General features: G+C 44.8%; 3 protein-coding genes across 6 annotated transcripts in view; 1 reads left to right on the top strand and 2 right to left on the bottom strand.

Moving 5' to 3' along the window:
- The window catches only part of DTX2 (deltex E3 ubiquitin ligase 2), a 46,943-nt gene extending 2,013 nt beyond the window's left edge, over nt 1-44,930 (bottom strand). Inside the window, exons 1-9 of one of the 4 annotated variants that reach the window (XM_007485983.3) lie at nt 44,722-44,922; nt 33,958-34,297; nt 29,048-29,678; nt 12,391-12,521; nt 7,486-7,626; nt 2,000-2,070; nt 1,436-1,594; nt 1,005-1,166; nt 231-320 (exon numbers count right to left, since the gene is read on the bottom strand). In XM_007485983.3, coding sequence (XP_007486045.1) covers nt 231-320; nt 1,005-1,166; nt 1,436-1,594; nt 2,000-2,070; nt 7,486-7,626; nt 12,391-12,521; nt 29,048-29,678; nt 33,958-34,207 — 1,635 coding nt within the window. In that variant the 5' untranslated portion in view covers nt 34,208-34,297; nt 44,722-44,922. Of the gene's footprint in view, nt 1-230; nt 321-1,004; nt 1,167-1,435; nt 1,595-1,999; nt 2,071-7,485; nt 7,627-12,390; nt 12,525-29,047; nt 29,679-33,957; nt 34,298-44,721 lie in introns of all 4 variants that reach the window. The other 3 variants (XM_007485982.3, XM_007485984.3, XM_056819798.1) reach the window with 3 other exon arrangements.
- A 45,766-nt stretch (nt 44,931-90,696) lies between these two features.
- On the top strand, nt 90,697-142,368 carry SSC4D (scavenger receptor cysteine rich family member with 4 domains). Its single transcript, XM_056819796.1, has 10 exons — nt 90,697-91,195; nt 112,657-112,887; nt 125,102-125,163; nt 125,496-125,579; nt 130,480-130,684; nt 136,254-136,289; nt 136,743-137,048; nt 138,759-138,833; nt 139,804-140,118; nt 142,205-142,368. The coding sequence occupies exons 5-10, from the start codon at nt 130,573-130,575 to the stop codon at nt 142,351-142,353; spliced, it is 993 nt and encodes a 330-aa protein (XP_056675774.1). The 5' UTR covers nt 90,697-91,195; nt 112,657-112,887; nt 125,102-125,163; nt 125,496-125,579; nt 130,480-130,572; the 3' UTR covers nt 142,354-142,368.
- ZP3 (zona pellucida glycoprotein 3) lies at nt 92,884-106,285 on the bottom strand. Its single transcript, XM_007485985.2, has 8 exons — nt 105,874-106,285; nt 98,705-98,823; nt 94,973-95,076; nt 94,585-94,762; nt 94,395-94,512; nt 94,219-94,310; nt 93,540-93,688; nt 92,884-93,117 (listed from the first exon to the last, which is right to left on the bottom strand). The coding sequence occupies exons 1-8, from the start codon at nt 106,159-106,161 to the stop codon at nt 92,918-92,920; spliced, it is 1,248 nt and encodes a 415-aa protein (XP_007486047.2). The 5' UTR covers nt 106,162-106,285; the 3' UTR covers nt 92,884-92,917.
- Nucleotides 142,369-143,221: the final 853 nt, after the last annotated feature.

Raw genomic sequence — 143,221 nt, 5'->3', positions numbered from 1 at the left:
GCTCCCCCGAGCCCGGGGGCCGCCCTCCTGGAGAGCCCAGCATCCTTCCCACTCCAGGAAGAGGATCTCCGCTCCGCCGAGCCACAGTCCAAGCCCTCGGAGGTGTGAGGGCTGGAGGATGAGGCGGGTCGGGGCAGAAGGCAAGCGCCCAGGTCCCGGGGCTGTGCCCGCCGGGCCTGTACCTTCAGGAATCGCACCCCCTCCATCCAGAGCAGAAGGCCTTTCTTTACCTTTCGGCCCTGGGCATTATCAGGGAGATAGCAGTGACGGGGAAATCCTCTGGCTGTGAACGGCTTTCCGGGATTCGGATGCTCTGGACCCTGCAACAGGAAAGCACCGGCTTGAAGGCTGAACCCTCGATCTCAGGGCAAACAAAGCGGGTACAAGGGCGGTTCATCCTCGAATCCAGGGCCTGCCCGGGCTGTGCCCCACGGCAATGCCCCGGAGCTCAGGGTACTGTGGAAATGAATGCTCCAAGGGCCAAGGAAAGGCCACATGCTCCCCAGGCTGGGCCTGCCTGGCCTTTCAGCCGCTAGCACAATACCAAAGAGGCCCCTCCAACCCCCACAACCCCCTTCTCTAAGATACTTCTGTGGTTGCTCAGTACAAATATTAAGCACCAACTGTGTGCCAAGGACAAGCCCCCAAACTCCCCCCGAGGGAGCTGCCCTCTTCCAAGGCCTCCCTCCGAGCTCCTCCCCAGACCCAATTTTGCTTCCCATTGGCCTTCTGGAGGGCTCTCCTCTTGCCTCGTGACTAAGTATTCCCCCAAGGCAAGGGCTCTCCCCAATTTCTGGTTTCTCCTTCGGCACCTTCAGGAAATATTGGCTGGATTCACCCGGAAATCCTGTTGCTGCGGGTCGAGGGCAACCCGCACGCTGAAGTCATGGTGGGCCGCGAGTGGGTGCCCCATCCTGCCCCACTGGGCCGGGGGCTCCCCACCGCCCTGGCTGCCCAGGCCCTCTCGACAGACCACCGGGGAGAGCCCGCGCTGGCCCCGTTACCTGGATTCCTCGAGGGATGTTGTAGATGATCTCTATCGTCCCACAGTCTTCATGCCCAGGAAGGGAGGCCTTGAAGACGGCAAACTCCATCTTTCCTTTGGGCTGAGTGCCAGTTTTCTCCCCGTAGATCGTCTTACAGGAAGGGCACTGGAGGCTTCCGTCCTAGGGCAAATGGGGAACAAGAGGGCTGTGGGTACTCCCGAGTCTCGGGCGTGAAGCCGTGAGGCTGGCCCGCACCAGGACGAAGACTATGGGAGGGGACGGAGCAGGGGCCTTGCTCGTGACCAGCCCCGGCCAAAAGGGTCCGGGTGGGCCTCGGGTCTGCCGGAGCCAGGCGGGCGGCTGCCTGGCTCCCAAACCTGGGTGCTGCCTAGCACCAACGGGAAAGCCTCCAACAGCGCCCCTGGCAGGGCAGGGCCAGCCGCGCCCACCTTGTTGCCCGTCCGGTACATGGCCAGCACGCAGAGCAGGTGGAAGGCGTGGCTGCACTTGACGAGCCTCCCCACGGTGTCGGGCCCGATCTTCTTGCTCTCGATCACGTCGCTGTACCCAGAGGTGGTGGACAGTTTCTCCATGCAGATGATGCAGTCCTGCAGGCAGCGGAGGGGAAGGCCATCAGGACAGAGGGAACACCGGGGAGCGCGGGCTTGTCGGGGAGGGAGGGAGGAGCCAGACAAAGGAAACCCAGGGAGAGCCCGACATCCCCAGGCAGGGGCCCCCCGGCCGGCCCAGCTTCCAGGGCCGAGTAGGACAGGTGCTGCCAAGGGGTGGCGCAGCCCTCGGAGACCCAAGAAACGAAATGGACCGAGAGGCCCTGCGGGGGAGGCGGAGGGGTCTGTCCGGCTGGTGGCTGGTGGCCCGGGTTCGGAGACGCCCGGACACCTGGGTGCTCCCTTGGATTCCCCGTGGCTACGCCGGCAACGGCGAGCGTGCCCCGAGCTCCAGGCGCCTCCCTCGGGCCCCTCCGGAGACGCGCCCGCCGGCCCCGGGCTCACCTCGTCAGGCGGGGTCTTCAGCTCCTCCGAGTAGGTCTGAAGCACGTGCTCAGGCTCCCGGGATTCTGCATCTGGAAGAAAAGGCCCGAGAGAGGAAGAGCTCAGCGTTCCCTAAAGGCCAGGACGGACCGACGGACAGAGGAAAGCGCGGAGGCCAGAGGGAGAAGAGCGAGTGAGAGAGTCCAAGCTGCCAGGGAAAAAATCAGTTAAAAGGGCTTAAACTGAAGAAGGTTAATGGACAACACAGAGGAGCTGCATTCCAAGAGGTCCCAGGCAGGACAGGCCGGAGAGCAGTTGTTCCCATGCACGGTGTCTAACCCTCGGGGGGCAAGAAGAGAAGGCAGCGACAGCTGAGAGCAGCCCAGAGCCCGCGCCCCCCGCTCAGCCCTCCTGGGCACCCTAGAACCGGCCTCTGGCAGGGCCGCGCGGCCAGAGGGAACGGCCAAACCTGCGGAGCTCCATCCGCTGCATCTCCCCCGGCCTCCCACCTGGGGCCCCCCAGACCTTCCTGGCCCAGCCCCGGAGGCCGCCCCAGCACTCGTCTGCCTGTGGCTTTCTGTAGGAGCGTGAAGGCCTGAGTCCAAGCCACGCTTTACTTGGAAGCTGAGTAACTTGTACCGGTTACTCTTCGTCCAGGCCCTGGGGCCAAGCAGAAGCAGCCCTTTCCACGGGCTAAACATCCCTGTGAGTGCAGGCCAAAATGGAGCCTAGAACCAAGAGCAAAGGCCGGAGGGCAAGAAGGCCGAGGAGCGGGCTTGGATCAGAAGCTCCCCAACAGGGTTCTCGCCAGTCCAATCCGTCTGTCTCTCAGAGTTCCCGTGTGGAAGCCCTGAGGAGGCTCTCTAAAGTGAGGGACAGGAGTGCCCCTTCCTGCCGGGAAGTGAGAGCGACAGGAGTGCCCCTTCCTGCCGGGAAGTGAGAGCGCCAGGAGTGCCCCTTCCTGCCGGGAAGTGAGAGCGCCAGGAGTGCCCCTTCCTGCCGGGAAGTGAGAGCGCCAGGAGTGCCCCTTCCTGCCGGGAAGTGAGAGCGACAGGAGTGCCCCTTCCTGCCGGGAAGTGAGAGCGACAGGAGTGCCCCTTCCTGCCGGGAAGTGAGAGCGACAGGAGTGCCCCTTCCTGCCGGGAAGTGAGAGCGCCAGGAGTGCCCCTTCCTGCCGGGAAGTGAGAGCGCCAGGAGTGCCCCTTCCTGCCGGGAAGTGAGAGGGACAGGAGTGCCTTTTCCTGCCGGGAAGCTCCAGAACTCGGATCCGTAAAAGAGGGTGCAGAATAAGAGATCTAGGGGGCAGCTGGGTAGCTCAGTAGGTTGAGAGCCAGGCCTAGAGATGGGGAGGTCCTGGGTTCAAATCTTCCTTCACACACCTCCTAGCTGGGTGACCCTGGGCAAGGCACTTGACCCCTATTGCCTAGCACTGACCACTCTTCTTCCTTGGAGCTAATGCACAGTATTAATTCCAAGATGGAAGGTGAGGGTTTAAAAAAAAAAAGAATAAGAGATCTTCTGGGCATGGCCAAGTAAGGAATCTGTTTCACACAGTAGGCCTATTTCTGACAAGGGTTTTTCTTTTTTTTCCCCATTGGAGGAGTGAGAAAATAAATGCTTATTAACTGAAAAGAGAATGTCCAGAGAATGAGTGAACTGGAAGCAGTCATTGGGCAGAAAGAGTACAGACTGATGTCCCCTCTGTACAGCAGGCCAGCAAAAATCCCAAGGAGCTGAGGTGCAGAGAAAGAGAAGGCCCTGCTGGCATGAAGACAGAGCAAGCCCAGGATGGAGCCCCCTGGAGATCATCGCAGAGCTGGGAATTGGGGCCTAAACCAAAGGAAAACCCTAAGAGGCTTACATGTTAATGAAACGTAATTGTGATGGAATCCAAGAATGGAATGGTGCCCAGATGTTCCCAAGATGGCGGCAAACTATGGTTGGTAAGTGGGAGTGGGAACCAGAACTGTGGATTTAGTTTACTCAATGGAGAAATTGAGGCTCAAGAGGTAAATGGCTCCTCTTGGTCTGAATCCAAGATTTTGACCCCCCATCTAGCCTTCTACGGGGAGGCTCCTCTGCCCCCAACATGGAGCAACCTCTATGGGAAAGGCCCTGGTAGAAGCAGGTGGGAAGAGTCAGGAACATCAGGACTGTGTCTCCCACACAAATAAAAAGCAATCTTCCCAAGATGCACTTTTCTCCTGGGAGACTTCTTGCCCTGGGGAAGCTGTACTGGGAGAAACAGACACCCAGGTTCCTGGGTTTCGAAAGGAATCAGAACAAGCCTTCTGATGTCATTCAGCGGCCTTCCCAGGCTCAGCAATCAAGAGAAAAATGAGACCTTCCTGGAATCCATCACCAGGCATTCCTCTTAGCTCTACTCCACGAACAAGGAGTAGCTTAAAAATTCACCATCACTTCTGTTCCCTATTATTTATACTCCCCATTACAAGATTCTTGTTTTTCATCCTAGGCAAGGGGGACAACAATGCTTCAAGGAGCACCAGTGGAATGTAGCTCTGTGAGGACAGGGTCATTTCATTTTGTGACCACATATCTGGAATGTAACAAACTCTTAATAATTGTTGGGGGGAAAAACTGAATTCTGTGAAATTATGACCATGTTTGACCCCCAAAAGAGCTGAGAAGGACCTACTTCCCTCCTTAACAGAAAGAAATTACGGGTAAGAAACTGCAGCTCTGGGATTCTGTTCATGGGTATACTTTGGCTTCAATTTTTTCTTTGCCCCCTTTATTCTTTGTTGTAAGAGATTATTCTGTGTGCTGGGGACGATATGCTGATGAAGAAAAGATGACGATCTCTAAAGATGTCTGGGAGGCTGCAGGCTTGACAATGGCCTAGATTAACCAAGCACCCCTGGGCCTTTCCCCTATGAGGCTCAGGTAGATGCCGAGGGAGCCGCGACTCTGCTCCCTACTATCGAATCAAGCCGATGATGACTTAATTCCTTGCAGACAGCATAACGGCACTCCGCAGGATCACGGATTTTGCCCAAGCGCCTCACTTTAAAAATGAGGAAACGCAGGCCCGGATGTTGTGTGACTTGCCCACAGACAACTGTAGAGCTCGATGGGAACCCGGGTTCTGACTACCAAGCCGATAGGGCGCCCACTGGCCCCAGTTCTCTACTATCACCCAATCAATTATAAACGAATGCTGCCGATCACTCCAACTAGCCCCAAGGCCAACAACAGCAATTCCAGAAGGCCAAGACAACCAAGGGAGCCAGGAGGAGGCTGGGGAGCCCCGCATGCAGATGTTCGGAATGACGGCTGGGGGCAGCTTGTGCAGGGCCTTCTAGGCTGCCCCTGGTGATCCTTCATTCATGAGGCTCGAGCGGAGGACGTGGCCAACCTCCCCCTCCCACCAGCTGACCAGAGGGGGGGCGAGGGGAGGCCCCCTGGGCTGTGGGTGCCCGAATGAACCTCACGGTGAGATCTGTAGGCCGGTGCTCAGGCGCTGTCTGCGGGGGCAGAACGCTTCGCCCTTGGCCATAAAGCGGACGAGGACGGAGGCCCAGAAAGGCGAGTACTCGCGGACACCCTGTTAGTGGTGACAGTTCACTCTGACCCCAGGATTTAGTGAATGAGGACGGGGCACATGTGTTCAATGATTCTGGAGGTTCCCTGCAATGGACGCTCCGATTCAAATGGCCAGGTGGGCTTCCAGCAAGCATCTTTCCCCATTCACAGTTCCGGGGCACAGAGTTTTCTGGTATGGAAAAGTGGACTAGTTGCATCAATTTCTTCCAAGCTGAGAGCGTTTCATGTTTTCTGTATGTGTTTACGGGCACGTGTGAGTTCTCTTCGGCTTCTGCATTTTCTGGGCTGTAGACTAAAGGCTGTCCTATACCTAGTACGCGTTGCTACCCCTACCTCAATGCTTGTCCAGGAAAGGGCTGGAGGCCCTGTTAGGCCCTTCAGTTTGGGTAACCGAAACCCAAACTACACACGCAATAGATTATTTCCCCTGACTGGCCAGGCAGTAGCAGACATGGACACTCTGGGGCTGTCACCAGCACTGAACCCGAGTTTGTGGGAACCCCGAGCGGGCAGGGTTTAGAGCATCAAAAGCACCTCGTGATTATCAGGCACCGTGCTAAGGTCTGGAGGCCAAGAAAGGCAAATCCCATAGTCTGCCCCCTAGACGCTCACACTCTAACGGGGGAGCCAACAGGCAAAAAAAAGCAACCCAGGCAGCGGCCATGTGAACAGAAGAAGGCCGAGAAAGGCCCAGTTACCGGAAAGCTCCGGGGCTGTGCCAGGGCCCTGGCGGATGTGCCCCGGCCCAGTCCTCGGAATGATGGTGCCCTCAGGCCATCTCAGAACTAGCCCTCCCCGGACAAAGGGCTGACCCGGACAAGAGAATCCAGTTTCCAGAATCACCTTACTGCCTTGGGCTTTCGTCCTGGAAGGAGAGTCCACTGCCTGCCCCGTTCTGTTTGTCACCCAGGGCAAAAGCACGATGGGAACCGCTGGCATGCTGGTCCACAAAGATCCCTATTCACTGCCTTGGGAACGACTATCCAAATGAGTCAGAAGTCACACTTGCAGCTGACTACGTAACAATGTTTTGGTTTTTCCCTACTGAAAAATGGCAGAGCACAAGGCTTGGTGCCACAGTCAGCCTAGTAGACTTGGGGGTCAGAAAAGTCTGGGTTCCAATCCAGCCTCAGACACTATCTGTGTGACCCTGGGCAAGTCACTTCATCTCAAAACTGGGGCTAGTAACATCTACTTCATAGAGTTGTCATGAGGCTCAAATGGGAAAACCTACTTAGAGCACGCTAAAAACTCTGAAGGACCTTAATCCGCATCATCATCAATTTTACCTTCTAAGCTGTTTTCTTAAAACAACACAAGATCTTAGATGAGGGCCTCCCTGTCCAGCCCCTTCATTCTCCCAAGGTGAAAGGAGGAGGCCAGTGAGGAAGGCCCACAGAGGGCTGTGGGGGGCAGACGGGGTCCTCCACAGGCTCCTGACCCGGATTCTTTCTGTTTCACCCCAGGGCTTTTAAGAATGGCGCCCGCACCGAAAGTCCACTGTCTCCAAGGAAGCGGAAGCGTCAGCCACGCAGAACAGGCGTGGTGCCCGGTGCCCCTCTGGGGCAGTACGGACGTTTGGCGTGGGTGTCCTCCTTCGTCTTCCTCACCAGAAAGGCCCACCTTGATCACAGACACATCCCACGGTAAGAGGGGCAGGACCACCAGCTCAGAGCCTCTGCTCCAGGCACTAAAACGGAAAACAGCAAGGCCCCACCATCCGAACTTCCCTACAAAAAGCTCTGAAGCGTGGGCATCCCTGGCACAAGAAGGCAGCTCCACTCGGGGAGCCACCCTGGGCCTCACGTGGCTAGTGCCAGGAGTGGAGAAAGGGAGGGCAAGAGAGGCTGCGTGGAAATTAGAGAAGAGCATAAGCAAAGACAGGAGGACGTGGGAGGAGACGGAGCGGAGACCAGAGAGCGTTTGGGAACAGCAACTACCTTTCATGGACATTTTCCTCAGTCTCTTGACTGAGCTGTGATTTTTAGTGGGCATACAGGAGGCAGGAGGGCTGGCAGGCTGTGGTGCACGAGTAAGACACACAGGGAGTCCAATGGCTGACATCAGAATACTCGTCATGCCTATACGGGGGGGAATCAAACATGCAGATGGGGAGAAAGAATAAAAGGAATCGATTAAGCACGTCAAAAGTAAAACAAGTCCAACAAAAAGAAAAACCCAAATCCTGTCCAGTCAAAGGCAGTGGCGTGTGCGGCCCGAACCCCGAGTCTCCACTCGACTGTTCCGGGGGACAGAGCTGGAGGCTGGCAGGAGCGGACGCGTCTGTGTCCCGGCTTCCAGGGCCCCAGCCCAGCGGAGGCCCCGAGGCCAGAGGAGCGCCGGGCCTGCGCTGAGGGATCACACAGACGCTTCTGCAGTCGAGCTGGGCCAGGCTTCGCTGAGGATGGGACAGTCAGAGACAACAGGAAGGAGACCCGTCAGAAGCGCAGCAGCAGCCCTGGCTGGGACAAGTCCGGACCGTCCCAGCGGGGGCGCTCTGACTCCAATCCCCCCGCACTGCGCTCTTCCACATCCACTCGGACTAGGCAGAGGCGGGAGCTCCGGGAGCCGGACACAACCACGAGACGTGACTGCGCTAGGAAGTCGGTGTGGGGGCAGCGGAGTGACTCAGGGGCCTCCAGGGAGGCCTGGAGACAGGAGGTCCTGGTTCGACGTGGCCTCGCCTATGTCCGAGCTGTGTGATCCTGGGCAAGTCACTTAACCCAACGGCCTAGGAACTGATAACAGTATTGACTCTAAGGGAGGCAAGGGGGGCAGAGGAGCGACTCTCCTCCCCCAAGTACGTCCTCTTCTCCCTCCATTCCCTCAAAGAAACAGACCGAGAGAGGGTGAAGAGACGGAAATCTTCACCAGAAAGGTCTGTGGCCTTCATCCTCCCTTTAACATTACCTCTGGGCCCTCCGGGAGCTGCCGGCTCCAAAACACGCCCTCGTGATTAAGCTCCCAGCGAAGCCCTGAGTCTTCCACGCCCGGCCACCGCCTATCACGGCCACGCGGGCAGAAATGGGAGGTGATCCCGAGTCACCCTCTTCCCCTCTCAAAAGCAAATTGAAGCAGCGCCATGCAGTGTGGCCAGCTCCGGGGACCCGAGGCCAGGGCTCGAGAGGGCTCGGAGTCAGTCAGGGAGGCCTTAGCTTGACTTAATTAGAGCTGATAAGGAAGAAAGCTCTCACAGCACAGGAAAGAAAACTGAGCAGAGTCAAAGGGGCTGGGGGCCAGAAGCTTAAAATTAGGCCACAGGGCAGGGGATACAGGTCAGCAGTAGTAAGTACTCCAAGTCATGGGAGCCGAATGTGGGGACCACTCAAGGGCTGGCTACGGCCCCCTCCACACACGTACTCCCCCCTTCGCGTGAACGAATTCATTCAAGTCTCCCTAATTCCACCATCTTCCCACGCACTCGGGTTCGAAAACAGAAGAAGTCACCCCTGGCTCTTCCCCACAACCTAACTCAGCTCCACCCGCACATCTGGCCCCTGCCCTTCACTCACCTGGACTGCCTAAGGGGGCCCGATCCCGGGCTCTCCCCGTTTCTACAGCAGCCCAAGTCACCTTCCGATGGTCCAAAGCAGGCCGTCGCTGCCTTGCGCCAACAATTCATGTTTGGGACTCTGCTGGGTCTGACGGCGTCCCGGGGCACCTGTCCAGTGGAACCCTCAACCATCCCAACGTGGCAAAAGTGGTCCCCCGAATCTCTCTTTTCTTCAGGCACGAGCGGACCCAGCCCTCTCTGAAGAGAAGGCCAAGGGCGAGGAAAGAGCCCCCACCTAAGCCCGACGAGGCAGGCACCGGGAACCTTAAACAGGCTGGAAAACCAGGGGGCCATGATGATCCTTGAAGGGGCTCCCCTGCCCAGTGACGTCTCCTCCATGCACAGCCCACCAGCACGGCCCGCCTCGGACCACAGTGGCGCTTTCTGTGCCTCTGGCTGGCCCAACCCGAGTCAGGTCCCCCTTGGAAGCACCCCTCTGGGCCGATCCCCAAGGCGCAGGGCCTGTGGGCAGGCCTGGGGTTTTAGACTGATCTGTACCGAGAGCAGGGCCAGGAATGGCACATGGCACACGCTCAGGAAAGGCCTGGAGAAGGAAGGAAACTGCCCTGCGGAGAGTCAGGAGCAAAGGGCCGCCAGGCAACCACGATGTTTAGGCTACGTGAACGATGACGCCCCATGACCTCCCATTCCTGCAGAGGCACCAAAAGATGTTTAGAGGAAGCCACAGGCATCTCCAAGCTTGGGGTGGCTGTGCTGGAATCCCCCGCATCTCTCCGGGACTGCTTGATCCTGAGGACGGGGACCTCAAGGCCCGCAGTCTCGTCTCTACAAAGCTGGGTGGGCATTCTGGAGGAGGAGGCAAAACTGCAAGGGATCTGGCAGAGGGAAAGAGCCTCCACCCTTCGGCTTATAACTTAGTCGCTCAGTCCTAGGAAGATCACCCAACTGGGGAGTGGCAGAAACACGATTTGAATCTGGGTCTCCACTCTATGGGGGGGGGGGGGGGGGGGGCTGGCTATAGTTCAGAATCTCTACCTAAGATTGTGTCTCAATCTTTCCCAGATCACTTGGGCTGGAGGGGGCTTTCAGTGAGCGTCTTTTTAGAGACCTCAGTGACAGCATTCTGAGAGAGGTGACTCTCTGGACCATTGTAGAAAGGCCCTGGAGCTTTATAGAGGGATGGCTGAACATGAGAGCCAGTTAAGGGTAGAGTCACAAGCCAGGAGAGGAGCTTGTTTTGAATTCGGCTCTTAGTGCAATGAATGGCATCCTACCTCTCAATTTCCCCTCTTTACAATGGCATGACTTTCCTTAAAAAGTAACTGGGGGCCAGCAGACAGAGAAGTGGCTCAATGGATAGAAAGCAAGGCCTAGAGATGGGAGGTCCTGGGTTCAAATCTGACCGCAGATAGTTCCTGCTAAGTCACTTAACCCCCATTGACAAGCCCTTACCATTGTTCTGCCTCGGAACCAATACTCAGTATTGATTCTAAGATGGAAGGGAAGGATTTAGAAAAAAACTGGGAGAGCTGGGAGTGAGGGAGGGCAGGGAGATCCTGAGCCCAAGTCAGCCGGGTCCCTGGATTGCTGCTGATTGAACAAATCAGGATTTCGCCCTACCAATCCCCATCCGATACAAAGTGTGGCTGGCTTTCTGCATCCTTTTCTAGGTGCTGACACCCGAGGTTGCACTGCAGCCACGCGCTCCCTGAATGATAGGGTCAAGTATAGTGAGTCAGTGTCCAGTTATGGAGTAGGCGAGCACAGCTCAAGAGACCCAATCTTCATTGCTCCCGTCACTGTTCTTGTCAAAGTCTTCAATGGCCCGACCCATCCTTCCTTTAGTGTCTCTTGGGACTCAGCCCTTCCTTTTTCCTTCCTCTTCCTCCCTCCCTCCTCTGACCTCACCCAGCAGGTGCCTTCTGGCCGGTCCTGCCTAGGGCTTTCAAGCTGGCTACATCCATTTGGCAGCCTTGTTCCCCTGCCCAAGAAGCTCCGGGGGATCTCCTCTATCTTTGGGGTGCCATCAGCTTCGCCAGGCCTCAACTCTGGCCAGACTGGCCTATTTGCCTCATCTTTTCCTGCCTCTGTGTTTTGTTCACATCCTTCTTCTCGAGCACAGAACAGACCCGTCGCCACGTGTGCCTTTTAAAATCCTGCCCCCACCCTTCCATGGCCAGCTCGTGCCCCAGTTCGAGCAGGAAGTCTTATCTCACCATCTGGAATTTCTACAACACCTAAAGCCACTCAGAGGCGATACACTGCAGCTAATTCACCAGCCTGCCAGATGGCAAGCTCCTGGAGGCCAAAGAGTGCGCAAGAGCTCCCCATCGTGTTCACAGAAGGAGCTTGGAAATCTGCGCTGAATAAACAGAGGCCATACAGACAGACTACAAAAACCACTGGAAAACCTCTGAAAAAATGGCCAGAGGGGCTTCCCTGGCCTTGCCATCAACGACGAGAGCTTCCGAAATGGGCCCAGGTTTGGCAATCACAAAACCGCTCCAAGGACAAAGAACACTAGGTTGTGCGTGGCTGAGACCAAAGCCTGCTGGGGCTTAGATGAGATGTCTCCCTCTGCCTCCTCCTGATGGACAGAAGTCCCTGGTTCCATCCCTGGGAACATCAGATGACCAAAAAGTGGACGCCAGGGCCTGGGAAGTTGTCCTGGGCTCGTCTGTAGCCCTGAGTACTCAACAGACAAGCTGGGTCTAGGCATCAAGAGAGAATGCTATCTCCTGATAACAAGGCTCCGTGATGTCTCTTAAAGGCAATGACACAAAAGAAATAATTCATCAGCAAGTCCTTCTGGTGGAAAGAAGGGAACATCTTCATGGAGAAAGTGGTGCCTCCAGACTTGGGCTCTGGATCACATTACAACAATGTTACATTTTCTCACAACTAGTGATTTTTTAAGTTCTAGGGGTTTAATCCACTTTATCCTGCAAGGAGCAGATCAGGGAGCTGGAGAGAAAAGGGATGAGACGCTCAACATGAGGAGTAGAGGCACACGGCACTACCATCTCTTCCCAAACTATAAATCCCTTTGGCTACAGTAAGACCAGTCTAAGGCTCGATGGGAACACTAACCGTTCGGCTTCCCAACTGGAATCTTTTGAGATCTGTATGACCAAACTCTCTTAGGAAGGAAGAAAAAAGCTAAACCTTAATCAGATTATAATGGAAATACATTTAAATGTTCTTAGAAGGTTTTTGGATTTCATGAGAAACTGGAAAAAATATCAAAGGTCAAGGCAAGACCCTCTCAGCTCACCCACCCGCACTTGAAAAGAAGCTCAATCTTCCCCAGACCAGGTACCTTCAAACCTACCTGCTAGAGCCTGCTGGACCTTGCTTGGCTTCGGCATCTGCACAGGCACATTGGGGACGATAGCAGGGGCACTCGAGGAGACGTTGTTGGGGACGCTGGTGGGGACATTCACAGGAAGGCCGGGGAACGAACTACTGGAGAAGGCAGAAAACAAAAAATGACATGTAGTATATCCAAAGGAAGCAATTTAGTCCCTATTAGACATGTCACTGTCTACTGGAAGGTTCAGGGACGTCTGAGTTAGGCATCTCCTGCTCCTTTTGGAGTGTGCTGTGCCCACCGAAGAACTCAGAGAGAATAACTGAAAATACAACGAAATCTGTCCTCAGTTGAGACCTCTGCGATAAAAGCAAAGTGTTGACTTCCTCAAAGGTGATTTTAGCCAAATACAACCACTACTTGCTTATATATTAGAGGCTTACCCAGGAGAAACTTGAATAAGCCAATGCTGGATTGGGAGGAGGAGAATCACATACACTGAGGAGCTCCTCAGGGACTATTTAGATACTCAGAGAGCTGAGAACCAAGTTTATTAAATGTCTGATCATCTAGTATGACCAAGCAGGGCCAAGACAGCACCTCCTACCAACCCAACAGTGGATCACAATTTCAGTTCGAGAGCCTTGACCCACACATTAAGAAATTTAATTAAACTGAATAAATACTAAGCACCTTTGTTTGGCCCTGGGGTAGCGGTGGGGACTAGAAGAGAGGGGCAACAATTTAGAAAAGACAAGGTCCAGGTCCCCATGGTTAAAGTAATAGGGGAAGAACTCAAGGAACTATAATATGAAATAACACCAACATTCATTGGAACAGTAACAGCAATATCTGATGACCAACTATGAATGACTTAACTATTATCCGTGATACAAAGATCCAGGACAACTCCAAGGGGCTCATGAGGAAAGAGGCTATCCACCACCATAGAAGGTAGTGACTATTTCTGAATGCAGACTGAAACAAACCATTCTTCACTTTTATTTCCTCCACTATTTTTTCTAGTGTAAGCAATAGGTCTTCTTTCATAATATGACAAACATGCAAATATGTATTGTATGATAAATACATGTACAACCTATATCACATTACCTGCCATCTTGGGAGAGGAGAGGAAAAGAACGTGGACTGTAAAATGTCAGAAAATGGAAAAACTATTGACAGGTAATCTATGGGAAAATTTTTTTAACAAAAGAAAAGGGGATACCCAAATTCAGCTTTAAAGGATAGGTAATGAATTGGTAAACAAGTTTAAGGGTTCAAAATTAAAGTTGGACTAAATATATGAGAATGAGGTCGCCAAAATTAATATATCTCAAGTCAAATTACTTTTAAGCAATATTTATTTATAAAATAGGAGGAAGAGTGAAAGTAGAGAAATGAGAAGGTATCTATCCTATCACACTAGATAATTACTCTGGCCTGGTTCGAACCAGGCAGGGCTTGTTAACTCTCCACTGGAGGACCATGGGTTGGCCGGTGGTATATAAAGCAAGAGTTTCAGCCACAAGGCCTCCTTCAAGACAGGAGGCCTCCCAAGAAGCTGGTCCCTTCATGAGCCAGGAAAGGAATCGGCCTTTTTCACTCACCCACGTGGTAGTCCAAAGGGAAGCTCCTGCTCCAACTCTGAAAAACTTCTCTCAAAAAACCCCCCCTCATAGGAAGTTGCAACTACTTTTAAAGACCTTTCTTTGCATCACTTCCTGTGCCTTCCTTCCACTTTACATGATTCAATTGTAGTTTATAAATTTTCTTAGGACTGCCCAGGGGACAGTCAGTCGTTTCTGAGCTGTTACCTACTTTAGCACATGGATTGTGGACCTCCCTCCACTTAAGTGTAAAGTTGGGGTATATATGCTTCTGGTGATTAAATCTAAAAGTAGGTAGGGGAGAGTTAATCCTATCTTCACAATTCCCCCTATGATTCTTGGGGAGACTAGTATCCCCAATGGATCATTTGATATAATCATATACCACTAAAAATCTTCTAACTGCAGGTGTATACAATATTGCACCTTCTAAGAGGAAACTACAATAGTTAGAGATAAGAGGGAAATAGGAGAGAGAGAAAGAGAGAGAGAGAGAGAGAGAGAGAGAGAGAGAAAGAAGGGAGAGACAGAGAGAGAGAGAGAGAGAGAGAGAGAGAGAGAGAGAGAGAGAGAGAGAGAAAGAAGGGAGAGACAGAGAGAGAGAGAGCGCAAAACCAATGTTTGCTAGTTGCATTGACAAAAAGCCAATTAGGGGGCAGTCCCCTTTGGCTTAAGAGTTTACATTTCAAAATAACTATAACTAGTCTCCCCAAGGATCACAAGGGGATTGTGAAGATGGAATTAAATCTAAAAGTAGGCAGGGTAGATTTAATCACCAGAAGCATATACACCCCCACTTTACACTTAAGTGGGGGGAGGTCCATAACCCACATGCTAAAGAAGGTAACAACTCAGAAACGATTGCTCTGGGCAGTCCTAAGAAAATTTATAAGCAAACTAACTATTGCTAACAAGTCATCTGACTTGGGATATATTGACTTTGGCAACCACATTCTCATATATTTAGTCCAACCTTAATTTTTAACCCTTACACAGGGAGGTGAGACACTATAGGCCTGGAGGATGGAAAGGAGAGAGAGAGATAGTGTGTGTGAGTACGTGTGATGTGTTGGGGGTGTGGGGGGTTAGTTGAGAGTGATGGGTCCACTGTACTTGGAGACTAGAACACAAGGAGGGAAATCCTAAGACACAGTTGCAGGTTTGTTCCTGATTCTGGATGGCCACTGTTGTGTGAGGGCGACAGGGAACTCCTAAAGGGTTTGAGCAAAACACTGGGATGACCCCATTTTCTGTGTTGATTGAGAGGCAAGAGTAAACAGATAAAAGAACGTTGGTTTTGGAGTCAAGGGTCTGGGTTCAAATGCAGGCTCAATCACTCTGCTAGCTAGGCCTTCATTTTTCCCACAGTAAAATGAGGGGGCTGGCACTGATGACTGGGGTGAGAACTGGGATTCTACAGATTAGGCTCTAAGCGTGGAGAGAGAAGAGGGCAGGAGGAAACACTGCCTAGAAGGTTACCATCCAAGACCAAACAGATCCTGAGGAGATATCTCCTTACTAGGATGGGAGCTGAGGGAAAAGAGGCCAGAAAAATGGCCAAGGCAGAATGACAATAAGTTTAATGGTAACTGCATGGAGGAGAAAGGAGAAAAGAGGCATAAGGGCAAAAATCTCATGCCAAGGCTTTGAACAAGGGAGTCCAGGGAATGACTGAAATGGGATGGCCCCTACCAGGGAAGTTACAGTTTAGCAGATTTACAGCTGGAAAAACTCTTAGAGAACAGAAACCCCAACTGGCTAATGGTCCCTGGTCAGGGAAGGCGCTGAGCCCAGATCTCTGGGTGCCAGTCAGGTTCCACAGCTAATGAGATGGGTCAGTCAGAGCTCAAGGGATCAGATCAAATTTTCTTTAATAAAAATATATCTACTATTTCTGCTTCTCCCTGCCCCAACCAATTCCCTTGGAGGTAAAAAGCAAGTTAACTGTCAAGGAGAACATTAAAAGCAGTCTGCAAACAGCTTCCCTGGGGCCTCAGGAGCTGTCCTCCTGGCCCACAGCTGGATCCCAGATCAGTCCCCTTGGGGGCAAGGTACACACAAATTGCTCTAAGTGTCCTCCATTACTCCTTGCCTCATCAATGGCCCTGGTGGTGGTACGCAAGAAGGGAGGGTAAGTCAAACTTCCCCATTCCACCAATGTCTTGGTGTATCACATTCCCTCCTGGGTACAACAACCTAAGATGATTAGGGTCAGGAAGAGCCACTTCACAGCACAACAGCTTTACCCCCTCTTTTTTTGGGGTGTGGAGGGTGAGGGAGCATCAAAACACCAAAAAAGAGCCAACATGGGCTAACCCCTACTAGGACTCCGCCTGTCCAGCTGCCTGGGATTTGCTGGCTTTCCTACCGCCTGCGGACTAGGTCTTGCCACTTTCTCTCTGCCACTGCCATCAGCCTGCTGCTTGCAGGCTCGGGATCATTACCAAGATCATGGAATCCACCGTTCTCTCATTAACCTGCTACTATCCAGCCTAACCTCACTCACTGCCTTCATCATTGCTTTGGTCACTAATTGAGGGCAAGCTCTCAGAACCCCTCACCCTCTCCAGTTTTTTCAGAGGCCCGAATAGATCCTATCAGATCTCAGGCCTAGTTCAATCCTGGTTCCTTGTCTGGTACCACTTGGAGCCTGGGGGTTCTGATAAATAATTCTCTTAATAAAAACATATCCAACAACCCCTGGGTAAATGCAATCCCCAAGGCAGGAAAAAGCAGTCCTCAAGGATCCCCCCCCCCCCCGGTGGTCCCAGAAAGCCTCCATAAAATCCTAGAGTTTTTATGTCCTTTCTGCCCAAATGGCCCACAGCTGGGTACCAGGTCAGTCCACCTGGGGCAAAGCAAACTGGCACATTAATTCCTGGAGCTGTTCAGTGAGTAGGTCTGTGTAGAAGAAGGAAGTTAGTCCATTCTATGCCCAGACTAAAAATGTGCTCCTCTTCTGTTGACTGCCTATTCTTCTGCCTGGGGGGTGGGGGTGGGGACATTTTTGGCCCGCAGAACTCTGGGTTCTACTTTTCCACAGGGCAGGTGCTTGTTTCAAAACCGTCGTGGGCTTATTTTCCACCGGAGCAGCTCTCTCCAGTTCTTACCAGGAACTTTCAAAGTGGATTATGGCAATAAGATGCGCTTCCAGCCTCATCTACTCGACCTTCGCACTAACTGTAAGAGGCTGGGAAGTGAGAGTTCATTACAGGAATAAGGGGAAGGCGCAGAGCCAGAAGACCAAGTGGCATGGCTTGGCTGCCCACTGGAGAGGAAGGTGTCCCAAGTCTGGAAAGCTGAATGGAAGCCAAGCTGTGAAAGGCTTTAAGAGGGAGTCACTGGGGTTTACAGATTAGAACAATCACATTAGCAGCCACACGGAGGACAGACTGGAGAGAGAAGAAACCGGGAGATCAATGAGGAGTTACTGAAACAGTCCTGCAACAGGTGACGAATGAATTATTAAGTGCTGACCACATGCAAAGCATTGTACTCAGCTCTGGGGGTACAGATAGAATGCTGATGGGGAGATGACCCACAGTAAGGATATTTCAGACATGATTCAGGTGAAAGGTCTCCTGGTCCTCAGAGTGTAGCTGAATGGCAAAGCAGATGCCTCCTCTTGTTTAATGTGAAAAAAATCTTATCAACTCAGGTTTTTACAGTGCCCAGAACTTTCTTCTCTGGATCTTCAGTGGCTGGGGCTGAGCACTACCAGGATGCATCTCCATGGGGCTGTTCCCCAGGATGCTAGGCTGGAAGCACTGTAATTCTCGAGGCTCTTGGTGTCTTGGACTTTCTTCATCAGGATCTGAGGGGGGACAGTGGTGGCCAGATCAAGTGGTCAAGGTGCTGGTGGTTCGACTTGCCTGGCAGAAGTTGCCTCCTGTCTCCCTCTCAGGGTGTCCTTGGGCTATCCCTTAGCCAACTGGCCTGCCCTATGAGTGAGGAGGACCTGAAGAAGATTTGCACCAGAGAGGTGTCTGTGGAGGGAGAAATAATAAGATCTGGCAACTGATTACAGAAAAGGGGACTGAAGGGGAGTAACTGGAAGAGAAAAACTCCAGAGGCAAAGCCAGGGAACTGGGAGGAAGGGAATGCCCTTCTCAGAAAAAGAGGGGCCTGGAGAGGATCTGATAACAGTTTCTTCTGTTTGGGACATGCTGCCTTTCTTGAGAGGCTTCCCAAACATCCAGTATCAAAGGTTCCCAGCCAGGTGGGGGAGGTGTAGGTGGGTGTCTAGAGTCTCCTCTCATCAAGCAATGCCAACCCCACCTCCTTTCATTATATAAAACTGTATATTAACACAGAATGAAAACCCTCCTGCTTGCTGCAAACCCAGGGCCTCATCCTGCTTTGAAGAAGCCTTTGTTTCAGCAGCTGTGACCCCGTATACACAGAGAGGGAGACCCCCCCCCACCTGCTCCATATTACTGCTGTCAGTTACTACTGGATGAGAACAGAAATGTTAGGCATTGTCAGGGGCCTTCCTTTCTCCAAGCACAGAATTATCCACGAGAGACCAAGTAAAACCCCCTTTGTTTTAGTCTCTTCCTTATCACCCCCCCTTCTCCCTTCTGAGAACCGGTTTCTCTTGAAGATACCTAGGGAACGAAGGAGGGAGGAACCTTGCCTGCAAGATGGAATAGATTTTTAAGTTTTTATACTTGTTTTTCCAAAGCAGAACAGACATCAGAGGTTATCCAAATCTCTATTTGGTAGAAAATATGCACAGACACATCTAACAATTGTCTTTAGAAGTTAATGGTGTTTTCCAGACCTACATTATAAAGCAGCAGTCATCAAATCCATTTGGTATCAGTTAGAAATTTAACAAAGAGACCAGTGGAAAGGGCCAAATGATGGAGAAACAAAAAACAATGGAACTAAAAAATCCAGTGTTCGATTAACCAGAAAACTAATTAGCCCCGCCCCCAAAAAAACCCTGCTGAAAAATTGGAAAGTATAGGCTTAGCCTAGATCTTTATACTAGATTCCACAATAAACTCCAACTGGATGTAGGAAATTGAAAAAAAAATAGATCATGGAATTGTCATGGCTTTAGGGCAGGAGATGTCTTTTTTTTTTCTAGCAAAGATGTTTATTTCCATTGAGAGAGTTCAAAAACACGTGTGTGTGTGTTGGGGGGGGGGGGGTGTTGAATAGACTAGGAGATGTGTTTTTAACCAAACAAGGGACAGAGGCATTTACAAAAAAGATCAATAGATTTGATTTCAGGAAATTGAAAAACTTCTGCACAAACAAAAAAACTAAGGTACCTACAATAAGGGCTCAAATGGGAGAAAAAAATCTTTGTATCAAATTTCTCTGATAACAGTTCAGTATCCAAGATATGTAAATAATAAATATTTCTAAGAACAAAAGCCATTCCCCTACAGATAAGTGGTCAAAGGAGATGAAGAGTTCTCCAAAAAAAGAATAACTATTAATAGTCATATGAAAGAATGCTCCAAATCATTAATAATAAGAGAAAGGTGAATCGAAACAACTTTAAAACATCTCACATCTTCAAACTAGCAAATACAACAAAAGATAAAAATAATCACTTTGAAGGAGTTGTGCATTGTTAGTGGAACTGTAAATCGAAATAACCATTTTGGAAAGCAATTCATAACTGTGACCAAAATGTCCATATCCTTTGACCCTGAGATTCCACTATTAGGCATATATCCCAAGAAGGTCAGACAATACATATAGCAGCATTTTTTGCGTTAGCAAAAGGAACTAGAGTAGATATCCATTAATTGCAGAATGCCTAAACAAACTGTGGCACATAAATACAATGGGATATTATTGTAGTATAAGAAATGGCAAATACAAAAATACAGGGAACATGAAAATATCAATACGAACTGATGTCAAGTTACAAAAGCAGAGGCTGGAAAATATGTAATTTCAACAATGTTAATGGGAAGTGTAACCACAAAGCTCATGCTCAGCTTAAATGAAGAGAGAAGATATCCGCATTCCACTCCTTGGCAGAGGTGAGAGGTTCAGAAATGAGATATATTGAGATGTGATGATCAGGTTTGCTGATTTCCCCCCTACTTTTTTGTGTATTTTAAAATACTACTTCCTACATATGGGATGGCTGCCTGGGAAGGCAAGGGGAAGCCTGGAAGGCCAGGATCACACCATCTAGTAAATGCCAGGGGTTGGATTCAAACCCATTTCTCTCATGACTCCAAGTATAAAATAATTTCCACTTCACCACGATGCTTCTCAATAAGTTTGGCAGCTAGGAATATAGTGGATAATATTGGACTAGGAGTCAAAAAGATAAATTGTGCCTCAGATACTTAATGGATATGTGACTCTGGGCAAGTAAGTTAACTTCTGTATGCCTCAGTTTCTTTGTGTAAAAACTAAATTATATCTCTAATAATAAAAATATCATGTTTTATGAGGTTTATTAAGGATCATTAGAAATCAAGGAATAAAGAGGGTACAAAATAAAAACCACGTGCCCATGGATGGTTAGCCATTTTCAAAATTTTCCCACCTTACCACCATCACTGCTACAGCATGCAAGAAGAGAGGCCGCAGGAGGCGTTACTGCCAGTTAAATACCAGTAACGTGATCTCGCCAATGTGGAGACACAAAGAGATTATAGGGAATTCTGGGAAATACCAAGGATTTCTGGGGAATGAAGTCTAGGGGTCAAAATCTCCATTTATACATTGGTTTTGCGCTCTCTCTCTCTCTCTCTCTCTCTCTCTCCTATTTCCCTCTTATCTCTAACTATGATAGTTTCCTCTTAGAAGGTAAAATTTTGTATGCACTTGTGGTTAGATTTTAGAGGTGCAAGATGATTGTTTAGTGATCAGTTGGGGAGAGTAGTCCCCCAATCATTATCAGGGGGGATTGTGAATTTTAGTCTTTAGAATTTTTGCAACTAGGAATGTATACACCCCACTTAAGGATTAAGTGTCGGGGAGGAAGGCCTATGACTGGCATGTGCTACCAAGTGACAAATCAGAAACAACTGACTGACCCCTGGGCTGTCCTAAGCCAAGCTTAAGTCACCATTGGCACATGTGAGACATAGGAAGTGATGTAAAGAACTGCCTTTATAGTTAGCATCACTTCTTGTGGGGAGGGAGCTTTGGCGGAGTTGACCCTGAAACTAGAGCCTAGAAGAGCTCCTCAGACTGCTTCCTTTAGACGGTCACATAGTGAGTAATAAGTCTGATTCCCCTTTTCCTTGGCCAAAGCCTCTGAACTCCTGCATAGCTCAGCCTGGGTTGGAGCAGTTTAAATTCTCTTTTCTCTCTCTCTCATTCTTCATTTCTTCTTTTTATTGTAAATAAGCCACCATAAAATTCCATTCTGATTTGAATGTTTCATTGGAATTTAGAAATTAAATCCCTGGCAACCAACTAAATTTATATTCAGTCTCAACCCTAAATTTACCCTTAACATTTGCATAATGAAAATAATAATAACATATACCTCCAAGAGTTGTTTTGAATAAGATAATATATTTTTAAATGTTCTTAATTTTCTTTAAAACTTTTTAAATTAATTTTTTATTTTAACAACAAATTTGCACATAAGTTTTCCAATGTTATATGACCATACTCTCTTTCCCTTCTTTTTCCCAGGGATGACAAGCAATTCAATCTGGATTATGCATGTATTATCATGCAAAACATATTAATCTTATAAAAACCTGACCCAAAAGCATATACCCCCCCCCCCAAAACAAGGGACAAATCGTATGTTTTATCTGTATTCCTACTCTAACAGTTCTTTCTCTACAGGCAGATAGTGTTCTTTTTTCATAAGTCCCTCAGAACGGTCCTGAATCCTTGTATTACTGTTAGTAAATCTATCACATTTGATCATCCCACAATATTGCAGTTACTGTGTATAAGATTCTCCCAGTCCTGCTTATTTCACTCTTGCATCAGTTCATGGAAGTCAGAAACTACTTTTGTTGGATGACTTCAATAACTGTTTCTGCCAAACAGTCCAATATACCTTTGGATTCCCAAATGCAATTTCTTTCCAAGCTCCACAAGGAGATTTTGAAAGTTGGGGAAAACCACTAAGATTCGGCCCTCTATGCCAGAGATCAGACATTTTCCTACTTGTATGGGGATGCTCAGTAGGCCATTTTGCTGCTGCCATTGTGACAAATCTCCCCAATGACTTGGAAACCCCACAGGCTAGACAAAGGCTTCTCTCCGCTAGGGAGGCTCTGAGAGAACAAACCATCACCTTTACATATGTGGCCTGGTTGTTTGGGACTCCCCAGACCCTTCAATAGAACCGTGTGTGGTCTCTTTCATTTGTCTGGTATGTGTGCTGGTTCTCCAGATGTCCATTTAGAGAGACTTTCACAGGATAGATAAGAAGACTGACACTCAACAGTGACTTGACTAGGGTCATCCAGGTGGTGACAGAGCATGGAAACCAAGCTCCCCCCACTTCAGGCCCAGGCTCTTCCCCATGTGCCCATCTGCTGATAAACCATGGCCAAAACAGCCTTTGCTGCCCTCAAGCTGTCACTCCCCAAATGCCTTCCTAGTTTCTTCTGGGTGCAAGTTAGGCAGGGCCTGAAGAAAGGCTGTTGGCCTGCAATCCCCTTTTCCCTGAGGCCCAAAGACTCATGGAAGCCAAGGCTCACTCTCGGCCCCATTCATGATCTCTCTACACCTGGCTAACAGGTGGAGCTCTGGCGGCCAGGTGAAGGCGCCGAGCACTAGGAGCCCCTTCTACTATTCCTTGTCTTCTACCTTTTCCCAGAACGGAGGCCACCCTCAGGCCAAGGTTACCTGCTGCTGCAAAGACTCTCCTCCTGTTCCCTCCGGCTAGTGGCACAGGTACAAAACAAAGGGACCCTCCCCTCCCACCCCCAGGCTTTGGAGGGAAAGGGATCTGTTGCTTAGAAAAGGAAAAACAACAAACTATTCTAAAGCCAAAGAATGCAGAGAATTCAAGGGGGGAGAGTGGGCAATGGGGCAGTCTTAGAGCAGAGGAGGAGGGATGGGGCCCAAGCAGAAGGGCTGTCCTGGCAAGGTCCCCCCCCCCCACCCCCATCTCCTGCAGGTAGAGCCTAGTTACTGATGGTTCTGATTCCTTCTAGAGAAGGAAGCAGGTGAGCATTTGGGATCACCCTGTGAGGTCTGTGGAATGAAGGAGGGCCTCTGAAGACCTCTGACCCCAGCCCTCCTCACCAGAAGGGGCATGTGCAGCAGCCGGCTCTGCCTAGGACTCTGGTAGCTGCTCAGAGGGATCCAATGTACTTCCTAGAGTACTATTATTTTGAACCTGCCCAAGAAATTAAATTAAGTCAAGCCTAGGCTTTCTCACAGTGGGAGATGAATCATTAACCTAGAAGAATGAGTTTGGGGGGGGGCGAGGTGTAAGCAGAAGCACGATTCCATTCAAAGGTTTACACAGCGATGCAGATTCTCCAGGAAAGAGGAACAGGAAGATGAACCAGGGAACCTTGGGGCAGGAGGGAGGGTAGACAGAAGAGGGAGAGAGGATCAAATCAAGGCCTGGCAGTTACAGAAAGCTGAGAGCCAGGGCTGGGGAGAGGCCTGAATGCTCACCAGGTCACACTTCAGGAGAAGCCTTTGAGGGAACTGAGGGAAAAGGCAGAAACTTTCCAAAGGAAATCCAGGAAATACTCTTGAGCCACGAATCAAGGCTGACTGCCAAAAAACATGAGATTTCTTGCTGGTTTTAATTACAGACACCCTAAAAAATGAAGACTGCAGATTCTCAGATGCACCAGTCTCCATAAAAGGGAAGAAAAGGAAGAAACAGCTGGAGGGGGCTCACTGGGCTCCAGAAACATCAGTCCCGTCTCTGCCCTCCAAGTGGGGAGCACATAGGTACAGGTGCCCCTTCAAACAGCCCGGCCTCCAGGCCCGACTTCCCTTGCATCCTCTTCAGTCACCTGCCAGTGTGAGAATTTATTTTTCATACACTGTATGAATTCTTATGCCAGGGCCCACGTATTAAAGAGAATTCCTGAGTCAAGGTCTCTGACCTCCCACACCTTGTAGTCTATAGATCTTTGCATTTCCTTTGTTCTTAGGAATCCCCAGGTATGACTTCCTTTTAATAGAATTCATAAATGACGGGGACAACGGTTCTTTTACTGGGTACACGTTCCCCAGGATACGAGATGAGGAGGGGTGGATGGTTTGATAGGCCACCTCTTAAGTAGCTCTTATCAGTTAGAGATGTCTTGAGATGGTCAAGAGAGGGGCTGAATAGTGAGCCCCTAAAACTATTTCTTAAGCTGTCCGCCCAAGCTTTGGGGTCTCTGGGTCCAGAGAGGGCCACTGATCCTTATAAGTCACTTTATTGGCCATGATGCTGGCCTATATGAATGGATGTAATCCATAACTGATAGGTTGGTTTTCTCTAACGCCAGGAGTCAGACCTGTGCTCCTGATGGGCCTATGCCTGCTCTGCTCTTCTCTAGGCCCTTTCCCATCTCCTGCTTTTTACTCTCTCCCTAACTTCATCTTTCCAGCCGCCGCCAGCCCCTCATTTGCTAGCTCCGTAGTCATCTGCCCCTTGGCTCCCAGGCCTTCCATGGCCTGCCAGTCACCAACTCTAGGTTACTCGTAGCGCCTCCTACCACAGGGCCAGCTGTAGTTGACCACTAAAGGGATCCCATTCTTCCTGGACTGGGTGCTACAGGATTAGCTCCTCTCCCATGAAGGCCCCTTCCAAAATGTCCCTTCTCAAGTCCTCAATGCCAGCTCCATCCCATCTCGTAGATGCCCTCCAATCTTGCCCTGGTCTGCTATAAGCTGCTCTCCTCTCCCTGCACCCTTGATTTCCTCCTGCCATCATCTCTTCCAGGAGCTCACCCCCAGCTCATTTCTTCACTCATCCTCTCCAGTCTCTCCCTAATCTTTCTCCTCACTGTCTGCAAACATGATCAAGTCTACTTCATCCTTTAAAAAAAAAAAAGTGGGGGTAGCTAGGCAGCTCTGTGGTTTGAGAGCTAGACCTAGAGATGGTAGGTTCTGGGTTCAAATCTGAATTCAGACGCTTCCTAGCTGTGTGACCCTGGGTAAGTCACTTAACCCTCACTGAGCCATAGTTGAGAGGGTTAGGGCTGAGGTTCTCCCTTAGACTCAGTTATTTCTAAGCCCTGTCTGGGTGAGAACCTCTGGCTCTCAGGCACATTTGGGGACCACTGCAACCCACAGGAGGTTCAAAATTCAAAAGTGGTAGAGAGGGTGGATGCAGAGAGGCCTCCCTCCTCAGAAGGGACCCAAGTTCTGGAAAGGCTCTCCTGAATTGGTGCAACCCTGGGCCCCCGAAGCTCTGGGTCCTCCAGGTTTCTCTGTATCCCTCATACAGCATTATAACATTCCACTCCACGGACGTTTAACCACCATCTACCGATGGGACATTAGACTATTTCCAGTGAGAGTAAAAATGCAGGTGTGTAGGACTGTGAGCCTGTGTGTATGTATGTGTCTCTGCTTCTGAATGATGTTAAGAAAACCTTTACAGACAGCTTTTTTGTTTGATGACATTGTCTGGGTATATTCCCCCCAATTAACAGTAACAACAATAACAGTTAGCACTTACATAGAGCACGTTTAAGTTTGCAAAACACTTCACATACGTGAATTCATCATGTCATACTAACAACCTGCAATGGAGGGGCTTTTATTATACTCATTTTACATACAAGGAAACTGAGACACAAAGGTCAGGTGACTTGCCCCGGCAGCCCTTCTGGAAAGGACATCATGATTTCCAGCATTCTCAAAGTTTGCCATTTCACTGGTAAAGGCTAACAGGACCTGTCCCTTCACATTCTACCTGCTCCTGAGTTCCCCCAGGGTTCACGGGACAGAATAAAGATGGTGGCCCCTCTGTGTTTGGCTCCCACTGTCGACCCACAGTGACGCGGGGACTTTTTCACACATTCTTAAATAGCTGAAATGTCCCATTTCTATCTGCCACATCTGCCCTAAATTGTTTTCTAATATATTATTTTTCTTTTACTCTAGCTTTCTGTCGGACAGGAAGGTTTCCTTGTCAGAGGTTCAAAAAAATCTCTAATAATTCTATTAACAAAACATTAATCTCCCTTTATAAATGTGATCCGTTATTATATTTCTCTCATCTTTTTAATAGCTTTTTTAGAAAATACCCTCAGTCTTTCAGCTGAATTTTGTTAAGGTATATGGTGTGAGATGTGAATACAAATCCCCTTTTTACCCTTTTTTGTCACACACAGTGAATAAACCCCAGCTGGTGCAGGTATAAAATTATTTTCATCTAGTTCTCCTCAGTTGTTCTCTTCTTTCTCCCCCTCCCCCATCCCCAAGATGGATCAGGAGGAGATTCTGAGCTAGACGGGCTCTCTGAGATCAGCCAGTCCAAACTCTTCATTCTATAGATGAAAGAAATAAGGTCTGAGAAAAGTGACTGGTGAAAAGCACATAAAATTGAACCTGATCTCTGTCCCTCCCTCTCCCTCTCCCTCCCCCCCCTCCTTCTTTTCCCCCTCATTCTTAATTTCTTCCTTCTATTGTAAATAAACCACCATAAAATTCCATTCTGAATTGAGTGTTTCATTGGAATTTAGAATTTAAAATTTAAATCCCTGGCGACCACTAAAAAACATATTCAGTCTCAACCCTAAAATTCACCCTTAACTGGGGTCTGTGAACTTATTTTTTTAAACCTTTACCTTCTGTCTTAGAATTAAAACCAAGAATTGGTTCCAAGGCAGAAGGGTGAACGATAAGGGCTAGGCAATGGGGGTTAAGTGACTTTCCCAGGGTCATACAGCTGGGATATCTCTGAGGCCAGATTTGAACCTAGAACCTTCCATCTCCAGGGATGACTCTCACATTAAGCCACCTACATGTTTTGTTTTTTTTTAAACCCCTTACCTTCCGTCTTAGAGTCAATACTGTGTATTAGCTCCAAGGCAGAAGAGTGGTAAGGGCTAGGCAATGGGGGTCAAGTGACTTGCCCAGGGTCACACAGCTGGGAAGTGTCTGAGGCCAGATTTGAACCTAGGACCTCCCGTCTCTAGGCCTGGTTCTCAATCCACTGAGCTACCCAGCTGCCCCCATATTTTTTTTTTAAATATATTTTGATCCCTCTATTTCAAGAACTGCTACCTCTAATCTCTGCACTGATGTGATACATTTACAAATATGCCTGAGCAGGGGTCAGTCCGGAGGCTTCAACAGCTTGCTGCCAAAGGGCCTGACCCTAAGAAGGTGAAGAAGCCCTGCTCTAAGTTCCAGTTGCCCTTCCAAGCTCTGCTCCAGTCCCACATCCTGTCCCACACCACCCCCGCCTGAGGGTTCCCTTTTTCCCTCACCCCTAACTGCAGTGAGTCAGTGCCCTGTGGGTTGGCAGGTCATCTTACTCTGAATACAGCTGTATTCCCCACCTCCATCCCCAGTGGCTTACCATAAAAAGAAAATATTCCAGGAATGCCACAGACTCTCATACTGTGAAGACAGAACTCATCTAATTGTGCCCAACAAGTAAATGGAAATGCTCACTACAAATTTCTTGAGAAATAATCACTCAAACTTTACAGGGCCTTTATCTAAAATAAGAAAGAGCCTACTGCCCAGCTCAGGCAACCCATTCCCTTTGCACAGCCATAACTCTGAAATAATGACAAGGAGGAGGATGAACAGCTCCAATTTGCCAGTACTTTATGGTTGTTGAAGAATCTCATTTGATCTTCACAACAACCTAAGAAGTAGGTGCCATTATTATCCCCTTCTTACAGATGAGAAACTGAGGCAGGAAAAGGTTAAGTGACTTGTCCAGGGTCAAAATAGGGTTCAAATGTGAGTAATTCCCAACTCTCGGACCACTGTCTATCCATTCAGCAACACAACCAAAACCTACCTCACAGTACCGTCTACCCACCCCCTGCCTTCTGGACCAGAAACAAGTCACTCCCCTCTTCCAGCTCTTAAATGTCCTCCTAAGTCTTCTCTTGGGGCTACAGAGCTCTGGCTCCTTCACCTGATCCCCACCTAGCAAGGACTGGAGTCCTTCCATCATCCTAGCTGTCCTGCTCTTTCAAGTCCTTCCTCAAACCCAGTGCCCAGAAGTGAACAGAAATACCCTGGAGGAGGTCTGCCCAGGTCCAGTAGCCCCCTTTCTGGGCTCGCCTGGACCCCAGGCTTGTGAAGGTTGCTTAATAAGCTCACAGGCATCTTCCTTGGCTGACATGCCATTAGCACCTGTGGCTGTGGTGGTAAAACTATGGCACGTGTGCCAGAGAGGGAATGCAGAGCTCTCTCTATGGGCATGTGTGTCATTACTAGAAAGGCAAAGGACTAGGGCTGAGTGGCTCCCTTCCCCCTCTCTACACCACCTAAAGTAATTTCTCCCATCACCCACTCCTCTGCCTAGCAGCCCAATAGGAGCACTTCCTCCCCCTCCTGTCCACACAGTCTCTAAAAGGTTCACCATCTCTGTCCTACTGCATTTGCTAACCATCTACACAGAGATTTCAATGGGGAGAGGGGGTGGGGACCCAGAGCCTACCCTTGGGCCAGTAAGGAAACTCATGTCACGTTTTTACGTCTCTCAGTCAGCTGCTTGGAGGGGGCGGCCTTTTGGGAATCTCCCCACCATGCTTCCCCACTTCTGCACCAGGGCTGCTAATCAAGGCAAGGGCCTGGCTTCAGCTCTCTCTCAAAATCCAGCCCAGTAAAGCACTTACCAGGCACCTGCCACACGCACTAAGAGAAGCAAATGCATCCCTGCCCTCGAGCAGCTTCTATCCCCTCCTGACAAGGGGCTGCGCCAGCGGCCTGGGCATCCAGGGCTGGACATCTGACAGGAAGGGAAGCAGAGAAGAGAGGGGCAGGGCCAGTGGCAGCAGAGAACCCTCCTCAAAGTACGGTGCCAGGAGGCGCAGGAATGACCAAGTCCTGCAAGCCAGAGCTCAGAAAGCACCCGTCATCTGAAATGTTCTGGCACGGGGAAGCCTCCCTAGACAAATGGAGGGACACCCAGACCCTGAGAGCAAGGTAGAATAGCGAGCGATAAAATGGAATACCTGATTTTAGCCGCAGTGGGTCCGGGGGGTGGGCGCTGAGGTACGAGATGAGGAAGGCTGGAGGGGTAGACGGGGACCACCCCCATGACGGGGGTCACCATGCTCCAGGGGTTGGCAACATTGAGCCTCGGAGCGGACCTGGCCCCGGACAAGGAAGGCTTGCTGTAGGGCGCGTAGCCTGTGTACGTGCCCATGGGAGCAGTCCGGTGGGCGGGCTGAGGTGGGACGTATGCGGGGAGGTGGGTCATGGAGTGTCTGTAGCGGTTGTTGACAGGGCCAGACCCACTGTTGGCTAGGCACTGGTGGCACGAGCAAGCCATCCCCGCGTGGCCAGGCACGGCGATGACAGCCGTCACGGGGTAGGGGGGCCCCTGGCGGCGCTGCACACGACGGCGGTAACTGGACGTCTTGTTAACCTGAGTATACGTGGCACAGTCCACTTCATAGTTGTAGCCCAGAGGAGACAGATCGACGCGCTGGGTGGCCCGGGAAAACTGCTGCTCCAGGTATTCACAGACGCTCATTTCGTAGGCAGTCCAGGAGCTGTCATCATTCAGCCACTCCCAGACAATCCCCCTACCCGGGGCCGAATGCTGAGGGTAGAGATGGCGCCGCACGGAGCGCATGGTTCCTGTTGCAAAAGAAATTGTACACAGGAGCAATGAGACGCTTTCGGGAATCAGACCTCTCCTAAGGGCAAAGGGCTGGGTGACATGACAGAGCAGTTTTCTTTTTTTAATAAGTTGAACTTAAAGGAACTCCATCATGGGATGTTCTCAGCAACTGAGCAATTCCCAGCTGTGAGTGTCCCTGGTGAGTGCCTGGAGGATGTTCTCAAACCAATTGGAGGGGTAGGGGATGGTGACTAGGCCAGGTACATCCATCCCTTTCCCCAAAGCTAAAGGGATAGGTTTACCCCAGGCATGGCCCTCTGAGAAGACTCAGGGAGGACTGGTTGTGCACACACCTCGGGGGTTATTCTGGGAGTAAAGGGTAGGCTAGATATGGGGAGGGGATGGGAAAATGTTCCCTTTTGGTTTTTGGTTCAAAATATCTACTTTTCTTCTAGGTTTGGTGGCCTTGGATCTTGGTCTCAAACCATGGGAACTCCTTCTCAAAAGCAATTCTTCCATCTCTGGAAGGAGTACTCCAATTCTGAGAGGAGGAGGTCAAATGGGGCCAGGGAAGTGAAGTCACCTCAGTCTTAAGTAGCAGACTCATGTAAAAATTAAAATTAATGTGAAATAATAAAAATATTATATTTTAAGAGCTTTATTTGAAGTAAAGGAATAAGAAGGTAACAAATAAAAAACCACATGCCCATAGCTAATCAGCCTGTTCAAAACCCCTGCTTACCACTGTCCAGACAGGAAGCCCAAAGAGCAGGAACGCCCACTGAATTTATCACCTGTCTACAGGAAGTACATAATGATAGGAAGTCAGTGGGCTCCTGGGAAATGTAGTTTTTAGGGTAACAGATTTCCAATTACACATTCAGGCTTTGGATCCAGTTCCCTGGGATGCCAAAGCTGAGGTTCTGCCTACCAGACCACTCACTGCCTTAAACACTCTTCGTACACCTCCATCCCTTCATTTATGAAACAAGATGGAGAGATGATCTTGAATAGCCTTTTCGTTCTAACATTGAAAACAGGTCTATGATTCGACAAAATCAATGTTCAAGATCTTTAAGGACTTTATAAAACTCCTTCTCTGGGGGCAGCTGGGTAGCTCAGTGGATTGAGAGCCAGGCCTAGAGACGGGAGGTCCTAGGTTCAAATTTGGCCTCAGACACTTCCTAGCTGTGTGACCCTGGGCAAGTCACTTGACCCCCATTGCCTACCCTTGCCACTCTTCTGCCTTGGAGCCAATACACAGTATTGACTCCAAGACGGAAGGTAAGGGTTTAAAAAAAAAAAAAACTCCTTCTCCACCCATCTAAAGGTTATTTAGCAAGGACAGTTCCTATGTTGCCAGGAAAACCTGTCCTCATCCCCTATCCTGCTTATACCACTAACTGAGAAAAGGTGAAGGGAGCCAGATACTCCAGAAACAGGCCTTACTCCCTCCTCCTCACTGGAGCTACCCCAACAAATAGAGCTTCCGCCTTCTTGACAACACTGATTTTCCATTCTAGGCAGTCTGAATGATGCCAAGTCTTCAGAAAATATAGATGTTGGCAGAAGAGAGATGCAACAGTACAAAAATCAACTGGAAAGATTATGTCCAATACTGGTTTCATCATCTATAGGTATAGGGAGGAAGGCCTCAGAATAAAGTGCCTCCCAATCAAAGACAAGCCAAACCCTTAAGCCATTAAATAAGAGAATGAAGGCTGGCATATTTACTGAAATGAACCAAATTAACAGCCCCAAAGGGAAAGAAAAATTATCATCCCTTGAAGTATCCCACAAAAATTTAAAGTAAGAGCTAAAAGAACTACCATAGCCAATCCCTACAGTCTAATTCGTGGGGCTCCTTTCATGTTCAAGGGATTATATAAAGTATTAATTTTATTTTATCTTTAAACTTTTACTTTGAATCTTAGTAAAAACGCTAAGACAGAAGGGCAAGGACTAGGTAATTAGGGTTAAAAGTCACACAATTAGGAAGTGCCTGAGGCTACATTTGAACTTAGGTCCTCCTGATTCCTCCTGCTCTCTACCTACCATGCCACCTAGTTGCATCCCTTGCAATGCCTCTTTTAAGCATTAATTTTCAAAATGTTTTTCATTTCACTTGAATTAATCAGTGAGGGAACATATGACTGTACAGTGCTGCCTCGACTGGTCCCTAGTAAGCCCCTATGAAATCCACAGATAAAGGGGATCTTTGAAGTAGCTCAGACAGGCTCTCCTCTGGGAAGGAAGAAGTTAAAACAATTATTAAGTGGTGTATCAGGCATCAAAGTTCAGCACTTCAAACAAGCCAGAATGGCAAGCCCAAGTTAAGCCCCATACACAGTTGCTAGGGATAAAAAGAGGACTCCAGAATATACTAGAGGTGCTTTCTAGAGTTCCAGGTAGCTGTAGAACATGGAAAGAGGCCCAAGCAAGAGAAGGGAGGAAAGGGAAAAGCTAAGCATTGCGATGCTCACCAGGGTATCAGACACTGGCGCATATGCCATATACTAAAGCTGCAGGGCAAGGTCTACTCTACAGCCAGAGAAGGACATAAATGCCATAGGGATCTGTCTAAAAGAGAAGGCAAGATCACATTCATCAGAGACCTATGAAACTCTGAATGTAGACAAAGATGGGAGCGGCGATAGCAGGAAGCTTCAAGGTTTTCTTCACATCTACCGATGACCAAAAATGGGAGGAATCAGATGAAAAGGAAAGAGCTAGAAGAATGGATTATTTATTAGTCAATGGGTCGAGGAATGGATAAACAAACAGCCCAGGAGAAGAGCTGTCCCTGCCGCCCGGTCGGTCACTGGAGTTAATCTGTCCTGGCCAGAGCCCTCAGAGCTCAAGCTCTGACTGCAGCTGTCACTGATCTGTAGGGATGCTGCTTCTACAACTTAAAACCCTGGTTTCCTGTTATTCACAGTAGTTTCCTTTAGAGAGACCAGAATGGAGTGAGGGCAGAGAAGAAGCTACCCTTTGAAAATAGAGCAAACAGAACGCTGCCTGGGGAGAATTCTCATCCATTCAGATTCCAGCAAGAACAGACTGGAGGTTTGTCAGTAGCCTGCTGTTCAGTAGCAACACATCTGATCCAGTCCCACACAAAGAAATTCCAGTAGGATGGCCAACTACAACAGGCTAAGAAATGTAGCCTGTGCCTCAATTTCCTCACCTGTCAATGAGGATAACGTGCACTGCCGACCTCAAAGAGCTGTGATAAGGAAGTGAAGCAAAGAGAAACTCTAAAGCCAGAACTGGCCAAGTGGAGAAAAGGATAAACAGAGGAAGACCTAGTGTCTGCCAGAAACAGATGTAATTTCCAGGCTCTGCTAGAGTCCACCCTTGGAGGAATGGCTGATTCTTGGCTCCTACATATGGAGTGTGAAAGTGTCTCTAACTCCACTGGACAGCAGAATGAACCAGATGGCCCACTGAGTCCTGGGAACTGATTGAAAATGCTCTCCCAAGTCTTCAGTCTTGAAGCTGAATGCCTACAATTTGGTTCTGAGAATTTTGCCTGCCTAAAAATATCCACAAAAACATCATTTGAAAAACCACTGAAAACTGACCGCCAAGCTAGGGCCCCAGCAAATACAACTATCTTCTGAGATCACCAGAGAGAGAAAAATTCAAGGGCTGGGACTATGGAGGGGGAAAACGTACTTGGTCCAGTGTTTGAGACAGGGGAGCCAGACAGACAAAGCTGGCACCATCCAAAGGAAGTTCATTCTTTTTTTTTAACCCTTACCTTCTGATTAGAATCAATACAATGTATGGGTTCCAAGGCAGAAGAGCTATAAGGGCTAGGCAATGGGGGTCAAGTGACTTGCCCAGGATCACACACGGCTAGAAAGCTCTGAGACCACATCTGGACCCAGGATCTCTCATCTCTAGGCCTCGCCTCAATCCCTAGAGCTACCTAGCTGCCTCCTAGGATGATCATTGCCATCTCCTGTATATGTATCAGTCTGAAGCCTGCTTAAGGGTACAAGTGTTTATCAGGCCCTAGCTGTGTGCCATTCACGTTCTGGATGCCTGATTTCTTAGAGGTGCAGGCTTGGAGCGGGGTCAGTGACAATGGCCCATTCCCGTCAAACTTCTAAATCCTCTGACCGTTGAGACAGACAGAAGTTCTTTTACTACTTTAGCCCCAGTGCAAAACGACTAGACAGCTGCATCTTGGTAGTTCTAAAGCCTTGAAAATGGAACATTTCAGGACAGAGTAATCTCCTTGCTTCCTTCCAACTCCCCACCCCGACAGTCCAAGAGGAAATGTCTCACCTGTGTCCTGGCGAAACTGGGTCCAGCTGGGGAGGTCGATGATGTAAGGGGCCAGCGTGGGGTCGGCTTGGCCCAAGGGAATACTGCTAGACAAACTTCCCAGTCCAAATCGCTGGCCCTTTTGGTTCATAAACTGCTGCTCTATGTAGTTACATACATTGGCACTGTAGGGGTGCCACGTGCCAAGCTCGTCTTGCCATTCCCACACAGCCACCACCATAGGGCTGGGGTACGGTGCAGCCACGGCCATCTTCTAGGGTGCCTGGCTTTGCAGAATTCCTTCAAGCTACACTGGTTGGGGGGCTTCTCTGAAGCTCATCGCTCGTCACTTCCCTCAGACCTGAAAAGTGGAATGACAGAGCAGTTATTGCCAACAAGAATGACCCCATCTTGTGTGAAACCGATGCCTCTCAGAGACAGAGCAGAAGTCATCACAAGGTGGTGGAAGGTGGCAGCAAATCACTCCTGCTACAATCCTGAGATTGTACCTCACAAGGCAAAGGAGCCCCTGGACAACAAGAGCTGCTGGGAAAATCAGGACGAAATTTAAAAGAAAAAGGTTAGACAATCTTGCCCCATTTGCCCCAATGAGCACCAAATGGATAAGCAATCTAAATATAAAAGATCACTGCATAAAAAAGGGAATGGAAAGTGGCACCTTTCACAACTGGGACTGACTGTAAATGCAAAAAAAAAGGGGGGGGGGGATTTTTGATGACAGAAAATTTAAAAAGCTGTTACATAACAGAAAATCAGTACCGAAAGGAGAACAAAGTTCCAAAATCCAAGAGGTAGAGAATCAGTATAAATGTTTAAGAACAAGAGCCAGGCCCACCAGAAACAACCAGAGGTTATGAGCAGCTTTCACAAGGAGACTTACAACTCAACAGCCATACCAAAAAATGCTCCAAATCATTAATTAAGAAAAACGCAAATCAAAAAACTGGCAGTTTCACTTGATAGCCATGATCAGATTGCTAGAGTGAACAAAAGGCAGGAAAAAAGGGTCATGGGGTCTGTGGGAAGCCTGGCAGCCAGCGGCTCTCCATGGATTGTGAAGTGGTCCAGTTCTTCTGGAAACAAATGTAAAACTATTCTCGAAATATCAGAAACCTGTACATACCCTCCCACCGAGAGATACAACTACAGGAGAGCAAAGATAAAAAAACCATACAACTGCCACCAACCAATCCCAACTCAAAACACTGCAGGTAAAGTCTGGCTCTCTCTTCCTGGTGAAGAGGTGGCGTGTTCCACACACACGGTCAGTCCCAGCACTGGCTTGCCTTATTGAGGCCTCTGCGGTGACTCCACCATCCTTAGTCCAGGGCCTTATTGCCTCACTTGGACTATTTGTCACGGCCTCCCAGGCTGCTTGGTCTCCATTCATCCTGCGTGCTGTGGTCAGTGATTTCCCCAAACCCCAGATATGACTGTGGCACTCCCTCTTACCCCCTAGAATCGAATACAAACATCTCTTTGGGGCATTTAAAGCCTTCCTGTAGCTCATGATTTAGCCAAACCTGTCCTCCTGCTGTTCCCCTGTGTGGGGAGGCTACTCCTCTATCTACCATCTCCAAGCCTTTGTACAGGCTGTCCTCTAGGCCTACAAAGTACTCCCTCCTCCTCCTCCTCATCTCTCATCTATTTGAACATTTGTTTCCTTCCAAACTCAGCTTAAGCCCACGTTCTGGTGCCTCTCTCCCTGTCCTCAAATCATCGTGGATTATTTTGCAGAGATTCCAGGAGACCACCTCCCCCAGTAGACCGTAAGCCCCTCTAGGGTAAGGGCTATTCCGTTTTTGTCTTTGTAGCAGTAGCAATTAGTCCACAGTGCCTGGCTTGCAGTAGGCATTTCATAAACGCTTGTGGACTCACCGCTTTGTTATGGGAGTAAGAGTTGGTAGAGTCACCAGGAATAAGGATGGGTAAAGTCACAGCAATGTAAGAAAACAAAAACTTGTTAAACAAAAGAAAAGTTACTTAAAAAAAAAAGGAATGGTAAAAAAAACACCAAAAAAAGAGTAGTGTGCATATTGAGAGAAGTGATGCATAAGGAGAATCGCGGGCTCATAGACTGAGCTCTAAAGGCCCTGGAGATCAACTAAAGCAACTCCTTCATTTTACAGAGGAAACTGCGGTGTCAGGGCAGCTAGGTAGCATGAGAAGAACTGGGTTCGAATCTGACCTCAGATATTTCCTAGGTGTGTGACCCTGGGCAACCCCATTTGCCTTGCCTTCGCTCTTCTGTCTTGAGAGTTGTCACTAGGACAGACTGTTTTAAAAAGCACTTTTGGGGTCTTGGTCAAAGTTCCACAAGTCGTAAAGTGACAAGGCAGACTGTCAGTGATGGCACCCCGACTCCAACGGTGACTAGATGAGGACCTGGGAAGTCATCGGATCTCTCTAAGCTTGGTTTCCCTGTGTGTAAATAGTGCCGACGACCCCCGCAGGAGCTAGCTCAGAGGCAGTGCCAGACTCAGGAATGAGGCCCCCCCACCTGCTGGAAGGGCATTCCTACTGCCGCCATTCTGTGCTTTCCAAGCAAACAGTTTAACAACCTCAGAGGGGGTGAAGGAGGCAGCTTAGAGTTCGCTTCTCAGTGCCCTTAAAACGGGCACTTCACAGGGAACAGGCCCAGCCTACACTGAGCTCAGAGCGGAGTACTGGAAAGGGAAGCAAAGGGGACGCGTGAAGGTGAAGATGGGGGCGTAACATGCCAGGCACATTAGCATTTGGGAGTATGTTGTATGATATTACACCACCAGACCCGCGGTCAGAACTCTAGATGTTAAAGGGACAGTCCTGGCTTCCTGGCGTGGGCGGGGCTGGGAGCAAGGTCACTGACAGAGCTTTTGGATCGGGGTGTTGAGGCTGGGGCTTGGATCAAACTCCACCTCTTGGATGCTGTCATTCAACCAATGCACAAACCCACGGCGTGATTCGCACCAAGGAGCTGACTCCCTCCTTTTCCAGCACCGCAGTCAGACTCTTGTCTATAGGGGTATCGAGGGTTGGTACCCCCCACTTGTCCTCTCATTCCTACCCCCATGTGTTTCTACTTCTGTCTCTGAGCCATTATTATTCTCCCAGTTCCTCAGCCCCCTCTTTCCACCTCAGGTTATTCCCACAGACAGATGTTACAGGACTCCCGTGGGGGGTCGCTGTATCTCCCGTCTGGGTCTCTATAGGGGGCTTCACAGGGTCAACCCACGCGTCAGCGGCTCCCCAGGAGATCCATACTCTAGAGCTCAGAGTGGGTGACTGCATTCAACACCAGCTTGTTAGGTGAGGAAGAGGGCCCTGCTGGCTCCCAATCCAGGACGTAGACAACATTTACACCCCGCCCCCATCAGGCCTGGGGATCGGGCCCTTCTATGCCAGCCCCGAAGGCCGCCCCGAGGGGCCCTTGCTTACGGGTCTGGAATTAGACAGCGCCTTAACTCATCCAAGGATAAAGCCTGGCATCTGGATCAGTTCAGCACCCCGAGGCGAGGCTCAGATCGGCTCCTTGAGGGACAGAATCCCTGCCCATACTGACCAACAGCTAACAGGGCCCCTGGCTGCACTGAATCATCCCGGACTCTGGGAACCTCCCGTTTTCCTGGGGATGATTCAGAATTAGAGACCAGCAAGCACCTGGCAGCTCGGCGATGCTTTCACACATACACGCAATGCTGTGAGAGGTCAGGCATGACGCCCATTTTACAGAGGAGGCCACACGCTGAGGGCTGCCCAAAGGGCACAGGCTAGGCCGGGGCAGGATGGGGTCTTGGGCTTTTCCTATCCACTGCCATGGCAAGCGTTAAGAGGCTGCCTGAAGGGAGGGTGAGTCGAGCCCGAGGTCGGAGATACTGGGCTCCCTCTGGGGGCTCCTGAACATCCCGAGGGCCTACTGACTGCACGCCCTCTCAGGGCGGGAGGGTCATGCCGACGTTCTGGTTGAAACGGGCTCCTTTCTGCGGGATTTACTGAGCTCCTGCTAGGAGCCAGGCTCTGCCCTAGGCAGAGGAGCTGCAAAGACAAAAAACCAAAACGTGCCTGTCCTCGAGAAACTTCCATGCTGCAGGGTCAGCTGCCTATTGACAAGGGATAAAAACAGCCTCGAGTCTATCGATGGTCCAAGGTCACCTGGTGCGTATTCTTCACTTATGGATATGCCAAACCATGTCCAGGAAGAAACTCTCCAAATGAGCAGGTGCTGCCCTTAAAATGGGCCTGGCACTACAGGGCACCATTGACAGAGGACAGGCCCAGCCTAGCCCCTGAAGTCAAGCTGAGAACTTGGAAAGGGAAGGAAAGGAGGCCTGAAACGCAAAGCCTTCATAGTTTCCCAAAACAATTATCAGAAGCAGAGAGAGGCAGGCAGAGATGGAGGGAGAGGATGGGGTGAAAGAGGGAGGTAGAGAGGGAAAGAGACAAGAAGAGAGAGGAAGGGAGGGAGGGAAGGAAGCGCATTAGATCCCCAGATACATGAGAAGCCCCAAGAATGGCTGTGCAGAGACTTCTTAAGTTGTCAGATCAGAAACACCTGCTCATATTCTATTTGAATGAATGAATTACTCTGATTACTGGAATACTACCAACATGAATCATATACTCCCTCTCCCGTTAACTTCAGAGATCATTCAATATCATTTCAAAAGCCCCTGGTCATAGGAATTGTTGTTTTTCAAAGGAGAAAACAATTCTGAGAAAAAGGGAAAATGAGAGCAAGGGCCCAGGACTCCTTGTTTCCACTATTACTGGATTCATTTTCAAAGCTTCTCAGAAACAGGCCTCTGGAGCACACAGATATTGTATAGCTTCCATTCTACCTGAAAGGTACTTTCATTAAAAAATGGACAACTGTAGCAAAGCCTTCACGTTCTCACGTGTCACATAAAAATGAGCAAGGAACCATCACATCAATGGGGGTCGTGTTGGAGAATAAGCATGCCGATACCATGCTGTTCTTCAAAACAATCAGAGAAAGTGAATCTAACAAAAAGCACCGGGGCAATGACAATGACAAAACCATCACCTCTCCCCAACATATGGGAACCCCACTGCAGGGCTCAGAAGCCTGGTGTACTGAGCACTTCAGTCTTCCACTGAGCTTCCATACTCAGTCCATGTTCTATCTTTAAAGGACTTGGAAGAATGGTTGGACACCAACTTCCATCTTGCACAGACCACCTCACCCGATGGAAGCTAGAGCTCTAGTCCTGGCTGTGTAACCTCAGGCTCAATTACCAAATTTCCGTGATCTCAGTTTCCTAATCTGTAAAATGAAGGAGCTGGCCTAGATCCATGATGGTGAAAGCATGGCACATGTGTCCCTGAGGCACAGAGGGGGCTACTCCGTTCCCCCTCTCCACCACACCTAAGGACATTTGTTCCATGCCCTGTCCCTCTGTCTGTCTGACCAATGTGAGCACTTCCTTCTCCTCTCCCTAGGGCAGGGGGGTAGGGGGACATGCCTCTCACAGGTGGCTTGAAGGTGTAGTTTGAACACACACTCTCTAAAAGGTTCGCCAACACTGGCCTACATGGTCTCTAAAGTCCTTCCAGCTTTACTGCTCTAAGATGCTATAAGGTTCTATAAATATTTAAGAACACACCATCTTAAGACTAGAAAGATCTTTGGACTAGAGATCATCTATTTTAAACCATTTTTTTGGATGAACAAATGGAGGTTACTTCTAAAATTCTCCTAAGCGAGTTAGTAATGAACCCAGACTTTGTGCCTCCCAGGCCAAATCTCTTTCCACTGATGAAAACTGATCAACAACCTCATCCCCATGGATGACTATCATGGCTCATCTCTGCCTTGCATAACTCAAGCCCATGCCCTTCCATATATCCTCCATGGCCTAAATCAAGAGGTCTTCCTCTGGGTGCATTCTATGACAGCAATTGGAATATCCATCAGTTACTACTCACTGTTACATCTTACACATCATAGATGATGTCTCTTACATCATTCTTTTTTTTAATTTTATTTTAAACCTTTACCTTCCATCTTGGAACCAATACTCTGTATTGGTTCCAAGGTAGAAGAGCGGTAAGGGCTAGGCAATGGGGGTCAAGTAACTTGCCCAGGGTCACACAGCTGGGAAGTATCTGAGGCCAGATTTGAACCCAGGACCTCCCGTCTCTAGGCCTGGCTTTCAATCCACTGAGCTACCCAACTGGCCCCTCTTTCATCATTCTTGAAGGCACATAGCTGCTAAGAGGCCACAATGTTACCCCGTTTCACATCATTATATTCCCTTTTTTTTTTTACACACAATCATTCTAATTCACTCCCTCTATTTCCTAGACTAGACTCTTTTTAGCCCTTTGAGGTGTCTACATACTTCTTGGAGGATGAAATCTGTAATCTGACACAGCTTGAGCAAGGACCTCCTTGCTGTGGTGTATGAAGAGAGTATGGCCCTTCAAGATATCTTTGAGACAGTGGACATTCAAAGTTATGTTTGTCGAACCTACTGAGTTACACAAGGAAGTAATTTGTAGTGGTAAAACCACATGTTTGAACACTTTGCAGTGTTTCCAGAAGAAAACTCTCTTTAAAAATATGCTAGCAATCACCAGTTAGGATGTATGTTGGCCCAGCAATAATGGCATTGGAAACACTGTCAAAAATTACTCCGAACCTTCTCTCGCATAGGAGCTTCAAAAGGCAAGCCAATGACTTAAATCAGATCGTTCAGCACAGCAGAGATGGGCCAGTTGCCCATGCCATGCATATAATCCTGGGAAATGGGAGGAAAGGGCTTAATCTTGGTGTCAAGGAACAGGCTCTAGAAAAGAATCTAGCTGTTGCCACCCTGGCACTCCTTGGCTTCCTGAAGGAGAGTGAAACTAACAGACTTGTCCATTGTCCACTGCTCCTTCCCCTGAAAGGGGCAGCCCCAGGATGAGACTATCTTCAGGATACTTGGCTGTCAGAATTGTAAGTATTTTGTGATTTGTGCCTGGGATGTCTCCAGACCAAGTCAGTTCTCAGGAGATCGGGCAAAGAAACATTGCAGGAGCTCCAAGAAACTTTAAAAGACAATTGAGTGTAGGAGTTCTTAACCTCTTTTTGTGTCATGGTCCCCTTAGGCAGGCTGCTGAGGTTTGTGGACCAAGAGAATAATGTTTGTAAATGCATAAGATACTGGGATGTTAAAGGAAACCAATTATAGTAAAATAAAAATTTCCTATTCAAGACCACAGATAGCCTGAAATCTATCCAGAGTCCCAAGTGTGAATTTTATACCAGATCGAGTGTAATCACATGGCAAAAGAGGGAAGCCCTTCATTACTAATAGAGCTGAACCAGAATGCCCAGCCCTGTTCTTGACCTAAATGACCTCTCTATTCCACTTTAAGGATTAACAAGCCCACTGGGCATTGGTCTCTAAGACTGCATAGGGCACAAAGCCCCAAATGCCTCACTGCAACTCAGGCGCCGGAGCCCAACTTTCTCCTTGTTCACTATTTCAAGGATATGTGATTTGGGTGGAGGTGCTGGCGCTGGGCCATGACCCCTCTATGAGTTGGCAGATGGCTTCTGAGACTGAGAAACTCATCACCCTGAGGTCAGTCTGGCAGTGTCTCCCAACATAGCAAGGCTGGGCTCTGGACACCAGATATCCAGTGTGGGCAAATTCTCAAAGCTTTTCCAGCTTATCTTCTGTTGGCACAGTCTTTGAGAGCCCAGGGGGGCCCTGGTGACATTAGGAGGAATCAGAAAGGATTTAATGGAGAAGCAAAGAACTTTCTTCCAAATCATGGAAAGCCCAGAATCTTCTGTCTTCTGATTGACAACCTGGTTTCTCAACCCAAGTTTCACCATCAAGACAATCACCAGGCTTCAGCCTTGCCAGTCACATGCTGAGCCACTCAGGAGCCAAGACAGGACCCAGTAAGATTAAAGGCAACTCAACGGGATACAATCCGCCACCAGAATGATTACATAAGGAAATCCAACAGTGTAGCCTCTGGGCCCCACCAGGTGGCTTCAGGAGACTTCTTCTCTACTGCCCAGCATTAAGAGATGCTTTGTTTTAAAGGGTACCAAAGCTACTGAAAGAAAAAGAATACATCCTAGCATTTAAAAACCAAAAGAAAACAAGTTTTCCTTCCAGACTTTCAGGACAAGTGTCTCTCCCTTGAGAGAGCCTGGCTCCATGTAGGATAAGAGTAAAGGTAATCCCATGAAGACTGGTTCGACAACACAAGCAGCTGGCAGAAAGCCACCTTCATTTATATAGGCCCCCTCCTCCTCCCAATCTTCTTTGTCAGAGCCACTTCAGGAAGGTAGGGGGAAAAAATCAAGTGTCCTATCTGTCCTGGCCTTTATTCTCCAGAGAACTGGCACAGGCAACGATGGGGACACTGGAGGAAACTCCTGGTTTGATTTGCATTTTGATATAAAACATGAGCAACAGAAACCAGGCCAATCTCAAAGGCTTGCTGACTCAGCCCCACAAATTCCAAGGCCCATCTGTGTCTGTCTGCCAGCCAATGACAAGGGAGATCAGATTTTAATTTAAAAACAGCAGTGATGGAAAAGGAAAGCCCAGCTGTTGAATGGGCTCCCTGCAGCTGGGGTGCTAGCAGCATGGGCAGATTTGTTTCCAAAGTCCAGTGGATCACATATGAGGTACAGCATCCCTCCAGGCAGCCACAAGGCGAGAACACCACAAGTTCCCCACTTAGGCCTTGGATCTCAGCACCTATATCGAACCTCCTTTCCCCATGTGTCAGATGGGAAAAGACATGATACCTCAGCAAAAGAAAGAAGCTCAGATCCTCACTATTAAGCCATCAGGAATAATACTAGAGTTGGATGGCAAGTAGAGGCATTAGGACAGACTCACCCTGCTGTTTTTTCTTAAAGAAAAGGTCCAGGAAACTTGGATCTTGCCACTACTGCATGAGTTGGTGGATGGTGCAGGTTTGATGGGAAGGACTATTTCTCCCCAAAAAACATTGGTGGGGTGGGGGGCTCCTAGTGAGATATTTGGGAGCTTTATATGTATTTGTTCATGGGCTTTTAAAGTTTTTTTTTTTTAACTTATTTTTCTGCCTTAGTAACAACTCTAAGGTGGAAGGGCAAGGGGTTAGGTGACTTACTCAGGGTCACCCGGTTACAAAGTGTCTGAGGCCAAATTTGAACCCAGGCCCTCCTAATTCTAGGCCTGAGTCTCTATCCACTGTACCACCTAGCTGCCCCTGTAGAAATCCTTTTTGAGTTTATGCATTTTCTGTGTAATTACAGCTGTCCCATACCCAATATACTTTTAGGGCAGGGAAAGGAAAGGAATATGAATTCATTCAGCACCAACTATGTGCCAGGCATTGTGCTAAACCCTTTACAAATTTGATCTCTACAATAATCCTGGAAGGTAGGTGCTATTATTATTATTTAAGCTCTTACCTTCTGTCTTAGAATGGATATTAAGTATCAGTTCCAATTGGGGTTAAGCAACTTGCCCAGGGTCACACACACAGCTAGAAAGGATATGAGGCCTTAATTGAACCCAAGACCTTCAGGCCTGGCTCTCTATCCACTAAGCCACCGAACTGCCCTTAGTTGGGTGCTATTATTATCCCTACTTTATAGTAAAGGAAGGAAGAAGCTAAGTGACCCAGGATTTCTTGGGTCTCCAACTCCAGGCCTAACACACTATCCACAGTACCACCTAGCATGCTGCCTTTAAGACACCGAGTGAAGGAAGGCTAGGTGGCACAATGGTTGGAGAGCCAGGCCTAAAGTCAGGAAGACCTGGGTTCACAACTGGCCTCAGACACTTCCCAGCTGTATGACCCTGGGCAAGTCACCTAACCCCCATTGCCTAGCCCTTACCGCTCTTCTGCCTTGGCACCAATACACAGTATTGACTCCAAGATGGAAGGTGAGGGTTAAAAAAATTCACCCTGCTGAGATCAACTTGGTCTGTGTGAGCCTGGCTAGACCCCAAATGGCTGTCGTTATTCTGTATGTATTTTGCATTGGCTAATATTTACACGTGTTGTTTACCCCATTAAAATGTAAGCTCCTTGAAGGCAAGGGCCCCTTTCATCTTTCCTTTCCTTTGTATTCCCAGCTGGCATCCTCGGCGCTTAGGCGCTTAATAAACATTGTCCGATTGGAAAATGCACAAATCTGTGAGCTGTATACAATCGGTTACACTCGAGCAAGGGAAGTCCGGCCACGCCGACCAAAGAGAGGGTCAAAAAAGGGAAACAACACAAAAGCTGAAGTTCCAGAAGCCTTAGCAGATCCAGGGCTTCTTTGCCCCAGTCCGAATCCCTCCCCGGGGAGGAGAGATCGCGAGATGACTCACAAGGCTCCCCGAGTCCCACAACTGCCCAGCAGTGACCCAGGAACTCTGACCCGGGCCGGCCATCTCCCCCGCGAGTCACTCTTCTCTGGCCTCAGCAGCACCACTTTGGGGACCGGGAGAGGAACCCCCAGTCGTCTGACGAGCCCCAAATCCTGTTCCCTCCCACAGCTCCCCAGCCTCAGGCCCCCTTGGTGCCCCGCCCCCTCCCCCAGCCCTTTCTCCGCCCCCCCTCCCCAGTACCTCTCCCACCCCTCTCCCCCACTGCCCCGCCCCCTCCACAATCCTCTCTTTCTAGGCTCCCCTCCTTGCCTCCCCCCAAGCTGCCTCTCCCCACCTCTCCCCCTCGCTGCCCTCTCCCTCAATACTCACACCCCTTCCCCACCCTGCCCCCGCCCCCGGGACAGGGCCTTTTCCTCCCGCGCCCTGGGAGCTTTCTTACCGGGGCTCGAGGTTGCTCCGGGGCCCCTGGGCTTCAGGCGGCCGAGCCGACAGCAAAGGCCAGGCCGGTCCAGGCTGAGCTCTGCTCCAAGGCCGGACCGAGGGACAGGAACGACAGACAGAGCGAGGGGAGGCAACCACACTGAAACTCCGGCGTCGCCTCTCCGCAAGCTCCTCAACGCGCATGCCCCTGCGCGTGACCTCCTGGGAATTGTAGTTTCGAGGGCGGGGCCAGCGCCGCCTCTCACCTGTTTGGACTCTTCCGGGGCAAGGAGAAGTCCCTATTGCGCGTGCGCGCTCCAGGCTCTCGTTCGAGAAGGTGGAGCTAATTCACGGGTGGTAGGACCTGGGAAGGCGGGGCTGAGAAACAGAAACCGGAAACCAGGCTGGGAATGCACGTGGTGCCTGGAGGCTGGATCTTGGGCTTCGAGTCCCCTCGGTGTACAACTGTCTTTTTGGCTACTTCTCTAAACCCTTTATAACCCAGCTTCTGATTTTGTCATCTCACTGAATCTGTCCTCCAGAGTTACCTGTGGTCTCCCTTTCTATTAAACCCTTACCTTCTGTCTTAGAATCAATACTAAGTATGGGTTCTAATGCAGAAGAGAGGAAAGGGCTAGACCATGGGACTTAAGTGACTTGTCCAGGGTCACACAGCTGGGAAGTGTTTGAGGCCAGATTTGAACCTAGGACCTCCCCTCTCTAGGCCTGACTCCAACCACTGTGCCACCTAGCTGCCACTCCCCTGATCTATTAATGCCCAAAACAGTAACTTTTCTTCTGTCCTCCTTGACCCGTCTGCAACCTTGAGCAGTGACCGTCCATCACTGACTCCTCTTTCTCTCTTCTCTCCAGGTTTTGGGGACACCTTTTCTCCTGGTTCTCTTCCCTTTTCTAGAGCCTTCTCCTGATCATGCTCTCTAATCTTACGTGTCCCTCAGAACTCTGTCCTCCTCCTTCTCTCTCTGTACTACTTTGTTCAGTGATATCATCAGCCCCCATGGATTTAATAACTATGCTGATGATTCTCCAATCTACCATCTCCCCTGCGGTCTCCTTACAGATTCCTATTGGACATCTTCAAACTTAAGGACCCACAAATTTCTTAAACTCAAAACCAAACTTAATGTCTTTCCTCCCAAACCCTTGGGCACACCTCTCTGCCAGACACATCTTTCTCACCCATAAATCTGGTTTTGCCACTCCTCTGATCAGAACTTTCCAGTGCCTCTAGGGTGATTGTATCTGGCATTTGAGATGGTTCCCAGTCTGGCACCATCTTACCTTCTCTGTTCTATCTCCAATCATTCCCCTAAATATACACTCTAAACTCCTGCTGTACTGCTCTATTCTCAATAGCTCAAAACATGTCCTGTTCCCTGTGTCTTTATACATCCTCTTCCCTATGCCTGGAATAGCACCACCACTACCTCCTTCACTCTAACTCTATTCTTGTTTGTTTTTTTATTTAATTTTTGTTTCCCCTCAATTACATATAATTGTACATATACATACATTGATTTTACATGTGCAGTTTTGTAAAACAACTCCAGCCCTATTCTTTGCCCAAAGTGTAAATCTTATCAGCATTCTTTGTTTTTATATCACCTACATTTCCCAGCTTATCCTTCTTTCCTTATCCAAGAGAATAATCTCTTAAAATCATGACTAGAAGAGGAAAAAAATTCTGCAAAACTGACTAAACAATCCAAAAATCTGCCATAGGTTCCACACCTATTGCCCCCACCTCCACAAAGAAGAGGAGGCTGAATTGTTGCCTAGTCCTTACCATTCTTCTGACTTAGAATCAATATATAATTTTGATTCCAAGACAGAAGATAAGAGTTAAAAAAAAAAAGGAGGGAGGCCACCTTCTGTAGCTCTTCTTTGGAACAAGACTTGGTTATTATAATTTCATAACATTCAGTTTTGATTATTTTATTGTAATTATTTTCATTCACATTTTTTTAAATAAAAACCCTAACCTCCCATCTTGGAATCAATACTGTGTGTTGGTTCCAAGGCAGAAGAGTGGTAAGGGCTAGGCAATGGGGGTTAAATGACTTGCTCAGGGTCACACAGCTGGGAAGTGTTTGAGGCCAGATTTGAACCTAGACCTCCAATCTCCAGGCCTGGCTCTCCATCCACTGCGATACCCCGCTGCCTCCCATTCACATTTTTATAATCATTATATATGTTATTTTCCTGATTCTGCTTAAGTCACTCAGCTTACCTTCATAGAAGTCTTCCCAATAGTTTTTCATGACACAATATTTTTCTGTTCCATTCACGTGACCCAACTTATTTGGCCATTTCCAATACAATAGACATCCCACTCCTACCTGCCAACCCCTAGTTTTTTGCTGGCATAAAGGAGAACATGATGAATCTGGAGACTTGGAGAACTTCCCAACTTCCCACTGGCATCCTATTGGCATCTTTGGATCTCCTGATGTAGAGTCAGCATCAGGAACCCAGGACAAGCTAGACACCAATTTAAGGAACTACCAAGGACTCTTCAGAAAAACTACACTACACCTAAGGGGAACACCTTGAGGACTCCACTGAAAAGGCTTCCCAAGATATGTAAGTTACCTCTTTGCTACATGTGTTTTCTAAACTTGAGCCCACTTTCTTTTCTTTCTTTTTTAAAGCTCTCATCTTCTGTCTTAGAACCAATCAGTTCTGGTCAGAGGTAGGGGCTAGGCAATTAGGGTTAAATGACTTGTCTAGGGTCACACAACTAGGTTGAGTCCACTTTCCCTCTTTGTCCTAGTGGCACTGAAAGGTTCTGATCAGAGATTTATGGGTGAGAAAGACATTTCTGATAGAGAGGTGTATAGGATGGGTTTGTGGGGAAAGACATTAAGTTTGGTTTTAGACGCCTTTAGTTTAAGATATTTGTGGGTCATTGGTTCAAAGATGTCCAATGGGCATTTGTGAGTCTAGATGTTAGGAGAGATTAGGGGAGATGATAGTTTGGAGAATCATCAGCGTAGAGATGGTTATTAAATACATGGGGACTGATGACATCACCAAATGAAGTGTTACAGAGGGAGAAGAAGGAGGAGGACAGAGCCCTAAGGGACCCCTAGGATTAAAGGACATGATTTAGAGGAGGATCCGAAAGAGGGAAAAAATGAATTCAAAGAGAGTGTGCTGCAGACATTTGGGGATGAGGATGAGAATGCTTGTATCAACTGTTCTTAAGATATAAGAGAATTGACTTATTGCTAGGCTCTAACCGATGCCATATTTGATCTGCCTATGTTCTGAGAAACTCCTTTGTCCCTAATAGCTGATTTAAGTCAAAGTTTTCAGACTTTTCTACTCTGGAGTAGAGAAATCAGATTAAAATGTAATTGGGAAATGTTTAACAAAATGAATAAAATAAAAATACAGTATAACATAGATGATGTTAATCTGTGGTTTTCTAAATCAAATTGAATTATGAATCTATTTATTCTAATTTATATGAGTTTCATTTAAGCAATGAAGCAAGGCTCTCTTAATCATAATCAGTTTAACAGACTGCATCAAATTCCATTACTCAAAGTTAGAAAAGTTTCTTAATCCCAGTGCTCTTGCGGTTGTCAATAGACACTGTGGTCCTGGCCATCTATGGATTATTGGCCCTAAAATCTCTCCCTCATTTGATCTCTGTGAATCTGCTCTGCAGCTGCAATCAAATATAAGGACAGAGACCCAGAGTTCTGGACTCTAGCCTAGTGCCTAAAGCCCACCATATGCCTGCACCAAGAAGAAAGTCACAAGAAGTGCTTTCCTTTGAGGGTAAAGGGCTGGGGAGCCAGATGCCGCTGGGAATAATAAACTCCATTACTTGTCTTCACTGAGCACTTCTGTTCCTTTTTGGTACCTTATCTAAGATCTCCTCACAGACACCTCCTTGGTAAATACTCCGTTTTGTAGGAATAACTGACTCCTATTGAGGAGCCCATCCAAAGGGAGGTGGAAGAAGGTGTCTGTATTAGGGCCATCTTCTTACTAGACTGTGCTACACTAGAGCAGATTTTGTCTTCACTAAATTTCCCATCTTTCCTAGTGTCTAGCATGTCGCCTTGCATAGGGTAGGATACTCATGAATATTGAATGTATGAATACTCATGAATGAGTATTGAATGAATGCATCCACATAGATCAATTTAGAAAAAAGGACTTTGGGTGGCTTAGTGTTATAGTGTGCCCAAGAAGGGATATTAACGGCACAGGCCCCCTGAAAGTCAGGAAAGCTTTGATCAAGTAGGTGGGAGTTGAGCTTGACTTTGAAGAAATGCACAGAATTTGGAAAGGCCCAGAGGAAGCCAGAGGTCATTCCAGGCTAGATTAAAAATTAATTCATTAATTTAAGATGAAAGAGGGAGGGGATAAAAGAGCAGATTCTCAAATTCCTGAGGGGATAAGTCATTTGCTTTCATAAAGGATGGTTCTCAAGGGGAGTTTTCTCTAAAACTAGCATTATTCTGCACAGCATGGAGCCCATCTATGGATGTATTTAGCCTGAGAACTGTCTAAAGGGAAGTAGAGAGTCTGGGAGACAGCTGGGAGAAACTCCCCCCTCTCCCTGCACTCTTGATACTTTATTTTGCAAACTCTCAGATGTACCACATCGGGGTACAGTGGAGGCTTAGGAGTGGGCAATTGGATTTTCACAGTGAGATGGAGTTTTTCTAGGATATAAGCTAGTCTGAGTATGGCAGTCTAACACTGAGTAGAAGTTGGCTGCTAAGACAAAGTTTTCAAAGGCCAGGGCAGCCTAGGAGAACTGCATCATGATGGAAAGAACACTGGTTGCAGAACCAGAGGGCCAGGAGTCAAGTCTCAGCTCTGAAACTGACTTAGGGCAACTCAGTGAACCTCCTAAGTCGCTGGGCTTTGGTTTCCCCATCTGTAAAATGAGAGGGTTGGACTAACTGGACTCTTCAGACTCTTCAAGCTCTAGACTGATGGTCCTATGATCCTAGGTTATATAACATCTGGGGGGGGGGGGGTGTCTAAATTTCCCCATCTGTAAAATGAGGGAATTGGATTAAATGACCTCTGAGGTACCTTCTAGCTCTAAATCCGAGCCTTCTCCCATTGCTCCCCCAACCAGGCAGTCTCTCAAAAACACCGAGTTCTTGCTATGAAGCATAAAATCTCATTGTTTCTGGGTCTTACAAAAACTGCCATCTTGAACCATTTTGTATTGGGCACTCAGCCATTGTGATTTATGGACAAAGATCAGTACAAGAGAAACCAGGTCTCTAATGAGGGGGATTAGGCTCCCTGTTCTTAGTCATCTGCTTGATAACTCCCCAAACCCTACTTCTCCAGGAAGTATTTCTTATTATTGCAAAGATTATACCTATGAAAATCTAAGTGATTCTCCAAAGGGCCATATCCATTGTAGAATATTAATTGAGTATGGGTCAGGTAGTATACTTCTACCCTGAAAGAAATGCTAAATATAGAATCACAGTGGATGTTACTGAGCTATTTAACCAGGATTTAGTTATTTAATTTATAGCTACTATTTCAGCCTTTAGGGGGCCAGACAGAAGCCTCATCAGGACAAAAATGTTTTGAAAAGCTGCTAAGTTAACCAAACTCAGTTGTCTTTTTTAATTTCATTAAATATTTCCCAATTACATTTCAAAAACTTTTTAACATTAATTTAAAAAAATCTGAGTTCCAAATTCTCTACTCATTCCTACTTCTTAAGAATGAAGTAATATGATATCAGTTTTATATATGAAGTCATATTAAACATATTTATTTCCATATTAGCCATGTTGCAAAAGAAAATACACACACAAACACACAAATAAGGAAAGTTTAAAAAAAGCATGCTTCAGTTTGTGCCCAGAGTTCAACAGTTCTCTCTTGGTAGGTGGATGGATGTCATTTTTCATCATGAGTGCTTCAGAATTGTCTTGGATCAGAGTAGTTAAGCCATTCACATTTGATCATTGTACAATATTGCTGTTTCTGTGTATAATGTTCTCCTGGTTCTGCTTTTTTCACTCTGCATCAGTTCATGGAGGTCTTCCCAGATCTTTCTGAAATCATCCTGTTCATCATTCCTTATGGTACAATAGTATTCCGTCACCATCATTTGCCACAATTTGTTTAGCCATTCTCCAAGTGATGGGTATCCCTCTGATTTCCAATTTATGTTAGTCTCTCTCCAGAAGCATTCTGGTAAGTATTTAACAACTGGTTTTCCAAGAAAAAACAAATAAGCAAAAACTCTGTATATGGGATACTACCCCCCCCCCAAAAAAAAACCCTTACCTTTCATCTTAGCATCAATACTATGTGTTGGTTCTAAGGCAGAAGAGGGTTAAGGAATAAGCAATGGGAGTTAAGTGACTTGCCCAAGGATATATAGCTAGGAAGTATCTGAAGCCAGATTTACAGGATACACTTTTAAATTTATATTGAGATTTTCCCCACCACTTTCCTAAATCTAGGCTATCAACAAAATAACAAATCAAGCCCACATTTCTGAGGTATAAATCCTCATGCTGAAAATTTAACAAAAGGCTCCCAGGGCTCACTCCTACCTCTTTCCAAGGAAGACAATTTTCACTCCTGCTACTTCTGCAACCACCATCACTCTGGCATATGCTGCCACCACCAGTCAATCAACTGGCATTTATTAAGCACAGATTATGTGCCAGGCACTATACGTCCAGATCTTTCAAGCACCCAGTGTCGTTTGTTCAAGGAAATGAGGCACAGAAGACTGCAGGGACTGTCAGTTCATGGTCTTGGGCAAAAGACTCAAAGTACTCAGCACTAGCTGCCGCTGTGGTACTGGGGCTGAGAAAACATCTTAGTACCTGGAGACTCCCAGCGAAGAGCCCACCAGAATTTGTCTCTTCTTTTAACAGATGTTGCCCTTGCCCCCAATGCAGTCAGGGGACTGAGGGATGACTAAGGAATCATTCAGGATCTAACATGACTTATTACAGAAATACCAAGTCCTTTCAATAATGGGTCATTTCATGACTGGAAACATTCCCAGAGTTGCCAATAAGTCAGTTTCCTGGAACTCAACAGGAAATATCTCTCCATGCTGCAGTGAACCTCTATCATGAGCTCTTTTAGCCTTGCTGGACAACAAGGTGTCATGGCAAGCTGCTATACAGGGTGCTAAGCCTTGGAATCAGGGCAATTTTGTTTTCTTGAGTTCAAATCTGGGCTTAGATACTTATTAGCTGTGTGAACTTAGCCAAGTCACCTCACCATTTGCCTCAATTTCCTCATCTGTAAAATAAACTTAAGAGGGAAATGACTAATCCCTCCAATATCTTTGCCAAGTAAATCCCAAACAGGGTCAAAAAGAGTCAGACACAACTGTCAACCTAGAAAAGCAAAGAACTACTGAAGTAGTCAGCAAAACCAAGTCTTTAATCAGGAAAGAGCTAGCTAGTGTTCAATATTTGGCCACCACACAGAGTCAAGCACCTAAAAACCACATAAATCCAAAGGCTTTGGGACTCTGGAAATAGTATCTCTATGAGAATCAATGCACTTGAGTTGATTCTCTGAAGAACAATAAAACATAGGATTTGTAAAAATTAAAATTAATGTCAAATAATAAAAGTTATGTTTTAAGGGATTTGTTAATGATCATTAGAAATCAAGGAATAAAGAAGATACAAAATAAAGACCATGTGTCCATGGCTGATCAACCCATTTAAAATCCCTGTGCTTAGCTTACCACCACCATCAAGCTCAATGACTGCCCACTTGCTAATATCCTCTGTCTACAGGAAGTATGTAATGACAGGAAGTCAGTGGGCTCTTGGGAAATGTAGTTTTTTTTTAGGGTGACAGCTTTTCAATTATAGAGATCTTATATACCCTTTTGGGGAACTCAGTACATCTAACTTACACTGACAGGTTGTAAGTAGGCTTGGGAAAGAGGCTGTAGCCAGAGGCTGGGGGATGAGGGACTGGTCTACTACAAAGGATCCTAAAAGGATGGTTCCAACACAGGTGTGGCTGATCTTGGCATTGAATCTCTGATACAATGGGACAAAAAGGGTATTTAACATTTGACTGTTTCTACTAGTCCCACCTAAACTGGGATCATTAAGTACTTTAAGGTCTATTGTTCAGTCTGAACTAGGGTCAGTCTGGGACTTCCTTCCAGGCCAGTTCTCAGGGGACAGGGGCCAATTTGGGGTCTCCAGATTTCAAGTTAACACAACTTTTAAAAAAATGACTGAATTAGCTTGCTACATGCAAAATATTGTTCTAGACAGAGATAGAGATGAGGCTTGTGGTCCACTACAGAGATAAGGAAGGATTGGAAATAACTTTGTGCCAGCTTTGTTATGAAAATCCCAAGTTTGCCCGGTCCCTTGGGAACTTGCCTTAAGGGAAGTCCCAGACTGACCTAGTCTTGAACTTAACAATAAACCTTAAAGGACCCAAAGGTCTCAGCTTCTATAGTAGATATAATAAAATCTTGAGTATCCTTTTGTCTTAGGAGTTTCTCCCATTGTATCAGAAGTCTCTTCCAGGTAGTCTGACCCTTGGCTGGAATCATTCTTTCATTGTATCCCTAGTAAAGCATCAGCCTCTCTGGATGCAATCAATTGTCCTTTCTGTCCTTTATTCCCCAAAGGTATATATAAACCCCCAAGTTCTTCAGCTCATTGGAAATTCTCCTTTCCAGGTGCTCCCTCCATCCCCAGACATTGTTCCCAAAGTCCCAGAGCTTTGTCTCTATGTGGTATCTAGCAAGCTTGACTCTGTGTAGTAGGTGATCAGAGCATTGTCTTCCTTGTCCTGGTTCAAGACTTGTTCTCCTTTAACTACTTTAGTGGTTCTGTGTTTTTCAGGGTTGACAACTGCTTTGTAACATAAGTGATGGAGAAATCTACTCTGGGAATACAGAGGGAAAGAGAGAGCACCAGTGGGCAATAAGGTGCCATGGAAAGAACACTGAATTTGTTTTAGAAGAACTGAGTTCAAATCCCACTTCTACAGTATTTAAAAATATATAGGATTTTTAATAATACATCAAAAGAGAGGGAAAAGAAAAAATGTTATTTCAGTCAAATGAGCAGAGCAAAGAGAGCCAGAGACTCACACCTGCAGCACTTTACCAAAAGCACAAGCTCCCAAAAAAAAGCCCCAGAGCATGGGTCTCAGCCAGATTTATCTCCAGAGCATCCTTACGTAAAATGAGGATGTAACTTAAAAGGATGCTGGGAATGTAGCTCAGGTGTTGCAGATTTTCCATCTGCACACTGTTTATGGGACCTTAGGTAAATCATTTAAATCTCTGAGCTTTGTTTTTGTCAGCTGTAAAGTGGAGAATAGAACTAAACCAGTAGTTTCTAAAGGAGGAGTCCCAGCCCACTGAGGAGCCATAGCATGACCCAAGAAGGGTGTGAGTAACCAATGAAAGGGTGGAAAGCTGGATTGCACATCATGCTTCATATAACAGCTAATTGTGGGGCTTGTCTCCAACATAACCACACCTACCCTTCACATGTTATCACCCAACCCTACCCTACACTATCCTCTCATATTTCTGTACAAACTCGTAACCTGCCTCCTTCTGGCTTTTCCCCTTAAGGGAGTTATAGCTTAACCTTGATCTTGACATCCACAGTAGCAGCTGGCCAATTGCCATTGGGAAAATCCTCAGCACATCTCCTGCCACCGATCACCTCTAGGTTGGGGGGCACCACTTGGAGAGTGGGTGCTGTGTTCTGGAGCAATGAATGTGTCAGTGAACTACTTGGCCCACCATCCCCACTCCTTTACTCCCTTCATTTTACATGAGAGTTAGTGATTTAGCCAGGAAGAGGGGAGTGGATGGGCTATGATCTGTCTCATTGCAGATCTCATCCTGTTGTCTGAACACAACATCTATTTCTGTGGAGGGTCCTGCCTTCCCCTAATCACTCAGGTTTGCAATCTTGGCATCTTTCTAGATTCCTCATTCTTTGTAACCACACATATCAAGTGAGAAAACATATGTAAAATGCTTTGCAAATCTTAAAACACTATGTAAATGATCGGTACTATTATTATTATTATTATTCCAAGGGCTTTCTAAAGTTTGTCATTTTGACCACAGTCTTTTGCATCTGACTCTTTCTCCTCAGCTTCTCTATTCACATAGCCATCATCTAAGTTAGCCCCCAATGCCTCCTTTTTAAGACCTTATCTTCTAGCCTAGTGAAAATTCTAAGGCAGAAGGTCAAGGACGAAGCAAACAAGGCTAAGTGACTTGTCCAGGGTCACGTAGCTATTGTAAGGTTAAAGAGTTGTTTTGACAAAATATTTATGAGTTAAAAAGAAGATTGTGGTCACCAATGATAAGTCAAAACCACTGTTAGCAGCTTTTATTTACAACAAGGTAGAGATATTAAAGTGGGAAATGTAGGAAGGTGGTAGAGAATTGTCTAGCCTACCATGCTAAGTGCTGCTCTGGTAAAGTCCAGCTCAGCACCTGTCAAGAGTTCCCTCAATCCTGATCGCCACATGGAAATCCCAGTGGCATCTTCAGCCAGAAATCCACCAATGTAAGCTTCTTCCTTCAGCCAGTCACTCACCCAGCAAGTCTCTCTAGCACAGAATGCTCCAGCCTCTAAGAGTCTCCCTCTGCCCGGCTCACCAATGTAGAATGAATGAATGAATGAATGAATCCTTGGGCTGGCCTTTTGAAAGCAGTTGAACAAACTGTGGTATATGACTGTAATGGGATACTATCGTTCCATAAGAAAAAAAGAACAGGACGATATCAGAAAAACCTAGGAAGACTTATATGAAGTGATACAAAGTGAAGTGAGCAGAACCAGGAGAACTTTGTATACTGTAATAGGAATCTTGTACAATGATCAGCTGCAAATGACTGAACTATTATCAGCAATGCAGGGATCCAACACAACTCCAAGGGACTCATGACAAACAAGGCTGTCCACCATCATAGAAGGAACTCCCAGAGTCTGAATGCAGAATGGAAGTAGACTATTGTTCACCTTATTTCTTTCATGAGTTTTTTCTTAAACATGTGATGTGTGTCTTCTTTCACAATATGATGAATATGGAAATATGTATTTCATGATAGTACATGTATAACCTTTATCAGATTGCTTACTGCCTCAGGGAAAGGGGAAGGGAGGGAGGAAAGGAAAGGGAGAATTAGGATGGCAAGATGTCAGAAAAGAAGTATTAAAAATTGTTTTTGTTTGCAAATGGGAAAAATATAATTAAAAAAAGAAAAAAATTAATATCCAAGACATTTTTGATTTACAAAAGACTGTTCAATTTGGCATAGTTCCACCATGTGCTCTGATAACACAACACCAAGACCATTTGAGGTGACATTTATAGGAATCTTGAATTAAAAAATATGTAAAAATATAACTCAACAAAAATTGTCTAGTGTACCATTCCTTCTTGGACCACTTCCCTCAAGGAATGAATTGGAACAAACCAAAGGACCTATTCTTTTGAATCAACATTTTAATTTTTTCTCTGTTCCCTCCCCCCCAGCCCAGGAATAAAGAATAGAAAACCCAAGACACATTTTAAAATTTAATCTGCATTTTTAACATTTTCTCCATTACTTTTTCAAGACTAAATAATCAACAAAACAATAAATCAAGGCTGGATTTGTAGCATTTGCTGATTTCTGCTCTCTAGCACACCCAATATAATTTATAACTCTTAGTTTGTTTCCCAATGAAAAGCTTAGCTTTCGTTATACTCTTTTTCCTAAAGATAAGAGACTTAGGATGGGGAAAAATTATTTCTTCTTCATATTCCTAGAGAAACTAAAAAAGAAGTTTTTCATATACTCCCACATTCTCCTTTGACTCAAGGATCAAATATAAACTGTTCTGTTTGTCATTTAAAGACTGGCCCTGTCAACTTGGAAAAACTCAGAACCACTAAAGTAGTAAGAAAGAAGAAGTCTTTAATCAGGACAAGGAAGACTCTGCTCTAATTGGCCCTACACAGAGTCATGGGCTAGATACCACACAGAGAGGAAGCTCTGGAACTCTGGGAACAATGTCTGGGGTGGGCGGGGAAGCACCTGGAAAGGAGATTTTTCAAGGAGCTGAAGAACTTGGGGTTTCCTATACCTTTCTGGGAATAAAAGGTTCAATTGATTGGCTTTACAATGGACCCTGGGGCAGGAGGATTCTAGCCAAGGACTAAACTATCTGGGAGAGGCCTAGATACAATGGGAGAAACTTCTAAGAGAAAAAGGTACTTAAGATTTGATTATAGAGGGGCCACCCAAGCTTGTATTTGGGGTTCCTTTGTGTTTTGGCTTCACCCAAATTTTATTGAATATTTAGTCACATCTATCTCAATCTGCCTTGTTTAAAGCATTCTGGAATCTGGATGAAAGGGAGCCACATCTCCTTTCCAGTTCATTTTCCTCTACCAAATGATCTATTAAATTTCTTTCTAAAACTAAAAAAAAAAAAGATTTGATTATATATATTAATTCTATCTAAGCTGAGACCAGGGTCAGTCTGGGACTTCCCTAAAGGCAAGTTCCCAAGAGGTTAAGGCAAACTTGGGTGTCCCATAAAACAAAGCTGTCAGCCCCACAGAAGATATAAGTGAAGACAGCTCAATTGGCTCCTTTCCAGAGGTGGGCTTGCAGGTGTGAAGCTTTGCATCTCAGACCTCTATAGCACTGATTTCAAACTCTTATAGGAACAGGGAAGAATCCCTGCAGGCCACATGCCGATTTAGGAAACCACAAATGGACATCATGTATGTTTTATTGTGGGCAGCTAGGCAGCCAGGTGGACAGGGCCTGGAGTCAAGAAGAGCTGAGTTAAAATCCAGCCTCAGACACTTCCTGGCTGTATGACCCTGGGCAAGTCTCAGTTTCCCAGATGAGCTAGAGAAGGAAATGGCGGACCACTCCAGTATCTTTGCCAAGAAAACTCCAAATGAGGTCATGAAGACTTGAGTGAACAACAACAAATGATTTATTGTGATGTTATTTATTTGGGTAATTATTTTCCAATTATATCGTACTCTGGCAGGTTGTGCCTTGCAGTCCACACGTATGTTTAACAACTCTGTTTTAGTGTAGGAACAATCAGATGAAAGTTTATTGACAGCCTAAAAGCTACGTACTTCTTAGCACTTTGTTTCTTTTCTCACTTCACTGCAGACACAGAAGTCACCTCATAGGATTGAGAAGTATTTAAAATTTTTGTTGGGGGCACGTGGATGGCTCAGTAGATTGAAAGCCAGGTCTAGAAATGGGAGGTCCTGGGTTCAAATGTGGCCTCAGACACTTCCTAGCTGTGTGACCCTGGGTGAGTCCCTTGACCCCCATTGCCTAGCCCTTACCGCTCTTCTGCCTTGGAACCAATACAGAGTATTGATTTCAAGATGGAAGGTGAGGGTTTAAAAAAAAAAAAGAAAATGGGTTCTAATAGTGTAACTATCTGGTAGACTATTGCCAGCTGGATGGCAATGACTGAGCCAAGAAAGAATGCTCATAGTATATAGGCTGTTATATAGTTCTGAGGTAACATGGTACAGGAAAATGAAAAGTTTAATCAGCCTTCAAGGTGGCAAAGCTCTGTTACTTTATTTGAAACGTTGAGAAATAGGGTCAGGATGTCAGGTGGTTTGGGGGACAATGTACTAACCTTACTGTGGGAACATTAGTTAGCCTTGGGCTCAGGATTACAAAAGATCGCGCTTGTTACAGTGGGGTTATTTTCTTTTTTACTTTTTTCCAATTATATGTAATAACAATTTTTAACATTCGTTTTCTAAAATTTTGAGTTCCAAATTATCTCCCTTCCCTTCCTTCCTCCTCCCTGAAATCATAATCAATTTGATCTGGGTCGTACATGTTCAGTCACGCAAAACACATTTCCATATTGGTCATGTTGTGGAAGAAGAGTCATATAAAAAAAGCCACAAAGAAAAAAAAGTGAAAAATAACATGCTTAAGAAAAACCCCAACAAACCAGACACGTATTTAATAATGATGATAAAAAACAAAAAAACAGTCCATTATGAAGTTTGGGAAATTCTAACAATTGTGATTGGAATGGAAAGTTAAAGCTTTAGTGGCTTCATCTGTGGCTTGCTCCCTATCACCAGTTCCCTCGCAGGACATGGAGTGGTAATACCTATCATCTGGACAGGGGGTGGATGGTGGTATAACTTGGGTACTTAGAATAGTTCTGTGCTTATACAATAAAGTAATTCGAAAAATGGTCCCAGTGCCTAATAGTGAAACCAGGACAGAACAAGTCTGAGACTTCCCTCCGGGTGAGGGCAGACTTGGGGTCTCCTGATTTCAAGCTGACAGAATTAAAGGGTTAAAAAAAAGGGGGGAAGATTTGATCATTGGATACTTCAGGATTTACTGTTCAGTCTAGGACAAGGTCAATCTGGAACCTCCCTAAGACAAGTTCTAGACAAACTCCAAAGACCCAATCCACAGCATTTAAAGGCCTTTGGGCCTTTGCCAGGAGAAGGATGGGGGGCAGGGGGGGACCAGCTTTCTCCTGGGGTGTTGATCTCGGAGATGTTACAAGCCAAAATGCTACTCTGAGAATCCTGCCTCACACAACTATAAATATCAAACAATAAAGTATATATTAATTTTTTTTCTTTCACTATTTCCATTTTTTAACTTATTCTGTTTGTTAATTTCTGAACTTAACAAACCCCAAGTAAAATGGGCATTTCCACATGACTGGCAGAACATAAACGAGAACAAAAGTCTCTCACGTGATTCCATTCCAGAGGGGACGTCATTCAGCAGCAGAGATGGGCTGTCTGCTCATTTAGGGACAATGCCACTAGGTGCAATAATGTATAGAACACTAGCCCTGGCAACAGGAAGTTTTGTTCCCTGGTGTGGGACTCTTCCAGATCCCATTTGGAGTTTTCTTGGCAAAGATAATGGAGTGGTTTGACATTTATAGCTGAGGAAATGGAGATTAAGTGACTTGTCCAGGGTCACTCAGCTAGTAAATGTCTGAGGCTGGATTTGTACTCAGGCCTGGCACTCTGTTCACTTCACCAACTATTTGAATCTGGAAGATCTGAGTTCAAATTTGGTCCCAGACACTTATTAACTGTATGACCTTGGGTAAGTCACTTAATCTCTATTTGCTTCAGTTTCCTCATCTGTGAAATGTGCATGATAATAGCACCTACTCCTGTGGTTATTGTGAGGATCAAATGAGATGATATAAGTAAAGTCTTTAGGACAGCTAATTATTATTATTCATTCAGTTTAGAGAGTTTGCATTTTGTCCCACAGGCCCTGGGGAGCTTTTGAAGGTTTTTGAAGTTGGGAAGGGCTGAGAAAAGAGTAGTGCATTAGGAAGATGACTTTGCAAAGGATGGGGGAAAGAGAAATTGGAGGCCTAGAGAGACCCCTGGGGAGGATATATAATAGCCCAGGTGAGGAGTCCTCAGGAGGGAAAAGGACCCATGGATGCCAGGTATTGCCAAAGGAGATGAATAAAAAATCCTTGGCTCCCCAGGGGATGGTAGGTGTGGGGTGGAGTACAGACTAGGGATGACTCAAACATTACTCTTCCAGGATCCCAACAACTCTGGTGTGAAAGAGGGATTGGCCACAATCTGCTGGGCCTCAGAGGGCAGAAATAGGAGGAAGGAGCATGAATGGCAGGAAATTAGCACTGATGGCCAGTGTCATGGGCTGCCTCTGGAGGTAGTGAGTTCCCCGTTCCTGGAGGTCCCCAAGCACAATTGTAAGTGGCCCCTCTGTGATCAAGCCCAATGGCTTTTTCCTCGATTTTCCTACAGACTCAGAAAAGATCACTGAATTTGGTCACTAAGGGGTCCCTGGCAGCCTCAGAGTTCTTTCAGGAGATTGCTGCTGGGGTATGGGAAGGAAGTAAACCCAGCTAGTGTAAACTATCTTCCTTTTCCTTTGAAGAGGGGAAGAGAAAGTGAAGGATTAAGAGGTTTTCTGAGGCATGACAATCTTGAGTGCTAAGACAGAGGAAGTAAGAAGGGGCAGAGTGAAGATAAAAAGATGGAAAGTATGGGTGCAAGACACCAGGGAGGGGAGAAAAGAAAGTGACATTTGGAGTGTGCTCTGAGGAGAGTCTGGGTTCAACAAATCTCTTAACTGCTCAACATTGGAGTCTCTTCTTTCAGACAAATGACTGTCCCTTCCTGCTTGAAGAGGACATGCATGGTTCCAAGCCATGTTCTAGGAGTCTGGGGGAGATGAAGAGAAAGAGTGAGGGGACAGAGAAAGCGGGAAGGAGATAAAAGAGGGTGGGGAAGAGAAAGAGAGGGGAAGGGGGAGGGAAGGGAGAGAAAGAGGAAGGGAGGCTGGTGAAAAGGGAGGGAATTCATGAGAAGGAAGGTAGAGATAGAAAAAAAAGAGAGAGGGTGGGGAAGAAACAGAGAGGGAGGAAAGGGAGAAAAAGAAGAAGGGAAGCTGGCGAAAAAAGAGGGAATGAATGAGATGAGGCGAGAGAGAAAAAGAGCGAGGGAAAAGGGATGAGGGAGGGAAGGGAGAGAGAAAGAGGGAATGAATGAGAGGGGAGAGGAGGGAAAGAATGGGTTGAGGGAGGGAGGGTGGAGAAAAGAAAGAGAGGGAATGAATGAGAAGGAAGAAGGGGAGATAGAAAAAAGGAAGGGAGGGTAGAGGAGAGATAGAGAGGGAAGGAAAGAGGAAGGGAGGCTGGAGAAAAGAGTGAGGGAATGAATGAAAGAGGGGAGAGATAGAAAAAGAGAGGGAGGGAAAGAGGAATGAGGGAGAGAGGGAAGGGAGAATCAGAGTAAGAGAGTGGAGAAAAAAATAGGGAGTGACTGGGGGGGGGTGGAGATAGAGGAAGAGAGAGAAGGAAAGAGGGCTAAGGGAGGGAGGTAGGGGATGGAGAGAGATTTTGAGAAATGGCAGAAGGGGAGTGGAGCCAGCATCACATGTCCCCAGCTTCCAGCTGGCCTCCCAAGAGACTTTGGGGAGCTCAGGGACTCTCTCTTTTGGTTGAGCTAGTAGATCTCCCAGTCAGAGAGCTCCTTCATTCTAGGTATCCTCTGGTGTTCTACTCTGAGTAATTTCTCTGATTTGGGTTTGTTATCAATTTAGCTAAATGAGGTTATTTACTAATCACTGTTGCAGATGGTTTTTGTCATTAGCATTCCTCTGGAAGGAATAAAGCCCTAAGATCCGTCTTTGGTGTACTCCTTCCCCTTTAAGGGATAGTGACCAGGAAAGCAGCTTGAACCCGTGGACAGAATCATTTCCTCTAGACCAGCAACGTTTGATGGGGGATGGGGTGAGCTAGATATAATTCTGGTCTGGCATTCGCCTCTCTGCAAAGGGCTGAACAGCCAGCCAGCTTCCTAGCCCTGTTCTTCTGCTCAGTCTTGGAGGAAATCAAAGCCCCCCTTGGAGAAAGGCGGCTGATATTTTTTCCCACCTGCCTGGGAGCCCCTTCTAGACAAAGGCCCATGTACAGCACACTGACACAAACACTCTTCTTCACTCTTGTAGTCAGCCTGGAAAGCCAGGCTAGGAGCAGACTGTGAGGTGCTTTAAGTATCAAACAAGCATTTTCCCTTTATCCGAGAGGCAGAAAGCAGTCACTGTCACCGCATGAAAGACAGTGCTGTGGTCACGCCTGTCCTATGGGAAGATCACTTCAGCATCTGCGAGCTGGATGATTTGGAGAAGAAAGGAAAGCGGGAGTCCGGAAGCTAAGGGAGAGATGGAGAGGGGCCGGCCTAGGCTGCACAGAAAGAGGCGGAGCCCAAAGATGCCCAGAAGGAAGAATGAAATTGATAAGATTAGGAAATTGATTTGCTGGAGCGCTGGGGGGCAGGAGCAGGGCTGAATACCAGTGAAGAACTGAGGAAAAGGCCTCCCTTGCAAACCTGGTTGAAGAGAAAAATGATGCGGCCCTTCATTTTTAAGAAATTAGCTCTTTTTCTCAGGGGTACGTGGCACCTTTACAACGATGGACCGTGTATTAGGCCAAAAAAAAAACAAAATTGAAATTTAAAATTAAAATAAAATATTTAAAAAATTAAAGTTAAACCCAGAAAATCAGAGCTATGAAAGGCATCCTTTCCATATCACAGTGCAACAAAAATTACATTAAATAAAGGGCCATGGCAACACAGATTGAAAATTAACAGGAGGAGGGAGTTAGATGACTCAGTGGATGTGCTGTGGGAGAGCTTTGAGGTTCCAGACAGGCTGCCCTTCACAAGAATACAAGACTCCAAAATTTAGCTTGAAAATAAAAAGGAAAGGGGGCAGCTGGGTAGCTCAGTGGATTGAGAGCTAGGCCAAGAGAAGGGAGGTCTTGGGTTCAAATCTGCCCTTAGACACTTCCCAGCTGTGTGACCCTGGGCAAGTCATTTAAACTCCATTGCCTAGCCCTTACCATTCTTCTACCTTGGAACATACATAGTATTGATTCCAAGATGGAAGGTGAGGGTTTAAAAAAATAATAAAAAGAGAAATGTATTAATTTGGAAGCAATGCTAGAGGGCCAGGAGACAGGTGCAAGAGTAGACACTGCCTCCAAGGAGATGGGGTATTGGGTTATAGGATAAGAGGGATGAGGTGAACCAGGAATGAGATAATTCATTGAGTTGGTGGGGATAAGGGATGATCTGTGGAATCTGATGGATGATAAGATTAGGTACCATCCAATATTTATCAGAATGGAACTGGGAGGTGCCTATTTATGTTCATTGAAGTTCTAGGGGAAAGTCCAAGGGGGCATGTTCCTCTCAGGTAGCAGAAAGGGAATTCTTATGTCCTCTTTGACCTAGAACACTTCTGGTGTTTAGGAGAAGGAAACCCTGGTTACCATACCAGACAGAGAGCCAGGTCTAGAGACAAAAGGTCCTGGGTTTGAATGTGACCTCAAGCACTGACTAGCTGTATGACCTTGGGCAAGTCCATTAACTCCTGTTGCCCAGACCTTATTGCTCTTCTGCCTTGAAACCATTACTTAGTATTGAAACTAAGATGAAAGGTAAGGGTTTAAGGAAAAAAAATAATTGGAGACTAAAAATGGTGAATTAAAGAACAAGCTATAAAAACAACAAATAATTTTATGAAAGAGAATGATAATAATGAGACAACATATCAAAACCTATTGGATGCAATAGAAGCCATAATCAGAGGAAAATGTATATGTCTAAATCTTTATGTCAGTAAAAGAGAGATGGTTTCTTCTTTCACTTTGCATACCCAGCTTGGAACAAAGTCTAGGAGTGATGCAGGAAAATCATTTAAAAAAAGAGTCAATAGCTTGGTAAAGGAAGCACGAAAAAATTTTTGAAGAAATTAATACTTCATACAATAGAATAGGACATTTGGTTAAAAAAAAAAAGGGCACAAAAATCCAATGAAGGGAAAAACTTCTTAAAAAGTAAAATTGACCAAGTGAGAAGAGGTATTAAAAAGTGTACTGAAGAGTAGAATTTAAAAGGCACAACTGGACATATGGAAAAAGAGGTATGCAAATTTACTGAGAAAAAGAACTCTTTACAAAATTGAATTGGCCAAATGGAAAAGGATGTAACAAAGCTTACTCAAGAAAAATCATGTCTTGAAAATTAGAATTGGGCAAGTGGAAGCTAATAATTCCACGAGACATCAAAAAACAATTAAACAAAATTGAAAGAATGAAAAAATAGAAGAAAATGTGAAATATCTCATGGGGAAAACAACTGACCTGGAAAACAAATCCAAAGGAGAAGAATTATTGGACTATCTGAAAGCCATAATTAAAAAAAAAAAAAGAGCTTAGACATTATCTTTCATGAAATTGTCAAGGAAAACTGTCCTGATATTCTGGATCCAGAGGGCAAAATAGAAATAGAATCCACTGCTCACATCCTGAAAGAGATCCCCAAAGGATAACTCCCAGGAATATTAGAGCCAAATTCCAGAACTTCCAAATTCCAGATCAAGGAGAAAAGAATATGAGCCGCCCCAAAGAAACAATTCAGATATCATGGAGCCATAGTCAGAATAACTGCTTTTATATTAAAGGATCAGAGGGCCTGGAATGTGATAGTCTAGAGGGCAAAGGAGCTAATCCTTCAAGTTAGAATGATTTACCCAGAAAAATTGAGCATAATCCTTCATGGGAGAAAATGTGTATTCAATGAAATAGAGGACTTTCAAATATTCCTAATGAAAAGACCAGAGCTCAATGTAAAATTTGACTCTCAAATACAAGATTGAAGAAAAAGCATAAAAAAGTAAACATGAAAGAGAAATCAAAAGACATTTCAATAATGTTAAACTGTATTTATCTCTACATGAGGAGATGATTCTTGTAACTCCAAAAATCTTTATCACTATTAAGAGCAGTGTAAATCTTGAAATTTCTCAGACTTGTGAATGTTAAAAATTTCCACATTGAGGAATCCTCCATTGGAACAAATTCCCTACTGGGAAACATTCTCCATTTTGATGTGAGAACTCGCCAGGATCAGAAATGGGAGGACCTCTACTCCACCCATACTTAAGACTGCTTTAGGGGAGAAAACTCCTTGCTAAACAATGAAAGTACTTGGACCCATGCTTATAATAAGGCAAGGAGTTCTTTGAGCCATGCCTGTTTTTTTAGAATTGATACAATGAGATGCTAGGTACCTAAAAGGGTCAGGCAAGTTTTCTCTTAATGACATTAGTTGACTCAGCTGTGTTTTCACTGGTTCAGACTTACTGAGGAGATTAGTCGACACAGCAGCATTTTTTCTGGTTCAGACTTACTGAGGAGATTAGTTGACTTAGCAGGAATTCAGATGGGCAGTCCTTTGGAAAACGTCTACAGTGATTGGTAGATGTAAGGACTTAGGGGAGGTGACATAGGAGAAAAACCCCTATATAAGAAAAAGCAGAATCTCTTGAAAAAAATCCTTTTGGAGGATCTCTGATGAGGATCGCTTGGGAAGAATCTCTTGAGAGAGGCTCTGGAGAAGGGAAGCTCTTGGAGGACAATCTCTAAGGAGGTCTCGCTGGAGCTTCTCTGAGGGGACTCTGTCCCTCTGGAGGCTCTGGAGAGAGGCCCTTTGGAACAGTCTCTGGCTGTAAGGATCTTTAAGGAGGACTTTGGCTGGAACTCTCTCTGGTGAAGTCAGTTGAGATGGAGCTGGCCTGGTGTCACTAGAATCCTTGCTTAGACAGACCTTGTGGTGAGTGTTAAAAGACTGACTGACTGATCTCTCTTAAGACTCAGGTCTAGGCCATGTTGGCTTAAGGCCCTTCATACTTATTTCCTTTTTTCTTTCTTTCTCTCTTTTCTTTAATTCCACATTTGTATTAATTAAAATCTCTATAAAACCCAGTTGACTTGGGTATTTGAATAATTGGGAATATTTCCCTGGCGACCACCTTATATTTGATTTAAAAACCAAGACACTGTAGTGAAACATATTTCTGTGGTCAAATTTACTCACCCTCTCTTATATCTATCACAATTTATATCTTCCACCATTTTAACTCACTACAGTTTACAACATCACTCTTTTAACTTCAACTACAGTTTAAGGCTCTCACCCATTTTAAATCTAACAGCAGTTAGAAGGAGTATACATAGACATAGGGCAAGGTTATGAGTTGAATATGATGGAATGATATTAAAATAATTTAAAATAAGGCATGAGAAAGAGGGATGCTTTGGGAGGAAGGGGAAGGAAAAATAGAATGAGGTAAGTTATCTCATCATGGAACAGAGATATGAAAGAGCTTTTACAGTGGAGGACAAAATGGAGGAAGCAGAGAGGGGAGCACATGAACCTTACTCTTATCAGATTTGGCTCAATGAGGGAAGAACATACACAATCAATTGGGTATAGACATCTATCCTACCCTATAGTAAAGTAGGAAAGGGAATAAGAGAATGGGGAGGGAGGGTCTGATAGAAAAGAGGGCAAACTGGTGGAGGGGTGGTCAGAAACTAAACAGGGGGAAATAGGGTGGAAAGTAATACACAGTACTCATAAAGTTGTAATTTTCTTTACAAATCTCTCTACTAAAGGCCTACTTTATCAAATACATAGAGAAATGAGTTGAATATATTCATTCATTCTCTAATTGATAAATGATAAAAGAATATGAGTAGGCAGTCCTCATACAAAGAAATTAAAGCTCTCTATAGTCAGGCAAAAAAATGCTGTAAATCACAATTAAGGAAATGCAAATGAAAACAACTTTGAGGTACCACCCCACACCTGTCAGATTGACAGAAAAGAAAATTAACAAAATTTGGAGGGGATGTGGGAAAATCAAGACACTAAAACAGTTTGGAGGAGTTGAAAACTAATTCTGTCATTCTAGAGAGCAGTTTGGAACTATGCCCAAAAGACTATAAAACAGTATATACCCTTTGATCCAGCAATACCATTACTAGGTTAGTATCCCAAAAATATTTAAAAACAAACAAACAAACAAACAGGGGAGGGACCTCTATGTACAGACAATTTTAAAGCAGCTCTTTTTTGGAGGCAAAGAATTGGAAAGTAAGGGGATACCCATTGTTGAGGAATAGCTGAGTATTAGAGTTGGAAAATTGGACTAATCAGAAGCTCAGAGTTCTTGGCTATTTGTTTTGAGAGAGAAGCCCCTAAATGGATGATGCCTATATGTCAGCTACTCATCAGAGGTTGTAATACTGACTACCCTGAATGCCGGATATGTAACATTTCAGCTCATCCCTCAGAATTCTTTGGTACTCTTTAATTTTTTAAAATTACATATAGAAACAATTTTTAACAATTATTTTCTGACATTTTGTGATTCAGATTCTCTCCCTCCCTCCCCGCTCCCCAAGGTGGTAAATAGTCTGATATAGATTATACTTGTGCTTTCATGCAGTTCATATTTCCATATTCCTTGTGCTCTGATAGAAGATACATATCACGGGGGCAGCTGGGTAGCTCAGTGGATTGAGAGCCAGTCCTAGAGATGGGAGGTCCTAGGTTCAAATCTGACTTCAGACACTTCCTAGCTGTGTGACCCTGGGCAAGTCACTTGACCCCCATTGCCTAGCCCTTACCACTCTTCTGCGTTGGAGCCAATACACAGTACTGACTCCAAGACGGAAGGTAAGGGTTTAAAAAAACAAAAAAAAAAGGAAGATACATATCACACTTACAATAAAAAACTCATGAACGAAATGAAGTGGAAGATGGTGTGCTTTGATCTGCAATTGGATTCTGATAGTCCCTTTGTCTATAGATAACATTTTCATCCTTTGAGCTTCTCTTGGGACTTTGGGTTCTCTGGTACTCTTACAGGAGGCTAGCTAATATCTAGACTCTGCAAATGGTTCCAGCCCCAACAGTAGTGTTCCTTCCACTATTGGTGGAGGTCCTTTACATTCTAGTTTTATTTAACTTCTAACAGTTGGATTAGCTCTCACAAAGAAATATTTATTCCAAAAGTTTAATCATAAATATAAAAAAATTGTCCCCTAACATTTGGGAAGTATAATTCCCTCCATTGGCCACCTCAGTTTCTGGGGATGCTGCTAGATGGTGCATTGCTTAGAGTTCTTGACTTGGAGTCAGGAAGACAAGTTTGAGTCTCATTTCAGAAACTTAATAACTATGAGATCTTGGGCAAGTCATTTCGTTTTTCTATGCCTCTGTTTCTTCATCAACAAAATGAGGGGGTTGGACTCAAAGGTCTCTTCCAGTTATAAATCTATGATCCTCTATAAATAAATTCAAAATATGCATTTTTATTGCTGTGGAAACACAATCCCAGAGTCTGTCAGTTGAATAGGTATTTTAAACTTAGATTTCTGGGACTGTGTTTTCTGTAGGGCTTCAGGGAGATGGAAGCCGGAAATTGTGATGAACAGTCATTCTTGTGGTCACCTACCACACGAAGAGGAAGGCATAGCAGGTCGAGTGTGGGGCAAATTAATCTATGTCTTCTGACTCCCCAGTCCCTTCCATCAGAACCCATGTACTGATCCCAAAGCCAGGCAGGTCAAAAACAGAGAAAGAAAGCTACAGACCAATGTCCCTAATGAATATAGATGCAAAAATCTTAAATAAAGATGAAAATTTAGGGGAGATGGGGAGACTGAGGCAGGTAGAAATTAGTTTCTCTCTGCAAGGAGTATTATATTTTTTTAGAGGTTTATTGAAGATTAAGGATTAAAGAAAATACAGGGTAAGAAACACGTATCCAGGCCATAGAGTAGCCTAGACACAACCTCACCTACATTATGAAAAAAACCAGGCCTGCCCCAAAACAGAAGTCCAAGAGTCAAGAGAGCCTCAAAAGCCTTTGAATCAGCTTAAATACCTTCTCGATCTCAGCCCAGGTGAGATTACAAGGCATTTTGGGGAAGTGGAGCAAAGGCTCATGGGGATTGTAGTCCTGTATTCGAGTCTATTTTTTACATTTCCCCATATGATCATTTTTGGAAAAATTAATTTTTCCCCAAAAGGATCATAAAAAAATGATCAACTTAAAAGATTACAATAATGTGACGATAAGAGAGGAAAAAAAAGAATAAAACCAATAATTGCTGAACACATTGACAAAAAGCCCATTAGGGGGCAGTCCCCTTTGGCATGAAAGTATACATACAAATAAATATTCAATCAACCACACCCAAAGTTCAATTTTGTGCAACTTGTGGTCTGGAGGCTTCTTCATGGTGGCTTCTCCAACAGTTCAGTTCTGGATTCAGAGAGGTAGCATCTTCTTTACCTAAAATTCTTCTCAAAAGGAATTTAAACTTTGCAATTTACAATAATTTTTTTTTTTACATTTCCCCGTGTTGTGGGTGATTGAAAAAAAAAAACAGAATCACTTAGGGATGCATGGCTGAGGTATGAGGTATATGAATCAATTGGCAAGAGATATTAAAAAGACATCAGAAAAATCAAAAAGAAAAGAAAAATTTTCTGGATGAAAATATAGACTATCAAAGTCTTATGTGTAAAAATTCCCAGTAGAAGAAAACTAAATCTATAACAGGTCCTTGAATCAGGGCCCAATTAATATGATCTAAGCAATGATGCATTTACCCAGTCAATAGCCAGGACTACAGAAAGGTACCACATTATGGAAGGCAGAAAAGGGGACCAGATTATAGGAGCCAAGGTTTGGGGATACTCGTCTGTGAGTATCTTCAGGGTGAGTGTGAATACAAGGAAAGCCTATGTCTTAACACATGTTAAACATAGTAACCTCGAGTCTTCACACTAGGTTCAAGACCTTTGTATTGGCCTAGAAGTGCATCAATCCATCCTGGATTGGCTTTTCTTTGGCCCTATGAAATGGCTCTTGTGTGTATCTCTTCTCCTGGAATCAGACAGAATCATTAAGCAAAGTCCCATAATTTATTTAAATAATTAGTGGCATCATTTTTATAGTCACAAGCCTTTTAGGGCATGCATTAGCAAATGTATCTTAATCTTAAAAATCAAAAGGTTAAAGAAAATCTTAATGCTGGTGACATGTGCTTCAAATATAAAAAGGAGAGAAAAAATAATAAAAAAAACTGAAAAAGTATATTGCACATGCAAGAAAAATATAATAATAAAAGAGCTTTAAAATTCAAAAATATAGCTTATAATCATTGACACTCTGTGTCAGCTAAGAAAATATAAAATTCAAGGCTTTCTCACCAAAAATGAGATCCATTTCCTCTTAAGATCTGGCCATGATCACTGAGTAGAAGGCAAATGAATTGAACAAGGATAACAATTTTTAATTTTTAAAAATCCAGTAGTACAAATATGTAGATATCAAAATCCCCAAAATTCTCAATAGCCCAATTAATTGCAATAGCAAACAAACACACTTTCATATTTCACATAAGTTGCTGTATGACATTTTTAAAAGCTATGAATTGATGGACATTTGTCACATTTACAAACATAGCAATCTTTCAAGCTTGGTATTTAAACATATATTTTTTTAAACAAAGTAAAACTCATCTTGGGTTAAGAACATAATCAAGAAATCTATATATTATTCTGGTGCAAGTAAAGTAGTGAGCTGAAGAGTATAAATAAAGGGATGCTCCTTTTTCTTGGAGGCTTTTAGGGATACAAATGCCCTGAGAATAACTGCCCAACTTCCATTCACATGTGGGAAGGTTGGGGGTTATAAAATGAATTTCACTTCAGCTACAATTGGCCTTACCTCGTGGTAGAGGCAGGCAAAAATAACCAGATTGTTAAAAAAAAAATTCCAAAAATCATATTTTAAAAAACCCTTAAAATCAAATCATTTGAGGTATTTAGCACATTAAAATTCCAAAGGTTGTTAATATAATTATAACCAGTTTTGAAGTCCATCTATCCTCAGCAAAATAGAAAAAACTGGTTTTTTTTTCATATATGGGCTTATTCACAATAATATTTGTTCAATAGTTATAGGGGAAAAACAACAGAATTTTTAAAACTAAGTATATTCAAAATAAATTCAATCAACCTTCAGTTCAAGCAGAATAATATTGAATCCAGTAATACATGAACTTAAAATCACAAAGTTAAACCATAACAAAAAATGCAATAGAATACAGAGATTTTATAAACCATTGTAGTCTGAAATGCCTTAGAATATAGCCTTTAGTCTTTAAAGTTCCTTGGGTGTTCTTATCCATTTAAATGTCTATTGTCAGAAGGCAGAGTGGTAAGGGCTAGGCTGTGGGGTTCAAAGGACCCATCCAGGGCCCCACAGCTGGGAAGTAACTGAGGCCAGATTTTAACCCAGGACCAAATGTCTTTATGTCTGGCTATCAGGTCGCTGAGCCACCCATTTTCCTCCCCAAAGTTAAAGTTGAATCTTTGGGCTGAGTCTGCTCCCTGACAGGCAGGTAAAATCAATGAAATTACCAGAACAGTCAAAAATCCTTTTAAACAGCCCATTGCTTTTTAAGTTTCTGTTTGAAAAATCTGTTTCTTCTCCTCTCCCTTTTCTCTCTTTCCCCTCTCCCCTGATATGATCCCTCCTCCTGCCCCAGTCCATCCACGTGGAGCCAATACACCCCCATTTGCTTGGAGACTTAGCTTAAGGGAAAATTAACCAGTTTCCTTTCCCTCTTGTCTCTCCCCTTCGCCCACGTGGCCAATACTGTTACCAGCTGGTCGCAATGAGTCCTGAGCAATCTGCTCCAAGGATCTGGGTGATGAGCCAACTGGGGTTGTGCTCATGGGTCTGGGGCGCAGAAATAGGCAGGCAGCGGGCCGGTGAGAGGCCAGGAGCAGGAGCTGGAGCAGCTGCGGGGGTGGCCAATGCTGGGACCAGGTACCAGGTGAGGACGATCGGGGCTGCAGGCTGCAGGCTGCAGGCAGGAAGCGGGCCGAGCCAGGTGGGGTGGGCAGCAGGTCCGGAGCCTGTAGCAGCTTTGCGACGGTAGGAGAAAAAAAACAAGCAGGGCCAGGAGCTTGGGCACCAGGTGAGAGGCTGCAGAAGCAGAAGCAGGAGAGGGCCATAGGCAGGAGCTGATCAAGATGGTTTTCTAAAGAGCATCTCGGAGAACCTTGACTTTAAAAAAAAATTCTCTAGGCTAAAAAAATTTTGAGAAATTCTCATCCCTTCGTGGTCGCCAACTGTAATGGTGAAAATTTCACCTTTTTAAGATTGTTGTAATATTGAACAATGGCCGCCAAGGATTTTACTTATGAAATTCCTAAAATGAAACACTCAAGTCAGAATGGAGTTTATGGAGGTTTAATCACAATGGGAGTAGGGAAAGGAGAGGGAGAGAAGGAGAGAGGAGAAAAGGGAAAGGGGCTACTCAACCTCTGACCAAGGCAGAGGGAGTTTTAGGCCCAAGGCCAAGGTGGAAAGAATCAGACCTTAACTCACGTGAATGATCTGAAGGAAAGCTGTCTGCGGGCGTCCTCCCTGTCCAAGCTTCTAACACCAACTCCCCTCTAGCTCTCTCCACAGGAAGTGAGCGAATTCCAGAGGCTGTTCCCTACCTCACTTCCTGTGTCTCACAAGTGCCAATGGTTGGCTCTAGCTTGGCTTAGGACAGCCCAGGTTGGCAGTTAGTTATTTCTGATTTGTCATTGACTAGCACATGCCCGTGTACTGTGGGTGTGCACAATTTTTTTGGTGCTATACTAAGATGGAGACTTTTAAAATTCACAATCCCCCCTGATGATGATTGGGGGACTAGTCTCCCCAATTGATCACTAAACATAAACATACTGCACCCCAAAAATTTCTAACTGTAAGTGTATACAAAAATTTTTACCCACTAAGAGGAAAATTATAATAGTTGTAAATATGGGGAAATAGAGGAGAGAGAAAGACAGCAAACCAATGTTTTGCTGGGCGCATTGACAAAAACCAATTAGGGGGCAGTCCCCTTTGGCATAAGAGTGTACATTCAAAAAATGTTCAATCAACCACACCCCAAGGTTCATTCTGGATCTTCCTGTAGTGAAAAGGTTTAGATATCTTTCTGCAAACAGTTCATTCTCTGAAGATTTATTTCGAACAAAATTTAAATCTTGGATTTGATGAAATACAATCCCCCCTGAAGAAAGTGTTGAAAAAACACTGAGTCCAGCTGAGGATTCAAGTTTTAGTTGTGGGGTTGTGTGAGTTAATCCAAAAGGAAAACAAAACAAAATGAAAATAAAATAAAAAACAAAATCAAAAGAAGAAAAGGGAAAAAATTAAGGGAAAAATATAGACCCTTTATATGTGCATATATTTATATTAAAGAAGAATTCAAAATCGTATCAAAAAATCAAAAAAATCTATGTATACAAAAATTTGTGAAAGCAAGAATAAAAAAAATTTTTTTTCCCCACAGGCCCCTGTATTAGGGTCCAGTTAAGTAATTTCTAATCCCACAAGTCTGTAGGACAGAATGCAGCATATTTTATTTCCCCATTTGCAGCCAAGGCTACAGGAAGTTGCCATACTATAGGAGAGAAAGAAAAAAGGACCAGATTTTTATTTTATATCTAGGGAAGTGTCATTCCCTCGTCTGATTTTACCTTCGTTCTCAGGGATGGATGGAGCCAGGATGGTAGCCAACCTTTGGTACTTGTCTGTAGGTATTTTCACGAAGCGTGTGGATACAAGGAAGGCCTACATCTTAACATCTGTCAAGTGTCGCAACCCTGAGTCTCACACTAGGTTCAAGTCCTTAGTATTGGCTTAGAAATGCATTAATCCTACCTGGATTTGTCTTTGATTTTTAGACCTGTGAGCTCTTTTGGCATTATCCAGGTCATCTCTGTACTCCTTTTTTGATCCCGTGCCTAGAATCAGACACAAACATTAATCATAGGCCCACAACAATTATCAATAAATGGCAGGTTCCCATAGTCTAAAGCTGTTTGGGTGCGTGTTAATAATAATAGCAAGTATATATATTTAAACTAATATTGTAGAATAAAATTAGTATTGATTATATGTACCTTAAGTACATAGAAATGAGAAAAAGGGAAAAAATAAAATATTGTAAAAAAATAATAATAAAATAAGGAAAAGAGAAAAAAGGAAAAAAGAAAAAAAATTAAATTTAAGAATTCAATGTGTCAAAAGCAGAATAAAACAGTTTCACTTGTCAATGGGTAGTTATCTTCAATGCATGTATAGGATACAGTCAATCAGTCTCAACAGAAGATGCTCTCTTTACATGAGAGCAGTGAATCCAAGAGTCCTTTTCTCCAACCTTTATAGATGTTGGAGTAGTTAACAATATTTGGAATGGTCCTTCCCAGGAAGGCTGGGTTGCTCCTATACGCTGGAAGTTCTTTATATACATGTTGTCTCCTGGGTTCAGGTCGTGAAGTGAGAAGTCTAGTGGTCCAGCTTGTAGTGCAGCTCCGGATTCATGTAGCTCACGCAGTTTGTGCTGTAATTCCTGTATATAGGAAGCAATAGTAGTAACTCCCCCTAATAGCGATGTATAAGCCGGAGAGAAAGGCTTAGCCTGTATAGGCGGATGTCCAAAAAGCATCTCAAATGGTGAAATATGTAAGTCTCCTCTAGGCCTGCTTCTAAGATAAAATAGGGCCAACGGGAGAATTTCAGGCCATTTTAAATGGGTCTCAGTGCATAATTTGCCAATCATAGTTTTAAGTTCTTTGTTCATCCTCTCAACTTGGCCTGAACTCTGGGGATGATATGGAACATGGAATTTTGGAGTTATCCCCAAGCAAGAATATATCTGGTTTAGAACAGAATCAGTAAAATGACTCCCCCTATCAGAATCAATACGTGCTGGTAGGCCAAAGCGAGGAATAATTTCTTTTAAAAGCACCTTAGCAACAAAAGCTGCTGTGGCTCGGGCTGTAGGAAATGCTTCCGGCCATCTGGTCAGTTGGTCTACTATGACCAAACAAAATTTATATTGTCCAGCCTTTGGCATCGTTATGAAATCTATCTGCAGGTGCTCAAAAGGTGTGTAAGCCAGAGGACGCCCACCAAAGGCTTTGCCACAAAAGGCATGTTGGTTATATGCCTGGCAGGTAGGGCAGGATGAACACACTTTAGAGGCTACAGTAGTTATACCAGGGGCTATCCATACTCTCTTAACAGAGTCCACGATGCCCTGGGTGCCAAAGTGGCCATTATTATGAACAGATTGGCAAATTTGGTGATAGAAACTTCTAGGGAGCAGGGGTTTTCCTTCAGATGACACCCAGACTCCATTGATCTGTTTTGCTTTGAATTTCTGTTTCCATTTTTCCACTTCCTTCTCATTATAGGAAAGTGATAAATTTGAGTCATCAGTAGTTGTTAATGTTAGAAGTAATTCAGGCCCTTCTATGGCTGCTAGCTTTGCAGCAGCATCTGCTCTGTCATTTCCCCTAGAGACAGGGTCAGTGCCACCTGTATGGGCTGAGCAATGAACTACAGCTAGGGCTTCAGGCAACTGAGGAGCAGAAAGTACTTCATTAATAATTTCAGCATTAGCTATGGATTTTCCAGCTGAGGTTAAAAATCCTCTCTGGAGCCATAGCATTCCGACTGAGTGACAAATGCCAAAAGCATATCTAGTGGTCGCCATCTGTAAAGATGAAAATTTAGGGGAGACGGGGAGACTGAGGCAGGTAGAAATTAGTTTCTCTCTGCAAGGAGTATTATATTTTTTTAGAGGTTTATTGAAGATTAAGGATTAAAGAAAATACAGGGTAAGAAACACGTGTCCAGGCCATAGAGTGGCCTAGATACAACCTCACCTACATTATGAAAAAAGCCAGGCCTGCCCCAAAACGGAAGTCCAAGAGTCAAGAGAGCCTCAAAAGCCTTTGAATCAGTTTAAATACCTTCTCAATCTCGGCCCAGGTGAGATTACAAGGCATTTTGGGGAAGTGGAGCAAAGGCTCATGGGGATTGTAGTCCTGTATTTGAGTCTATTTTTTACAATAGGATACTAGCAAAAAGACTCCAGCAAGTTATCACAAGGGTTATCCACTATGACCAGGCAGGATCCATACCAGGAATGCAAGTATGGTTCAATATTAGGAAAACCATCCACATAATTGACTATATTAACAAGCAAACCGACAAAAATCACATGATTATCTCAATAGATGCAGAAAAAGCCTTTGATAAAATACAACACCCATACCTATTGAAAACACTAGAAAGTATAGGAATAGAAGGGCCTTTCCTAAAAATAATAAACAGTATATATCTAAAACCATCAGCAAACATCATCTGCAATGGGGATAAACTAGATGCATTTCGAATAAGATCAGGAGTGAAACAAGGATGCCCATTATCACCCCTATTATTTAACATTGTACTAGAAACACTAGCAGTAGCAATTAGAGAAGAAAAAGAAATTGAAGATATTAAAATAGTCAAGGAGGAGACCAAGTTATCACTCTTTGCAGATGATATGATGGTTTACTTAAAGAATCCTAGAGAATCAACAAAAAAGCTAGTGGAAATAATCAACAACTTTAGCAAAGTTGCAGGATACAAAATAAACCTGCATAAGTCATCAGCATTTCTATATATCTCTAATCCATTTCAGCAGCAAGAATTAGAAAGAGAAATACCATTTAAAATCACCCGAGACAATATAAAATACTCAGGAATCTATCTGCCAAGACAAACACAGGAACTATATGAACACAACTACAAAACACTCTCCACACAGTTAAAACTAGATCTAAACAATTTGAAAAACATTGATTGCTCATGGGTGGGATGTAACATAATAAAAGTGACCATCCTACCCAAATTAATTTACTTATTTAGTGCCATACCCTTTGAACTACCAAAAAACTTTTTTACTAAAATAGAAAAAACCATAACTAAGTTCATTTGGAAGAACAAAAGATCAAGGATATCCAGGGAAATAATGAAAAAAAAAATGCAAAGGAAGGAAGACTTGCAGTCCCAGATCTCAGACTATATTATAAAGCAGTGGTCATCAAAACAATTTGGTACTGGCTACGAGACAGAAAGGAGGATCAGTGGAATAGACTTGGGGCAAGTGACCTCAGCAAGACAGTCTATGACAAACCCAAAGACCCCAACTTTGGGGACAAAAATCCACTATTTGATAAAAACTGCTGGGAAAATTGGAAGACAGTGTGGGAGAGATTAGGTTTGGATCAACACCTCACACCCTACACCAAGATAAATTCAGAATGGGTGAATGACTTGAACATAAAGAAGGAAATTATAAGTAAATTAGGCGAACACAGAATAGTATACATGTCAGACCTTTGGGAAGGGAAAGATTTTAAAACTAAGCAAGACTTAGAGTCACAAAATGTAAAATAAATAATTTTGACTACATAAAATTAAAAAGTTTTTGTACAAGTAAAACCAATGTAACTAAAATCAGAAGGGAAGCAATAATCCTTTTCTCTATTTATATATAGAGAAGGAATTAAGGGAGAGAGAGAGACAGACAGACAGAGAGAGAGAGACAGACAGACAGACAGACAGACAGACAGAGACAAAGACAAAGACAGAGAGACAGAGAGAAAGACAGAGAGAGACAGAGAGAATTAATTTAAACTGCTCTGGCTCAGGCTGAGCCAGGCAGTAGTTAAAGGCCTTGGCCTAAGGGTAAGGGAGTCAGTCTTATCACTCACCATGAGACTGTCTCCAAGCTGGGTTCCAGTCCTCCACTGAACTCAATCTCCTGAACTGAGTTCAGAATAATCACTTGAACTGATTTTAGCCTTCTTTTAAAGAGAATTTTCTCTTATGTCACCTCCCCTAAATTTTTACATCTACCAATCACAGTAGACACTTTTTTCCAGGACTGCCCATTCTTAGTTCTCACCACTCTTTAGTTCTCACCTTCTTTGGTTAGATTATATCTTCTGAGGTACTTCACACTTTGTTAAGCTTGCCTTTTGTGAGTTACTTGACCTTTTTACTTGACCTGATTAATTTAACCTTTACAGGTACTTAACACCTTTTTGTATTAGATCTAAAACTAGACCTAGCTTAAGGTTCTAGCTTCACTATAAGGTATGAGTTAAGTACCTTCATTGTTTTATCAGGAGTTTACAACTTTATCTTTGTAAGAGTTAAAATTTTGGGGGGAAACTGAGACAGGTAGAAATTAGCTTCTCTCTGCAAGGAGTATTATATTTTTATGAGATTTATTAAAGGTGAAAATACAGAATAAGAAGGCACGTGTCTAGACCCAGAGAGGCCTAGACAACCTCACCTACATCATGAAAGAGAGGCGTCTGCTCTGAAGTGGAAGTAGGAAAGAGAAGAGACCTTCAGTAGGCGGAGAACTCCTTTAAATAATAATTTGTGATCTCACCCAGGTGAGAATTCAGTGCGATTACAAAGCATTCTGGGAAGTGAGCAAGGACTTCTGGGGACTGGAGTCCTGGATTCAAGTCTCCATTTTTACATCTTCCCCTAAAGTAAGTCTAATTAGGGTGGAGTAATTTTAAAAGTTCCCAATACATTCCTGATTCTTTTTAGACCAAGTATCTCCATTGTTACAATAAGGAAATAGCTAAAATCAAATCTTCTAAAGTACAGTCTGAATAGTTTTTAAGATTCACAAAGGGAAGCTGTGGTGCCCTGGAGGAGGAGTAGATAGTAACCCTCCTGGGAATTCATCAACAAGGGAGGTATCTTGTGCAAACAAGCCCACATTCCATATATAGAAGTATCTGTAAAGAGATAGAAATAAGCAACAAACATAAATGTATTTCTAGGATAACTAGAAATAAGCTCTTGAGGCTGTGTAATTGGAATCTGAACCCCAGAACTACAATTCCCAGCACCTCACTCTTCTTCTCACATTGTGTGATGATGTAGGAGGATATACATTTTGTGTAGCCCCACCTCTTGATCTCTCTTCCTGGTGGAGGAGGTGTGAGGTGAGTGGCAGGAGAATCTACTCATATGGCCTTATATTAAGTTAGATAATTACCTTTTTATACCTTTACTTCAAGTGATTATTAATAAACTTTATAAAACATAATACTCGGAGAATTGGGCATTAATTTAAATCTTACATTTATGGCAACCACAAAGGGACCAAGTGTTCCAGTTCCTCCCTTCTCCATCCACATCCCAATGTGATGTTCCTAAAAGACCAGAGGGCTGACTGGGAACCAATGGGGGCCTCAGTTTTCTCATCTGTAAAATGGGAATAACAGCACCTACCTCCCAGGATTGCTGTGAGGATAAAATAAGATACTGTGTGTATAAAGCACTTTGGAAATTTCAAAGCAGTATCTAAATGTATACTAGTTTTATTTTCAGTGTTATATATTATAAAGAATCAGGATTGTATCTTACATCACTCTTAGAGACCATTGCTCCAGGAAGGTAGGAACTTGGTCTTTATCTAAACCTCTATCTAACTCCTACATACTGTTCTGCATACAATTCTTTTTGAAAACAGCTCTTACTTTCTGTCTTAGTATCAATCCTAAGTATCATTTCCAAGGCAGAAGAAGAGTATGGACTAGGCAATGGAGATTAAGTGACTTGCTTAAGGTCATATAGCTAAGAAGTATGAGGCCAAATTTGAACCAGGACCTCCCATCTCTAGACCTAACTGTCAATCTGCTGAGCCACCAAGCTGCCCCCATGCAATCATTGAATGTTTAATAAATGTTTGTTGGATTTGGGGTGCCTAGAATCAAATCCAACTCTATGTCTTTTATCCTGTACTAATTTCCTTAATTTATGCCAGGAGTTGGGCAAATAAAATAAAACTTTTAAAGCCTTTAGTGGCAACATCCCTAATGGGTACAAGATGGAGTTTAGTCCAGAAATATCTCTCTCTGTGAGTGTTTCTGTGTGTATATGTATCTTTACTTCTCTTTGTTTTAACCACCCTCTTTCCTTTAAATGGCAACCGTGAGTTGCTCATGTAGTTCCCCATTGTCAGTTTCTTAGTATCATAGCTCTAGAGTTTTGGGAAGAACCTCAAACTTTCCTGTTTCTATTGAGGACATCACCATCTTCCCAGTCACACAGGTCCTTAACCTTGGAGTCATCTTTGACTTTTCTACTTCACACCATTTCCTGTTTTTTTAGGTTCAGTTATCTTTATTTTTAAATAATATTTTATTTTTTCCTCAATTACACAAAAGGTTTTTTTAAACTTTTTTTTTAAATTTGAGACAAAATCTTACCCTTTCTTACCTCCTCCCTGAGACAGTAAGCAATCTGATATAGATTTTACATGTGTAAATAGCTCAGGCACCATTTCTTTTTTGTTTTTTCTTCTTTTTTTTTCTTCAGAAAACCCTTACCTTATTCGTCTTGGAATCAATACTGTGTATCGGTTCCAAGGCAGAAGAGTGGTAAGGGCTAGGCAATGGGGGTTAAGTGACTTGTCCAGGGTCATACAGCTGGGAAGTATCTGAGGCCACATTTAAACCCAGGACCTCCCATCTCTAGGCCTGGCTCTCAATCCACTGAGCTACCCAGCTGCCCCCTCAGGCACCATTTCTAATCAATTACATAATCTTAAATAGTCTCTGTCCATGTTCTCTATTAAGTCATCCCTTTCTCTCTACACATCACCTTAGCTCAATCTCTATCCTCTGATTTATAGCAATAGCTTCTGAATGGGTGTCTCTGCCCTCTGTCTCTTTCCTCTTCAATTTATCCTTCAACTAGATGCCAAAGGAATCTCCCTACAGCATAGACATCATCTTCCCACTCCCCTTAAGAAACCATTAATGAAACCCCATTCTCTCTGGATAAAAGACAAACTCCTCTGCCTGGCATTTACCAAGCTACACAATCTGGTACCAGCTTAATTTTATATCCTTCTTTATAAATTCTTCATTCCAGAAAAATGATCCTACTAGTTGTTTCCTGTTCTCTGATAGCCTTTATTAATGCTTTTATCTAAGATCAAAAATATTTTCCACCCCCTCCTAATTAAACAAAGAAAAATAAATAAGCAAAACCATTTGATACAGTGACAATCTCTATGCAGTAGTTTGTCCAAGTAGTCCTCCACCTCTCTTGGATGAGAAGGGAGGCATCTTTCATGATTAGTTCTCCAGAAGTGGATTTTTGATTTTTCAGTTACTTAGAATTCAACTTCCCTCTAGTGAGGGGCATTGTTGCCATCATTGTGCCCATTGTTTTCTTGGTTCTGCTTACTACACTTTTCTCTCATTTCTCAGAATTCCTCATATTCATTGCTGACTGCATAATAATACTGCCTTACATTCATACACCAGTTTGCATTTCCTAATTGATGAATATTCTTTTTTTTTTAAAGTTCTTTGCATCCACAGAGTATTGCTATGAATATTTTGGCATAAATGAGAGCTCTACCCTCCAACTCTGCCTCTTTGGTTTTCTAGTGGAATATGCCAAGGAGTGGGGTTGTTGGGTCAAAGGGTATATAGACAGTCCAAGCATTCTTCTTTTTACTTTTTACTTTTAAGGCATTATTCTTTTTTAGTGGAATTTTTAATTTTAATAACAAGTTTCCACATAAAATCTTTCTTTCCTTCCTTCCTTCCTTCCTTCTTTCCTTCCTTCCTTCCTTCCTTCCTTCCTTCCTTCCTTCCTTCCTTCCTTCCTTCCTTCCTTCCTTCCTTCCTTCCTTCCTTCCTTCCTTCCTTCCTTCCTTCCTTCCTTCCTTCCTTCCTTCCTTCCTTCCTTCCTTCCTTCCTTCCTTCCTTCCTTCCTTCCTTCCTTCCTTCTTCTTTCTGTCTGTCTTTCTGTCTGTCTGTCTGTCTGTCTTTCTTTCTCTCTCTCTCTCTCTCTCTCTCTCTCTCTCTCTCTCTCTCTCTCTCTCTCTCTCTCTCTCTCTTTCTTTCTTTCTTTCTTTCTTTCTTTCTTTCTTTCTCCCTTACCTTCCATCTTGGAGTCAATCCTGTGTATTGGCTCCAAGGCAGAAGAGTGGTAAGGGCTAGGCAATGGGGGTCAAGTGACTTGCCAAGGGTCACACAGTTGGGAAGTATCTGAGGTCAGATTTGAACCCAGGACATCCCATCTCTGGGCCTGGCTCTTAATCTACTGAGCCGCCCAGCTGCCCCCTCCACATACATTTTCTGAAGTCATATGATCCATATTATCTCCCTCCCTTTTTCCCTCTCCCTTCCTGGAATTAACAAGCAATTCAATATGGGTTATTCATGTATTACCACCCAAAACATATTTCCATATTATTCATTTTTGTAAGTGAACAATCTTATAAAACCAAACCCCTAAAATAGATGCCCAGATAAACAAGGGATAAATCATATGCCTTCATCTACATTCCTACTCCAATAGTTCTTTCTCTGGAGGTGGATAGCGGTCTTTTTCATAAGTCCCTCAGAATTGTCCTAGATCATTGTATTGTTGTTAGTAGCAAAGTCTATCATATTTGTTCATTCCACAATATTGCAGTAACTATGTATAATGTTCTCTTGGTTCTATTTATTTCACTCTGCATCAGTTCATGTAGGTCTTTTCAGCTCTTTCTGAAATCATCCTGTTCATCATTCCTTATAGCATAATAATAGTATTGTAGGAACATAGTTAGGGATAGTTTAGGGTTAGTTGAAGGAGGGAATTTTGAGATAAGCCTGGGAGAGGATTCTGGGTAGGAAAAGGAATTGTGAGAGTCTGAACTGAAAATAACTGAACTCACTTCCTTCTTGGATTTCCTCTGAGCTAGAAGAAGGTTTTTGACTCTGCCTGAAATTCCATCAAGCTGAAGGAGGAGTTTTTCTCTAAGAGATTATCCCTAGATAGTCAAAATTTTGTGGAGAAATATTTAACTTCTAGGTAGAAAATTTATTTGGAGGAAACCAATTTCTCCAAGTCCAAAGACCATCTTCCAGTTGCCCAGTTGCCAGAATTCCTCTTGGGCTAAGGTAATCCAAAGCTTTCCATCTATAACTTTGGGTTACTTAGTGCAACAGCCAAACCCAGGTTTTCCCCTTCTTTATTAATCATTAGTGGGAAAATTAGGATAAGTCAGATAGTTTGGGAAAGGGTTTTAGGTAGCATAGGGAGCTGTAGGCAGGGCCCAGAGAAGAAACAGAAGGCTTCCTTTAAGCAGGAGACTTAGAAGTTGGGTGGAGATAGTTTGAAGAGTGCTTAGGGTCCTACTTACCCAGTTTCCCTTATTCCCTTTATTAAAATAAACTTTGTTTCCATAAATCAAGGGTTTTGTGGTTAACTGGCCCTGGGGGAGTTCCTAGGTGGGTTGTAAACATCTAACATCCCTCTAGGACAGTTCCTCATTATAGTATTCCATCACCATCATATACCATAATTTGTTCAGTCATTCTCCAATGGAGGGACATCCCTTTAGTTTCCAATTCTTTGTCACCACAGAAAGAGCAGCTATAAATATTTTTGTACAAACAGGTTGTTTCCCATTTTTCTTTCTCTCTTTGGGATACAGACCTAGTAGTGATATTACTGGATCAAAAGGTATGCATTCTTTTATGGTTCTTTGGGCATAATTCCAGATTGCCCTCCAGAATGGTTGAATCAGTTCCCAATTCCACCAGCAATGCATTAGTATCCCAATTTTGCCACATTCCCTCCAACATTCATCATTTTCCTTGATTGTGATATTGGCCAGTCTTATAGGTTCATGAGGTGATACCTCAGAGTTGTTTTAATTTGCATTTCTCTAATCAAGAGGGATTTAGAACATTTTTTATATGATTATTATTAACTTTGATTTCTTCATCTGAATTTCAAGCATTATTCTTGCAAAATATCAAGCTGATATACAAAATGTTTGGAGTCCCTTCACTACCAACACATTAGTGGATTGTGTTTTCACAGTTCCTCCAACATGGACTCTTCAGATTTTGTGGTCATCTTTCCACAACATCACCTTGGGATCTAGCTGAAGAGGGAAGGAACTGGAGCAGGGGGACCTTCGTGATTCCTTAGTGGTTGCCATAAATGTAAGATTTAAATTAATGTCCAATTCTCCAAGTATTGTATTTTATAATAGTTTTTAATTCTTTTGAAATTTTTAATTATATACTTTGTACACTTATCTAATGGGGAATGGCTATTGGTGGGCCATCTATTTGTCATTTTCCTTTATATTTTGCAATCAGACTTTTACTAGTAATCCCTTATGGAAATATTTCCCCCATTCTACTATTTCTTGTCTAATTCTGTCTTCATGGATTTTATTTGTGCAACTTAAAAAAATGTTTATGCCAAGTGGCAGATTTTTCATTTTACAATCTCTTCTTTCCCTTGTTTACCCACACACACCCAGACATAGTTTTGTAAAATATCTGAAGTTATTTCTTAAAGAATTTTTTAAGGTTTGTCCTTCTATATTCAGGTTGATTACTCATTCTGAATATGTTAGTTTAAACTTTGTTACATTCTAAGTCCATTACAGAGGCAAAGTGCTCTGTAAGGTTTGAAGAGAGAAGTCACCATTACTAATAGGGGAAGGAGGTGGCATTTCATTTGAAATTGAAAGGATAAATAGGGCTTAGAAGGGTAAAGAGGAAGAAAGAGAACATTCTAGGCATGGGGAATTATGTGAGCAAAGTTATAAAGTCAGGAAAACACAACGTCTATATTTGAGGGTCCAGGAAACTCTGTGCTCTGTGTGTGTGTGTGGGGGGGGGTTCCTTTATAGTTAAAAGAGAAGTATCCATTGGATAGATGGCCAACAAGGGTCAAAAGCTGCAGAGAGGTCAAAGAGGATAAGGACTGACCAGGTCACTCAAAATGTGGCAGCCAGGACCCCTCACCAGAGGTCACTTGAAAACTATTGCAGGTTTGAGGCATATTATGGATGAGAATTGACTCAAAGCCTTGGTTCACAAGCCCACAGCAATGTGTCTCTTTAACTAGTTAACCAGAGGACATATTAGTTCAAAGCAAAAGACCAACATAGTAAAACGTGATTTAAAAAAATCTTTCCTCTTTCTCCCATACATTAGGAATATGTTTTCCTAAAGGCTACCCCACTACAAGTGAGACAGGAGTATATGTCACATGATGTACAGAGTTGAAAAACATGTTTGTCTCACACACTAATATATTACACACACATAGAAGACATAGTTGGTCTAGGAACATAGTTAAATAGTTTAAAATGAAAGGGGATCAGGCAGAAGCCAGACTGCAAGGAATTAAGGAAGGAATGGTTGGTGAGGAATCACATGTAGACAATTTTTTCAAGCAGTTTAATAGCAAAGATAGGAACTGAGATGGGAAAATAACTTGTTGGGATAAAGGGGCCAAGGGAAGACTTCTTTTTGAAAGACTGGAGAGGCCTAAGCCTGATTCTAAGCAATATGGGAAAGAACAATGGAGGAGAGCCTGAAGATACAAAAGACCAACGATGTATCATCCTTGAGAATGTAGAGGGAATGGGATTCAAAGGTTTAGGTTGAAAAATTACTTTGACTAAAAATCAGGGATTTCTCTTCTCTGATCAGAGGAAAGTAGGAAAGAATTTAGTTCCTTTTTCTATTATTCAGTGGTGCATGAAAGATTTAAAAATATACGGTTTTTGAGTATACAGTGGCACCTTGACACACAAGTTTAATTTGTTCCATGGCCACGCTTGTAACTCAATTTGCTCATGTCAAATTGAATTTCCCCATTTAAATGAATGGAAAAGCAATTAATCCGTTCCAGCCTCCAAAAACCACGCACATTTTTTGTTTTATATGTTTTTAAATATGAAAATGTACTTTACAAATAAGAAATAAATATATTTATAGACAATAAGAAAGAACATAAAGAAATAAACTCGCTTATGAAATGTTGTCTACCTTCAAGGTCAGGCGAAGCTGATGGCGGAGAAGGTTTTCATTTCATGCACTATCGCTTAACATAACTTACTCTCTACACATGTAAGGCTGTATTGAAATGCAAAATTAACCTCACACATTACTTAGGAGATGTAATTTTATTGATAAATTTAATTGCTATTTTTTTACTTTACTTAATTATCATCATTTTCCTCATTGGATTTTGACTGTTTTGCCACACTTTCCTCAATTTCACTTGGAGGCTGTTTCAACAAAAACCTTTCCATGGAAGTTTGTTTCCTCCCTTTCAGAACATTTCAGTAATGTGTGAAACAAGTATCATCACACGGCTCCAACACACAACCTGTTGCAACTTTCTGGGTGTGTCTTTTCAATAAACTGTTTAATTTCCCCCCAAATCCTCAATATTTCCTTGATCTTGCTTGTACTGATGACCTCATCTATCTCAGTCCTCTCCCCACAAATTTCCCATAAAACCTCCTTTGCTGGGGCTGTAACTCCTTCAATTCCTCCATCATCAGGACCTGTGGTTAAAAGTTAAGAAATTTGCCAAAAAAACTGATAATGAAGACAAAAATAAAGAAGAAAACCAAAGCAATTCCATACAGATGCTTGCATGGCCAGATAAACATTGAATCAAAGGAGACACTCTCATGTAACTTGTGAAACCAAACATTCGTCAGGCTATATAATGGAGGGTGGTGGAAGCTCGTGATTCAAATATCTGCTTGTGACTTAAAGCAAAAAATCTCAATTGTGATCGCTCATTGCTCAAATTGCTCATGACTTACGGCGCTTGTGTATCAAGCTGTACCTTGTACTGTAGCTTTTGACTCTTTAAAAATTTTTGAAAGTGGATGAGCAAAATGTATCTTTTTATTTTTGAGAATTAAGTTGTTGGCTTTTACTTTCATAAGTCCTGATTTTTGCTGTTATACGTCAATAGTCTTAAAAAAAAAAAAGAACCTTCATCTTCTTAGAAATTCAGGTTATTCCATTCATAAGCAAAGGATAAACTATGGGAGTGGAAACACGGAGAAAAAGCAACTGCCTGAATAAAGAGGTTGAGGGGACATGACAGAGGATAGACTCTAAATGAACACTCTAATGCAAATACTATCAACAAAGCAATGGGTTCAAATCAAGAAAACATCTAATGCCCAGTGGACTTACGCGTCGGCTATGGGGGGGTGGGGGGGGGGAGGAAAAGAAAATGATCTATGTCTTTAACGAATAATGCTTGGAAATGATCAAATAAAATATATTAAAAAAAAAAAAAGAAATTCAGGTTATTCAACTGCTTTGAGGATATTAAAAGCTAATTCTACCTTTTTTATCTGGCCAAACCCTCCAAATTAATGTCATCCACATAATATAATTCTACCTATTGTGAGAATTTATTTTTCATTTACTGTATTAATTCCTGTGTATTAGAGAGAATTACCATGTATTCCTATGTCTGGGATCTGGATTGTGTTTTCTTTGTCCTTGGAAATCCCAAGAAAGATCTTCCTTTTTAGCAGAATTTAGTTAATAAATGAAAGGGTCAAGGATCCTTTTCCTGTCTAGGTGACTTGTGCACTTACAGGGATGGGGATGGGTAGATAGATTGACGGACCTAAAAAAAACATTCCGGTCCAACCCAGCTCAGATCATCTGAGGTCACAAGAGAGCCATGGAGATTTAGACCACTTTATCCATTCTGATGCTGGCCTAACCAATAAACCTGCTATAATCAATAAACTTCTCTTCTTACCCCAAATCAGGCTCTCTTTAATTGTAACGCTACTGAGGGTTCATGCAGATCTGTGTGTGTGTGTGTGTGTGTGTGAGAAGCAGAAAGGGCAAAGAAAAGTTAAAAGAGGAGAGACACCTTCGTCAGTAACATCTTTTCCTCTTCTCCCTGATCCATTATGGCAGCCAAATCTACTGCTTATGGAGCCCGCGTGTTAGAGGGAGTCTGGACTACTACGGAAGATAAGCTCCTAGAGGGCAAGGAATGTCTTTGTTTTTTTTTTCCCTTTGTAGTGACAGCACCTATCACAGTGCCAGGCCCAATTCTTAGTGAAGGAATCTGCTTATTCTGCAAAACACAAAGGGTCCAGGGAATCTCTCATCCATTTTTGCTCAGATGCTCTGGGGAGAGTCAAGTTCCGGTTCTGAGTGCTGAGGCAGCTTCCTGTTTGTGACCTCTTTACCTTTTCTATGAGAACTCTCTGCTTCCTGTCTTAAACTCAGAAGTCAGAGGCAAAAGAAATGTCCAAAAAGCCCTGGAAGGTGGAGGTCGAGTTTCCAAATGCAGGGACTTGCCAAGCAGACATGATGGAAAGCCCTTACACCCATTCTGAAGGGAGGGATGCTTAGGATTTCACATTGTTAGAGCTAAAGGTTTGGGGTAGACTAGAGATGATTGAGGCCAGGGGTTCTTAACCTTTGCTGCATTGCTCCAGCCCTTTGGTGGGCTGGAGATGCCTGGAGACTCTTCCTCAGAAGGCTGCTCAGTGTACTACATAAAACACACTGGATTACAAAAGAAACGACTACGGAAATTCAATGCTCAAAGTATTTTCCTAGAGTTTGTGGACCTCGTGTTCTGAGCTCCAGACCTGGAGCGAATGGTGGAACTGAAACTAGAACCTAGGCCTTCTGACCCAATCCAGTGATCTTTTTTAACCCACATCATGCCAGATCGTGGGGTTCCCCTAGCACTGACTTGAGGCCCCATGGCCTTGGGCCAATGGTTCTTCTCATCCAAGAGAGAACAATCTAAGGTGGGAAATCCCCACAGGATTGGTTCATTTTCTTTTCGGTTTTCTTGGTTGAGTAGTCATCAGAAACAATAATGGGAACAATTGGAAGAAAATTGATTGGGTAAATGAGGCTCTCACCCTTATTCTTCCTTCAATACTCCCTAGCTGTATGAACCTGTACAAGTCAGTTTCATCTCTCTCTACATCATAGTTTGTATAATAAAGGGTTTTGATTCAGAGAGTCTTGGATTTAGACTTGAAGGGATCTTAGAGATTCTTACTCCTTCCCTTTAGATACTGAGGTTGAGTTAAATGGCTTGACTAGTATCACCTAAATAGCATCTGCAGCATTATTTGAACTCAGATCTTCCTGAGTACAAGTGTGTTTCTTTAGGTAGCCCCTAAACCACCAATCTGAGAAGTTTAAGGTCCTATCTCAACCTGTGACTTATGATCCTACATCATCATTTCATTTTTTTTTAAACCCTCACCTTCCATCTTGGAATTGTAAATGGTGAATATTATGGTTGAGACTGAAAAAAATCTAAATTTAAATGGTCGCCAAGGGAAATCCCAAATAATAAAATATCCAAGTCAGCTGCCAAATTTTTATGGTGATTTAATTACAACAGGAGGAAGAAAATATTAGAGGGAGAGAAGGAAAGGAGTTTAACTCAGAACCACTCTGGCTTAGGCTGAGCCAAAGCGGTTGTTAAGGCCTTGGAGAGCCAAGGCAGAGAAAGGGGTCAGTCCTTATCACTCACATGACTGGTCTGAAGGAAAGCTGTCTGCAAGGCTCCTCCAAATCAAGCTCCAGGATTGGACTGAACTCTAGCCCTCTCCACAGGAGGTCATGAGAACTTCAGAGGCTGTTCTCTACCTCACTTCCTGCGTCTCACATGTGCCAATGGTGGCTCAAGTTTGACTTAGGACAGCCCAGAGGTCTGTCCTTTTTTTGCATATGTCTGTTGAAGGCCATTTCCTCAGATAATTAAATCTTGAGTTTGATGCAGATCTTCCTAATCTTGTTAAAGAATTGTTAAGAAGGAGGAGAAATGTAGTTTCTAAGACCTGATTCTGTTATTCCAAGTATCTCTATTGTTATTGATCTGGAAATAGCTAAATTAGATCTTCTAAAGAATGGTCTGATTAGGGTGGAATTGTTTTGAATTCACAGAATCAATATTGTATATTGGTTCCAAGGCAGAAGACTGGTAAGGGCTAGGCAATGGGGGTTGTGACTTGCCCAGGATCACGCAGTTAGGAAGTGTCTGAGGCCAGATTTGAACCCAGGACCTCCCATCTCTAGGCCTGGCTATCCATCCATTGAGCCACCCAGCTACCCCCTACATCCTCATTTTTAAAGAAGATCTAGGGAAGGTGGTTGTTTGGGGATGGGAGAGCCACATTTCTCATTTCACCCAGTGTTCAGAGACCTCCATTCTTCTACTGATCCCTTATCCAAGAGGGCTGATGGGGGGAATGAGGAAAAGGTGGGAGCCCTCATCTTGGAGACCCAATGAGAGTCATCTGAAGCACAAAGGAACCTCATTCTTAGAAAAGGCTGTCATTGTCCTCAAAAGGCTTTAGGGGGACTTTGGTCACCTCCTCCTGGATTGCTTGCCTAGTTAACATTGCATAGCTCTCTTGTTGGAGATTTTTGAAGTATTTTCTTCCTATTGAACATAAGATCCACATATTTTATAAATTTTTTTTTTACTTTCAGTTCCAAACCTTCTTCCACTTCCCCTCTCCACTGAGAAGGCAAGACACACAAAACCCATTCCAATTAGGCATAGTCATATAAATCAGCTGACCAGATCAGCTGGGGTGGGACTGGTAGGAAGAAAGTTGGACTTGATGTCCTTTGAGGTCACCTTCTGGCTCCAAGGCAACGATCCCATGATCTTAAGTTATTTCATGATAGGTCATAAATAGGCAGCAGAACACGTATCTGAATCCCAAGTTGATGCTTCCTGGCCTCATTACTCAACCAAATGGCCTTATCTCCTTGGGCCCAATTCTGACTTTTTTTTTTTTTTGTAAAGGAGGAGGAATTCTGGGAGTGGAGAGGGGAGAAGAGAGTTGATCAGTCTGAGAAGTGTGCTGGATGGGGAGGCTCTGTTTAGGACTTCGCATCTTTCCCTGGAGTCCATGGACATGACCTTTGGTGCTTTATGAAAGATGAATCTCCGAGCCTAAGGCTAGCCTGATGGGTAGAACCAAAGTAAGAGGAGCCAGCTCTTTCTTTGTGCTAGCCAATAAGAAGGAAGGGTCTAAAGGCTCTGGACCAGGCGCACTCAATATTCTAATTCTAGAACACCGAGATGCTGCCACCATCTCTTGGACAAAACCATTCCCACCAGAGACCAGACTTTCCTCTCAGGACTCTCACCTGTGCCCAGAAAAGGGCAGGTATGAGCTATGTCTTTAAAAGGACAACCGCAAAGGACAGTCCCAGGGAAACAAGTTTGTTCCTGTTTACCACAGGACATCCTCCATGGGCCACCAAGGGTCATGCCTGCACCCTACCCAGTAAGTACAAAGTCCCCAACGTTCATTAACCTTCCAGCTCAGCCAAAGTGATCAGGGAACTCCCAAATGGACCTGCCACACTTTTAAACCCAAGGATTGGATTGAGAGCTGAAAAGGATGGACCTTTGAGGCCATTTGTTCTAACAGATGAGGAACAGAGACCTTGTGCAATATAGTGATTTGCCCAAGACCCAAAGGTAGGTAGCAGAGGTGGAATTTCAACCCAGCTCTTTGGACTCCAGATCCAGCCCCCTCTCTTATCCTCCATGGCCTTATGTCTCTGGAGTTATGCCCAGCCCCTCTATTTTACTGAGGGAGAAATCAGAGGCTCAGATTGATAAAGCAACTTGTCTAAGATCTCAGAGGGGAAAAGGGAACCCAGAATTCAGTCCAGCACTCTTATCATGCCAGCTACTTTGCAATCATCCATTTGCCTTAGCAGAAATTGGGTGCTTAGCTCTGGGCAACAAAGCTGCTCTGTTTGGGCATGAGAGAATTTCTAAGCCTCCAGGAAGAGGATTTAGTCTTAGTGGCCCCCAGTTTAGTCTCTTTCTTACTGCCAATAAGTTTTACCAAAATGATCTCTAAGAAAACATTTCTTATCATAACTTCAGTCTGGCACAGAGCAAAACCCAATTCTCTCCACAATGGGAAGAAAAGAACATCTACTGCCCCATCCTGTTGGCAGCTAGCCTGAAATTAGCGGCAAATATGCAGAAATCCGTGTGTGATATTAATCCTTACAGCTTTTTGAGGATACATGTCTGGGAGCTTAAGCCACTGTTTGGGCAAATAGCTGGCTAGCTGTAGGGTATGACTTGAGAAAGAACAACGTGGATTCTAGGTATTCTTAAGGGGCCTATTCTTTTTTTAGACCCTTTTCTTCTGTCTTAGAACCAAAACACAACATTGATTCTAAGGCAGAAGAGCACTGAGGGCTAGGTAATAGGGGTCAGGTGATTTCACCAGGCTCACAGCTAAGAAGTGTCTAAAGTCACATTTGAATTCAAGACCTCCATCTTGTTCTCAATCCATTGAGCCACCTAGCTGCCCCCAAGGGACCCATGTTAAAACAAAACCCTTAAAACATTAAGGTATGGAGAGGGCACTGGACTTGGGGGGGGTCAAGAAGATCTGGGTTCAAATCCTGCCTTAGATACTTATCACTATGTAACCCCAAACAAGTTCTGTGGGCTTCAGTTTTTTTCTATAAAATGGAGTGGGTCGACTCTTAGGGGAGGAGCTTATGATCCCTTTACACTTTTATATCTGTGATCTCATGAAATAAATGCTTGTTCAAATGGGGCAGGAATAAAGCATCTCTTTCCCATGGCTATTATGACAAGAAAGTAGTAAGCTCTCCTTACCTAGAGGCAATTAAACAGGTTAGATGACTTCTCTGGGCATTATATGGGGTATTCATGGTTCAGGGAGAAGTGAGAATATATGATTTGAATGCTCTTATTTGGGGATTAGAGAGGAAGAGTCTTATCCCCCGAGGTAGGACAGAAAACAAATGTTTTCTAGCCTGTCTTTCCACCTACACCTAATAGGGTTTGATTGAAAATAAAATAACTCTCCCCCGGAACAGCGCAGGCCAGTGTTAAATGGCCAACCTGAGAACAAGCCCTGTAAGCTGTAGCCTGGCTCATTAGTACTAATTCATGACACCAGTCAGACATCAAGAGCCTTTTCTTCTTTTTTTATTGGCAAGTAGACAAGTCAAGAGGCACTGTTGCGTTTCCTACAGAGGAGAACCAGGGCCAGCATGACTATGGCAAGAACCACAAGAGCAATCAGAGACAGGCTCAGGCCAAAGGCTGTGTACTTTTCCATGAAATCCGGGTTGGGCTCCAGTGGGGTGTGGCGACTGAAATTCACTGCCAAGAACATGGGCCCAGCAGTGACGTCGGCTTCCCTCACTGGGGATGGAGAGAAAAAACATGAGATTTCATGATTGGGCTCCGGGGTTAATACCTGAAATTTGGTGCCCCACTAGCCTTGGTTAAATTTAGACAGAAAATAGTCATAGGGATCATAGCTCTAGAACTGGCAGGGATCTCGGAGGCCATCTCAGCCAACCACCCATTTTATAGATGACTAAACAAAGGCTTGGGGACTAGAAATGAAATCAATCTATCCAGGTAGTAAGCAGCAGGATCAGAATTTGAACCCAGATTCTTTAGTTCCAGGGTTCTTTGTTAATAACTTTAGGGTAAATCATCTCCCAAGGGCCTAGAAGTATGGGCTCCATGCTTGAGGGAACACTATTTCTAGATGGATCCTAGGGTGTCATGATCTAAGAATGAGGAACCTGCAGCCTCCTAGCTATCTTCATTAATACCTTGCAGCTGCTGGAGGAGAGCTGTTCTCTTCCAGGGCTTTGCAGAGATCCTGTCAACAGAAAGTCGTCTCCTGGACCGGTTTGGAATTCTGCAGTCTTTGGTATTACAGCATCTGCAGATGTCAGGAGGGCCTTCTACTGGAAACCAGCTGGGGAAAGAGATGGAGGGGGAATAGAAATGAGGAGAAGAAAGGTGATTTTTATGCCAAGAAGCATTTATCGTGTGTTTATTGTATGCTAGGAATACAAAAACTTAACTATCCCTTGACCAGCTTCTGTTCTATCAGGAGATGGCAGAGATCATTATTCTAAACATAGAAGGTAATTGGGAGTAAGGAACCCAATCAGGCAAGGCCTCATGAAGGGGGTGTCTAAGGGGAATTTTGAAGGAAACCAGTAATTCCAAAAAGTTGGAGGTACAGGGAAGTAGGTAGGAGAGGACATGCCACGTGTGAACAGAATGGCCACCTATAAGGTTGGGACCACGTTGTGAAGGCCTTTAAATGTTGGCAGAGGAATGTGGATGTTGCCAAGTAATAGGGAGCCACTGAATTTTGAGGGATGACACGGTCAGCCCTAGGCTTTAAAAGATCTCTTTGGTCACTGAAGATGGATCAGAGATCTAGTCAATGGTAACCACCCTGCCTCCTCCCTACTCTTACTCTCAAGACTCACTCACCTATTAGTGGACTTGTTGAAGGAACAGGCCTTGTTTGTTTGGTCTGGCTCTTGGTCAGTGAGAGTGACCGTTAGATGACACGTAATATAAATCTAGGAGAGAAGAAGTCCGGTGCTGGGGAGAGGCAGGGAGATATGGTGACCTCATTTACTCTCATTATAGGAAAGCGTATTTACCAGTTTCCGAGGATCACTGACAAAGTGGAACAAGTCCACTGTGAACTGGAGAGTGTTTGGGTTAGGCCTGGGGGTTCTGAAGACCGAAGAGGAGTCAGAAAGACCATCTACCAGGCACCTGGATGGACAGAAGATGATGAAGGGCTATCCTCTTCAAGGGGCGAGTGAGCCTGGAGGGATGAGCACTTACCCATGGTGGTCAATGATACTGTAACGGGGCTCTGAGTCCTTGTCTGGGCTAAGGGTGGCCACACAGCTATCAACAAAGAGCCTCAGGGACACATGGCTGCCTGTATGGACTTCAGCCTGGAGATGGGCTATGTCACCCAGCTGGAACTCAGCTGAGGTACTCTCAGAAGTCCAGTTATCTGGAAGGCAGGATGACAATGAACATTCACATAAATACATTGAGAAAATAGGGGCAAAGTTCTTTGTAAAAAGATCTTTAGAACTTGAAGAAAAATTCTAAATGTCAACACAAAACTATGAACATTTTCATAGACAAACTGGATCAGGATGAGAGGATTGTTTTTGGAATAGGGCACCTTTCTTCTCCCCTCCTCCCTGCTTCCACTTACCATTCATCAGACGAAGAGAGAAGCTGAGCTTCTCTTCAGAGGCTATGGTGGACCTGAAGGGGACCCATGTAGGCTGGATAGCTCTGCTACTTACATTGCCCCACCTGGAAGAAAGGACAGAGTATATCTGACCAACCATGTGGCCGCTCCTACCTGAACGTCCAAGACTTGGACATGCCCATATCTGCTCATATCCTCAAAAAACCCTCACTGGATTTATCTATTCCTGTTCCATCCTTGTCTCATGTCTCTACCCATCGGGGAGGAGTCTCCATTTACTTTTTTCTCACTTCTTTGCAGAATACCTTCTACTCCCATCATTAAGCTCTGACTGTTCTCTCCAAAGTCATTATCAGATTCTAGGTGTCCCAATGCATAGAGAACTGGGTCTGAAATCAGGAAGACCCAAATTCAAATTCCAACTCACTAACTGTGTGACCCTGGGCAAGTCACTTAATGTTTGCCTCAGTTTCCTCAACTGTAAAATGGGGATACTAACAGTACCTACCCTTAAGGCACTATTGCAAAGCATAGAGTCTAGCACAACAGGCAGTATATAAATGCTTATTCTCCACCTCACCCCTCTCTTGATTGCTCTAATGATCTTTCTTAATCCTAATCCTTCAACACTGTCACCACCTTTTCATGACAGCCTCTCTCTAGGTTTTTGTGGCACTGGCCTCTCCTAGTTCTCTTCCTTCATGTCCAACTGCTTCTCCTCAGTCTCTTTCATTGGGATCTTCATCCAGATTATGCCAGATAATCACAGGCATCTCAAAGAACTCTCTCCTGGACCCTCTTATCCCTCTATCTCATTTTAGTTGGTGACACTCCTCAGCTCCCATGGTTTCAGTGGCTCTCAGATCTATTTATGCAAGGCTAATCTCTGTGGACTTCTAGTCTCTCATCTCCAATTGCCTAGTAGAAATCATGAACTGGATGTCCCATAGACATCTTAAATGTAACACATCCCAAACTAAGCCCCTTGTCTCCCCCCATTCAAAGTCTCTTTACTGTTGAGGCATCACCATCTTCCTGTCATTCAAGTTCCTAATCTGCATCCTTGATCAGTCACTCTCTCGATTCCTATAGCCAATCAGTGGTCAATTCTTGTTGTTTCTACCTTTGAGATCTCTGGCGTATGCCTCTTTCTCTCCTGATGCTGCCACACTTTAATGCAGGCTCTCATCACCTCCCACCTAGACCAAGGTAGTAGCTGCTAGTGGCTCAACCTGCCTCAAGTCTCTCCCTTCTCCAATCCATCCTTTACTCAGCTGTCAAAATGATCACCCAATGGAATTGCATGTCAGATATGAGAGGGGGTTGGGGGAAGGGGAGGGAAAGAACATGAGTCTTGTAACCATGGAAAAATATTCTAAATCATCTAATAAAATAAAATAAAAAATCTTTGAAATGACCATTTTAAGCCTTGGCGTCTCCTTATGATCTCCAGAATCAAGTATAAAATCCCCATTTGGCTTTCAAAGTCTTGGATAGGCTGGCCCCCCTCCCTTCCACCTTTCCATTCTTCTTACATTTGACTCCCCTCCAAGTTCTCTGCAATCCAGAGACTCTTTCCTCCTTGCAGATGACAATCCATCTCCTGAGTGTTTCTACTGGCTATCTGGAATCCTTTTCCTCCTCATTTCTACCTCCTGGCTTCCCTTAAGAAGTCTCAGTTAAAGCCTTTCCTTCTCTAAGAAGCCTCTCCAAGTCCTCCTTGAGTTTAGGGTTCCCTTCTGAGATTACTCCCCTTTTACCTTATTTGTAGATGATATTTTTCTCCTTTCTGTATCCCCAGCGCTTAGTACAATCCCCAGAACATGGTAGGAGCTGAATAAATGCTAATTGATTGACTGACTTCTATTAAAGAGTTTAATTCTCATTTCTGTGAATTAAAAAAAATATATGATGGCTAAATTTTAATAGAATTGGTTCCTTTCGTAAATACACCCATCTATATGTCTATAGATGTGTGTAAAAACACTGAAATGGGTCCAAAGACCTCAGAGATCCATGGCCAAAACAAGGTGAAGAATTCTTTAATGAGAGTTCTCATGTTGGGTCTCTTCTCAGCTCTGCCTCTGACCTTCAGCAAGATACTTAATAGCTTACTTTTTTTAAGCTTTACCTTCACTCTTAGAATCAGTACTAAGAATCAACTGCAAGGCAGAAGAGCAGTAAGGTGAGGCAATGGGGGTTAAGTGACTTGCCCAGGGTCACCCAGCTAGAAAAAAGTGTCTGAGGCCACATTTGAACCTACAACCTCCTCTTTCTAGGCCTGACTCTCAGTTCACTGAGTCACCCAGATGTCCCCAACAGCTTACTTCTATAAAGTCCTTTAGGCCTTATAAAATATCTTTCAACATCCTTATCTGGAAATCCATTTTACAAATTAGGAAATGGATTTAGCAGGGGGAAAAGTGACTTGCCTTTGGTTCCACAGATTGTGACAGAGCTAGCAATCAAATCCCTGATTCTAAATCTGTAGTTTTTTCATTTACACACTCAGTCTACCTTGGATTCTCTACTTAGATATTCCCATTTCTCAGGTGGAGAAACTTATAAGGATGAAAAATTTTAAATTAAAATTAAACTTATTAATAATAATATATAATTCTCTATTATATATAATAAGTTAAAAATATTAATATACACTCAAGTCAAAGTTTCATAATGTTTCCTTCAAGCTCTAAAACCTATCAGTAGAGAAAACTCACAAACAGTCCTGGCAAGGCCTATCTTCTGGAAAAAACAAAAAAGAAAACAGATTTGTAGTGCTTATCTCTTCACATAATTACAGTATAGATCACTGTAAAGAAGTCACCTGAATTTATCATTGTTTACATGCCCTTCAGCTTGGGACGGGAACATGGCTATGCTTTCTCACCTACCTGCCTTCTACGCAGGGGTTGGGTCCTCTTAAAAGTGTTTTCGATGACTTAAAAGAAGTGAGAACAAGTCTAGGCTCATTTGGAACCTCCACTTCCCCATCCATCTTCCCAGGGGCGAGGGTGAGTCTCTGTAGATGACTCTGCCCTCAGCAGGGCCTCTAGGAACACTCCCCTGACTGGAGCTGTGGCTGATACTTGACAAGCAGCCTCATGGTACCATCCCACATCTGTGTGGTGTGAAGCTAACTTTAACAGAGTCAAAATTGAGGGGGTGAGCTCTAGTGGATCAAGTGCAAGGCTCAGAGTCAGGAAGACTTATTCTCAAAGTCCACTGTGATTCTAGACAAGTTTTGACCTCTCCAGGCCTCAGTTTCCTTGTCTGTAAAAGGAGGGGATTGGACCAGACAGACCCAAGTTCTTCTCCAGCTATAGAATTTTGATCCTATGAAAGTTGTGGATTATTTCTTCATAGAAGGGCCAGGAGAGGTAGGCCAAGCCCTAATTTTGTCAGCTAGTCACAGAATCTTGGGCAACATTTGTGTCTTGACAGAGAGACTCCTCATTAAAGTATAGAGTTACCCAAGGACAAAAGGAGAAGGGAAATTGGCAGCAAGGTCTTAGTGAATTAGACCATATGGAACAGCTATGGGAAAAGAAAGAAAACAGAAAGGATAGGAAGGAAGAGATTTGAGACAAGTCTTTTTGCTTTCTTCCATTTTGCTAAGGGGCACACTCAGGAGTTTTAAGCCTTGAGTAGCTCTGATATTTATAGAAAGAAGTCTGCCTAGTGAGTTCTCTATCTTTGGAAAGGGAAAAAGCATGGCGCCATGATACCGACCTAGGATAGTGACACTCAATAGGAACTTCTGCCTGATTAGTCCTTAAGATGGTCAAATTTCCATCTGGGCTTGGGCGGTAGAACAGGCTTGTGCGGTATATCAACTCATCTGAAGTTACCTGGAAGAAAGTTAAGAGGTTTAATTAACCCTAATCATAGCCAGTTCCATTAGAGAAAGTAAGATGTTCAATTCAGTGTGGTTTTTATTTAAAAATGGAAATACCTATTCTGCAGGAGGTCTCAAAGAACACAGTTCCCCCAAAAGACAAGCCTTAGTCCATACCATAACCTTTGATTACCTTTGAATCTAGTGAGAGAATTAATAAGGCAAGTCAAGGCAGGTCGTTGGCTAAGGGGCAAAGATTTGGCATGCTTCCCTCGAAGAGCACTTGAGAAATATTGCACCCCCTTTGGGGGATGCCCCTCATAGGACTACTATGTATACTACTAGCATATAACCCAAAGTTCTATTGGGTGTAGTTATTCATCCCTGTTACAATAAATCAAATTTTGACAGTGCTATAAGACTTATGAGTATCTTCCTTCACACCAACCCTGTGAGATGCACTTTTCTCATTTTTTAAATGAGAAACCAGAAGGTGAGAGGTTGTCATTTTCCTATAACTGCACTAATTAATCAATAAACATATTAAATTTCTACAATGAGTCAGGCATTGTGCTAAGAGCTGGGGCTACAAATACAAAAGACAGCCCCCTGCTCTCAAGGGGAGTTCAATTTAATGGGACATGAAATCACACAAAAGGAAGTTGAAGAGGGGTCTGGGGCCAGAAGGTGCCCAGAGGCATTGTAGGAAAATCAGAGAAGTTACAAAGTAGTACAGCAAGGTAATGTTCTGAGGATAAGGAAATGTTCAGATGATCTCTAAAGTGAATTGAAGTTGACTCCACCTTCTAATCAGAGGGACAGAAAGTGGTGACGAGGTGGAGTCCCCACGCTGAAGGTTTTCCCAATAATTATCTTTCTGGAGCCTGAGAAAAAAGTGCCAATGCAGTACAACCAGGGGAGAAATGAGGCCAATGCATGCATTCTACTATTTATTAGCCCTGTGACTTTGGACAAGTTATTTCAACCTCCTAAAACTCAGTCTTCATCTGTAAAATGGGGATGCTGCTGCAGTATGCTACAGTAGAAAGCATACTGGACTTGGAATCAGGAAAACCTGAAGTTCAGATCCCATCTCAGCTGTGTAACATACTAGGTGGGGGACATTTCCATTGCTTCATATATACAGGACTTACAGATCAAACTGCAAGAACTCCATAAATTCAGAGCTACAATACAAGCAGGACCTATAGACTTCTCACTATGACCTAAACCCAGGAGACTTCAAGGTATATAAAGAACTTCCAGCACACTGGAGCAACTCAGTCTGCCCGAGATGGCCTGTTTCTCAAGTACAGTTAACCACTCCAACAACTATAAAAATTGGAGGAAAGGACTCTTGGATTCATTGCTCACACATAAAATGAGCACCTTCTATTGACACTGATTGTATCCTTTCACATGCATTGGAGATAAAAGTCCATAGCCAAGTGGACACTATTTTGGCTGACATATTGAATTCCTGAATCATTTTATTTTTGCTTTTCTGTTTATTTTCAATAGGATATTTGATTTTTTCCTTTCTCATTTCTTTTACTTAAAGTACATGTAATCAGTATTAATGTTTTGGATTTTGAAGGATAAGTTTATTAGCTCTCATATCAATGTATACCCAAAAGCTTTATACTATGGCAACCTGCCATTGGTTGTTAAAATATTGTGGGACTTTGATTAATAATTGTGTCTGATTCCAGGAGAAGGGATCACAAAAGAGCCATTGTACAGTGCAAAGAAGCACACGGTCAAGGAGACCAACAATCCTTGTGGAATTAATGAGATCTGCACCAAGACAGAGGACTTGTTTGAGGTACAAGGTAGTGGCTTCTTGACATATGTCAGATGTAGGTCTTCCCTGTGCCACATTCTGACAAGTACCTTAGTTTGGCTGCCATTTTGGCTCCCCTATCCCTGAAAGTGAAGGTAAAAAATCAGACCAGGGGAAACATACTTCCCTTTTGCATCAAAATCTAGTCCCTTTTCTCTTATAATATGGCAATTTTTTGTATTTCTGGAGGCCAATGGGTAAGTGCTATGTTACTGCATTTGTCCTACAGACTTGTGGAACATAAATCATTTTAATTGGACCCTAGCATAAGGACCTATTATGAATTTATTCTTTTTCACTCAGAAATGTATATATTTTTTTCTCCCAAAATTTACATTTTTCCTCTATTTTTAAAAATGTTTTTGGTTTTTCTTTACTTGACTCACACCCCATAACTCAACCACATATCCTGAGTTGAGCCAAGTGGGTTGTATAATTTTTATAAAATCCAAGATTTTAAATTTTGAGAGAAATTTCAGGAAAAGAAACTTGCCAACTCCTCAAATTAAGAAAGTGAACTATTTGGAGAAAGTGCCATAAAGAAACCTACACTGCATCAGAAGATCCAGAATGAACTTTGGGATGTAATTGACTGAACTGAAGAGGGTTGAACATGTTTATTCTGAATGTAAACTCTAATGCTAAAGGGGATTGTTCCCTAATTGACTTTTTTGTCAATGAGCCTAACAAACATTGTATTTGCTTTCTCTCTTCTATTTCCCTCTTATCTCCAACTATTGTAGTTTCCTCTTAGAAAGTGCAATATTGGGGGCAGCTGGATAGCTCAGTGGATTGAGAGCCAGGCCTAGAGATGGGAGGTCCTGGGTTCCAATCTGGCCTCAGACACTTCTCAGCTATGTGACCCTGGGCAAATCACTTGACCCCCCATTGCCTAGCCCTTACCACTCTTCTGCCTTGGAGCCAATACACAGTATTGATTCCAAGATGGAAGGTAAGGGTTTAAAAAAAAGTGCAATATTGTATGCACCTTTAGCTAGAGGATCTTTAGAGGCATAAGCCAGTTATGTTAAATGATTCTTTGGGAGACTAGTCTCCCAAAGAATCACAAGGGGGATTGTGAAACTAGGATTAACTCTCCCCTTGTCTATTTTTAGCTAATCAAATCAAGAACTTAAAGTATCCCTACTTAATGCCTAGTCTGAGAGTTTATAAGTCACTTACTAAATAAAGTAAGCTCACATTTCCAAAGTTCACTGCCCCTCCCTTTCCAGCAGTACTAGGCAAATTGAAAACCTGCAATTGGATCCCATAGAGTGGGGGGAGCAACAGGAAGTGACATTGAGAGAAGAGCTTTAAAAAGGCCAGTTTGAGGATTCAGCCATTCATTCTGCTGTCAGTGAGCCTGACTGGAGAAGGAGATTCCCTGGATCCTGTGTTGGCTAGTTGGGTGAGTGACTAAGATTCCTGCCTTGGCTTTGGAGAAGGCTTCATTGGTGGAACTCTGGCTGAGGATTACCAGGAAATCCATATGGAGATTGGACTTGAGGAAGCCCTGCTGGGGCTGAGCCTGGCTTCTCAGGAGAAGGACTGGTAGGATGATTGGAATCTGTCTCTCTATCTACATTTTTCTACTTTCACTCTTCCTACCTCTTTGCAAATAAAGCTGTTAAAAGCCATTTTAAGTTATATTTTTTAAACCAGCAACCACAATATTACTTTATAATTCTCATAGTCTAAAACCTATATTTAAACTCTTACAGTAACCCTGTGCAAATCACTTCATCTCTGAGCTTCAGTTTCTTAATATAAGTGAATGGAACTACATAGGCTCCAAGGTCCTTTTCCCCTCTAAACTCATGTGAAAGATAATTCCAAACCACCAGTGAGAAAAATGCAAGTCAAAATGTAAAATAAAGTTTTACATCAAACCCAACACATGGGCAAAGATGACAAAAGATGGGAAAAGTGATTGCTGGTAGAACTGCAGAAAGACAGATTGCTATATACATCAATATACCAGATTTTTAAAAACCCTTATCGTCTCTCTTAGGATCAATACTGTATATTAGTTCCAAGGCAGAAGGGTAATAGGGTCTAGGCAATGGGGAGATAAATGACTTGCTCAGGGTCACACAACTAGGAAGTATCTGAGGTCAAATTTGAACCTGGGACTTCCAGTTTCTAGGACCGACTCTCAATTCATGGAGCCATCTAGCTGCCTTCTACACTCAGATACCATTGACAGAACTTCAAATTGGCCCAAGCATTCTGGAAAGGGATTGTAATTATGCTAAGAGAGTGGAGGAAATGTCTATATTGCTCTACCCTGAGATATCCCCTAAGGCTGTTAAAAGATAGAAAGGTTTAAATATACTAAATTTTTCCTAAAAGCAGAGAAATAGAAACAAAGAAGACTCCTTGTAGATTGGGAAATGGCAAGGCAAATAGAATGGGATGTTAATGTGCTGGAAAACACTGAAAGCAAAGAATTTAGAGAAGCCAAAGAAAATGGGTGATCAGATGCAGAGTGAAACCCCCAGAACCTTTCCTTTTGCCAACAATCTAAACTGAGTCAATAACAATAATAAAACAGCTGCTGGTCCAGTAATGCACCTGATCTGTGATCTTCACTACTGTGAGAGACTAAGGCTGGTGCTTTGTTTAAGCTGGGGAGTTCTGAGCCCCTGGAGGGATAAAGCTGACTGTAGATCTGTCCAAGATCAAGGCGATCAGGATGCACGAGGAGGGACAAACTGGTCCAGGAAGGAAACTGAACAAGTTGAAGCTTCCATGCCTGTGGACAGCCCTTGAACTTCCAGCCTGGGTGAGAGGGTGACAGGTCTCATCTTCCCACCTACACCCCACTCCCAAATCAACACTTGGAACTACACTATCCAACTATGGCCAAATTTGACCCCAGAGAAGTGTTGAGAAAATGCACCTCTCTCCACTCTTTTTTAAACCCTTACCTTCCATCTTGGAGTCAATACTATGTATTGGCTCCAAGGCAGAAGAGTGGTATGGGCTAGGCCATGGGGGTTAAGTGACTTGTCCAGGGTCACACAGCTGGGAAGTGTCTGAGGTCAGATTTGAACCCAGGACCTCCCATCTCTAGGCCTGGCTCTCAATCCACTGAGCTACCCAGCTGCCCCCCTCTCCACTCTTTACAGAGATGAGGGACTATGGATGTGAAATATTAGCCATACTCTTAAAATCAATTTACGTGGCTGGCTTTTTTCCTGCCCCACGCATCACTTTCTTTAAATTCTTTGGTAAAATAGATGACTTTCTAAGTAGAAGGCTCAGTTCCTCCTCTGTAAAGTGATCTGGAGAAGGAAATGGCAAAGCACTCCAGTATCTCTGCCAAGAAAACTCCCAATGGAGTCACGAAGAGTTGGACATGACTGAAAAACAACTCAACAGAATTTCCAGAAATAATGATAGAAATTTTGTTAAAGGTATCAAAATATATTAAGCATCACTTGCATGCATAATACTGTGCCCAGTTCTGGGGACACAGAGGAAAGCAGAGTCCCTGCTGCCCTCAAGAAGTTTACATTCTCCCAAAGGTGGTGAATAGAAGGGAACCAGAATACATGACTGGGAGTTGATACCTAGAAGCAAAGTCAGGGCAGTCATCACAGAAGAAAGCTCCTGAGCTCAGCCTTGGAGAAAACCTGGATTCTGCAGAGAGAGAGCATCATGGTAGAAGCACATTCCAGAAGATTTATGAAGGTCTGACTCCATGGAGACAAGAGTTCAAATGCAGACTTTAGGGACATCTAATAGTCATTTGGTTTGAACAGTAGATTGGACTCAGATTGTGGAGGGTCTTAGATTTTGGGCTAAGAAGTCTGTTTTATTCTAGAGGCAATTGGGAGCCTCAGAAGGTTTAAGAAAGGGAGCAAGAAGGTCAGACCTGAATCTTAGGTGATTTTTAACAGCTGTGCAGAACAGCAAAAGAGCCTGGAAGCAGGAATTAAGAGATGCTCTTGACATAGGCAAGGGGAGACATGAAGAGAACATGAATAAGGGTATTCTACCATCACCTGCCACCTTATATTTCCTAATTAGTCATTCTGCACTTCTTCCCACACCCCAGAATTAATTATCACCTCCCTTCTCCTATACAGGAGAGAATAAACCTGCCTTCCTCCTGGTCTTGGCCAACGTTGGCCTCTCTAAATGGGAGACTTTCCTTGACCTGTCTAGATTCTTCTCATCCTCACAGGTTGGGTTCCAGGTGTGAGAAGACATTCCTGAACTTGCTTAGGATCATCCATATAGTTTAGTACTTCATCCAATGAGTTGGTATATTTTGTTCTTGCTTTCCTCAACAAAACTCTAATTCCCTAGAAGACAGGACCTCCATCTTTTCCTCTATAAGTGGAAATGATGTCATAGGGTTGTAGAATATCATGCTAAGAAAGCTTGCCTAAAATCTTATTTTTACAGCCGAGAAACCCAAGGAAAAACTCAAAGGGAAGTGACTTATTTAAGGTCACAAAACCAACAGCACTCTTTAACTTAAGCATCTGATATGCATTCCCATTTTCCACCAAATAAAGGATAAACCTTTGATTTGGACATTTGTGGAACTTCAAAGTCCATTCATTACCTTTCTAGTTTTCTGGTACCAATTCCCTTCCCATATTCCCTTACTAGCTATGTGACCCTGGGCAAGTCACTCAACCCCTGTGTCTCAATTTTCAAAATGGGTGTAATAATCGCACCTACCTCCCAGCACCTCACATCCCAGGATGTGAGGATCAAATAATTATAGAATACTTAGCATAGTGCCTGGCACATAGGAGGCTCTTTATAAATATTAGCCATTGCTATTATTGTTATTGTTCCTTTTCCCATCCTCACTTCCTAGCTGAGTGATCTTGGGTAAGTAATTGTATTCCTTTGAGCCTCAGGTGTATCCTCTGTAAAGGATGGGGTCTGGATGACCACTAAGGTTCTTTCCAGTTCTAGAGCTCTGATCTTTTCACCCAAAGTCAATGTATTACTCTGAGCCTGAGTTTTCTCATCTGTAAAGTGGGGGTGTTTGACTGAGGGATCTCTAAAGGCTCTTCCAGATCTAAATCAGTGAATCCAGAAAATAGGAGTCAGGATGAAGTCCTTCCCCAGATCTGGGGCAAGTCCTCAGCTCTTTGTTTTGGGGGCTCCCAAGCACACAGTAGGCAGTTAATAGAAGCTGGCGCCCAGGGGAACAGGTGTGTGTTTCCCTAAGGAAGGGGGCCAGAGTCTTACCTGTGTGACACTGCCACACTCATGGAGGCCAACCTCAAAAGTGACTTCTTGGGCATCGTCTTGCAAAGTTGCAGGCCTGCAGCCCTCTGGACCCAGGCTAAGGTCCTGTGCTTTGACCAGCTTCCCAGTGCCAAAGAGATCTCTTTGGACACTGACTACCAAATGGGATTCCAGGCAGTGTACCTGGATGGACGGAGGAGAACGGGGAGCCTGCCAAGAAGCCCCAGCAAGCACCAGGAGCAGGAGGAGAAGAGAGAAAGGATGAAGGCTGGGAGGCCCCCAAGTCATGGCTTTCCTGAGAACAGGCAGAGGACAGTGCCCTTCCACCAGGTCCCAAAGCAGGAGCTGAGCCAAACCCACCAGCTACCACCTGAGCCTCCCAAATTCTGCCCTTGGAAAGGGCCTGCCAGGGGGCTGTTTATATTCTTGGAGAGCAGATTGCTCACATCTGAGGGAGCTCAAAGGCCAGCCCTTCCCACTCTGAAGCATCCCACTTCCACCTGCCCCTCTCAATCAAGTTAATAGCCAATCCCTTTAGCAAACCTTTACTGGGCACTGAACTTGTGCCCAGCCTATCCTGGCGGGGACAGGGAAGATGGGGGACAGGAGCCTTGACCCTGAGGGGCTCACAGTCTTCTGGCTGGTAGTGTAAGACTCGAATATGGAACAGTAGCCACAGAAAGTGCCCAAATGAGTGGTCTACCCTGGGACCTTCCTGTCCTTCAATTCCCAGGCAGAAAGATTCCCCATTTCTCAGCCCCTCACTTCCTCTGTCCCTGCCAAGATGTGCAAAATGCAGTCATCTTCCAGAGTTTTTCACTGGAGGGAGACAAGAACTAGAATAAAGATCAGTTAAAAAAACAAAAATAAAACCAAAAACTAAAGGTTCTGCTATCATATAGTCTATCAATGCAAAAAATCTAGATAATTAGCAAACACAATTAGAGATTTTTAAAGTATATTTATTATTTCATTAAATATTTCCCAATTACATTAAAATAACCATTTTTAAACACTTACTTTCCATCTTGGGATTAATACTGTGTATTGGTTCCAAGGTATAAGAGTGATAAGAGCTAGGCAATGGGAGTTAAGTGACTTGCCCAGGGTCACACAGGTAGGAAGTATTTAAGGCTACATTTGAACCCAGGACCTCCCATCTCTAGGCCTAGCTCTCAATCCAGTGAGCCACCCACCTACCCTCCATGAAAACAATTTTTAACAATTATTTAAAAAATTTTTGAGTTCCAAATTCTCTCCATTTCTCCCGTCCCACCACTTGAGAAGGTGAGCAATATGTTAATTATACATGTATAATTAACATTGTAAATCTTGTAAAACACATTTCCATATTAGTCATATTTAAAAAGAAAACACACACGTAAAAAAGAGAAAATTTAAGAACATTTTAAAAAGTACATTTCAATCTGTACTCTTCATTAGGGTCTTTTGGAATTGTCTTGCATCATTGCCTTGATCAGTTTAACTAAGTCTTTCACAGTCAATCATCTTTACAATATTGCTGTTATTGCATATAGTGTTCTGGTTCTGCATTCTTCATCCAGCATCAGTTCATATGAGCCTTTCTAGGTTTTTCCTTTCCTTTCCCTTCCTTTCCTTTCCCTTCCTTTCCTTTCCTTTCCTTTCCTTTCCTTTCCTTTCCTTTCCTTTCCTTTCCTTTCCTTTCCTTTCCTTTCCTTTCCTTTCCTTTCCTTTCCTTTCCTTTCCTTTCCTTTCCTTTCCTTTCTTTTCTTTTCTTTTCTTTTCTTTTTTCTTTTCTTTTCTTTTCTTTTCTTTTCTTTTCTTTTCTTTTCTTTTCTTTTCTTTTCTTTTCTTTTCTTTTCTTTTCTTTTCTTTTCTTTTCTTTTCTTTTCTTTTCTTTTCTTTTCTTTTCTTCCCTTCCCTCACCTTCCGTCTTGGAATCATTACTGTGTATTGGTCCCAAGGCAGAAGAGTGGTAAGGGCTAGGCCATGGGAATTAAGTGACTTGCCCAGGGTCACACAGCTAGGAAGTATCTGAGGCCAGATTTGAACCCAGGACCTCCCATCTCTAGGCCTGGCTCTCAATCCACTGAACCTCCCAACTGCCCCCCTTTCTAGGTTTTTCTGAAACCATCTTGCTTGTCATTTCTTGTAGCATAATAGTATTCCATAACACTCATATATATCATAACTTACTCAGCCATTCCCCAATTGATGAACATTCCTCACTTTCCAATTCTGTTATCACAAGAGAGCTGCCCTAACTATGTTCATACAAACAGATCTTTCCCCTTTTCTTCATTCTCTTTGGGATTCAGATAGAGTAAGAGAGATTGCTGGATCAAAGGCAGTTTTGTAGCCCTTTGGGTGCAGTTCCAAATTGTTCTCCAGAATGGTTTGATCAGTTCACAACTCCACCAATAATGCATAACCCCGCCAGCATTTGTCATTTTCCTTTTCTGTCATCTTAGTCAATTTGATAGGTGTGAGCTGGCACAGAGTTGTTTTAATTTGCATTTCTCTAATCAGCATTTCGAGCATTTTTTTATGTGACTATTGATACTTTGATTTCTTCTTCTGAAAACTGTCTTTTCATATCCTTTCACAGCTTAGTGGTTGGGGAATGGCTCTCATTTTTGTAAATTTGTCTCTGTTCCTTGTATATTTGAGAAATGAGGCCTTTAACAAAGAGACTATAAAAAAAAATTCCCCCAGTTTCCTGTCTTTCTTCTAATTTTGGCTACATTAACTTTCTTTGTGCAAAATCTTTTAGCTTTAATAAAAATTATACATTTTATGTTCTATGATGCTTGCTTGTTTGGTCATAAACCCTTTCCTTATCTGTAGATCTGAGTTACATTTTTCCATGCTCCTCTAATTACTTATGATATCACTCTTTCTTGTAAAATCACATATCCATTTTGATGTTATTTTGGTATATAGTATAAGGTGTTGAACTAGGCCTAGTTTCAACCAAACTGCTTTCCGGTTTTCCCCTAAATTTTTGTCAAATGTTGAGTTCTTACCCCAAAAGCTTGGATTTTAACTTTAAAGTGTGATGTTCATTTGCTTCTCGATATTGTGTATCTAATCTATCTATCTAATCAGATTATTTTGATGATTACTGCGTTGTAAAAGGGTTTGAAATCTGGTACTGCTTTCACATTTTTTTTCATTGATTCCCTTGATATTCTCAACTTTTTTGTTCTTCCAGTTGGATTTTGTTATGATTTTTTTCTAACTCTATAAAATAATTCTTTGATAGTTTGGCATAGAACTGAATAAGTAAATTAACTTAGGTAGAATTGTCATTCTTATTATATTGGTTTACCCATGAGCAATGACTATTTCTCCCATTGTTTAGACTTGTCTTTATTTGTGTGAAAAGTGTTTTGCAATTATGTTCAGACAGTTCTTGGATTTATCTTGGTGGGTAGAATCCCAAGTATTTTATATTGTCTGCAGTTAATTAATTTAATTTAATTTAATTCATTTATTTTTAAAAAACCCTTACCTTCCATCTTGGAATCAATACTGTGTATTGGTTCCAAGGCAGAAGAGTGGTAAGGGCTAGGCAATGGGGGTCAAATGACTTGCCCAGGGTCACACAGCTGGGAAGTGTCTGAGGCCACATTTGAACCTAGAACCTCCCATCTCTAGGCCTGGCTCTCAATCCACTGAGCTACCCAGCTGCCCCCTGCAGTTATTTTTTTTTTCAAGTTCTGGAAAATGTTATTTAATTAATTAATTTAGAATATTTTCCCATGGTTACAAGATTCATGTTCTTTCCCTCTCCTCCCCCCACCCCCTCCTGTATCTGACGCACAATTCCACTGGGTTTTACATGTGTCATTGATCAAGACCTATTTCCATATTATTAATATTTACACTAGGGTGATCATTAAAGTTTATATTCCCAATCATATCCCCATCAACCCATGTAGTCAAGGAGTTATTTTTCTTCTGTGTTTTTATTCCCACAATTCTTCCTCTGAATGTGGATGGTGTTCTTTCTCATAAGACTTTCAGAATTGTCCTGGATCATTGCATTGCTGTTAGTCAAGAAGTCCATTACATTTGATTGTGCCACAGTGTATCAGTTTCAGTCCCTTGGTTCTGTTCATTTCACTCTGCATCAGTTCCTGGAGGTTGTTCCAGTTCACATGGAATCCCTCCAGTTCATTATTCCTTTGAACACAATAATATTCCATCACCAACATGTACCACAATTTGTTCAGCTCCCCTGCAGTTATTTTAAATAGAATTTCTCTCTCTTTTCTTGCTGGGTTTTGTTGGTAATATAGAGAAATGCTGATGATTCATTTGGGTTTATTTTATATACTGCAAGTTTGCTACAGTTGTTCATTGTTTCAACTAGTTTTTTAGTTAATTCTCTAGGTATACCACTATTCATCTCTAAGGAGTAATAGTTTTGTTTCCTCATTACCTACGTTTTCCTTCAATTTCTTCTCTTTTTTGTCTTATTGTTATAGTTAACATTTCTTTTTTAATTGAATAATAATTTTTTATTTAATGATTTTATTTTCCCAATTACACATAATAATAATTTCCAACATAAGTTTTTCAAAATTATAAGATCCAAACCATCTCCCTCTATTCAGAGATGATAAGCAATTTGATATGGGCCTTACATATATTATCATGCAAAATACAAAATACAATTGGCCATTGTTGTAAGAGAACAGTCATATAAAACCAAAACACCCAAATAAAATCCTAAATGAACTGATAGGAAATTTGTTACTAAAATAAAATAAAGATATTTTTAAAAGCATTAGATTGTCTGTTTTACTGGAATATAATTGGGCGAAATAACTCTAATAATTGCTTAAATTTCATTTTCATTGGTGGTACATTTAGCTTTTTCATTTTTAAAGACTAGTCATTTGTTTTTCTTCTTTCTATTTTTTAATCAAAGTAATCAATAGTTTACCTATGGCTATGGTGGTGAACTTATGACACATGCCAAAGATGGTATGCAGAGACCTCTCTGTGGGCAGGCACACCATAGAAAGGCAGAGAGACTTGAGCAGAGCTGCTCCCTTCCCTCTCTCCACCACACCTCCCCACTGCTCTGCCCAGCAGCCCAATAGAAGCACTTACTCCCTCCCCTGAGCAGAGTGCTCAGGTCATTCCCCTCCTTTTCTCCTTCCCCTGCTTGGGATAAGGCGGCTGAGGGGGATGACACTCAGTATCTGGATGGGGCATGATACTCAATCTCTAAAAGGTTTGCCATCACTGACCAATGGTATTGTTCCCCCCTTTGCAAAAAAACAAACAAACAAAAAACAGCCCCGTTTTATTTATTAGTTCAATGGTATTCACATTTTTTTCCATTTTATTAATCTCATGATTTTTAGGATCTCCATTTTGATATTTAATTGGGAATTTAGAATTTCTTATTTTTCTAGTTTTTTTTTTAATTTCACGACTAATTCACCAATCTGTATTTTCTCTCTTTGATCGGTGTATGCTTTTAGAGATATAAATTTTCTCCTAAGTACTGATTTGGCTACATCCCACAAATTTTGGAATATTGTCTCATTATTGTTATTCTCTTGAATAAAATTACTGATTATTTCTATGATTTATTCTTTGATTCACTCATTCTTTAGGATTAGATTATGTAGTTTCCAATTAAATGTCAATTTCTGCTCCCATGACTCAGCTAGACATGTTGATGGGATGGAACAACACAGGTAGCATGAAGACTTGAGGTGATAGAACAATCATCCAGACTAAGGCAATGGAAGAGATCATATATTTTTTTAAAGACAGTGGAATCGTCCCCTAATATGATAATTAATCAAAATTGCTGCCAATTTACATGGAGGTCTCTAAGAGAATAACCATCCTTGGTCTTATTCTGTCTGTCTCTTCACCAGTTAACTTAGAGATAGATAGAACACTTACGAAATTTTCAGATGGCAGAAATCTCGATGGAAGACCTGATGTCATGGACAATGGAACCAAATAAAGAGTTTAGCAGTGGCTCAGTGGAATGAGAGCCAGGCCCAGAAACAGGAAGTCCTGGGTTCAAATTTGACCTCAGACACTTCCTAGAGCTGGGCAAGTCACTTAACATCCATTGCCGATCTTCTACCTCACCGATCTTCTACCTCAGAACCCAATACACAGGAAGGGTTAAAAAAAAAAGAGTGTGGCAGAGAGGTAAAAATTGCTGATTTCTCAGTGCCACACTGCCCAATTCTGCTCATCGGTGTAGTACTTACTCCCTGCTGTAGATGAAGAATGGAGGGACCTTCTCGTCAGTTTTTATTTCCCTCAGTCTTCCCATTTACAGGATTTTTCTCCAGTGTAGACTCTTACTAGCTCACAGGAATGAGCTGTCACGGAAGCATTTCTCACACCCAATACAATGATGGATTTCTCACCAGAGCAGAATCTGTCACAGCTCCCAAGTCTGGAATTCAGACTCCAGAACTTACCAGGTTGTTGCCCTGAGGCTGTCCTGTGAGGCAGAGAACACACAGATGTCTTAAGGAAGCCTATTTCACCTTCTTTTCATTGAGAGGTGTTCCTGCCTCCCTCAAATTGGATTCATTAAAACCTTGAACTCTAAATTAATTCAGATCCAAGCTCAGAGCATTTTTCATGCTTCTTTCTTGAATGGGTTCTTTCATGTGTGTGAATAGTGAAACTTGCAAAGAGACTTTTCATTTCAGGAACACTTCTGAGAGCTCCCTGACGTGGTGGTCCTTCGTTCAGTTGGGAATTGGGTTTTTCTTTAAAAAAAACACACAACTTTTTTTTTTTTAGGAGATAATGGAAAGTTGACCTTGGAGTCCCCAAAGAAACAGACAACAGATAACTGGGCTGCTGATGTTGGGCAAAGCCCCATGAAGTGACCTGTCAATCCTGCCAGCAGAGCATCCACACTGAGGAGCCTTGGCTCTGCTGCAGCAAGAGAAGGACTTGTCCAACCGCCTGGAAGTGATCTTAGTGGGGCGAATGGCTCCAAGTTTGACCCCACTCTCCACCAGGGCCAAGGTGAGGGTAAGGGCCGTGTGTAGAGATATTCTCCTGGTGTTGGGAGGAAAACTGGTCTTGTTTTTGTTTAAATAACCTTGACCTTCTGTCTTACAATCACCACTGTGTAGCGGTTCCAAGGGGGACAATCGTTCATTGCTAGGCAATCGGGGGTCAAATGCTTTCCCCCCCACCCCTTACCTTCTTTTCTCTCTCTCTCTCTCTCTCGCTCTCTCTCTCTCTCTCTCTCTCTCTCTCTCTCTCTCTCTCTCTCTCTCTCTGTCTATTTATTTAAAACCCTCACCTTCCATCTTGGAATCCATACTGTGTACTGCCTCCAAGGCAGAAGAGTGGCAAGGGTTAGGCAATCAGGGTCAAATGCTTTCCCCCCCACCCCTTAACTTCTTTTCTCTCTCTCTCTCTCCCTCCCTCTCTCTCTCTCTCTCTTCCTTCTCTCTCTCTCTCTCTCTCTCTCTCTCTCTCTCTCTCTCTCTCTCTCTCTCTCTCTTTAAAACCCTCACCTTCCATCTTGGAATCCATACTGTGTACTGCCTCCAAGGCAGAAGAGTGGTAAGGGCTAGGCGATAGGGATTAAGTGACTTGCCCAGGGTCACACAGCTGAGGCCATGTTTGAACCCAGCACCACCCATCTCTAGCCTGACTCTCAATCCACTGAGCCACTCAGCTGCCTTTTCTCTCTCTCTTTAATTAAACCTTTACCTTAGAATTAATACAGTGTTGATCCCAAGGTAGAAGAGGCAAGGGCTAGGCAATAGGGATTAAGTGACTTGCCCAGGGTCACACAGCTAGGAAGAATTTGAGGTCACATTTGAACCCTCTTGGTCTGGGAAGAAGGACTTGGTAATTTTGATTATTGCTATATCTTCCATGTAAACATCCCTTTGTTAAAAACATAATTGCTTTGTGATGATGTCATAGATATATCCATGGGTGAAATTGATGTTGAGGCACGAACCATTGGTGATGATGTTGAAGTAAATAACTTCTGCAGTGCTAGATGGAGGCTCAAAGTGACAGGATTAGAAGAGCTCCAGAACCCCTCTGGGGTGCCCCCAGAACCCTCTGGGGATGAAGTCAGCCAAGCTCTGGGGACCCAACCTGCTAGTCCACATGGGAGTTGGGAGAGAAAGTCTAGGGAGAAGGACTATAGGTTAGGCAGAAAGGAATCCCCATCCTGCCTCCCAGGTGGAGATCAGGAGCCTGGATGAAATTCGGTGCCAGCTGCCTGAGCTGGGGTGTCCAAGGGCCAGAGGAGAGTCTGGTCTGGCCGTGCTGACAGTGTGATGTCAGTAGAAGCTCCCCAGATTCCACCCCTCCCCTCCGCTCCTCCTCCAGGACTCAGCTTGCTCAGAGGGTCTCCCGAACCCCACATTCTCCCTAGGCAGGGCCCATACACCCCCCTTCCCAGCTTCCCCTTCCTGGATCCCATCTTGCTGAGCCATGGAAGCCTAGATTTGGAAGAGCCTTAAGAGGTCACCTGCTCCAACTCCTCGGATGCAGGCATTCCCTCTGGGGCATCCCTCCCGGCTGGGTGGTCCACTTGACTGCCAGCTTCTCCCATCTGCCATTTCACTGCTGGACAGTGCTTGGGCAGAGGAGAAATCTGCTGCCCTGTGGGGCCACCTACTGTTCCTGGTTCTCTCCTCTGGGCCTACACATACCCAATCTGCTGTAGCCGCTTCTCTGGCACAGCAAATCCAGAAGACCTGAGTTTGAATCCTACCCCATGCACATCCTAGCTATGGGACTCAGGCCATTCACTTCCCTCAGGCTTAGTTTCCACATCTGTAAAATGGAATTCATAATAATAGCATTTATCTCACAGGTTACGGTGAGGCTTAAGAGATCTTAAATCAACATCATGAATGTTAATGATTATTATACCAACTGACAGACCTTCAAATCCTTCCTCTCCTTTCCCTGAACAGAATGTCTATCTCTTTCCTTTTTGCCTTTCCAAATCTTTTCTATCCTTCAAGGCCCAGCTCCAATCCCACCACCTCCATGAAGCCTTCCTTGACTGCTCAGCCCTCTCCTATCTCTCTCAATCTCTGACCTCTAACCCAGGGGCTTACTGATTGCCCTACACAGTATTATACTTCTATATAATATATTAATATATATTATGTATAATACTGCTATTATATGATATATGCTATACCGTTATATTAAACAATATATTAATATCTAATATTGATGATACATTGGATATCCAACATACACACATAGTCAGGATTGTATTTATATAATTTTATATAATGTACAAATTTTATATAAATAAAATAATGATAAATAAAATGCATAAATACATATAAGTGAATAAATTTTATATAATATATAACAATATATTTATATAATACTAGCCAGTATTTATACAATTTAGCTTTTTATGGGGCTTGGGCTTCTTTCTCCAAAGAGATGATCACTTCCTGAGGGCAGGGCCAGGTCTCCCACCACAGCTAAGCACAGTGATTACTCCACAAGAAGGCTTAGTAATTCTCTATTGCTTTGAATTGACATGGCCTCTCTTAAAAGTGGGAGGATAGGGGGCAGCTGGGTAGCTCAGTGAATTGAGAGCCATGCTTAGAGACGGGAGGTTCTGGGTTCAAATCTGACCTCAGACATTTCCCAGCTGTGTGACCCTGGGCAAGTCACTTGACCCCCATTGCCTAGCCCTTACCACTCTTTTGCCTTGGAGCCAATACACAGTATTGACTCCAAGACGGAAGGTAAGGGTTTTATTTAAAAAAAAAAAGTGGGAGGATGGAGAGGCAGCTGGGTGGCCAGGCCCAGAGACAAGGAGGACCTGGGTTCAAATTTGGTCTCTAATACTTCCTAGCTGAGTGACCCTGGGCAAATCACTTAACCCCCATTGCTCTTCTGCCTTGGCACAAGCACACAGTATTGATTCTAAGATAGAAGGAAAGAGTTTGAGAGAGAGAGAGAGAGAGAGAGAGAGAGAGAGAGGGAAAGGGAGAGGGAGAGAGGGAGAGGGAGAGAGAGAAAGACAGAGGAAGAGAGACAGAGACACAGACAGACAGACAGAGAGAGACAGAGAGAAAGAGGGGGGGAGAGCGAGAGAGAGACAGGGAGGGAGAGAGAGAAGGAGAGAGAGGGAGAGACAGAGAGAGAGAGAGACAGACAGACAGAGAGAGAGATAGAGAAAGAGAGAGAGGGAGAGGGAGGGAGGGAGGGAGGGAGAGAGAGAGAGAGAGAGAGAGAGAGAGAGAGAGAGAGAGAGAGAGAGAGAGAGAGAGAGAGAGAGAGAGAGAGAGAGAGAGAGAGAGAGAGAGAGAGAGAGAGAGAGAGCCTGGTTACTTCAAGACCTATGGAATACCAGAGCTGAAAAAGCCTGAGAAAGTATATTGGTCAGTGATTTTCAGCCCTTGGATTTATTGCAAAGAAATTCTGTAAATGCATATGTGGATCCATATCTGTTCTATAGGCTGAGCAAATGATATTGTAGAGAGAGCAGAGAATTTGTTAGTAGCAGGAATATAGAGAAAAAATTCGTTAAAATATTTAAGTGAAATTCCTAAGGAGATAAGACTGAGGCAGTTAAATGGCACAGTGGACAGAGCCCTGGACTTGACATTCAGGGACTCCCCAGTCCTGATCAGGCTGTGTGTGCCTCTCTCAACCACTGTTTCCTCATTTGGACTCTTCTCACCTGGACTATTGCAATAACTTTCTGATCTCTCTCCAGTTGGCTGCCAAAGTGAGCTTCCTAAAGTTGACCATGTTACTCCTCTACTCAATAAACTCCAGTGGCTCCCTATTGCCTCCAGGATTGAGTATTAATCCCATTTGGCTTTACATCCCTTTCCTGTCTGACCTCTTTCTATCTTTCCATTCTCAGTATTCCCCCCTCCTTTCCAAATGGCAGCCCATTCTGTCTCCCAGCTCTGCCTTTTCCCTGGCTGTCCCCTGTGCTTAGAATGTTCTTCCTCCTGGTCTCTGCCTCTTGGCTTCCCTCACCACCAACCCTCCTGCTGGTGCCTGGAATTGATTTGCCATTTCTTGAGGCTGAAACCCGCAAGCTGCCTCTCCATTCAACAGAGAGGTACCAAGCAATTACAGTTCTAAAGATGGCCAGCAGGTGGCAGCAGAAGACTTACAAAGAGGAGCTCAACGTCCCCATCCACAATTCTGTTTGGTCAAGTCAAGCCAATGGGCTTACTGTGTGCCAGGCTCTGTGCTAAGAACTGGGGATGCAAAAACAGGCAAAGAGAGTCTGATGGCCCTTTGGGGGAGACGACGTGCAAACAAGGTGTACCCAGGATCAATGGGAGATAATCATGGGAGGGAAGGTGGGGTTTCCTCTGGATCTGAAGGGAGCCAGGAGACAGAGGTGAGGGAAGCTTTCTAGGCATGGGGGGGGGGGGCAGCCAGGGAAAATGCCTGGAGGTGGGAAATTGGATATCTAGAGGGAAGAACAGTAAGGAAACCAGCCTCACTGGACCCAACAAAGGAAGGAGTAAAAAGAATGAACGCAGGAAGGGTTTAGAATGCTAAACAAAGGACTTCTTATTAGATCCTAAACAAGTCTGTAGAGTAGGAGTAGGTAATGATGACATTATCCACTAATGACCCATTTAATGATTGTTAAAAAGATCATTTGAGAGGCAACTAGGGAGCACACTGGACAGAGCACCAGACCTGGAATAGGGAGGATCTGGGTTCAAATTTGACCTCAGATACTTCCTAGCTGTGTGACCCTGGTCAAGCCACTTAACCCCAATTGTCTGGCCCTTACCTGCCTTAAAATCAATAGTGTCCATTTTAAGACAGAAGGTGAGCTTTGTTGTTGTTGTTTTTTTTAATCATTTGACAACTGAGTGGTATGTGGAAAAAACTGTAGCCAGGAGACCCACCAGCAGGTTATTTCAATAGAAGGAAGGCCAGCTAGGTTGCTCAGTGGATTGAGAGCCAGGCCCAGAGAAGGGAGGTCCTGGGTTCAAATTTGGCCTCAGACACTTCCTAGCTGTGTGACCCTGGACAAGTCACTTAATCCCCATTGCCTGCCCTTACTGCTTTTCTGCCTTAGAACCAATACACAGTATTGATTCTAAGACAGAAGGTAAGGGTTTAAAAAATAGGACAAGTATAAGGTGATATGTGGTGGCATCATCATAGGAGAGGTGTATGCAAGAGATGCTACAAAGATAATATTGATGGGTCGATTAGGTGGGGGGGGGGTGAGAGAATGAGGCATGGAGTATAACACCTAGATTTTAAGCCTGAGTGAATGGGAGAATGGTGGTCCCCTTTATAGTAACAAGGGACTAAGAAAAGGAGAGGGTTTGGGGGGAAAGGGAATGAGTTCAGATTTAGACATATCGAGTTTAAGATATCATCATCTACAGGACACATAGTTCAGGGCATCCAAAAGGCAGTTGGAGACGAGAGACTGGAAGTCCTGAGAGAGGTTAGGTTGAAGTGAATAAATCTGAGAATCCTTTGCCTAGAAGTGATCATTGAATCCATGTGAGCTGAAAACATCACCAAGTAAAAAGAGTAAAGGAGAAGAAAAGAGGGTCAAGGAGAGAGCTGGGGGGAAACACTCCAAGTTTGCAGGCACTGGGTGCTAGGCTTGTAGGTAGAGATCTAGAAGGAGCAGTGAGAAAGGCAGGAGAATCAGGAAATGTCAGGTAAAAAACGACTGGATGTGAGGTCCAGGTCTGGAGTCTGTTCCGGCTGTTACAGTCACAGTAAGGGAGTCAGTTTACAAGGAGAGAGAGAGAGAGACAGAGACAGAGAGAGAGACAGAGACAGAGAGACAGAGACAGACAGAGACAGAGAGACAGAGACAGAGAGAGAATGAGAGACAGACAGACAGACACCGACAGAGACAGAGAGAGAGAGACAGAGAGAGACAGACAGAGATAGACAGACAGACAGAGACACAGAGAGAGAATGAGAGAGACAGACCGACAGACACCGACAGACACCGACAGACAGAGAGAGAGACAGAGACAGAGACAGAGAGAGAGACAGAGAGAGACAGAGACAGAGAGACAGAGACAGAGAGGAGAGAGAGACAGAGACAGAGACAGACAGACAGAGACAGAGACACAGAGAGAGACACAAAGAGAGAATGAGAGAGACCGACAGAGAGAGAGCAAGAGCTGCATGACTGGAGAGGGTCTGAGCAGAAAACACACAGCACTATAATTAAGAGCTATGGTTTCATTTATTCAGAGTTTAGTCTTACATTTTATAGTTTTCTCAAGCAATAGAGGAAGAGTGACAGCTGATTCATTTTGAGTAACTGGGGGTTAATAGGAAACAGGGGAAGGAGAGTCTGGGTCATTTAGTCATGACATTATACAGGCTTCTTTGGTCTTCAAAATAACGAACAGTTCAAGGTTTTATTATGACCATTTGGGGAAGACATCTTCAGGAATTCTCCTTAAATGAGTTTCAAACAGACAATACTTTGCAGCTGTGAACTTGAGACGTGGCCTTGCCATCAATCCCAGGCAAACTTACAAGTATGTCTTTATGGCTACTTTCCTCAGTGGGTCTAAATTGTCCTAGGTTCCTCCATAAGGAAAGAGGATGCCATGAAAACTAGAGAGAAGACAGTATGGAGGAGAAAAGGGCACTCTTGGTGGTCAAAAGATTCAGAGAATTCAAGAAGGATGAAAACTAAAGTAAGACCACCGGATTTGAGAATTAGGGGATCATTGGTAACTTTCAGGTAAATGATGAGAGGCTACAGAGAATCAGTAGGTCAATGAGCATTTATGAAGTTCTGATCTTGTGCTTGGTACTATGTTAAGTGCTAGGAATTCAAAGAATAGCAAAAGAAAACCAAAAAAGCTGGTCTCCATTCTCAAAGGACAGGCAACCTAATGGGGGAGACAATGTGGAAACAATTATGCACATACAAACAAACTATAAGCAGGATACATTGGAGATAATCAACAGAGACATGGCAGTTGCAGTAAGAGAGATGGGGAAAGGCTCCTTATAGATGATGGTATTCAGCTGGGAGCTGAAGGAAGCCAGGGAAACCAGGAGGAGGAAATAAGGAGGGAGAGAATACCAGATATGGGGGATAGCCAGTGAAAATCCAGGAATCAGGAAATGGAGGGTTGTGGATGAGTAACAGCAAGGAGTTAAGAGAGTAGGAAGAATGGAAGTGGAGACACTAATTGTCAACAGCCTTCTCAAGGAGGTTGGCCATGAAAGGGAGGAGATATAAAGTAAGAGCTAACAGGAATAGATGGATCAGATGAGGTGAATTGGAGGATGGGAAGACATGAGCAGTATTTAGAGGCATTGGGGAACTAGCCAATTAACAAGGAGAGATTCAGGATCAGTGAGAGAGTAGATGATATCAATAGCAAATAATAAGTGAGTAGAGATGATAATAATGGCAAATCTTTTTTTTAAGTTCTTTATTTTTAAGCATTCTTAAAAAATTTTTTTTGAGATTCAAATTCTTTCCCTCCCCTCCAAAACCTCCCCTAGTCATTGAGAAGGCAAGCAATTTGATATCACTAATAAATGGGAAGTCATATAGAACATAGTTCCATATTTATCATGTTGCTCCCCCCAAGATACCCCAAGAAAAATAAAGTGAAAAAAGTCTACTTCAATTTGCATTCAGAGTTCATCAGTTCTCTCTCTGGAGATGGTAGCATTTTTTATCATGAGTCCTTTGGAATTATCTTGGATCACTGTCTTGAACAGGGTAGCTAAGTTTTTCCCCGTTGATCATCATTACAATATTATTGTGTACAATGTTACTGTGGACAATGTTCTCTTGGCTCTGCTCACTTCAATTTGCATCAGTTCATGTAGCTCTTCCCAAGTTTTTTCTGAAATGATCTGAGAGAGACAATCTTCTAGAGACGACAGTGGATAAGAAGCCAGATCAAGAGATGAGAGGTCCAGAGTTCAAATTTGGCCTCAGACATTTCCTAGCTGTGTGATCCTGAGCAAATCACTTAACCCTGTTTGCCTTAATTTCCTCATCTGTAAAATCAGTTGGAAAAGAAAATGGTAAACCACACCAGTATCTCTGCCAAGAAAACACCAAATGGGATCTCAAAGAATTGGACATGACTGACAAACAAGATGTACTTTGGGCTAGCATCCACTTTAAAATTAAACAAACGAACAAACAAGCCCCCACTGATATTTCTTGTCTAAAATTCCTTTGCTTTATATCTCCTGATTCTGTTTTTCATCCTCACTCTCACCTCCAATCCCTGCAGCCCTCAGTTCTTTTCTTTTTTTTAACTCCTCACCGATATTTAGTATTGATTCTAAGATGGGTTTGGCAGAAATATTTAAGTGGTTTGCCATTTCCTTTTCCAGTTCATTTTACAGATGACCAACTGAGGCAAATAAGGTTAAGTGATTTGTCCAGAGTCACACAGCCAATAACTATTTGAGATCAGATTTGAACTTAGGTGTTCTTGTTCCAGGACCAGCATTCTGTCCCTGTGCCACCTCGCTGCTCCTTTGCTGCCATATACACATATGTGAATATATATAAACATAATGCACACACATATACACAAGCCTTTCCCCATTGCCAACTTTGACATATTGTGGGTCGGCATAAGAAATTAAATGGGAAATTTTTTAAAGTTTTGCAGAAACCTCAGACACGTGAAGGCCAGCAGACAACACAGAAAAAGCTTAGAAACTTGGAAATGGATATTGACCCCCAGATTGACAATAAAATGCTGTAAATATCCCATAAAAGAAAAAGAAAAAAATTCCGATTTCTCCTTGGGTGCAAAGGGAGGGCCAAAGAATTTTATGCAGATTTTCCAGACCAAGGGAGTGCTGGGCCTCTAACCCTCATGATGTGGAATGGATAATGGCATATATAGACTCAAATATTAATAAAAATCAATTCTTCTAAAATGTTACTAATTCAGATTACCGTCTGACTTTGTATATTTTCTTAAAGGAATTCTAAGCAGAATTGCTCTCATGAGGTTCCATTTTTTTCCGTTGAGTCTTCATACTTGAGAAGGCCGATAACCACTGACAACCAATTCAAATTTCTCATTTCACAGCAGCAAGAAAGGCCAGCAAAGAGAAGTGAACTATTCCAACTCACACTGGGGTCCAGGAGAAGAGCTGCATTTAGAACTCCCAATTCAGAGTTCTTTTCATTCTGCCATATATTAAAGTGTCATCTAAATGCAAACTTGTCATATGCATTTGGACATTGTAGCCAACTCCTCCATCTCGGTGGCATGGAATTCTTTGGCTTTGCCATAGCCAGTGCCCTAGAAACAGTAGGAACTTAATAAATGTTCCTTGATGTGGATGCAGAAGACTTTCTAGCTATGCTACTGGACTTTTAACCTTTGTGGGCCTGTTTCTGCCTCTGTAAAATGGGGACATATATACTCACAGTAACTTATAGTGCCTACTTCATGCAGTTTTGGTGAGGACCCAATAAGATATCTCAATTTAAATGGAAAAACATTAATTTAATTGCTACTAACGGTAATGCATTATACGACATTCTGGACATACAAAGACCAGAACGAAATAGCTCCTCCCTCAAGGAGCTTACATTCTATTGCTAGGTGGAAATTAGCACTAGGAAGGTTGAGAGATACAGAGATAGAGACAGAGAGACAGAGAGACAGAGAGAGAGGGATAGGGAGCAGGAGAAGGGGAGAGAGAGAAAGAGAGAGACAGAGAGAGATGGAGGGAGAGGGGGAGAGAGAGACAGAGAGAGAGACGGGGAGAGAGAGAGAGAGAGAGAGAAAGAGAGAGAGAGAGAGAGAGAGAGAGAGAGAGAGAGAGAGAGAGAGAGAGAGAGAGAGGGATGGGAGAGAGAGGGAGAGAGAGAGGGAGGAGAGGGAGAGGGAGAGAGAGAGAGGGAGAGGGAGAGATGGAGAGGGGGAGAGAGAGACAGAGAGACAGAGATAGAGACAGAGAGAGATGGAGGGGGGGAGAGAAAGAGACTGGAATATTTCTTTAAATGTGCAAAAGAGTAAAGAGGATAATCAGAAGGAAATGGTCAGAAGCAGGTCAGTTTTGAAAGTAAATTATAGAATTTCTTCTTTTTTTAAACAAGCAGTTTATCAGTCATGTTTGACTCTGGGAGTCATGGTATGGTGTATTCATGGTAAGGATCCTGGAGTGGTTTGTCATTTCCTTCTCTAGCTCATTTTAAAAATGAGGAAACTGAGGCAAACAGGGTAAGGTGACTTGTCCAGGGTCATATGGTAGTAAACGTCTAAGGCTGGATTTGAACTCAGATTTTCCCAACTCCAGGACTGGCTCTCTATCCACTGGTCTACCTAAAGGAAGTAGTATGAAAAAAATATTCACCATTTCACATAAAAAATATAGAACCTGGGGGCAGCTAGGTGGCTCAGTGGATTGAAAGCTAAGCCTAGAGATGGGAGGTCCTGGATTCAAATCTGACCTCAGACACTTCCTAGCTAGGTGATCCTGGGCAAGTCACTTAATTCCCATTGCCTAGCCTTTACCTCTCTTCTGCCTTGGAACCAATACTCATTACTGACTGATTCTAAGGTGGAAGGTGAGGGTTTAAAAAAAAATAGAATCCTCATTTTGTATTCTTCTGTATAGAAATATACATTGTCTCTTTTCCCCTTTGTGTCTTTCTATCTGCCTTTCTCTGTCTTTTTCTCTTTCAATGTTTAAGGTCAGAATTAAACAAAACAAAACAAAAAGCAAGAGACCAAAGGGAGTTTTACCAGAAGTGACCCTAGCACATGCTCAGCCTTAGAAGCCCCATCACGGAGACCAAAAGATTACCCAGGAGCCTCTGATCCTGCATGCCTTTTTTTTTTAAACTCTTACCTTCCATCTTATAATCAATATTATGTATTGGTTTCAAGTCAGGAGAAATAGGTGAAGTGACTTGCCCAGGGTCACATAGCTAGGAAGTGTCTGAGACCAGATTTGAACCCAGAACTTCCTATTTTCAAGCCTTGCTCTCAGTCCGCTGAGCCACCTAGCTATCCCACTGCCTACATGCCTTTTATTTATTTTTTTAACTACCTTGTTTTTTAATAACAGATTTCCACATAAGTTTCCCGAAGTTATATAATCCATATTGTCTCCCTCCCTTCTTCTCTCCTTCCTCCCAGGGCTGACAAACAATTCAATCTGGGTTTTGCATGTATTGTCACACAAAACATATTTTTATGTTTTTTGTTTTTGTAAGTGAATAATCTTATAAAACCAACCCCCCAAATTGTAAACCCAAATAAACAAGCCATCAATCCTGTGTTTTCACCTGCATTTGTCTCCCACAGCTCTTTCTCTGGGCAAGGAAAGTGTTCTTTGTCCTAAGTGGCTCAGGATTGTCCTGGATCGCCACATTGCTGCGAGCAGCAAAGTCTACCCTGCTGGATCATGCCACAATGTTGCTGTTACTGTGCTCAGTGTCCTCCTGGTTCTGCTTGTTTCACTCTGCATCAGTTCATGTAGCTCTTCCCGGCTCCTTCTGAAATCCTCCAGTAGCTCAATCCTGTACCACAATTGGTTCAGCCATTCCCCAGCTGATGGACATTCCATCAGTTTCCAATTTTTTACCACCACAAAACACGCAGCTAGAATTATTTTTGTACAAACAGATTTTTTTTTCCCATTCAAAAAAAAATCTTTGGGATTCAGGCCAAGTTAGTGGATCCAAAAGAGCTCTGCACTCCTTTCTAGCCCTAAACGACGTGCCGTTTAGCCAGAGGCTCAAGCGTGTCTGTGCTGACCACACTCACTGGCCTTGCCTGTTAGCCTGGTTGTGGTCAGAGCCCCGAGGTCCAGAGGGGCTGGCACGGAGGGGGGAGGATGGGAGGATTCCAGGTGGGAAGGGGCCTTAGCCAACATGCACTTCATTCTCCTTACTTTCTGGAATCCTCTGGTGGGGAAGTGATTTGCCTGGGATCCCTCAAGAAGGAAGAATTTTCATGGAAGAGGTCGGACTTGTACGGGGCCTCGAAGGGCAGTCAGAATTTGGACTGAGGAGGGGGGAGGTGACACAGAATCAGAAATCAGCACAGGGTGCCTGGAGGGCCAGCAGGCACTGGAGTTATCCTCCATCCCCCAAACGGATGGGCATCCATTGCAGGGGAGAAGCATGGGAGAAGGCAAGAAAGGTTTTCCTCAGTGGGCTGGAGGAAGGCTTTGAATGCCAAGGTGAAAAGCCTGGGTCAGATGCAATCAGTGGCATCCTTCCTTCCTTTTCCTGCACCAGGGACCAGAGCCAGGGCAGGTCTGCCTCCCTGAAACCCGAGCCGAGCCGCCTCTCATCCTCAGGTGGGTTCCTGCCTTTTGTCGTCCGCCTCTCCTCCTTCTCTTTCCAGGGTGTCATGCTGGGAGCCAGCAGGGATTTGCAGCCATTCCAACCCCCCAGTCCCTGCTTCTCCCACCTGGAGAGGCAGCCACCGACCCAGGCTACCACTGGGCAGGGCACACATGAGCCACTGCCTTCTCCTCCTCCCTTCCTTTTCAGGTTTTTTCCTTCCAATTATTTTTGGAGAAAAAAAAGCTTTCTGCGTTTCCCAGCCCTCCTCCCCCAGTCTGGCCTCCCTCAGGCAGAGAGGAAGCAATGACTCCTGACTGCTAGTGATTGATTTTGTAATCACCAGCTGTTTCCAAGGAGGAGGAGGAGGAGGGAAGAGAGGAAGAAGGCAAGAAGGGGCGGAAGACAAATCGCCGAGAAATCCATCCAGGTATGTATCCCTTTGCTCTCTTTTGGCCAGGGGAGAGTCGGAAGGGCCACTTGGTGTTACTGAACTCTTGAGGGAACCGAAAAGAAAACCAGGTCTGAAGAGCTCCTCTAGGGTTTGGGTGCACGGCTGGCTCTCGGGGCTGGTCTAAAAGGTGCTTATTTTAGACACGCCGAGCCTGAGGATTGCCCTTGTCTAGCCTTGCCCCAGACCAAGTTGTTTCTCAGGAACACCATGGATACTCGACTGCCCAATCTGACCGCGAGGCTCCAAAATCCCATTGGGCCACCATTGGGCGCACTGCCCAACGCATTCCTCTAGAGCCTTTGCCCCTGGTAACATTGTTTTGCTTAATGCCATGGTTTCTGGCAGAGACCTTAATGAAATTGGGCTGGAGTGTACCTGGGTGGCAACCTGCTTTGTTGGTTCCAGGAAGCTGGGCCTTTTGGCTCTAGGAACTGAGGCTTCTCTTCTGTGGGGAAGAAGGCCGCTGGGTGGCTCATTGGCTAGAGAGCCAGCCCTGGAGATGGGAGGTTCTGCGTTCCTAGCTGTGTGACCCTGGGCAAGTCACTTAACCCCTATTGCCTTGCCCTCGCCTCTCCTGCCTTGAGACCAACATGCAGTATTAATTCCAAGGGAGAGTTTTATTTTTTAAAAGAGAGGGAAAAAAGAAGGTAAGGGGAGAAAAAAGAAAAAAGAAAAGAAAGCGGAGGAGAGAGGAGGTGATACAGAAAAGATGCTGGCTTTGGAGTCCTAAAATCTGGCTTTGAATCTTTGCGATTCCATTTCCGATCTGAGGCAAGTCACTTCATCCCTCGGTGGGCCTCCGTCTTCTCATCTGTAAAATGAGGGGATTGGGCTAAATGGCCTAGAAAATCCCTTCCAGCTCTGAATCCATCATGATCAAGTGGGGGTTGAGGAGACCATGAACCAGCCTGTTATTCATTGCCTCAGAGCCTTGACATTATCCTAGCAAGCAGAGGAGACTTTCTGACCAAGATTTCCCATCTTCCCTCTCAGTCCAGTGATTGGTAAGATGCTCGGGGTCCAGAGCAAGTGCTAGAAGGTACCAGGGAAGGGAGGCAAGATGGTAGAAGGGAGAACAGGGCCAGGCTGTCTTCTACCCACCACATGCATTCCGGGGGCGGGGGGAGGGGACAGAGGTGCTCCCCCATAAGGCTCTCTGGCCATCTCTCCTCTTCCCATGGTCCAGGGGAAGCAGAGATGGCCTGGCCCAGGCCAAATCATATCTTGTCCCCAGTGGTTTCTGCTTCTAACCTCCCAGCTGCCAATAGGGACCAGACAAGCAGAGAAGGGCTGGTGGGAGAGAGAGGAGAGGAGGGGAGGGGAGAGGGGAGGAGAGGAGAGGAAAGGACAGGTAAGGGGAGGAGAGGAGGGGAGGAGAAGACAGGAGAGGAGAGGGGAGGAGAGGAGAGGAGAGGAGAAGAAAGAAGGGGAGGAGAGGAGAGGAGAGGAAAGAAGGGGAAGAGGGGAGAGGGGAGGAGAGGAGAGGAGAGGAGAGGAGAGGGGAGGAGAGAAGGGGAGGAGAGGGGAGGAGAGAAGGGGAGGAGAGGAGAGGGGAGGGGAGGGGAAGAGAGGGGAGGGGAAGAGAGGAGAGGAGAGGAGAGGAGAGGAGAGGAGAGGAGAGGAGAGGAGAGGAGAGGAGAGGAGAGGAGAGGAGAGGAGAGGAGAGGAGAGGAGAGGAGAGAAGGGGAGGAGAGGAGAGGAGAGAAGGGGAGGAGAGAAGGGGAGGAGAGGAGAGGAGAGAAGGGGAGGAGAGGAGAGGGGAGGAGAGGAGAGGGGAGGAGAGGAGGGGAGGAGAAGAGGAGGAGAGAGAAGAGGAGAGGAGAAGAAAAGAGAGGGGGGGTAGAGAAGAGGAGAGGAGAGAAGAGGAGAGGCGAGGAGAGGGGTGGGGAGGGGAGGAGAGAAGAGAAGGAAGCCTCCCAGAACTGGAGGTGACTGTAGAAATGGAGGCTCAAGGATTCCAGTTCCACTGCTGGAGCTCACGGTCAGGCAGGAAGAGAATCAGCTGCCCCCCCCCCCATCTCGGCTGCCATCTTTCAGCTCTCCTCAGCTCCTCAGAAAAGAGGGGAGGCCAGCTCCAGAGGACAAAAGGCAATTATTCCAGTGGGAGGGCCTTTCCCTCTGCCAGATGAATGGAGTATTGAGAAAGCAGGATCCAGACTGGGCTCCGGCTTGGGCTTGCCGACTCCCCTGTAACCCAACTCTTTGTGGTTAGGGGGCTGGGCCTGTTTAAACCCAAGCATGGCTGCTCTGGGTGAATCCAGCCCAGCCTTGGCCTGCCCTCCCTCCAAAATACCTGGGCTGGGGATCTTCCCACCCAGGGAGAGCTGAGGTAGAGGGTCTGCTGGTTTGGGGTGCGAGAAATCATCTTCCCTAGCTAGCAGCCATCCAAATTACTGTCTCACCAGCAGACTGACTCTCAGCTGGCCTGAGGGAGGCCTCCTTTCTCCCAAGATCCTCTTGGATTGGTCTCAGCAGAGAGCCAGGGGGAGCCCAGGGACCAAACTGCCTCCTTTCCCGCCCTTTGGTCATCCTTCTCTCTGAATCACCTCTGCCGAGTCACTCCTCTGGGACTCTCTTTTCTCCTCTGTAAACTGAGGGAATCAGCCTCCCCGGCTTAGGTTTTTTGCTTTTTTTTGCTTTGTTTTTTGTTTTTGCTCTTTCCTTGGCTGGTGCTTTTCCCATCACCCAATGCTGGGCAGGAGAGCTCCCTGGGGAGAAGAAGGGCCCCTACAAGGCCAGGAATGCGAATCGGCACACATTCACAAAGTGACTGTCACAGTCAGGGCATCGTGCCTGGCACTGGAGGCCCCTGACAAGGCCAAAACAGGTGCCTGCCTGCCCTCTGGGAGCTTCCAGGCTATTGGACAACATGCGGCTGGACAGCAATGGGAAGCTGGAGATCATCAATTGAGAGACCAGAAAAGGCTGTCTATAGAAAGTGGGAATTTAACTGAGGAGAGCCAGAAGGTGGAGAGAAGGAGGAGGGAGTGAATTCCAGGAATGACAGGCAGCCCATGAAAATGCCCAGCACTGGGGCAGCCAGGTAGCACAGCGGGTAGAGTACCAGGCTTGGAGTCTGGAGGTCCTGGGTTCAAGAGTGGTCTCAGACACTCCTAGCTGTGTGAGCCTGGGCAAGTCACTTAACATATTTGTCTAGCCTGTGGAAGAGGCATGAAGGAAGAGAGAATTTCATGCATTCAAGACAAAGTAAAGGACCTCAGCTGTCAATCAAGAAAGAACATTCCAAATAGAATGTTCCCAGGAAAGACAGTTGGAGAGTCAAGACAGGCTGAAGGGGGAAGAAGCTCTGAATTGGACCCTGTTAGCTTCTGTCCTAGGCTGAAGGACCCTTGGGGGGGCTTCTGGAGTCAGGCTGAAAAGAAATTAACTTTTATTGGTGGCTTAGCATGTGAAGAACTAATTGTATATTTGAGATTTGAGTTTGAAGGAAGAAGAAAGAAGATTAAACAGTTGTCCTCCATCTCCCTGACAGACTTTGTGTCATAGCTGTGACAGGACTGACATTTCCCCAAATCCTCCTAATCCTCCTTATAGACTAGGGACAACTGTCATCCCTCTCACCTCATCTTCCATCCTGTCCTATCTTCCCCAATCAACCTCCTTACTTGAGAAAGAGAACAAGAGTATCTTCTCTAAACCTCACAGTTCACCTTTGAATGACTTAGAAGGGAAACTGACTAACAGGGGGGAGGGGAAGGGAGGCAGGAGGGAATGGGTGGAAAACTTGGAAGTGAAGGGTGGAGGGTAGGAAATATCTTGATCTATTAGCCATCAGTAGTGATCAATAGGCAACCCCAGAGTATCCTTTCTAGTAGTATCTCTCTATCTCTCAGAATTAGCTCTATCTCCATTACAACTAAGTCCCCTCAGGTTTCCCGTAGTATCTCTCTAGTCTCTAGCCAGAGTATCTCATTTATTACAACAGACTCCAGAGTATCATTTATTACAACTAGAAATATCTCCCAGATTATCTCTTTATTACAAGCCCTTACCTGCCTTGAAATCAATACATAGTATCCCTTCTAAGATAGATGGTAAAGACCTGGAATTGGGAAATTCTGGGTTCAAATCTGGCCTCAGACACTCCTAGCTATGTGACCCTGGACCAGTCACTTCACCTTGTTTGCCTCAGTTTCCTCATCTATAAAATTAGCTAGAGAAGGAAATGGCAAACTAGCTGTGTGACCCTGGACCAGCCATGTCACCTTGCTTGCCTCAGTTTCCTTTATAAAATGAGCTAAAGAAGGAAATGGCAAACTAGCTGTGTGACCCTGGACAAAATCATTCCACCTTGTTTGCCTCAGTTTCCTCATCTATAAAATGAGCTAAAGAAAGAAATGACAAATAATTCCAGTATTTTTGCCAAGAAAGCCCCAAATGGGGTCATGGAGACTGACAAAACTGAACAATGGGCTTTGGGCTGGGGTTACCCCTACTCTTAAGGAGTTCCCAATACAATGGTGGGAGGAGCTGATAAACAAACAACTAGGTGTAAACAAGATACAGGCAGGATAACTTGGGAGTCACCTCAGAGAAACAGCTTGGATCTGGGAAAGGGTCCTTAGAAAGGGCAAGGTTATTGCTGAGGCTTGAAGGAAGCCAGGAGGCAGAGATGAGGAGGGAGGGAACTCCAGGGATGGAAGACAGATAGACAGATGGAAAAAGGAAGGCAAAAACCCAGTCCCCTGCCCTCAAGAAGGTCATGTTCTAACGGGCAAGAAGAGAACCTGAAAATACCATTCGAGGCTCTTTCAGGGGGAGGTACAAGCCCTGGGTGGGGGCTGAGGACCCTGGGGGGATGGATCACAACCCAGCAACATCCTAACTCTTACCTTCCCTGCTTGGAACCCCAAAGCCTTGACCCCGACTTCCAGATGTGCCAGCTGTGACTTCTCTGCTGCCGGGAGAGACCATCTGAAAGCCTCAGAATCCAAAGAGAAGAGCAGAGATGAGAATTGGTCCCTGCCCAGGTCAGCCAAGCAGAGGGTGGAGACCAGAAGAAAGGAGTGCCGTCTGCCTGGTCCTCTTACCTGCCCTGGTCTTTCTCTTCCTGCCCTTGGGTGAGCCTCCTCCATCTTGCTGGCTCTTGTCAGTCTGAGACCCAGTTGTGGCAAGGTTGTGATTACAGCTGTCTTACCAGTAGAGTCAAAGGACTTCTGAGAGGGAGGCTGGCTGGCTGGCTGGCTGGCTGGGGGGGGATATTTCTATCTGGGGGGGGGGGGGTTGAGGAGATTGAAAATGTTTCACTCTCCTTCGGTGACATTGTTTTCCTTTGTTGCTCTCATGTTTTTAACTTGACACATTTAAAGTCCTGATTCTTTAGTCTTGAGTCTTCCCCAGGCTAGCTGAGGGCTCCCAGAAAGGGGTTAGAATGGTTAAGAACCCCTGATGCACCCAACCACAATCACAATGTGATAGGACTGTGAAGTTCCCATGAGGTGATTAGACAGTCGGTCTCAGACCCTTCAATAGCTATGTGACCCTGGACAAGTAACTTCATTCTCTTTACCTAACTGTCCCCAGCTATCAATTGAACCAGAGAAGGAAATGGCAAACCACTCCAATGTCTTTGCCAAGAAAACTCTAAATCTTGTTTGCCTCAGTTTCCTCATCTGTCAATTGAACCAGAGAAGGAGATAGCAAACCACTCCAATAGCTTTGCTAAGAAAACTCTATTTGCCTCAGTTTCCTTATCTGTCCAATGAACTAGAGAAGGAAATGGCAAACCACTCCAATGTCTTTGCCAAGAAAACCCTAAATCCTGTTTGCTTCAAAATGATATGTGGATTAGTAAATACAAGATAATTTAAGGAGGCAGAAGGGAAGATTGGAGGGAACACTGAAGAATAGATTTAGAGTGGGAAGAAACTTCCAAGCTATCAGTCTAGTTTTACAAATGAGGAAACAGTCCAAGAGAGATTAAATGTCAGAGAAACAGTGGATAGTGTGGTTGGACTGCTGGAGCTCTGACACTTAGCGGCTAAATGATGGGGACCTCAGTCTCCTCATCTGTAAAATGGGAAGGACTTGAGCTACAAGGAGGGAGCTGCTGCCTAGTGAACAAATAGCCAGGGAGACACCAATCCAACCCCCCCTGCCTGTGTGCCTCTGGTCAGGTTCTCTAAGATTATACTTGAGAACACTTTGACTCTTCCTGCTTTGGTCAAGTGGATTTCTTCATGCCGGTGAAGTCACTGCTCCAGTGCAAAAATTAAAAACAAAAACTGAAAGCTGGTGCCAGCCTGAGCACCTTGTTCTGGGGCAGAGTGGTTTGAGAACTCCGACACTTCGCAGTTATTGAAATCAGAGGCAGCTTTGGAACTCAGGCCCTGTCCCCAGGGGTCCAGACCCTTTTGGTCCCCAGAGAGGGCTGCCAACGCCCTTGACAGGGAGAGGAGACCCTGACCGTCCCATAGCCAGTACCAGGAGGAAGGGCTTTTTCTACCAGGCAGAGGTGGGAGAAGTGGGAAACCTGTGTCTGCTTTGTTGTTCCTCCATCCAAAAACAGTCGTTTTTTTTTACCATCCCCTACACTTCCCAGTATATCAATCCACTCTTCCTCCCTCTTTCCGGAGCCATTCTTACAACAAAACAAGTTAATAAGAGAGAAAGAATTCAATAGAACTAACCCATATGTACCATCCCATAGTCGTCCTCCCCATGTTTCCAAAGAGGGGAGGGAGATCTATTCCCATTAAATTTTGTTTTTGATAAAACCTCTCTCTGGGACAACTAGGTGGCTCATTGGATAGAGAGCCAGGCCTAGAGATGGGAGGTCCTGGGTTCAAATGTGACCTCAGACACTTCCCAGCTGTGTGACCCTGGGCAAGTCACTTACCCCCCCTGCCTCGCCTAGGCCTTACCACTCTTCTGCCTTGGAACCAATACACAATATAGATTCTAAGACAGAAGGTGAGGGTTTTAAAAAAATAAGGCCTATCTCCCTCCTCTACATACTTTCACCTTCTGTGAAATCGAGCAGAAAAGAGATATTTCCTGGATATTATCTTTGGAAAGGAGATCTTAGACCTAGGAAGGGGCCTGCCTTCTGGAGCCAGAGGCAGCTTGGGAGAGGTTCCCATGTCCAGTCTGTCCCAGCAGGCCAGCCAGGCCCTGCTGCTCCTTCACTAAGAGCATCGGCCCTTCCTCCTGTCACCATGGAGATGGGAAGCATCTCTCCCACTCCCACCCCCAGCCTTCTCCCTTTGTATCCCGGAGAAGGAATCTCTCAGACCACAAGAGGGTGCCTTGGCTCCACAAACCACCCAGGATCTCTTGTAGCAGAGGCTTGGGAGACAAAGGGCTGCTTGGGCTGTGGCCAGCCCTGATGGCCCCACCGTCCTTTGGTCAGGGGTCCCTCCCTGGAAAAGGAGGTCCGTGCACCCGAGGGAGGCCAGAGGAGGCTGGATTCCAACCCCACTTCCCAGGGCTATGCGGGATTTAGGTGGGACTCTGGCTTGGCACCGCGTTAAGTCTCCTTCATTGTATGGGTGGGCAAACCAAAGCCACTGAGCCAGGCTGCCCTGGGCACCCTGACTTGCTTTGAGTGGATGATATTAGACCCATGTATAAAACCATTTCCCCCTTACAAATAGCCATGGCACTTTTTGGTTTTGTTTTTATCCCTTTTTTGTCTGTAAAAAGACCAAAAAAGGTGGATGTTTTCTCCTGGTTCCTGCTTCACCAACCCATCTCAGGACACATTAACAGGGCCTAACCTGGGGGAAAAAAAGACCCAGGGCCGATCTTAACTCACCATGTGACTCTGGATCTGTCCTTTCCTGTCTTTGGGCCTCAGTTTTCTCTTCTGTAAAACGGAGTGATCAGAGGAGATGATTTCTGGCTCTGATTCCCACCACTGTCCTGAGCAGAAATCTCTCCTTCTCCTGAACCTTTACCTTACATTGTGAAAGGAGAAGATGACCTGTAAAGCAAGGGGTCCGAGAATAGGGAGGGCAGAGGAAGCTGACCTGGAAGGGAGATGGAGACCCCAAAGGGGCACGATGAATCAGAGGAGCCCCAAGCTGGTTCTGGGGCAGAGTCCAAGGAAGAGGTGGAGATGAAGGTCACATACTCTAAAAATGTGGATCTTCAATGAAAATAATTGTTGTTAAATCATGAGCTATGTGGAACCATGGTTCAGTGGACTAGAGCTCCAGGTTTGGAGTTGGGAGGTCCTGGATTCAAGTCTGGCCTCAGACATTCCCTAGCTGTGTGACCCTGGACAAGTCATTTCACCTCCATTGCCTAGTCCTTACAGATCTTCTGTCTTAGAATTGATCATAGGACAGAAGGGAAGAGTTTTTAAAGGGTTATAGGTTGAATTTTAGTGCTGCCAGGGACCCCAAAGATCACCTTGGCTTTTGGGGACACAAACATGTATCAAGAACCAGCTTTATTCAAAGTAATGTGCTAAGAGCTGGACATCCCAAGACAAAATGGTCCAGTCCTTGCCCTCAGGGAGTTTACATTCCAGCTGGCTGCTCTGGCAGGTTCACCAGGGGAGGGAGAGGAGGAGAGCCAAGCCTAGATCTCTGAAATTTGAGGAGGGAGAAAATGCCATCAGTTTGAGGTTAATCCTGGAAGTCTCCATGAAGGAGGTGCCCCAGGCCAAAATCAAGTTCATTCATTCAACAAATCATATCCTGACTTCCAGCCCAACCCCTCCTCTATACAGATACTAAAGAGCCCAAAGAGGGGTCTGCTCAATAATCATTAATAAGCTTAATAAGCCCCAGTGACTCCCTATGTCCTCAGGATCAAATATAAACTCCCCTGGGAGGTATTGAAAACCCTTTACAAGCTTCTCCTGTCCTACTTTTCCAGTCGTATTCCCTCTTATTCCTTTTCTATGCTGCTCAGTCCTTTTTTCAGTCATATCTGACTCTTCATGACCCCAGTTGGGGTTTTCTTGGCAAAGATCCTGGGAGAGGTTGGCCATTTCTTTTTCCAGCTCATTTGACAGATGAGGAAACTGAGGCCAATTGGGTTAAGGGGCCTGCCCAGGGTCACACAGCTAGTGAGCATTTGAGGCTGGATTTGAATTCAGATTTTCCTGATTCCAGGCCAGGTGCTGTATCTACTGGACTCTCAATATTCCAGACAAATGGATCTACTTCTTCTTCTCTCCATCACCCATCTCCACCCGTGTTTGCCCTAGCTGTCCCTCCTTCCTAGAATGCTCTCCCTCCTCCCTTTTGCCTCTTGGAATTCCTGCTTTCTTCCAAGAATCAGCCCAAAGACCTCCTTTTGCATGAGTCCTTTCCTGGGTCCCCTGCTGTCAGTGTCCTCCCTCTTGGGGTCACCTTGCCTCTTTGAGGTATACATACATACATATATATATATATATATATATATATATATATATATATATATATGGCTAGATTTGTGCTCCTTGCCTCCCTTCCTCTTCCTCCTTTCCAGGGGACCATAAGCTCCTCAAGGACAGGGACTGTTTCATTTCTGTCTTTGGGTCTCCAGAGCCTAGCTCAGGACCTTAAGCAGGTGCTTAAGAAATATATGTCATAGGGGCCAGGTCTAGAGACAGGAGGTCCTGGGTTCAAAACTGGCCTCAGACACTTCTCAGCTGTGTGACCCTTGTCAAGTCACTTCACCCCCATTGCCTAGCCCTTACTGCTCTTCTGCCTTAGAGCAAAAATCCAATATTGATTTTAAGATGGAAAGTGAGAGTTTTTTTTTTCCTAAATTAAATGAAAGGGAGCAGCTGATTGGCTGGCTGGCAGGAGAGCCAGGCCTAGAGACAGGAGATCCTGGGTTCATATCTGGCCTTAGACACTTCCCAGCTGTATGACCCTGGGCAAGTCACTTAACCCCCATTGCCTAGCCATTACTGCCCTTCTGCCTTGGAACCAATATATAGTTCACTTGATTGATAGGATGATTGTCTTGGTTCCTATAGAAGATGAAAAGATGGCTAAAGTGCAGGCTGTGGCTGGGGATGGATACAACAGATGATGCTGGAGGGCAGAATGAGGCCAGTGTCTTAGGGGTAACCAGAGGATGGGAAGAATTCAGAGCAGGGAGAACTCACTTCTGGCTTGGGAAAAGGAGGAAATCAGGGAAAACGTCCTGCAGGAGGCTACTCTAAGCGGGCTGTGGAAGCTTTGGGGAGATGATGATTTGGGGAAGCCTGAAAGAGAAGAGAGAGGAAGGAAGCCCCCAGGACAAAGGGTGGGATGCATTTAAGGAGCCCTGAGTACCCTCTGGTTTGACTAGAGCATTTGGATGATGAGAGATCAGCCTGGACTGGTAAGTTAAAGGCAGATTTCGGAGAGCCTTGCAAACTAACGGGATTGAATCTTATTAAATAGGAAGTGGGAGCCATTGAAAGTTTCAGAGTAAGGGAATGATGTGATCTAATTTGTGCTTTAGGAAAATTGTGCTAACAATTGTGTGTTGGATACTTTGGGGAAGAGAAATACTGGAGGTAGGGAAGCCAGTTAGGAGGTTGGGATTGATGGTCCAAATTTGTGTCATTGCATTAGGAACAGAAAGGAGAGACGTATGAAAAGTAATGGGTTATCTAGACACTCGGGGTATAGCTATGCTCCTTGGGTACTTTCCCCAATTGGGAAGACCCATCTGATCTTCTTTTCCATTCTGTTCCAGGCAGCACCCTGCAGCCTACTCCATTACCCTTTCCAGGTAGGACCTTCTATGGGATGGGGAAGGGGTGATGGGGTTCCCTCCTAGAGAAGCCTTTGGCCTCCTGCCTCCCACTCTAGACTGGAGGTTATAAGGTCCCTCAGCTTAAAATAAAGGGCTATTCCCCCACCCCATTTTACAGATGAGGAAAATTGAGACCATAGAGAGAGAAAACAGAGACTCAATGGTGGGATTCTAAGGAAAACTCAAATATAAATGAGTTTGCCCATCTTTATTCTCCCTTCTACACAGGAAGACTGATGGATGGGGCCATGGACTAGATGGGGTGGAGGACCTGCCCAGGGAAGGGATGGGATGGGTAGGGTGGCTCAGGAATCCAGTGTTGTCCACAGTTTGGGGAGGTGGGTGCCTCCCAACCTTGCTATGCTCTGAGAACTGCCCAATGCCCTGCCCCAAAGTAAGTTCCCTCCCCTGGCCCCCCTCTGTCCCCAGAGTTGAGGCTGGTGGGGGGACCTAGCCGCTGCCAGGGCCGGCTGGAGATCCTGTACAATGGTTCCTGGGGCACCGTGTGTGATGATGACTGGGACGTGGTAGATGCCAACGTAGCCTGCCGCCAGCTGGGCTGCGGGTATGCCCTGCCGGTGCCCTTGCCCCTTGCCTTTGGCCAGGGCCGAGGCCCCATCCAACTGGACAATGTGGACTGCAAGGGACAGGAGGCGGCCCTGAGCGAGTGTGGTAGCCACGGCTGGGGAGTCCACAACTGCTACCACTACGAGGACGTGGCTGTCATGTGTGATGGTGAGAAGGATGGAGGAGAGACCAGCAGAGGGTCTCAGGGCCCTGGGGTCCCATCTTGTCTAACTGAGGGTGGTGGGGCTGAGACTGGGCATGAATAAGGGAAGAGAGTGTGGGAGAGTGGAACGCCATGAACTGGGAGCTCACCCATGTTCCACCACTACCTTGGGCAAGTCCCTTTATCTTTCCGGGCCTCAGTTTCCCTATCTGTCATTATCAGCAAGGACACACTATCAGTTATGTTTAAGATGCAACACTAGATGCTGGGGACTCAAAGAAGAGGCCCAAAGGGTCCATTGTTGGCCTCAAATAGCTCACAGATTCTCAAACATCCTCCATTTTTTCCCCCTTGAAAGTCCTTCAGGAATAACATTTCAAGAGGACTTTTACCTCATTCTTCAACTCTCTCTGCCCTCACATATAACTGTGTGAGGGGGAAAGGGAGGATTGCCTCCAGTATGGACTGAGGAAATGAGGCTCAGAGAAGCAAAAGGGATTTGCCGGAATCTGAACTCACATTCCCTCCTTTCCAATTGAGGGCCCAGAAGACAACCTTCTGCCTGGGAAATGGGGGGTGTTGTCTTGCCTGAGGGGAGAGGCATGGAGTAAAAGGTCTCCCCAGGTTGCTGCCCATCATGGGAGTTGATGATTCTCTGGGCAACGAGCTGCCTTTCCCCCAGTTGCTCAGTTGCTCAAGAAATCTCCCCTCTGTTCCGAGTTTGCAGGGTACAACTTCCAGGAAATCCTCAGCATTTGCTAGTTCCCCTGAGTGAGCTTAGTTTGGGAAAATTCCCAACTCTGCCATCTCTGAGAATGTACATCTGTCTGTATGTCTCTGTGTTTTGGGGTCTCTAACTGTCTCTGTGGGAGTGCATGCATGTGTGTGTGTGTGTGTATGTGGGATTCTATTTCTGCCTCTGTCTCTCTTTTTCCTCTTTCTGTCATTCTCTCCAACATTCTCTGTCTCTGTCTCTCTCCCTCTCTCTTTCTCTCCCTCTTTCCCTCCCTTTTCCCCTCCCTCTCCCCCACCTTTCTCCTCTCTCTGTCTCTATTTCTCTTTCCCTCCTTTCCTCCCTCTTTCCCCCTCTCCCTCTCCCTCCTTCCTTCTATCCTTCCCTCCTTCCCTTCCCCCCACCTCTCTCTCTGTCTCTATCTTTGTCTCTCTCTCTCTGCCTCTCTCTCTCTCTCTCTGTCTCTCTCTCCCTCTCTGTCTCTGTCTCTGTTTCTCTCTCCCCCCTCTCTCCATCTCTCTGTTTTTCCTCTATCTCTTTCTCTCTGTCTCTCTCTCCCTCTCTGTCTCTATCTCTCTGTCTCTTTCTCCCTCTCTCTGTTTTTCTCTATCTCTTTCTCTCTGTCTCTCTCTCCCTCTCTGTCTCTATCTCTGTCTATCTCTGTCTCAGTCTCTCCCTCTCCCCCTCTCTCCATCTCTCTGTCTCTGCCTCTCCCTCTCACCGACACACACAACCTCTCACCTTGTGGTTGAGGTCACACTGCCCTGGAGAATGTATGGGACCATCCACTGGGTCCCCCTTCCCATGGCCAATAACTTGTCCCATCAATCCCCTCCCATGGAGATTCTGAGAAGCTAGTAGCTCTCATCCAGAGTCCCTTGGGGCAGCAGGTATAGCTCACAAGAATGGAAGCAAGTCTTCCTCAGGATCCAGCACAACTGCTCAGCTCTTCTCTTCCCACCCCGATGTTTTCCTTTCTCAGAGCTCTTACCAACGCTGGCCAGGAAAGTGTTAACCAGCACAGCCCCCACCACCATCACCTTGAAGAATGGGAGAGGTAGGTGACTGGGGAAGATTCACTGAGTTCCTAGCCTTCAGAATTGGCTTCATCCAGGCAGAGCATCAATATGTATGAGCCAGGTACTTGGCTGAAAAGTAATCCTTGCCCTCAAGAAGCTTCCATTCTCCTGGAGGATACAACACTTCCAAAAGGCACTTGGGCAAGTCTGTGGGCCTCCCATTTGCCATCTGGAAAATGAAGGAGTTGGACCAGATGGTCCTTCTAGCTCTAGGTCTATGATCTCAAGGAAATACAGGGTTTTGCTATTTATAAGTAGTCAAAATGAAGTCACTTTAGATTATGAAGTCACAAAATGAAGAGAAAGAGAGAAATAACAACTCAGGGGACTTGTGCAGGATCAGCCTCTTCAGGGATTCTAATGATTTTAAGAAATGACGATGAGGAGGGAAGCTGGGTAACTCAGTGGATTGAGAGCCAAGCCTAGAGACAGGAGGTCCTGGGTTCAAATCTGGCCTCAGACACTTCCTCATTGTGTGACCCTGGGCAAGTCACTTCACCCCCATTGCCTAGCCCTTACTACTCTTCTGCCTTGGAACAGTATTGATTCTAAGACGGAAGGTAAAGGTTTTAAAAAAAAGAAAGAAATGAAGATGAGGAGGGCGTGCATTCTAGGAGTGAGGACCAGCCAGAGCAAAGACCTGGAAGGGAGGTGGAATGCTGTGGATAGGGAACGAGGAGGCCAGTTTGTCTGGAAGATAGAATTCTAGAAAGGAACTAATGAGCAATAATCCTGGATATGAGGTGATCAGAGTGATGTTTTAGGCAAGGCAACTTTTACTGCACTCCTACAAAATGGCAGACCTTTTGGCCATGCCCTCCCCTCTTGGCTGGGATAGGAGAAGGTCTCAGGAGTGGGAAGGGACCACCAGGCACTGTATATGCATCGTGATATATTGTGGAGTACAAGGACACATGAATCTCTCCCCTATCTCTTGACCACTCCTAGGTGATGGCAGCATCCGCCTAGTGAAAGGCGCCAACCCCTGTCAGGGCCGAGTGGAGATTCTGCATGGTGGCACTTGGGGCACCGTATGTGATGATGACTGGGGGCTCCCAGACGCCACTGTGGTCTGTCGCCAACTGGACTGTGGCACTGCTGTGGCTTCTAAGACCAATGCCTTCTTTGGCTATGGCACTGGCCACATCTTGCTAGACAACGTCCACTGTGATGGCCGAGAGCTACGCCTGGCAGCATGTCCCAGTCTCGGATGGGGCATCCATAACTGTGGGCACCATGAGGATGCTGGTGTCATCTGCTCAGGTACTGGGGGAGAACACCAAGCATTTAGTGAGCACCTACTGTGTGCCAGATAGATTATATGCTGTTGGCTCAAATCCTCTGCAACATAATCTAAAGAAAAGAGACCAGGTCTAGCCGATGAGAGATCCGGCCATTATTCCTTGATCTTGGGCAATTCAGCTTCTCCTTGGGTCTCAGAAATAGGGATATCTACCTGCTACAGAGAGGGTATTAAAATCTGGAATTTTAATCCAGGAATCTTCCTGGAATCCAGGAAGATCTGGAATCAAATCTCCCCTCAGATATTTATTAGCTCTGTGACCCTGAGCAAGTCACTTAAGGTCACTGTAAAAGGAGAGGGTTGGATTTGATGCTCTAACCATATGGTCCTTTGATCGTGCCTCCCCTCTAGGGTTGTGAGAATCAAAAGAGATCATAGAATCAGGGACTCAGAAAGCATCCAGTCCAGATCTTACATTGTGTTAGGTCCAGAGGTGGCAAAGCTGGGATTTTCTAGTCTTCTTTATGCCGTAGTGAACGTCCATAAAGCATGACACAAATGTAAAAGATGGCAAAGATACTGAGCACAGTCATGGTCCATGTTGCCTTGGTTTCATACTACAGGGGTCTCCACTTCAAGGCCTCAGGGCCACCTTGCCCCTCAAATCCATGGTACTGAGTTCTTTTCCTGGGGCTCCACCAAAAGTCCGTTAAGCTTATGGGCTTTCCATATTTGGAGATGCTGTCCCTTTCATGGCCATCCAGGCCCCACTTCTTCCCAGTATACTGCCCATCTTTCCGTTTCTCTTTCCTCCTTCCTATTCCCCTTGCCCCAGTTCAAATTTACCCATCCTTTGAACTATGCCAGCCTCAATCCCTATGCAGAACTCTGCCAAGGGGGCAGCCAGATTCCCCCTATAGACTACCAACCTTCAGGCCAGTGTGCTGGAATTTCAATAGGGAAGGGATAGCCATCCTTCCTCCAGCTTACCTGAAGCCCCACCTCAAGGACCACGATCACAGCAGCCTTCAGAAGTCATTAAGGGGAGTCAACAGCTAAGAGCTGATTGGAGAGCCTGGGGCAGACCGGTGGAGAGAAGGCGTTTTAGCTGGATGTGGATGGGGAGAAGTGGTTCTAATCCCTCCATCCATGGGCACAACCAGTCATCCAGCTTAGTGAAAGAGCAGCCCTGTCCTCCCTCGATCCAATGGAGAGAAAGGAGGAAATTGACCCAGGACAGGGAGCCCCAGCGCATCCCTGAAGAGTGTGTGGGTGCCAAGGGCACTGGCACCATGTGTAAAGGAAGTGGCTCTGAATGGCTGTGATTTTGCTTCTGGGAAGGAGCTGATGTGTGCCTGTCTGTCTCCTCCCTCGCCATGCACATTCTGCATTTCTGCCTGATCTGCTGATTACTGTCTAATGCTAATCATCCCCTGGCATCCCTTATTAGCCAGCTGGGCACTGTCTATTTCTGGGGCTCTGCCAATGAGGGGAGGCACTGAGTTTCTCCTCTTTCCTCTTGCCTTACTCTACTCCCCTGGAAATGAGGATGTCCATGGGGTGATGGGAGCTTGGGCTTGTCCTGGTAAGGTTGACTTTGGCCCCAGGGCGAGTAACTGAACTATTGCTTCCCAGAATTCCCCACGAATCATCCATGCCCTTAACTGGTGGCATGAATCGACCCCCAAATGTCCCAGGATTACCCAGGAGAGAAAGATTATAATAGCCAGAGCTGAGCCCAGAGTGAGAAAGACCTCTGGCTGGCATGGACTGGTTGATTGATCCTGGGCAAGACACAGGATCATGTCCTAGTTCTAAAGCTAGAAGGGGTCCTGGAGGCCACCTAGCCCAGCCTCCTAATTCTACAGAGGAGGAAACCAGAGACAGGATTCAAACTCAGGTCTTCTGACTGGCCAGCTAGGGCTGCTTCCAGTGAATAAGCTGATTACCCTTTCAGCACCCCAGTCAACTCCCTAAGATGGTAAATTGCCAAGGAAGTGCTGATCTGCACTGGTAGGGGGAGTTTCCTATGGAAAAAGTCATTGGTCTGGGCGGGGAGGCTCCTTGGAGGATCCCAGGCCCCATTTTCTTCTGTTCTTCTTCTAGGACGCAGTGTCCCCTCGGTCATGTCCTCACCATCCTTGGTTACCCGTGATGGCAAGGCCAGGCTCACTGAGCCGGCCACAGGTAAGGGGGAAGAAGACAGCCTCCCCGAACCCTCAGTGCTGGACAGCTCCTGGGCAGTTCTTGGGTGAGCAAATCCCTAAGCTGCCAAGAATGATATCATTGTGAATGTGGGAGAGTGTCCGAATTAAGGGAAAGGGGTGGGGAGCTGGGTGGCTCAGTGGATTGAGAGCTAGGTCTAGACACGGAAAGTCCTGGGTTCAAATCTGGTCTCAGATACTTCCTACCTGTATGACCCTGGGCAAGTCCCTTAACCCCCATTTTCTAGCCCTCTCTGCTCTTCTGCCTTGGAACCAATATATGGTATTGATTCCAAGAAAGAAGATAAGGGTTTTAAAAAAAGGAGTTAAGAGAAAGCATGATTATTTGGGGAAGGATGCGAGTAACTTCTCCCCTAACTAAGGAGTTTCTCATTTAGTTGGTCAAGCAAAGGGCATCTCTATAGAGAGATCACTAGTCATATGGGACAGGTTCTGCTAAGTCCCCATACCTGGAAGAGTGAAGGTGAGAAGGTGAGAAGAGGAAGCAGTACCAAAGATCTTCTGGGCTCCCATGGGCATGGAGGAGTTCAGGAGGAGACAAGATCCAGACAGGAGGGAGATTCCCCAAGAGGCAGAAACAATGAGAACCAAACTGGAAGGTGGAAGGGAGGATGGAACATGAGGGGGACAACTGGGAAATGTCAGGAAGACAAACTAAAATGAAAGAAAGAGTTCCATTAGTTGGACTCTGAGGTCCCTGCTAGCTCTAGCTATTAAGTATTACAAGAAGTCTAGATAGAGCGGCTAGGTGGCTCTATAGTGCTTGGAGTACTCCTCTTCCTGAGTTCAAATCCATCCTCAGACACTTCCCAGCTGGGTGACCCTGGGCAAGTCACTTCACTGTGTTTGCCTCAGTTTCCTCATCTATAAAATGAACTGCATCAGGAAAATGGCAAAC

The sequence above is a fragment of the Monodelphis domestica genome, chromosome 2 (assembly GCF_027887165.1).
Source record: "Monodelphis domestica isolate mMonDom1 chromosome 2, mMonDom1.pri, whole genome shotgun sequence".
Lineage (NCBI taxonomy): Eukaryota > Metazoa > Chordata > Mammalia > Didelphimorphia > Didelphidae > Monodelphis > Monodelphis domestica.
The sequence above is the reverse complement of the archived record's forward strand: the minus strand, read 5'-3'. Positions and strand labels throughout refer to the sequence as shown.

Excerpts from the sequence above, each read along its gene's own strand:
- ZP3 (XM_007485985.2), bottom strand. The coding sequence starts at position 106,161 with ATGACTTGGGGGCCTCCCAGCCTTCATCCTTTCTCTCTTCTCCTCCTG. Across the intron at positions 95,077-98,704 it reads ATTGAGTGTCACTATCCTAG|GTGGGGCAATGTAAGTAGCA; the intron begins GTCGGTATCATG and ends CCTTTCTTCCAG. Across the intron at positions 93,689-94,218 it reads TTCAACAAGTCCACTAATAG|CTGGTTTCCAGTAGAAGGCC; the intron begins GTGAGTGAGTCT and ends CTCTTTCCCCAG.
- SSC4D (XM_056819796.1), top strand. The coding sequence starts at position 130,573 with ATGAGAATTGGTCCCTGCCCAGGTCAGCCAAGCAGAGGGTGGAGACCA. Across the intron at positions 137,049-138,758 it reads CGTGGCTGTCATGTGTGATG|AGCTCTTACCAACGCTGGCC; the intron begins GTGAGAAGGATG and ends TTCCTTTCTCAG. Across the intron at positions 138,834-139,803 it reads CACCTTGAAGAATGGGAGAG|GTGATGGCAGCATCCGCCTA; the intron begins GTAGGTGACTGG and ends GACCACTCCTAG.